Source organism: Capricornis sumatraensis, chromosome 2, assembly GCF_032405125.1.
Source record: "Capricornis sumatraensis isolate serow.1 chromosome 2, serow.2, whole genome shotgun sequence".
In the NCBI taxonomy this organism is placed as follows: Eukaryota; Metazoa; Chordata; class Mammalia; order Artiodactyla; family Bovidae; genus Capricornis; species Capricornis sumatraensis.
This window is the reverse complement of record NC_091070.1, coordinates 47671899-47787280: the sequence shown is the minus strand read 5'-3', so window position 1 is coordinate 47787280 and position 115382 is coordinate 47671899. Positions and strand designations below refer to the sequence as shown.

Below are 115382 nucleotides of genomic sequence, written 5' to 3'. Positions count from 1 at the left end.
TGTACTATGGTGCTAACAGACTAGGGCATGCACACCTGCCTTGTTGCCCAACCCATGGTGCCATGGGGCATGGGCTCAATCCTGAGCTCTTCTGTACTCACGCCCAGGCTCCTGGCCATGTGGAAGGTGATGGCATGGGCCTCCCCAAGTGAAGGTGACCAAGTCACTGCTTTGGAGTTGTGAATGCAAGGCCGTGCAGGTCTCCGGGGACTGATAGCTTACAGTGAACAATGTTGGATTCGTGATCTCTGAAGAAGATGTAGCATCGGGACCAGGGACGAAGCTTGATTACTCAAGAGCTTTTGTGTAGCAGTTTTATTAAAGTATAAAAAGGGACAGAGAAAGCTTCTGACTGACATCAGAAGAGGGACAGAGAGTGCTCCCTTGCTAGTCTTAGCAAGGGAGTTATATGCTTTTTCAGTTGGTTATTACAGTAAGTCAAAAGAGTATCTCAAGGTTGTAAAGGTCTTACCAGACCCACTCCCACAATTTACATTTAAGATAACAGGATTAACTAACAATGGAAAGATCTTACCACAATATACATTTTAGGATGACGGGATTAGTCAGAAGGATCTCAAGAAGGAGAAACATGTCCTCAAGCAAGATACATTCTTACATTGACTTAAGACAAAGCAATGTAGAAAAAAAAGTTTATGCTTTTTTTCCTCCTTGAGAACTCCAGACCCCTATCACCTCCTTGAGAGCCCCAGACCCCTATCTCCTCGTCAGGGACCCTGGACTTCTTATCAACCTACTGTCGACTAAAAAAAAGATATGTAACTTGAGAGTTGTGAGTTAAGTTTTATTTGGGGCAGAATGAGGACTGCAGCCTGGGAGGCAGCATCTCAGGTAGCTCTGAGAGACTGCTCCAAAGCAGCAGTGGGGGAAAGTCAATATATAAGGTTTCGGTGAAGGGGGAGTTCAATACCATGAAGCACTGATTTTACAGAAGGCTTTTTGTTAGTCATGAGGATCTGATGTCACCATGAAGGGATTTAGTGCTTCTCTAGGTATGAGGAGATGTAAGATCATAAAATCTGTTCCTAAAAACATCCAACTATTTAAAGACCTGTCCCACCGGATTCCCTGGAGCAGGGAGTGTGTCACTCCACACTGAACTCCCCCAGGGGTTGTTGAAGGTCAACAGCTATCAGCAGCATGGGGTTCAGTCTCCGCATGGCAGATGGCAGATGCTCTTGGTAAGTGCCAATTTGTAGTTGACACTGCCTAGGAATTGACTCTCAGGATCAGAAAGAGAGGTGTGGGCAGTGGCAGGAGTCAGAGCCATGTACATACAGAGGCTTCAAGCCTCCATCATGCTCCATTGTACCATCAGATTACACTTGTAAGACACAAATTCAAAGATGAAATTATTGAAAACTTTAAGACGGTAACTGCACAGCAGTATAATTCTGTGTCCTGGGCCCTGTGTGGTGGTCTGGTTGCATGGCCATGAAGACAACCCTGATGATCACTATTTTTATGTTCAAATTGTTCCAGATTTGGTCAGTTGGGAGTCCTTTCAAGCTGGCCCTGTTTTGTTTTGTTTTGTTTTGTTTTAGTGTTTATTTCCAATATGAAGTGTTATTTTTGAACATTTTCTGAAAAAGTTATCGTTTAACATGTTTACAACTAGATACAACATACTTAAGAATATACTTTGACATTTGCAAAGGACGTATTTGAAAGGTAAGTTTTGTTAATGTAGCTTATAAACAAAAATATTTTGACAGCCCCAGTTAAAGCAAGCTCTTAACTGAGGTTTAATATATTCAGTTTCTGTAATAACTTTCTCTTGTTTTCCTCTGGATACACTTTTCTCAAATTCCTTTTTGAATTTCCTCTGCCCATGCCTTAAATACTGAGCAATCCTCTGGATTCTGCACCAAGTCCCCTTTTTACCCTTTCAGCACATTTTCTAGACTTTGCCTCTCACATCTGAGTGGTAATAGTTCCAGTTCATGTCTTCTGTACTGCAGACCAGCATTTTCAACTGCATACTAAAGAGTTTCACTTGGATGTTCTGCTGGTGCTGGCGTGTCAGAGTTGAAATGTCCTGAACTTGTTGATTATGGTCGATTTCACTCTCCCTACCTGTTGCTTTCTTTTGCTTAGGGGTTCCTAGTTGCCCAAACCAGACACCTGAGCATTTCCATGAGTTCCTTCTCCCTCCCCACGTACAACCAAGTCTTCTTGATTCACTCTCCTAAGTATCTCAGCTCTGTCTATTCATCCTCATCCTCACGGCCACCCCCTTCAACCAGATCACTGTTATCCCTCACTTGGATTTCAGCATGCTAACTGGCCTTCCCAGCCAATTCTTAGCCTCACAGCCCTTAAGAAAAGGCATTGTGAATTCTGGTCCTGGCTTTGCCACTTGTTAGCTATGTAAAACTGGTGAGGTTACTTAATCTCTTTAATGAGCTTTTTCCTCATCTGTGATATGGAGACAAGAATAGTGCTTATTTCATAGGGCAATTGTGAGAAGTAAATGAGGTGATATATGTAAAGTTCTTAGCATATTGGCTGATTCAGAGTAAATGGTCAATAAATGTTAGCCTTTATTATAAGCATTCCAGGATCCTTCATTACCCAACCTCTGCTTATTTCTCCAGTTTCTTTGATTGCTCCTTCCACTCTTTTCAGCTTTTCTGAGCTTTCAGTTGCTCCAGTATATCATTCTCTCTTTTTTGCCTCCAAGCCATGCTTCTGATCTTTTTCGTATAATTCTCTTCTCTCACTTTCCCCAGGGCTTCCCTTGTAGCTCAGCTGGTGAAGAATCTGCCTGCAATGCAGGAGACCCTGGTTCGATTCCTGGGTCGGGAAGATCCTCTGGAGAAGGAAATGGCAACCCACTCCGGTATTCTTGCCTGAAGAATCCCATGGACAGAGGAGCCTGGCGGGCTAAACCTCATGGTGTCAAAAGAGTGAGACACGACTTAGCAACTAAACCACCCCACCTTCCCCACTTATTCATCCTTAATCTATACATCACTTGTCTCTGGGAAGTATTGGTATCAATTAACTTGTGTTTCAATTAGTCAGACTTAGCCACTGAGCAACAACTTCCCTTATCAAGGATCTTATCTCACTGCACAGAAGTTAACTTGATCTCTTTGAGGACAGGATCACTGAGGGCAAGGACCAGTTTGCCTTGTTCACTACTGCATCTCTAGGACCAAACAGTGTTTCACTTGCTGAATGGAATGACAGAATGGGTGATGTAAGAGCCCCAGCATCGCTGTTTTCTGATCTCCTGCCTGGTGAACTGGTGACAGCCCTGCCTGGCTGTAGGAGTGGGGAGGGCTGAGCGCTCCTTGAATCATGAACCATTAGCAGTTGCTGCTGCATTGTTGGTGCCCTTCCCCCCACCCCCAGCAGATCTTAGCTGATCAGTGACTCCCAAGACTTCCTCTACACATGAACATGGAACTACTTTCCCTGTTTTAACCTCTACTGACAACAGTTTGATGGCTTTTCTCTAAGGAATATCCCTTGAAACCATCACCCTATAGTGAATCTCTTATCCCCAACTCTGCGATTACTGCATTGTATTTGCCTGGAACTATTAAAATAAATATGTGTTCAATATTTAGCAACTTCATATGATTCACCCTATATGTGATTTTTTAAAGTAATCTGAGAAGCTCATTGTACTGTAATGCAAACTGAGTGGTTATAGACTAAAAGGATAATGGAATTGGGCAGGTGGCCTTGAGACAGCTGGAATTTGTGATCCAAGAAGAATCTGTGAGATAGAACAGATAGGAGGAGCCGGTGGACTAGGACTTCCAAACATTTCGCTTTGCCTCAGTTCAGTTCAGCTCAGTCTCTCAGTCGTGTCCGACTCTTTGCAACCTCATGAATCGCAGCACGCCAGGCCTTCCTGTCCATCACCAACTCCCAGAGTTCACTCAAACTTACATCCATCAAGTTGGTGATGCCATCCAGCCATCTCTTCCTCTGTCGTCCCCTTCCCCTGCCCCCATTCCCTCCCAGCATCAGAGTCTTTTCCAATGAGTCAACTCTTTGCATGAGGTGGCCAGAGTACTGGAGTTTCAGCTTTAGCATCATTCCTCCCAAAGAACACCCAGGGCTGATCTCCTTCAGAATGGACTGGTTGGATCTCCTCGCAGTCCAAGAGACTCTCAAGAGTCTTCTCCAACACCACAGTTCAAAAGCATCAATTCTTCGGCACTCAGCTTTCTTCACAGTCCAACTGTCACATCCATACGTGGCTACTGAAAAAACCATAGCCTTGACTAGACAAGACCTTTGTTGGCAAAGTAATTCCACTTTTGAATATGCTATCTAGGTTGGTCATAACTTTTCTTCCAAGGAGTAAGCGTCTTTTAATTTCATGGCTGCAGTCAACATCTGCAGTGATTTTGGAGCCCTCCCAAAATAAAAGTCTGACACTGTTTCCACTGTTTCCCTATTTCCCATGAAGTGATGGGACCAGATGCCATTATCTTCGTTTTCTGAATGTTGAGCTTTAAGCCAACTTCCACTCTCCCCTTTCACTTTCATTAAGAGGCTTTTTAATTCCTCTTCACTTTGTGCCATAAGGGTGGTGTCATCTGCATATCTGAGGTTATTGATAGTTCTCCCAGCATTCTTGATTCCACCTTGTGCTTTATCCAGCCCAGCGTTTCTCGTGATATACTCTGCATAGAAGTTAAATAAGCAGGGTGACAATATACAGCCTTGACGTACTCCTTTTCCTATTTGGAACCAGTCTGTTGTTCCATGTCCAGTTCTAACTGTTGCTTCCTGACCTGCATATAGGTTTCTCAAGAGGCAGGTCAGGTGGTCTGGTATTCCCATCTCTTTCAGAATTTTCCACAGTTTACTGTGATCCACACAGTCAAAGGATTTGGCCTAGTCAATAAAGCAGAAATAGATGTTTTACTGGAACTCTCTTGCTTTTTCGATGATCCAGTGGATGTTGGCAATTTGATCTCTAGTTCCTCTGCCTTTTCTAAGAAAACCAGCTTGAACATCAGGAAGTTCACAGTTCATGTATTGCTGAAGCCTGGCTTGGAGAATTTTGAGCATTACTTTACTAGCATGTGAGGTGAGTACAGTTGTGCGGTAGTTTGAGCATTCTTTGGCATTGCCTTTCTTTGGGATTGCCTTTCTTTGGGATTGGAATGAAAACTGACCTTTTCCAGTCCTGTGGCCACTGCTGAGTTTTCCAAATTTGCTTACATATTGAGTGCAGCACTTTTCACAGCATCATCTTTTAGGATTTGAAAGAGCTCAACTGGAATTCCATCACCTCCACTAGCTTTGTTAGTAGTGATGCTTTCTAAGGTCCACTTGACTTCACATTCCAGGATGTCTGGCTTTAGGTGAGTGATCACACCATCGTGATTATCTTGGTCGTGAAGATCTTTTTTGTACAGTTCTTCTGTGTATTCTGGCCACCTCTTCTTAATATCTTCTGCTTCTGTTCGGGCCATACCATTTCTGTCCTTTATCGAGCCCATCTTTGCATGAAATGTTCCCTTGGTATCTCTAATTTCCTTGAAGAGATCTCTAGTCTTTCCCATTCTCTTGTTTTCCTCTATTTCTTTGCATTGATCGCTGAGGAAGGCTTTCTTATCTCTTCTTGCTATTCTTTGGAACTCTGCATTCAGATGCTTATATCTTTCCTTTTCTCCTTTGCTTTTCGCTTCTCTTCTTTTCACAGCTATTTGTAAGGCCTCCCCAGAGAGCCATTTTGCTTTTTTGCATTTCTTTTCCATGGGAATGGTCTTGATCCCTGTCTCCTGTACAGTGTCACGAACCTCCTTCCATAGTACATCATGCACTCTATCTATCAGATCTAGTCCCTTAAATCTATTTCTCACTTCCACTGTATAATCATAAGGGATTTGATTTAGGTCATACCTGAATGGTCTAGTGGTTTACCCTACTTTCTTCAATTTAAGTCTGAATTTGGCAATAAAATGTTCATGATCTGAGCCGCAGTCAGCTCCTGGTCTTGTTTTTGCTGACTGTATAGAGCTTCTCCATCTTTGGCTGCAAAGAATATAATCAATCTGATTTTGGTGTTGCCCATCTGGTGATGTCCGTGTGTAGAGTCTTCTCTTGTGTTGTTGGAAGAGGGTGTTTGCTATGACCTGTGCATTCTCTTGGCAAAACTCTGTTAGCCTTTGCCCTGCTTCGTTCATTATTTGGTTGAGAGGTGCTTTGCCTAAGGACTTCCCTGGCAGTCCAGTGGTTAAGACTCTGGACTCTTCCAATGCAGGGTCTCTGATCAGGAACTAAGATCCCAGATACCTCCTGATGTGGTCAAAAATTTTAAAAAGTAATAAATGAAAAATGCTTTGCCTGAAAGCTCACAAGGGTAGGCCCCAAAATCGCTGTTCAGACCTTGAGGGCACTGGAGGAGGAATTTGGCGCCTCTAATGAGAACCTGGTGGAGAAGGCAATAGCAACCCACTCTAGTACTCTTGTCTGGAAAATCCCATGGACGGAGGAGCCTGGTAGGCTACAGTCCATGGGGTCACGAAGAGTTGGACACTTACTGAGCGACTTCACTTTCACTTTTCACTTTCATGCATTGGAGAAGAAAATGGTAACCCACTCCAGTGTTCTTGCTTGGAGAATCCCAGGAACGGCAGAGCCTGGTGGGCTGCCGTCTATGGGGTCGCACAGAGTCGGACACGACTGAAGCGACTTAGCAGCAGCAGCAGTAGCAGTGAGAACCTGCGCGCCTGAAGCTTCCCACCTCTGCCTCACAGCCACAGGTCCAAGCGGCCCACAGAAAGCCGTCGGCACTGGGAGAGGGAAGCCGCTAGGGGGCAGCAGAGGCTCGCAGATATCTCGCTACAGGCGCCAGTCTTTCAAGTATTTTTGTTTTTTTAATTTTAAAGAATTGCTCTAATAAGTGGAAATTTAAATAAGAGAGATTTTGGCATCTGAACTCGACTGTTCAAGAGCAGAGACCCTGTTTACTACCCCCACTTAACTACACTTTCTGACGGCCCACCCCCCACCTTGCCCCAGTCATCCAGTCATTCTCCAGGAACATCAATGCCAGGCTACCCGAGTGAGGAGCTGGCGGGGCCGGAGAAACAGTGGCAGAGCCAGGACGCCCAGCGCGGATCTGGCCCCCGGGGAAGCCAGACCAAGTGGGCAGTCCCTGCAAGCTGGGAGCCCGCCCCTCAGATCCTCAGATCCTCGTTTAGGGCCTCAGGAGCCGTCGGTCTCACGGCCGACTTTGCAACCGCTCAGCACCTGTGGCGACCAGAGGCAGACACTGACCTCACGCCCTGAAAACACCTGCAGAAAATGCCTTTGGGGGAGGAGACTTGGCGAGCGGCACCAAACTATAACCTATAGTGGCCTGATCCCAGAGCAGTTTTTAAATGTCATCCCTATGTCTCAAAACGAAAACAACCCTGTGTCTCAAAACGAAAACAACCCCTCCAGGAAAGAACAGTGGAGACCGGGTTTGGGCTAAAAGAGGCGAGTGGGGAACTTTGTGTCGGCCCCCTGGGCAGGTACGTAGGGGCTGGGGGCGGCGTGCTCGCCCTGTCTGGCGGGGGTGCACCTCGAGGTGACGGGAGGAAGCGGGAGGTGGAGGGCGGGGAGGAGGTCCCGCCCCCACCTCGCGCTCCTTTACGGGAAGTGATGTGGGGCCAGACGGAAAATACCCGCCAAGGACCCGAAAAGGCCGGCAGCGGGTGGACGCGGCGCGCGCAGACAGCGGCGTGGGGACCGCGGGCGGAGCAGGTGAGGCGGCGGCGCGGGCTGGGAGGCGCGCTCGGGCTCGGGGCGCCGGGCCCCTCGCGGGGCAGCGCGACGGAGCGGGCGCACCCAGGGTCTGGCCCTGGGGCCGGGTGTTGGGGTTGCAGCTACTCTCCGCTCTCTGGGAGGCAGAGCCCCCCGGAGAAGCTTCTTTGCTTCTCCCAGGCCCTCAGCACAAACTCTACGATGACAATCGCGGGGGTAGGGGTCAGCTTGGGCGAGGTGCCGATTAGGTGGAGTCCCAGGTTGGGATGGGGCTGAGGTCACCTCCCGGCGCATCCAGGTGCTAGGGGCCGCATGGAGGTGGCGGGGTGGGAGGAAGGAAACTTCTCAGGCAGGAGAGGAGGCTCCTGCACGGCCTCTCTAATTCTTTCCTTCCTTCGGTTTTGTCAGTTGAATGATTTATAAAGTCTTGACACCTTTGTTGGGCGGGGTCTGGACGGCGAACTGTCTGGGTGGGAGAGGGCTCCCTCCAGCCCTTTCCCTGCCAGCCAGACAGAAAACCCTACCAGGCAGTCAGGCCCTTCTGTCTTGACTGGCGGTAGGGCCGATGTGATGACAGGTTTTGGTAACTCTTGCCAAAGCTTTTGTCTCTGTCCCAATAGATCACGGATTAAGCAAAGTCAGGCCTGAAGTGAAGGAAAACTTGTGAACCCATGACTCTGCCTTCCCATCATTTTGGCTCCTGCGGGCCACCTGCATGGCCTCAGCATCATCTGTTAGATCCTCTGTCTCACAGGTCTTCTGTGGGCTAACAGCTATTTTCCCCTACTGGATGGATTCTTAACTTTGGGATTGGCTTATCAGTCAGAGGTTGGGGGTATCCTCTTATGCTGTATAAAGTTTCTATAATTATCGGTGGTTTAGTTTGTTGGTGCTCCACTGTTCCTGTTTTATTGATTTATCTACGCCTTCTTAGAAACTTGTTTTAGGGGAAAAACACAGTCTGGAAGACAGAATTTTTGCAGATGGTTACAAGTAAAGAAAGGTTAATGTAGTGCCAAAAAAACTTGCCTGAGGATCTGTGTTTTATGTTAGTTTTCACTCCTACTTTCTTTCCTTTATTCTTTCTTTCTTACTCCCTCCCTTCCTTAATTTCCATGACCTGCCTTGATTTTACTAATTTTGATGAAGTATAACTAATTTTTTCTTTTCTTGCTGCGCTTTTGGTGTCAAATCTAAGAAAGCATTGCTCAATCTAAAGTCCTGAAGATTTATGCCTATGTTTTCTTCGAAGAGTTGTTAGTTTTAGCTCTTACATTTCCATCTTTGGCTTGCTTTAAGTTAATTTTGTACATGGTGTGAGGTAGGAGTGTTAACAGTTTTTTGCATGTGGGCATCAGGTTCTCCCAGCACCATTTGTTGAAAAGATTATTTTTTGCCCCTTTGAATACCATTGGTGCCTGTGTTGAGGATAAATTGACAGTAAACGTGAGGGTTTATTCCTAGACTCAGTCCTACTGCACTGAGCTGCATGTCTATCCTTATGCTAGCGTCGTACTCTCCTCTATTAACTATGTAAGCGCAAAGTTTTGAGATGGGGAAGTGTGAGTCCTCCCACTTTGTTTTTCTTTTTTGATACCGTTCTGGCTATTCTGGGTCCCTTGAATTTCCATATGTAATTTAGGATCAGCATCTTAATTGCTGTTGCCTGATTTTACAACAGATGCAAGGGTGTTGACGTGGGCAACAGTCTCTGGGAACCAGACTCTTCATTTTCCTCTTCCAAACCTGCTTTTCCCTCCGTCTTGCCTATCTCCTCAGTTAATGGCAACTTCATTATTACAGGTGCTCAGACCAAACACCCTGGGGTCACCCCTGACTCTTTTCTTGGTCTCATACGCCACATCTAGTCTCTCAGCAGAGTTCTTTAGTTCTGCTTTGAAACTGCATCTAGGATAGGAACCATTTTGTAACACTTTCATTGCTCCCACCAGGTTCCCTTCGTTTGCCAACCTGGGTTACTCCAAAGCCTCCCGCAGGCCCAGCCTTCTTCCACCGTCACCGCTCTATGGTCTGTTCTCGACAAAGTTGCCCAAGCCATTTATGTCACTCAGTCCTGTGCTCAAAACTCACTGGTGGCTTGTTATACCAGAGGGACACCTCTGTCGCCTGCAGTCCCTTATGGGGTGTGTGGCTTCACCTTCCATCACTCCCCTCTTTTCTCACTCGCCTTCAGCCACACCTCAGGACCTTTGCTGTTTCCTCTGTCTGGAATGTTCTTCCTTCAAAAGTCTGCACTGCTTACTTACTCATTTCATTCAAATCGAGTCATTTCTTTAGAGATGCTTTCTTGTCCCATCCCATCTAAATTAGTGTCCCCCACCCCTCACCCCAACATTTTCTTCCTCTTTGCCTTATTTTTCTTTAGAGTATCTGTAGCGTTCTTTGTCATTGCACACACACACATCTGTGTCCCACTGGTAGAGTACAAGCTCCATGAAGGTCAGGAATTTGTCTTGTTTGCTGTGGTGGAGGTAGCTCCTGGAATGGTTTCTGGCACAGATTAAACCCTAAAAACAAAACAAAACAAAACAAAAAACTCGTTGAGTGAATGAAAAGGGAATGAGAAGCTGAGAAATGGGGATACTCTGCTATTTCTTCCTCACTCTTCCTTCCCATTCTCAGTGTCCATGGCTACACCAGCTCCTCCTTCTCTCCTTTTCTATCTACTTTTTTCCCTGGAGAGAATGGCCTTACTCTTCTTGGAAAGGGAAAGGTCAAACAAAGGTCAAACAAAGGAAGAGAAAGGTCAAACAAAGGTCAAACAAAGGAAGAGAAAGGTCAAACAAAGCAGAAAGGTGAGGACTTTGGGTCCTTCCTGACTGAGGGCAGGACCTGGGCAGACTGGGAGGAGGCCTTCAGCACCTGTCTCTAGTGATTTGGTTTCTTGTGCTGATCTAGGGAGAGTGAAATTCCTTGGAAATTTGAGAAAATGGAGTTTCATTTCCTGATGAATATTTTGTAGAGCAGTGAATTTAATTTTTCTGTGGCTTCTAACTGAAATTTCCAATTATGAGACTCATTTTGACTTTTAATTGCATAATGACTTCAGACTGTCAGCTGAGTATGCATATGTGGCCTTATTTCCATGATGAGATTGTAATATCCTGGAGGCAGAGCATGGCTTCATCTCCTTTGTGATCCCTGTACTGCAAGCTGTCATAGACAAAAGAAGTGTTCAATAAACTCTTGCTGAATGTGCCCATAAGTTAATGAATAAACTTGGATTTGTTTTCATCATTAGAAACCTCTAGTCTATATATTTAATTTTTCTCAGTCTGTAGATGTTTAAGTATCTTGTTTTAGTCTGCCTCATCCTGCTGTTGTTGATAAAGCAGTATTGGCTAGAGTTGAGAGAGGTTTCCTGCCGACCTTTCTCATTGAGAATTGAATTAACTGGCCTGGAGAGTATAGTAATCACTGTGGTATTTTAAAAATTGAACTAGCTTTCCATTGTTAAACTTATCTTGGAATATGCCATATCTAATATTCACTACAAACTATGAGAAAGGATTCTTTTTACACCCATGGCATATATATGTGTGTGGATGTAAATAATGCGAGCCCTAGCTAACTTGATGGGTGGGGGAATCCCTTTCAAAATGTATACATATGTCAAATCACCATGATGTACACTTTACATATCTTACAATGTTATATCTCAGTTATACCCCAATAAAGCTGGCTGGCAGGCTTCCTTGATGGCTCAGTGGTAAAGAATCTGCCTGCCAATGCAGGAGATGCAGGTTCGATCCCTGGTCCAGGAGGATCCCACATGCTGCCAAGCAACTAAACCCGTGTGACATAATTATTGAGCCTGTGCTATGGAGCCAAAAATAAATAAGAAAATAAAATTATATTATATTATATTTTATTATATAATAAAATTATAAAAGTGGCCCACAATTTAAAAAACGAATTGTGAGCCTCTATGCAGCAAGATTGTCTTGTTATTGTTAGAACAAGACTGCCTTCTGAAGAGAGGGATTTTTCCCTTTCACTGCCTTCGCTTTATATGCTGTGTGCAGGTTTTGCTTGATCATATTTATTCCTCTGCCTCGTAGTCAGGAAGTTCCAGTTTATGGTCTGGTTTCCCTTAAGCTGATTATCTGGGGAGCAGGCATGAGCACTGAGTTGGAGGAAGAGATAAAAGGTTTGCAATTAACTTTGTGTCCAGAAGGTGAGAGGAGTGGAGCTGTGAGCATCCGTCTTGTTCCATCCATCTTGTTTTGGCCTCCTGTCTGGTCAGGCAGTATACCACATTCTTTTCCCTGTATGATTGAGGTCTACTAACATTGATATTCTACTCACTGTTTAATAAAATTTGATGCCTCACCTACTCAAAACAAATGTTGCAAGTCATTCTTCCTTGCCTGCTTTTGTTTTGTTTTATTTTTTGCCTCTGTGTATGTGACCCATGAGAAGGCCTCATATTTAGTGCTTCAGCCACACTTGGAACCACCCACCTGTATGAAATCAGACTTTTGAAAGCTGAGATTACACTTTGAATGTGGAGTCAGAGGTAGTGTACCAGATTAAAAAATAATTTGGATGAACAACAAATAATATTTTACTATAAGTATGTCCCATGCAATATTTGGTAATGTGGTAACTCTGGTCTGATAAATTTATGTTTTGGGGCAGGAAATGCGTTGATCATGATAATGTCCACAGAATAACTGAGCTATGGCTCATTTTGCTAATTGCACATGTGTCCATCTTAGGAAGAAGAGGGCGTGTAAACCCAAGGATTATTAGAATTAGAGGACAGCGGGAGAATATTCCATTTCCCTCTAGTGTTTTGTGGTGAAGGAAATTTTTCTCCAGAGATGTTGTCATTTTCTAAGATCACACAGTTAGTGGTAGGGCCAGAACTGGAACTCTGGGTCCAGTGGTTAGTCTGCTGCACAGAATCTCCCCTTGAGAGGTCACATGTAGTTGCTTATGTTTTCGTGCTGATCTTTAGTCACTGCTGTTGCCTCCCTCCCATATCGCTGCACTGTCCTGCTGCCCTTCTGGCCCTTGGATCTGCTGTGTGGCAGGCAAAGCCACCCTCAAGGACACACTTGACTTCTCTCTGAGAACCACAGGGCCGTTGAAAGCCACCATTGGTTGTATGCCTGTGGTGTTGCCAGAAATCCCATATTTCCATGTATTTTTATTCCTTCTAAGGTCTGGTTATTATTCTCATCCCCTGTGAGTGTTTACTGTAAGATGCTTTGATTCAGGAGGACTTGGCTGAGAATAATTCCACAACCACCAAGTATTGTCTCACTGAAGGGTGCCTGCTTTGAGTGGCCTAGTCCTTTGACACTCTGTATCTTCTTGTAATTTGGTAGAACAGATATGGAAGATACATGTTAAGGATCGATGCAATAGATAGGTGTATGTAACTTCCTCTTTAGAGATGTGTTCTTTTAAAACACAATTTGCTTACTGTTTTACAGTCATCTCTACTTATTTAAGAAAGTGGCCTTAGGAAAAAGCACCTTCCTCTGACTGCTGCGAGAATACCATATTTCAGAGCCACTAATCCTGTTTTTTCATAGCCTGTTGATTAATTCATATAAAGCCTTACCAGCTGCCAGGTCAAAGCATAATAATAAAATTGGTTGCCAAGAGACCGAAAAATCTGTTCATTCTTATTAACTGCTTCTCATCTGTCTTGCTCTGATCCCACCACGTGGGCAGCTGGTTGAGTCTTATCTGCATATGGCTGGTTACTTATCGCCTGTGTATTTGTATTACTTGACACAAAAACAGTGCCTCAATCAGCTAACGGAAGCTTATGGTAAGGTTTTATTATTATTATTATTATTGCTGTATTAGTTCGAATACAGGAAGGAATGAGACATACAGAAATAGGTCTTGACTTAAATGTCCGTTTGAGATACCTGAGAATTTTAAAATATAATCCAAGGGTGCGTACAGGATTTCTTTTGTTTCCTGCAGTGTGATTGATTTTCATAATGAATCTCATTGTTGCAAGGGAGCAACCCCAGGGATGAGTAAAGAGGAGCCCTTGAAAGATAAGGTGTCGTCCTTCCAGTCGGATGCTAGAGACCAAACATGGCCAGATCAGCTACTGGCCGTTCCAAGCTGGACTTCCTTCGTCAGGGGCAAGGTCAGCTCCTCATCACCCCGCTCCACTTAGGCCGCAGAGCAGCTTGTGGTATTTCCTTGGGGGGTGACTCAGCCCTATGTGCCAGAATTCCTGCTTCAGTGTGGAGGAACCAACTCCGCCAGGAACTAGTGGATCGGTTTCTAGTTTCTAACTTTGCCAATAATTAACTAAGTGGTATTACACTAGCGGTTCTTAATTAGGCTGTTTTCAACTCCTTCTTCCTCAAGGGGGCATTGAGCAACATCTGGAGATGTGGCTGGTTGCCATACCTGGGGAGTTGCTGATATTTAGTGGGCAGAGACCTGGGATGCCTCTAAACACCCCAAAGTGCACAGGACAGCCCCTCAATACAAAGAATCATCCTGCCCACCATGTCAGTGGGTCAAGGCAGAGAAACCCTGCGTTAGATATGTTGCGGAACCTCTCTGGCCTGCAGTTTCCTAAAGTCCACGTTCTCTCCATCATGTAAAGTGAACTAAGCCTCCTAACTCCTCTTCTGTGGCCTTTCTAACCTCTCCCTCACGCTCACTTCTGAGTGAGTCATCAGATATGGGGTAGGGCCCAGGCATCTCTATTGTATGTGTTTTATATCTATGTGTGTATATTTTACATACATCTGTGTGTATGCGTTTTACATCCATGTGTATGCATTTTACATCTCCACTCGGGATTCTGATGGGCAGTTAGGATTGAGGGCCCTGCCCTTAGGAATCCCGGGCTGAAGTCCTCGCCAAGGTGCCCGGTGGGCCATGTGAGGGGAGTGGACAGTGTGGGGACAGTCTGCCAGTAAGAAGCAAGAGCCAGGCGGCAGGGCCTGGCTGCTGTATGATTGAGTGCAGGTGGAAGGCTGGCAGCAAGTCCTCATGGAGGGCTGTGACTGAGGGCTTGGCCCCTGAATTCCTCAGAGACGGGGCCCTCAGCCCCTCAACACAGCGGGCTCTCAGGTGTCTGGGAGTGTCTACTCCGCAGAGTCCCAGCTGATCATTATGCCCTTGTACTAGAGGTGCCCCAGATCCCAGAGTTTCCCGAGGAAATAGCAAGACTGGACAATTTCTTCATGGAAACCCCATTTCCTGCTTATCGAGAGCCTTTCTGGGAGATTCAAAGTCAATGGCAGAAACCCCAACCCTGAGTCAGCAGCCCCTCTTGCCACCCAGATAAGGAAACCTCACTTGTTACACTTACAGCATCATGTAACTTAAGGGCTGGTAGGCACCTTAGAAGCCAGGGAGCCCAGCCTCTCCTCCATCTGACAGGTTCAGAACTGTGCCCCTGGTCACATGACAAACTGATGGCAGAGAGGATTCCAGAAGACAAGTCTGCTGGTTCTTTCTATGCCCCTGTGCTAATGTTTCTTAATTGTAACCAGCAGTGTCTCTCCCTTGGACTCCTGTGAAATATCACAGGAAGTGAAACAAATATATTAATGATTTTCATCTATGTTAAAGCAGTCCAGAAACGTCTGAGCATCTGCTATGGCTATGTACTAGCTGCCAGTTAAAGGCCACCATTGTTTCCTGCCTGGACTGCTGTTTTTCTGGTCTCATTCTAGCTACCCCTGCCTCCTCGTAACCCATTCCTCATGCAAAGCCAGTGATAGTTTTAAAAGTGTAAATCAGATCATATCCTTCTTCTGTTTTAAATTCCCCAGTCACTTACCACTGTGGTTGGTGTAAGATCCACATGTTCTAACCGTGATCTGTAAGTGTCTCCATGATCTGAGCCCTGTTGGCCTCCTTGTCCTCAGCTCATCCCTGTGCCTCCTCCCTTTCTATTCCTTAAAAACGCCAACCTCTTGCCTTCCTCAGAGCATCTGCACTTGCCCACAATTCTTTTCTCTAGATTCTCACCAGGGTGGTCCCTTGGCAACAGAGTAATCCCTGATCACTCTGTTGGAAGTAGTCTTTAGTCAGCCTCTATCCTATTAATACTTTATGGTCTTCACAGGACTTCTTACTGTTTGAAATTATTTTATCTCTGTGTTAACGTTATCTATCTCTTTCTGCTAATTGTTCTCTCTGTGACAGCAGGGACTTTGTACGTGAAATTCTGGATACTTGTCACCTAAAATAATGCCTGGCACATGGGAGATGCTAAGGTGATAGTGAATGAATGATAGAGCAGGTAACTAGGAAGTTGGTGTGAGAGAAGATTGCATGGCCTGTGTTAATTCCTATTTTTTCCTACATTGGACTTTATGTTTGGTTGTTGTTGTTACACTTTTTACTATTTATTTTTTAATTGGAGGATGATTACTTTACAGTATAGTGATGGTTTCTGCCGTACATCAACATGAATCAGCCACAGGCATACACATGTCCCCTCCCTCTTAAACCTCCCTCCTACCTCCCTCCCCATCCCGCTCCTCTAGGTTGTCACGGAGCACTGGCTTTGGGTTCCCTGCATCACACAGCAAATTCCCACTGGCTGTCTGTTTTACGTATGGTAATATATATGTTTCAGTACTACTTTCTCAGGTCTTCCTACCTTCTCCCTCCCCTGCTGTGACCAAATTGTTTTTAAACTTTTTATTTTGTATTGGGGTATAGCTGATTTACAATGTTGTGATAGTTTCAGGTGAACATAGAAGGGAGTATGTATCCATTCTTCCCCAAACTTCCCTCCCATCCAGGCTGCCACATAACACTGAGTGGAGTTCCATGTGCTATACAGTAAGTCCTTGCTGATTATCCATTTTAAATATAGCAATGTGTACATGTCCGTCCCAAACTCGCCATCTAACCCTTCTCCCCATCCTTCCCCTGGCAACCATAAGTTCATTCTCTGAGAGTCTCTTTCTGTTTTGTAAGTTTGTTTGTATCATTTCTTTTCAGATTCCACATATAAGGGATGTCATATATTTTCCTTCTCTGTCTGACTTCACTGAATATGACAATCTCTAGGTCTATCCATGTTGCTGCAAATGGCATTATTTCATTCTTTTTAATGGCTGGTAATATTCCATTATATATATATACCACATCATCTTTATCCATTCCAATGCTGATGGTTGTTTAAATTGCTTCCATGTCTTGCCTGTTGTAAACAGTGCCGCAGTGAACACCGGGGTGCATGTAACCTTTTGAATCATGCTTTTCTCCAGATATATGCTCAGGAGTGGATGCTCTATTTTTTTAATGAACCTTCCTACTGTTCTGCATACTTGCTGTACCAGTTTACATTCCCACCAACAATATAGGAGGATTCCCTTCTCTCCATACCCTCTCCAGTATTTATTGCTTATGAATTTTTGATAACAGCCATTCTAGCAGTGTGTGGTAATATCTCATTGTAGTTTTGATTTGTATTTCTCTAATAATTAGCGATGTTGAACATCTTTTCGTGTGCCTCTTGGCCATTTGTATGTCTTCTTTGGAAGAGTGTCTATTCAGGTCTTCTGCTGAGTTTTTGATTGCGTTGTTTATTTTGTGCTGTTAAGCATTGGACTTTATTTTTTAAAATTAAAACCTAAATGTCAGTTTGATACATGAGAAAAATGGAAGTGTTAAGCAGACTAGTTTCTTTTCTTTCAAGACGAATGTATTCAGATCCTCTAGAAGTATGAACTCTGTGGGAAACAAATGAAATAGGACAAAGCTACTTGGTAAGCACAGACTCTGGCATAGGGGCTTAGAAATCAAAAGATCCAGGCTTTAGTCCTGGAAGGGGCCTGAAAGATCACTGTGGGGATAGTTGCTCAGAACTGGCTGCCCGTGAAAATCACATGTGCTGTGCTGTGCTTAGTTGCTCAGATGGGTCCAACTCTTTGTGACCCCATGGACTCCAGCCTGCCAGGCTCCTCTATCCATGGGGATTTTCTAGGCAAGAATACTGGAGTGAGTTGCTATGCCCTCCTCCAGGGGATCTTCCCAATCCATGGATTGAACCCAGGTCTCCTGCATTGCAGGCAGATTCCTTACCATCTGAGCCACCAGGGAAGCCCAAGAATATTGGACTGGGTAGCCTATCCCTTCTCCAGGGGATCTTTCTCACCCAGGAATCAAACTGGGGTCTCCTGCATTGCAGGTGGATTCTTTACCAGCTGAGCTACCAGGGAAGTCCAAAAATCACATAGGGAGCTTTTATTTAAAACATATGCAAAACCACATGTTTTTCAGTCTCTTCTTAGGAGATTCTAATTTGTTAGGCTTGGCTTTAGGGCTAGGGAATTCATGTTTTATCTAAAATGCTGCTGTAGTGATGGATGGTGCACCACCAGGTTTGGGAACCAGTGACTGAGCCCACCTCTGTCCCCAGGTGAGTACACTGAGGCTCAAAGAGATCAGGTGTCTCACTCAGGGGTACCCACATGAGCGGCTGGGAGATGGCACTCAAGTCTCCCAGCCTTCTTTCTGCACCATTCAAAAATGTAGTGAGAAATTCTTAGGGACAGAGGTGGGGCTGCCTCGGAAATTGTGGTTTTATTATTTTTTTCTTTATTGACATGTAACTAACCAGTCTGGTGTCAAACAGGAAATGCCTCTAGCGTTGCTGTCCTTTTTTTATTACAAGGTGTTAGATCAGTTTGAGTTTAATAGAGAGATGACCAAAGTGTGGTTCCAAGACCACCACCACCACCACCACCCAAGAACTTGTTAGAAATACAGATTTTAAGTTCAGCCCAGAACTGCTGATTCTGTACTCCAGAGATGGCCCAATGGGCTGTTTTCAAGCCATCCAGGAGATTCTCGTGCCCACTGAAGCTTGTACATTTTACAACCCAACCAGTGGTTAAAGCTGCTGGCCTCAGCCTTTTAGTTGGTGACTCATTAACATGGAGGCCTTAACTTAAGCTAGCCATCTGCTTTCCTTGGTAACAGTTGCTCAAAATAGGGACTTTTGTTATAAATTTTCATTAGTCCGCTACACAAGGTGGCGTGGATTAATACTTGTTGAACACCTGCTGCATGTGAAGCTGTGTGTTGGAAGCTATTACTTGTCTCATGTAATTCTCACATCATTCTCAACCATCCTGCTGTGTAGGTATTATTATCCCTATTTTACAGCTTTGGAATCCGAGGCTGGTAGAGGTTAAACGAGAGCTATTTGCCCAGCTATGGGTGTGCATTTTGCTATCTGTTGTCTCCCTAGAGCAGCTGCTCTCCAACCTTTTTATGCACAGTTGGGAGTCCTTTGGAGAATCTTGTCATTAATGCAGATTCCCTCTCTGCCTTCCCAGAGGGCTTCATCCAGGGGACTGATGGAACTCAGGACTTTGGATTTTCATCAGGTACTCTAGGTGATTCTGCTGCCAGTGGGCATCAGACCATACTTGGAGAAAGTTCTCTCCTGGATCCATTCAGTCTTGCTTCAGTAGTTGGACCAGATGTCTCTCAAGGCTCCTCAGCGTTTCTGTGGTTCGCCAGTGTTTTGTGCTCACAGACCTTGGGCAGTGGATGGGGAAGAAATATGAGCATGGAGGAAGGAGCTTGGGAGCTCGTACAGAGAAAGATGTCTTCTTTTGACATGTACACGCTGCTTTATTTGCTTACCTTTGGCTGCGCTAGGTCTCCACGGCTGCACGTGGGCTTTCTCTAGTTATAGAGCGCAGGGAGCACTGTCTAGTTGCAGCGCGTGGGCTTTCATTGCAGCGGCTTCTCTTGGTGCGGAGCACAGGCTCTAGGAGCACAGGCTTCAGCAGTTGAAGATCTCGAGCTCAGCAGTGGCGATTTGCTGGCTCGTGGGCGCTTGGACTCAGTGGTGCCGCTCCAGGCCTCTAGGGCACAGGCTCAGTAGTTGTGGCACACCAGGTTAGTTAATGCTCCGAGGCACGTGGAATCTTCTCGAGCCAGTGTCCCCTGCATTGGCACGTGGATTCTTATTCACTGGGCCCCCAGGGAAGCCCCCAGAGAAGGTTCTTATTTGCCTAGCTGTTCCTGCTCTCTCTGCTGCCTCGGTGTTTGCAGGCCACGTTTTGGCTTTGAGTAACTTCTGACCCTTTCAGTTATCTACCCCCAAATTGTGCAACTTTTCATGTAACAACTTCACCCATGTGTTGGTGAACTGCCCCAAAGTGAGCCATTTCCTCCAGGCTGAAATGAGTATCTGTCGAGTACTGAATTGCTTCAGCTTTTGAGGCAAGAAATGGCATTTCATCTGTTTGATGATACGCTCCCTTATTTTTCAGGCATAGAATGGACATATTTAGTGAATGAACTGTCAGTCCATCAGGAGACAATGACTTGGTGCCATTATGAAGGGAAAAAGTGAGATGCAAATTTAAAAATAATTTCAGGTATGATGCCTGATGTCCCTTTTTTTTTTTTTTTTTTTTGGTGAGTTGGAATGGTGATTTCTCCTCCAGAAGTTTACCTAAGTACCCCAGGATCCCCTTAGTGAAAAAAATGCGTATATCCAGAGCTGGTGGAAACCTCTCAGGCCTTTGCCCAGTGGATAAGTCAGCATTGGTGAAATACTACATTTCTTTAATAAGGCCTAGTCCCTGAAACAAATTATTAGGAAAAGGTTGGAAGGAAATTTGGGAAAGCAAACATTTCAGCTTCCTGGAATCCACTGTGTATAAGGTAAATTATTTTTCTGGTAAAATAATCAAGATACAGGTTAAGTTTCTAAGGATAATTTATTTTGCTGCTGATATCACAGTTGGAAATACCAATAGGTAACTGAGTACACTAGCTAGAGCTACCATTTATTGCAAGCTTACTGTGTGTCAGGAGTCATATGAACATTCTCTTATTTACTCTTCAATAGACTTTCAAAGTAAATATCCTTCATTTTACAGCTGATGAAACAGTCTCAAAAGAATTGAGTAATTGGACCAGTGTTGAAACTGGGGTTTCCAGGTATGCAGGGCTTTGCTAAAACTCAGGCCTGGGTAAACTAGGATAGTTAGTTACCCTGAGTGTCACCCAGCTCACTGACCTACCATTGATGGCTAGGAAGTAAGCCCAAAGGATTCTGAATTGTCTGATAGATGGTATATATATGGAAGTGTGCTGATTCGCCTCACAAAGAGACCTTCTGAACACTTCGTGGTACATATTTTTCTCCATTGCATACATAATTCTGATCATGGTAGTTTGGTTTCCAGATGCCTTGTCAGTTAGAAGGCATGCACATTGGTGGGGGGAGGAGTGACCCTGGAAAGGCACTCTGATTACTGTGATGAGGGACAGCTGGCTGACTGACAGAGAAGGTGAAGGCAGGGAAAATGAAATATAAACTAATAAAAGACAAAATCAATACAGCGTCAGGAGGCTTTAATATAGTGGCAAACATACCTTAAAAGAGAGCAGCTATTATGGAACGTGTACTCGGTGCCGAACACTGTCTTAAGCACTTTATAGCATAACATGACTCATTTTTACAAAATAATCCTATTGTTCCACCAACGAGGAAACTGAGGCACAGAGAGGTCAGGTAACTTGGTGAATTACCAATGCGTAGTAAAGCTGGGATTCAGGTCCAGGCAGCCTGAGGCCAGGGCCCAGATCCTCAGCATCCTGTTTCCATGTAGGCCTTAGATCCTGAGAGTGGTAGCGCACATTAGTGGTGTTTATTGTGGTGGCCTGAATCATCCAACTGCTACCGCTAAGTCGCTTCAGTCGTGTCAGACTCTGTGCGTCCCCATAGACGGCAGCCCACCAGGCTCCCCCGTCCCTGGGATTCTGTAGGCAAGAACGCTGGAGTGGGTTGCCATTTCCTTCTCCAGTGCATGAAAATGAAAAGTGAAAGTGAAGTCGCTTAGTCAAGTCCGACTCTTAGTGACCCCATGGACTGCAGCCTACCAAGCTTCTCCGTCCATGGGATTTTCCAGGCAAGAGTACTGGAGTGGGGTGCCACTGCCCACTGCCTTCTTCGTGAATCATCCAAAGTGGGGGAAAATAAAACTTTAAGGTTAAGCATTACATGTCTTTTTGTATTAATTAATTAAAAAAAAATTATCAGGGCATAGTCTTGCAAGGACTGTTAGTAGAAGTTATCAGAATCTCCGCCGTGGCTCATTTCCTGCTCCCCAGAGTCAAGTGCTTTCGGTTCTTGCAATGAGTTGACACTTGCTGGTTGTTGTGTCCTCTGTCTCTAATGACATACTTGTACTTCTGTATGATTGATTTTCAGTTTTAGGCATCTTCTACTGATGCATTACTATGGAAAAAGAAAATTTTAGTTTGTTTTTCCACCCACCCCGACCACACATGCATAGGATTTCCATCTCCTCCGTCTCCCAGCAGTTACATTATAGTTGTAGCTAGCTCAGCATGTCATGGGCTTCTGTTTGTGTTTAGGCTTCCCTCCTCGGTTGGGTAGTCTCCTGAGAAGACGACTCGAACCACGTGCCTGTGGAGTAAGCCTGCCTTTTGGAAGTCCAGCATGGAGGTGTAGGGTGGAGGTGTCTTCATGTTTATTAATACTATGCGACTTCTCAGTGCCTCCCCTGTCTCCACTAAAGTTGGTTTGACTCAGAGACCCCATGCGAGTTTGATTCTTGGAGTTTTACTCTCTCCGGAGAATAGACGTTTGCCTTCTTCTGGAGCTGGAGGAATCACAAGGCTGGCAACGCTGGGGTTTGGGGTGTAAACAGACTTCCATTATTTTAGCCTCACTTTATGCTCTCCCCTCCCTCAGAGGTATTGGGGCTCTGACTGCCTCAGCCCTTTCTGGAGATTCTGTGATGCGCTGCTCCTCCTGTTTCTCTACTGGCAGATAAGGAGCCTGGTTTCCTGAGTCTGCTAATCAATTGCCTCTTGTTAATCTACTTTCTTTTTTTTTTTCTTATTTTTTTTTCCCAGCACATCACTGCATATATATTTAAACCAATCCATCTTTCAGGAAACAGAAACACCACAAAGCGTGCAGTTAGCAAAGATAACTTCTATAAGTCAATATAAAATGTTACAGTTTAAAACTCTTATATTTATTTTTAAAGTTTTTATTGGAATGTAGTTGCTTTATAAGGCTTTAGTTTGAGAGGTCATAGAACTAAACGTATTTAGTGTGCTATCTGTATCCTGACGCCTGAAAGACCCTGGAGAAAGCTTTCAATGCAAAGGGGTCATAAAAAGGCGGAAGGGGAAGACTGATACAGTTCTATGAAAAAGGGGGTTGTCGAAGTTTTACTTGCTACTTAGTGTAGTTCTAGGATTAGGAACATCATTGTTACCTGGGTATCACTTGGGTGCTATTTAGAAACGCAGAAATCCTGGGCTCTACCTGGGCCTGTTGAATCAGAATTAGCATTTTAACAAAAAAGATTGGAAGATTGAGAAGAGCTAATATCAAACTTTCTTCAACTTCTACTGTAATTTAGAATAAGCTAACTGTAATGAATTTTCATGTAGTATTTAAACATTTTGGTACTTTCCCTTACTAAATTATTCTCCAAATTCTAGAGCAGTGGTCCCCAACCTTTTTGGCATTAGGTACTGGTTTGGTGGAAGACTCTTCTTCCATGGAATGGGGCGGGGGAGGGAAATGGTTTCAGGATGATTCAAGCATATTACATTTATTGTGCACTTTATTTCTAATCTAATGCTGCTGCTGATCTGACGGAGGTATTGGTCTGTGGCCCAGAGGTTTTCTTTTACCAGATGATGTCAGACTGGTTATGTTCAGGCTTTTTCAGTTGCACGCAGTTCTACAGGTTGGTGAGAGGTTTTATAGATTGCATCAGTGGAGTCTTCAGTCACACTTGGAGTGGTCAAATGAGAGGGTGGCTACCCCGTGAGGTGAAGGATACATCATTTGTTTTTATGCCCAACATCTATCCCAGTGACAGGCCTGTGTTTAACTAGAGACTTGTGGAATGAGTGAGTCAAATAAGATACAGTTCCTGTCTTCGAGGTATTCACCAACCAGCAAGGAATCAACTGGATAATTATCATACAGGGTTCACCTGCCCTAGGAAAGAGGGAGCACAGAGAAGGGGCATCTGAGGCAGCATTCCTGGCAGAGGGAACCGAAGGGCTAAGTAAGTCTCTTGGTGAACAGAGCCTGTGGGTTTAGAGCAGCTGCACTCAGGTGAGTGTATCAACGTCACCTGGCGGCCTTGTTAAACCATAGACTCTGCCCTCATCCTTAGAACTTCTGACTCTGTAGGCTTGGGGTGGGGCCCATGGATGTGCATTTCTAGCAGCTTCCAAAGTGATGCTGATGACACTGCTTTTCCATTTTGAAAATCACTGGTTTTAGAGAATTCCAACTAGCTCTGGTGGCTGGAGTCAGGAGGCTGGGAACAGTAGATGACAAGGAAGGCAGAGGCCTATGGAGTGGGGATGTTACTGCAAAGATTGTGGGGAGCCACTGACTGGATTTACAGAGGAGAGTGATGGACACCCACTTATGTTGTGGAAAGATCACCTTGGGTGCAGTGTGGAGGATGAGTCAGTGGAGAGGCCAGGTTGAGGGCCAGAAAATCAAATGTGCGGTTGACTATAGCCATCCAGATGAGAAATGATAAAACTTGGAATAAAGATTAGAGGAGGAAAGATTCCAGTGGTCAGTGGAAGTGGGAGGGGAGGGAGGGAGGAGTCATTGAAGACCGTCAGATGTCTGGCTGGCTGTGCTTTGGGATTGTGTTAACTCAAGACACAGGAGGAGAAGTGGGTGTGAAGCAGAGTCTACAGAGAAGAGCTCAGGAGGTAAGTGGAGGGCCGGACATGTTGAACTTAAGATGCCAGCAAGGTATCTGGGTGGACTGCCAGGAAGAGAGTTTTCCTTATGGGTCTGGAGTCCAGAGAGAGATGTGTGGGAAGTCCCTTCACTTCCTCAGCTTACACTGATCTCCTGTAGTGTTTGCTTGAATCAGGCCTTGTAAATACAAGAAAGCAATATTAATAAAATATTGCTGATTGTAAATAAAGAAGCAATATTAATGTAAGAGTTTTCCCAATGGCTCAGCAGTTAAAAAAAAAAAAAATCTGCCTGCAATGCAGGAGACGTGGCAGGAGCCATAGGTTCAATCCCTGGGTTGGAAAGATTCCCTCTGGAGGAGGAAATGGATACCTACTCCAGGATCCTTGCCTAGACAATCTCATGGATGGAGGAGCCTGGCAGGCTACAGTCTATGGGGTCTCAAAGAGTTGGACACGACTGAGCAACTAAACACTGACACACAATATTAACAGAACCCTTAAGGACCTTTAGAACGCAATACTTTTAAATATGTTTTATCAAGAAAACAAATATTCTACTTGCTTGGTTGAGGGGAAAAGAAAAAGTTGAAGTGTAAATCTTCTAACACTGGAAGAGGTTAATACAGCTGCCTTCTGTCTGAGAGACCAGGAGATTGGGTTTTAGTAAAAGCTTGAAAGGGGCAAAATCACTTGACTGGTTTGCGGGCCATATGACAAACAGCTGAGACTAATTAGCTGGATTGTGGGTTTTTCCAGAGATGACTGATTTTGAAAGTTGATGAAGCGAACTGCTTTTCAAAAGACTCTTTTGAAAAACTTTTGTAAGTAGACTGTTCTGATTTTAACCTTTCTCTTTGTAATAGACAAAAGTATCCTTTTAGAAGAGGACATGTGATTACAAGTTGCCTAATTGTTGAAGTGTTGGAAACTCCAGTCTCTAAAGTTTTGGGAAAATCAACCAGGATTTATACTTTGTCAAGGTATGATTATGCCTTTTTTTTTTTCTTTTTGGTGGTGGTGGGGAGGTAGAGGCTTTGAGTGCTGAGGTGCCAGTTCTCAGGTACTTAAAATAGTGCAGTTTAACAGAAAATACCACTGCCTACATTAATTTTTTTTAAAACAAAGACTTCAAGATGTGTGCTAAATTTCTTATGTTTAGTTTGAAAAGTGCATTTTCAGTTACCAGAGAGTGGGTATGAATACTGACTGCATTCTTCCTTTCTTTTCTGTACTTTAACAAAGTAACAGAGGCTTTTATTCTCAGGTAATATGCTGAATAAGAGAACTGATTATGGAATTGAATAGCTCTAAGAGTCCTGCTCATCTTCTGAGCATTTTATCCACAAAAATTCCATCGGGATTTTGTTTTTAATACTGTTAATAGCTCTGTGCTATGTATGGTAAGTTACTTCAATTGTGCCTGACTCTTTGTGACCCTGTGGATCATAGCCCACCAGGCTCCTCTGTCCTTGGGATTCTCCAGGCAAGAATACTGGAGTGGGTTGTTATTTCCTTCTCCAGGGGATCTTCCCAACCCAGGGACTGAAGCTGCACCTGCCGAGTTGGCAGGCAGGTTCTTTACCACTAGCACCACCTGGGAAGCCCTGATAGCTTCCCAGCTGATAGTTCTAGTGGAGATTATGTAAGTCTGTGTGTTAGTGTAAGGTGTGTTTCTTCCATCACTTAAATTTGTCTTCTAATTATTAATTTTGTGATGTTTGGAAACAGTATCATAATTATGTAAGGAAAGGCCCATCTATTTTATTATTATTATTTTAAAGATCCATCTGTTTTAGAGATGCATTGGAGAAGGAAATGGCAGCCCACTCCAGTGTTCTTGCCTGGAGAATCCCAGGGACGGGGGAGCCTGGTGGGCTGCCGTCTATGCGGTTGCACAGTCGGACGCGACTGAAGCGACTTAGCAACAGCAGCAGCAGCAGCAGTGATAGTATGCAGGAATGCAAGATCTGGGCAATGAATATGATGGGATGTTTTATCATACAGTCCTCTCCACTTTTACATGTGTATTAGTTTGCTGGGGCTGCCATAACAAAGTATCACAGTCTGTGTAGGTTAAATAGTAGAAATTTCTTGTCTCAGTCCTGGCGACTAGACGTCTGAGAATCAAGGTGTTGGGGCTGTAAAGGAAGGATCTGTTCCAGGCTGCTCTCCTCCTCCCTCTGTCTCCTCTTGTCACCTTTCCTTTCTGAGTGTCTGTGTTCAGAAATCTTCATAAGGACACTGGTTATATTGGATTAGGGCTCACCCTAGAGACCTCTTTCATTTGATAAGCTTTCTAAGGACCCTATCTTCAAGTCAGGTCAAATTCTGAAGTCCTGTGAGTTAGGACTTCAGGATATGAATTTTAGGGGAACACAGTTCAACTCAGATAAATTTGAAAAATTTCATTATATTGCAATTTAATTGCCTCCAAGTCATGCAGTAAATATTTGTTAAGCCAAATGCCTAGACCGTGTTCGATGTTGAGTATGTGAGGATAAATAAGACTTGATCTCTATCCACTGACATTGGTTTAATCATATGTGTGGATATAGCTTCATGAGTGTGTTCATTTATCTCTTTCATCGAGTTTTGGCCACTTTCAGAGTTGGGTGTCCCTGAAGACATGATCAGCGTTTTGACACACGGGCACCTGGAAGAGCTCTGTTGCTCCTGAATGCCCTCAAGATAGGCAAAAGTAGAAGGCCCTTAACATTCATCTGGTCTGACCTCCTCATTTCACAGAGGAAGAAACTGGGGCTTCAGAGTGCAAAAGTCATTTGGCTGATTAGTGCCAGAACCACAGCAGCTTCTACTCCAGTACATCGTTTTGTTTTCTTGGTCACAGTTCATGCTTTCATGTAGGAGTGAACCCGAAGTCTCTTTAGAAATCAGATGAGAAACAGCCTTGATCAAAAGCTGACAATCTCTGTTGAGGTTCTTGGATTTTAAGAACAACAACAACAACAACAAAAGACTGAGAGGATTTCAACCACAGAATGTCCAGTTTGTACCTAATACATCCCAAAGGAGATTGCTCCCACCTTGGTTAGTCTCTCTGTCTCTTACCACGTTCTCTTTATTCTTTTCAGACACGCTGTTCAGTGACCCAGCAGCCATTAGAATACAAATAACACTTTTTCTTCTTTCTTGCTGCTGCTGCTGCCGCCCACAAGACAGGAACTGCGGCAGAAAGAGAGCGCTGATGAAACATTGCCGGCCAGCAGGGTGGCACCATGGCAACCAGGACCTGCCCGTGTCTGGCAGGGCTGGGAGCCCAGGGCTGCCTCTGCTGCCGTTTCAGCATCTCCCTGTCCAGTCTCTCAGAACCTGAGTGCTCACAGAGGACATGCTCCACACTTCGCTTTGTTTCTCTTTTCTCTTTTGCTACTCTTCCCTTCTTCCTCCCTCTGCACTTGGTTGATTTATAGTTTGAGCCAGGGTGCACCACATGTGATAGCTGCTGGAACAGGGCCATTAAAAACAAAAGCTGATTTCTGCAGAAGCCATCCTTGTTTAGGGCTGTCCTTGCAAGAGGGCACCTTCCTGCTTTTTTTGGCGCTCCTGTTGTTGCTGGCGTGGCTGGGGCCCTGCTCCCTTGGCAGAGTAGAGGCCGGGTTTGGTGGGGGTTGGAGGGTAGGGAGGTGGTTATAAGACGCTGCTTGGGAGGAGAGCTTGCCTTGCTGCTGTTTTTCTGAAGGCAGGAGCCACTTTGCTCAAACATAGATGCAAATTGCCCAAGAACTGAGAGCAGTCAATTTTTTTTTTTTTTTTGCCCATCTGTTTTCGTGCTTTTGCCCATTTCATTTTCTATTAGGCTTTTCCTCTCCCTGATGTAACCTGTAAGGGGATTCTTTAGCTCCAAGTGCTGGATTTATCACACTGTGGATTCTCTGTTTTCACAAGGAGGAAGTCCAGACAGCTTTTAAGCTGATACCACTCTGTGGTGGTGACTGATGCCGGCTATGGACTATTGTTTGAAAAATCTTTCTAGTGTCATTTTTGGATCTCTCTTGCTGAGCCTTACATTTTGGCTCTCTTCCTTCTAAAATGCCTTATCTCTCGCATGCCCTCAGGAAATCAACTTTGTTGATGAATCTAAAATCCATCTTGTTAACCCTTATTTTTCTTTCGAGCCCTAATATTCTGTTTTCAAAATGCCAATTAAACACATTTCCCTGGATATCCCTGTGACATGAGGGACATATAATTGGTCATATTCCATACAAGACTATATAGTAGTTGAGAGTGTGTCTGAATTCAAACCTTGGCTTTGCCTTTTATTGACTGTGTGACCTTGGAGAACTTACTTAAGCTTTGTGAGTCAGTTTTGTTATCTGTAGATAGTTCATAGGGTTGTTGTGAGGCTCTAGTGAGTTAATATATTAAAGGCCTTAGAAAAGTACTCAGTAAGTGTTTGTTATAGTCATTTCAAACCAGCTTTTCCTCCCTTGCTTGTGTGCTTGTGTGTGGGTGCTCAATTGTGTCTGACTCTATGTGACCTCATGGACTGTAGCCCACCAGACTTCTCTGTCCATGGGATTTTCCAGGCAAGATTACCAGAGTGGGTTGCCATTTCCTCCACCAGGGAATCTTCCCAACCCAGGGATCGAACCTGCATCTCCTGCATTGGCAGGTAAATTCTTTACCACTAAGTCACCTGGGAAGCCCTTTCCTCTCTTAGTTAATGATAGTATCTTCCATTCAGTTAATAAACTGAAAGTTTTGATTATCTTTAACTCCTGTATCAGTCAGTTAAGGAGCTATACTGATTTTCTACCTCCTAAATCTATCTTGAATTAATCCCTTCCTCTGCATCCCACTGTCACCAACACAAGTCACTCACCATCTCTCAGCACAGCTTCCTGGTCCTCTGTGCATCCCCAGAAAGATCACTTTCAGGCACAGACCTCGTGTTCCTCTCCTTCATAAGAGCCTGCCGTACTTTCCATTGCCCAGAGGATAACACACAGACTGTCTAGTGTCATATAAGAGTCATTTCAGGCCCAGGTCCCAAACCCTCTCCCATCTTTTCAGCCTGTCTGGACATCTCCTCTCCCATCCCGGTGCAGTCCACTAATGGCATGCAGCTGCTGAGGTTCCCTAAATGCATCATAACCTTTTCCCTCTTCAGTTCAGTTCAGTTCAGTCGCTCAGTCGTGTCTGACTCTTTGCGACCTCATGAATCGCAGCACGCCAGGCCTCCCTGTCCATCACCAACTCCCGGAGTTCATTCAGACTCACGTCCATTGAGTCAGTGATGCCATCCAGCCATCTCATCCTCTGTCATCCCCTTCTCCTCCTGCCCCCAACCCCTCCCAGCATCAGAGTCTTTTCCAATGAGTCAACTCTTCACATGAGGTGGCCAAAGTACTGGAGTTTCAGCTTTAGCATCATAGACCTTTGCACATATAGATGCTCTTCCCTGCCTCCCACCCTCCCAGTCTGTTGCCTGTTCCCTTCTCATGGCTCCAAGCCTTGTCTGTGTTTTGTCCTTCACATGTCAGACAGCCCTTACCTAGTTCCGTCAAAACTCAGTTAACACCTTTCAGATTGGCATTGATAATGTTTTTGTTGATGGTTTCTGTTATCTTTAAAGGAAAAGGCTAATTTGACCTGTGAGGTAAAGTTCTTTACCACATCATCTGTGAACTGTGTAATTTTGTTCTTTCACGTTTGTTCCTAATCCCTCTGTGTGCTGATGTAAGTCCGTGGCTGGGGTACCCCTCTGTGAGGTGACTTGGTGGGCTGCCCCACTTCCCTGGCCCCCTCTGCCCCAGGTGTCCCAGCTGCGCAGTCCTGTGTGCATGTTTCTGTAACAGTTCTCGTTCCACTGCACCTTCATTGTTCGTGCTCACGTGCAGCACTTCTCTAGACTTGCTTTTCTGTAGCCTCGTCCTAGGTGCTTAGCATAGTGACACGTGCAGGGGCTGTTCTCAGTGCTCAGGTACGTGCATGATGTTTGAACTGATGTGCTCATCAGCTACCACCTGGATTTCTGTCATTCATCCTAGCTTCTCTCTCCTCGGTGTCTTCAGGCTTTGCTGGTGTATCTTTAGATCATTGGTGTAGGACAGTCCACTTGTCAAATTTCATTTAAAATTCTTAACAACTTTTGGATTGACATTTGTCTATCATTTTCCATTTAGTTTCACTGAAGTGGCAATCCACTCCAGTACTATTGCCTGGAAAATCCCATGGACAGAGAAGCCTGGTAGGCTACAGTCCATGGGGTTGCAAAGAGTCGGACACGACTGAGCGAATTCATTTACTTCACTTAAGGACATTGGGTTTATGTATAATTCTTGGAAAGTACCTCTGTGTCTGTCACAGCCCATCCCCCTTGTCATCCTGTGCTTTATAACGTTTGCAATTTTGCCTTGGACTCTTGAGCCAGGTTTTTCCTCTAAAGCCACTAAAAAGTGCTGTTAAAAAAATTAGATTCCTGGGATTTCCATGGTTGCCCAGTGGTTAAGACTCTGTGCTCCTAATGCAGGGGACATGGGTTCCCTCAAGAGTCGGACACAACTGAGCGACTGAACTGAAGATCCCACATGCTACATGGCATGGCCAAAAAATAAATATATTCATTTCCATCTAGTCTAGTTTTTATAGTTCTGAAAAGTGTTTAAAAACTAAAAGTGAGCGTTTATAGAACTCACAAGATGAAAATAGACTGTTTTCTTTTTAAATGGTGTTTTAAAACGTAACTGCTGGCAATGGCCCTGCAGCTCTTCGGAGTCAGGTGTAAACTACGGTTCTGTATATTCTTGTGATTTTTAATTTACTTTTCTTAGGACAAAGGACTTGAAGTTTGTTTGAGAGCTGCTTGCTGATTTCTGTTTCTTTTAATTGCCCTTTTTCATTTCTAGATCATGCCTCATCTAACAATATTGGTAAAATAGCTGTATTTTATAGAGTTAAATACAGCCTTTAGTATAATTGTGTAGACCAATTAAAAAAAATATCTTGCAAAGTTTTTTCAAAAATTCATCGTAAATAATTAGCCAGAGTATAGAAGTGTAGCTTCAGCTGCTTTAATTTTAAAATGAAGACATCACTTTTTAAAAAATGGTAAGATCACATTAAAAATGTTATTGGTTTATAGTTGATTTACAGTTTTGTGTTTCAGGTGTAGAGCAAAATGATTCAGTTATACATATATCCTCTCTTTTTCAGATTCTTTTCTCATATTGATATCACAAAATATTGAGTAGAGTTCCCTGTGCTGTACAGTAGGTCCTTGTTGGTTGTCTCTCTCATATATATAGTAGTATGTGTTTGTTAATCTCAGGTTTCTGGTTTATCCTCCCTCCCCCTTTGGTCACCGTGTTTGTTTTCGGTATCTGTAAGTCTGTTTCTGTTTTGTACATAAGTTGATTTTTATCATTTTTGAAAATTAGATTCCACATATGAGTGAGATCGTATATTTGTCTTTGTCTGACTTACTCCACTTAGTACGATAATCTCTAGGTCCATCCATGTTGCTACAAATGGCATTATTTGTTCTTTTTTAATGGCTGAGTAATACTCTGTTGTATGTTTCTACCACATCTTTACTCATTCCTCTGGTGATGAACATTTAGGTTCCTTCCATGTCCTGGCTACTATAAATAGTGCTGCACTGAATACAGGGATGCATTTATCTTTTCGAATTATGATTTTTCTCCAGATAGATGCCCAGGAGTGGGATTGCTGAGTCGTATGATAGTTCTGTTTTTAGTTTTTAAGGAACCTCCATACTGTTCTCCATAGTGGCTACACCAATTTACATGCCCACCAACAGTGTAGCAGGGTTCCTTTTTTTCCACACTCTCTCCAGTATTTATTGTTTATAGATTTTTTTTTTGATGGATAACGACCATTCTGACTGGTGTGAGATGATAACTCACCATAGTTTTGATTTGTATTTCTCTGATAATTAGTGATGTTGAGCGCCTTTTTATGTGCTTTTTGGCCATGTGTATGAAGGTCAGGTGGAGAAGGAAACGGCAACCCACTCCAGTATTCTTGCCTAGAAACTCCTGTGGACAGAGGAGCCTGGTGGGCTGCTGTCCATGGGATCACACAGAGTTGGACACGACTGAAGCACCTTAGCATGCATGCATGCATTGGAGAAGGAAATGGCAACACTCAAGTATTCTTGCCTGGAGAATCCCAGGGACAGGGGAGCCTGGTGGGCTGCTGTCTGTGGGGTTGCACAGAGTTGTACACAACTGAAGCAACTTAGCAGCAGCAGCAGCATGAAGGTTAGGGGCTTCTCTGGTGGCTTAGCGGTAAAGAATCTGCCTGCAGTGTAGGAGATGCAGGAGCCGTGGGTTCGATCCCTGGACTGGGAAGATCCCCTTGTGAATGAAATGGGAACCCACTCAGTATTCTTGCCTGGAAAATCCCATGGACAGAGGAGCCTGGCAGGCTACAGTCTATGGGGTCGCAAAGAGTTGGATACAACTGAGCGACTAAATCACCACATGAAGATCACAGTTTTTGACTAATCAGAGGGAGATGACAGATTGGGTGAGGTCTAGGACATACCAAGAGATTTATGATAAGGCAAGAAAGATGAGGAACCTGTTTCATGTTCACTGTCACAGGAATACATTGACTTTTTTTTTTTTAAGCTATAACTTTTTGGTGAGTCACACAGTTATGTGTGTGGGAGGCAATGAGGTGGGACGGGGGGAGAGTATGGATGAGGGTCTTTGGATCTTTTAGTTTTTCTATTCTCTCCTGTTCTACACCGTAGAGTGCTTGCCTCCCAGGGAATCCCAGCTTTACTGTACTGTTTGCTGCTGCTGCTGCTAAGTCGCTTCAGTCGTGTCTGACTCTGTGCGACCCCATAGATGGCAGCCCACCAGGCTCCTCCATCCCTGGGATTCTCCAGGCAAGAACACTGGAGTGGGTTGCCATTTCCTTCTCCAATGCATGAAAGTGAAAAGTGAAAGTGAAGCTGCTCAGTCGTGCCCGACTCTTAGCGACCCCATGGACTGCAGCCTACCAGGCTCTTCCATCCATGGGATTTTCCAGGCAAGAGTACTGGAGTAGGGTGCCATTGTACTGTTTAGGACTGCAGATTACTTCAAGAACTTATCCATTTCCAGACACCAAACCTTTTGTATGCTTTCTCTCAGAACTCGCCTCCCTCACATCTAGATTAGGTGTTAATCTCATGTGTTCCTTTTGCTATGCTGGCCATAGGTACTAACCATGCTTGGAGTCTTGCTTCAGTGGTCAGTATTGTCCGTTAGATGGTAAATTTGGTGGGGGGATGCAGATGCTGTATCTGTCTTATTTGCATTTCTATCACCTTGCACAGTGATGGGTGTAGGCACTCAACTGTTAAATGAATGAACAAAACAAACATGTGATCACCTTTTACTAAGACAGAACCTGTCCAGTCTTTTGTAGATGTATAACTTCCCTTTGATGCAGCATTCTGTGAACTAGATTTGCTCCTCCTGCTTTAAACAAAAGGCAATAGCTACATTTTCCCCTCTGTCTTCAGATTGTACAAATTAGATGATCATCATGGCTGGTCTGGTTTAGGTTTGGAACCAAGGTTTTGAGGCATGGACTGGCTCCTTTGGCTGATTGTGCTGAATTGAAAAATATATATAAGCTCCACTTTTTATCTCTCTTAAGATGCTTACCATTTTTTAAATGTGTTACCCTCAATGCTTAGTGTTATAATGGGGTGTATGTGTGCTTGAACCCCAGTACTTAAAAGTCCAACATAGTATTAGAAAAGAAAATTCAAAAGCTAGCTAATGATTTTCTGATGTTACTCTAGGTAATAAAAGACTATTTCAGTTGAAAAATTTTCTGTGATAATTACTTCTGTCTCTAAGTGACTGCATCTTGAGTAACCTTTTTTCTTTTGGCCCCAAACTAGAGCAACTTATGTAAATTGTGATGTGTTATATTTGAAGGTTGATTTTTCATGGGGTCGCAAAGAGTCAGACATGACTGAACGACTGAACTGAACTTTGAGTAACTCATCTCAATTACATGGAACTTAATAGACAATTCATTTTTTATTCATCCAAATATTTATTAATGACTCTGAGAATTATAGCATCCTTTCCTCAAGAATGGACTTGGAAGAAGCAATGACATTGAAAGAGAAGTCCTGGGTACAGGTTATCAATAAGAAGAAGTTAGGAAAGTTAGAGAGAAAACTAAAAGAAAAATAAAGATAAAAGGCAGAATAATTGTAAAAGCTTATAAATTAACAAATTAAAGGAGAAAAAAATCACATATTTTTCTCAATAGATTTAGAAGCAAAATTTGATAAAATTGATGTACATCCATAATATTCTTAGAAAATGAGGAATATGTGGAGTACTTCCTTATCCTGATAAGAGGGTCTGCCAAAAACCTACAGCAAATGTTATTCTTAACAGTGAAACATTAGAATCAAGATATTTATTCAGTACTTTTGGAGGTCCTAACTAGCACAGCAAGACAAGGAATATAAATAAAATGTATAAAGATTAGAAAAGAAAAAAAAAGATGTATGTATATTCAGCTATGTATAACAAATCATTAGAATAGTGTGACTAATAAATAGATGGTAATATAATGTAAGTATATATATTTAAAAGATATCACTTACAATAGTAACAAAAATATAAAGCATCAGTAAGTCTAAAACTGTACAAGGTCTTTATGAAGGGAATTTACTTTGACATTTGTAAAGACCTTAAAGAAGGCATCAATAAATATAGAGATCATACATATACATGGATAGAAAGATTCAATATCATGAATATGTAAGTCTTCTCAGTTTGATCAAACATCCTCACATTCTGAGGAACTTAGATGGAAGCATGAAAAGTCAAGAATGTCCTCAGTGAGGCAGCGGGATCTGGTCCTCTCAGGTATGCCTTATAACTCAGGTATGCTGCTGCTGCTGCTAAGTCGCTTCAGTTGTGTCCGACTCTGTGCAACACCATAGATGGCAGCCCACCAGGCTCCGCTGTCCCTGAGATTCTCCAGGCAAGAACACTGGAGTGGGCTGCCATTTCCTTCTCCAATGCATGAAAGTGAAGAGTGAAAGTGAAGTCACTCAGTCGTGTCCAACTCTCAGCGACCCCATGGACTGCAGCCTACCAGGCTCCTCCATCCATGGGGTTCTCCAGGCAAGAGCACTGGAGTGGGGTGCCATTGCCTTCTAAAGCTGTGTTATAAAGTCACAGTAGCTAAGGCCTTATAACATTGGCCCATGGGTAATGAAAATGACGAAAAGAACAAAAGAGTGAATCCTGAAACAGATCTGCCCCGATATGGTGACTCACTAGGAGAAGAATAATTTTTCTCGATAAATGGTACTATGATAAATAGGTGTCTTTCAGGGAAAATTAGTGAAATTAGATTCCTACATGCACCTTAAAAATTACCACTGGGTTGAAGACAATGTGGAAGGTAAAATCTTTTGAAAAATAATGTAGATGAATATCTTTATCACTGTAGGTAAAGAAGGATTTCTTAGCTGTATTTTTGTTTTGTTTTTGGTCACATCATGAGGTATGCAGAGCTTCCCTGATGAGGGATTCAAGCTGCACCCCACAAAGTGGAAGTGTGGAGCCTTAATCACTGGACCGTGAGGGAAGTCCATGAATTTGTTTTATATTATATAAAGAAAACTATGTATAAAAGATTGATAGGTATGACTGCTTGAAGATTGAGCTATTGAAAAGGAGGAAGGACAAACGACTGGGTCCTACTGTATAGCACAGGGAACTATGTAGTCAATATCCAGAGATAAACCAAAATGGAAAAGAATATTAAAATATATATATATATAGAGAGAGAGAGAGAGTGAGTGTTCCTGGTGGCTCAGTGGTGGAGAACCCACTGCCAATGCAGAAGACATGTGTTCAATCCCTGGGTCAGGAAGCTCTCCTGTAGTAGGAAATGGCAACCCACTCCAGTACTCTTGCCTGGGAAATCCCATGGACAAAGAAGCCTGGTGGGCTACAGTCCATGGGGTCACAGAGAGTCAGACACAACTGAAGCGACTTAGCACACACACATACACACACACACACACACACACACACACACACATATATGTATATATATAATAACTGTCACTTTACTGTATAGCAGAAATTTATACAACATTGCAAATGCAACTATATTTCAATTAAAAAACGTAAAAAGACAAACCACAAATAGGAGGAAGATATTTGCAACCACTGTAACTGTCAAAGGATGAGTACCTAGAATATTCTTCTCAAAAGAATTCCTGCATGTTCATAAGAAAAAGACAATCCAATAGAAAAAAAGGGAAAGGACATGACTATGCTTTTCCACAAGAAGAAATTGAATGGCCAACAAACTAAAAAAAAAAAAGAAAAAAAGAAAAGAAATTGAATTGCTCACCCACATTAGCAACCAAATAAATACCAGTTTAGATTACAGTGTGGTACCATTTTGAGAAGTCTGACAATAAACAGTCTGACAATAAAAAGTCTGATGTTGGTGAAAATGTGAAGTTGGGAGTGTAAAACAACTGTGGTGGTTGAGTTGCTCAGTCATGTCCAACTCTTTGTGACCCCATGGACAGTAGCCAGCCAGGTTCCTCTGTCCATGGGATTTTCCAGGCAAGATTATTGGAGTGAGTTGCCATTTCCTTCTCCAGGGAATCTTCCTGACCCAGGGATCATACCCATGGCTCCTGCATTGCAGGCAGACTCTTTACCACTGAGCCACTGGAGAAGCCCCCAGTTTGGCCTTGTCTTGTATTATTGAACATGTACAAACCAATGTCCCAGGAATGTCATTCTTTGGTACCCATCCTTCTCCTTTGGTATGTTCTGAATTGGTTCAGATGTCAGTTCAGTTCAGTTCAGTCATTCAGTTGTGTCTGACTCTTTGAGGCCGCCAAGGACTGCAGCATGCCAGGCCTCCCTGTCCATCACCAACTCCCAGAGTTTACCTCAAACTCATGTCCATTGAATTGGTGATGCCATCCAACCATCTCATCCTCTGTCGTCCCCTTCTTTTCCAACCTTCAATCTTTCCCAGCATCAGAGTCTTTTCAAATGAATCAGTTCTTCACATCAGGTGGCCAAAGTATTGTAGTTTCAGCTTCAGCGTCAGTCCTTCTAATGAATATTCAGGACTGATTTCCTTTAGGATGGACTGGTTGGATCTCTTTGCTGTCCAAGGGACTCTCAAGAGTCTTCTCCAACACCATACTTCAAAAGCATCAATTCTTTGGCAGTCAACTTTCTTTGTAGTCCAACTCTCACATCTATACATGACTGCTGGAAAAACCATAGCCTTTACTAGATGGACCTTTTTTGGCAAAGTAATGTCTCTGCTTTTTAATATGCTGTCTAGGTTGGTCATAACTTTCCTTCCAAGGAGTAAGCATCTTGTAATTTCATGGCTGCAGTCACCATACGCAGTGATTTTGGAGCCCCCCCAAAATAAAAAGTCTGCCTCGGTTTCCACTGTTTCCCCATCTATTTGCCATGAAGTGATGGGGGCAGATTGCATGATCTTAGTTTTCTGAATGTTGAGCTTTAAGCCAACTTTTTCACTCTCCTCTTTCACTTTCATCAAGAGGCTCTTCAGTTCTTCTTCACTTTGTTCCATAAGGGCTGTGTCATCTGCATATCTGAGGTTATTGATATTTCTCCCAGAATCTTTATTCCAGCTTGTGCTTCATCCAGCCCAGTGTTTCTCATGATGTACTCTGCATATAAGTTAAATAAGCAGGGTGACAATATACAGCTGTGACATACTCCTTTTCCTATTTGGAAGCAGTCTGTTGTTCCATGTCCAGTTCTAACTGTTGCTTCCTGACCTGCATACAGATTTCTCTAGAGGCATATCAGAATTTTCCACAGTTTATTGTGATCCACACAGTCAAAGGTTTTGGCATAGCCAATAAAGCAGAAATAGATGTTTTTCTGGAACTCTCTTGCTTTTTCCATGATCCAGCGGATGTTGGCAATTTGATCTCTAGTTACTCTGCCTTTTCTAAAACCAGCTCGAACATCTGGAATTCACGGTGCACGTATTGCTGAAGCCTGGCTTGGAGAATTTTGAGCATTACTAGTGTGTGAGATGAATGCAATTGTGTGGTAGTTTGAGCATTCTTTGGCGTTGCCTTTCTTTGGAATTGGAATGAAAACAGACCTTTTCCAGTCCTGTGGCTATTGCTGAGTCTTCCAAATTTGCTGGCATATTGAGTGCAGCACTTTCACAGCATCATCTTTTAGGATTTGAAATGGCTCAACTGGAATTCCATCACCTCCACTAGCTTTGTTTGCAGTGATGCTTCCTAAGGCCCACTTGACTTCACACTCCAGGATGTCTGGCTATAGTTGACTGATCACACCATCAAGATTATTTGGGTCGTGAAGATCTTTTTTGTACAGTTCCTCTGTGTATTCTTGCAACCTCTTCTTAATATCTTCTGCTTCTGTTAGGTCCACACCATTTCTGTCCTTTATTTTTCCCATCTTTGCATGAAATGTTCCCTTGGTATCTCTAATTTTCTTGAAGAGATCTCTAGTATCTCCCATTCTGTTGTTTTCCTGTATTTCAGTGCTTTGCACTGATCACTGAGGAAGGCTTTCTTATCTCTCCTTGCTATTTTTTGGAACTCTGCATTCAAATGGGTATATCTTTCTTTTTCTCCTTTACTTTTCACATCTCTTCTTTTCACAGCTATTTGTAAGGCCTCCTCAGACAACCGTTTTGCTTTTTTGCATTTCTTTTTCTTTGGAATGGTGTTGATCCCTGTCTCCTGTACAATGTCACAAATCTCCATCCAGAGTTCATCAGTCACTCTATCAGATCTAGTCCCTTAAATCTATTTCTCACTTCCATTGTATAATTGTAAGGGATTTGATTTAGGTCACACCTGAATGGTCTAGTGGTTTTCCCTACTTTCTTTAAGATCTAAATTGGCAATAAGGAGCTCATGATCTGAGCCACAGTCAGCTCCTGGTCTTGCTTTTGGTGCCTGTATAGAGCTTCTCCATCTTTGGCTGCAAAGAATATAATCAGTCTGATATCGGTGTTGATGGTGATTTTGGAGCCCCAGAAAACAGTCTGTCACTGCTTCTGCTTTTCCCCTTCTATTTGCTGTGAAGTGATGAGTATGGATGCCATGATATTAGTTTTTAAATGTTGAGTTTTAAGCCAGCTTTTTCACCTTCATCAAAAGGCTCTTTAGTTCCTCTTTGCTTTCTCTATTAGGGTGGTATCATGTGCATATCTGAGGTTGTTGATATTTCTCTCAGCAGTCTTGATTCCAGCTTGGGAGTCATCCAGCCTAGGATCTTGTACTCTGAGGCTTCCGTGGTGGCTCAGATGGTAAAGAATCTGCCTATAATGTAGGAGACCTGGGTCCAATCCCTGGGTAGGGAAGTTCCTCTCTGGAAGGAAATGGCAACCCACTCCAGTATTCTTGCCTGGAGAAGTCTATGGACAGAGGAGCCTGGTGGGCTACAGTCCATGGGGTTGCAAAGAGTCGGACATGGCTGAGTGACTTTCACTTTACTTCACTACACTGCATTTAAGTTAAATAAGCAAGGTGACAATATATAGCCTTGATGTACTCCTATCCCAATTTGGAACCAGTCTGTTGTTCCATGACTGATTCTAATTGATGTTGCTTCTTGACCTACATACAGGTTTCTCAGGAGGCAGCTTAGGTGGTCTGGTATTCCCATCTCTTTCAGAATTTTCTTTGGTTTGTTGTGATCCACACAAAGATTTTAGTGTACTCAGTGAAGCAGAAGTAGATGTTTTTCAGGAATTCTCTTGCTTTTTCTATGATCTAACGAATGTTATCAATTTGATCTCTGGTTCCTCTGCCTTTTCTAAATCCAGCTTGTACATCTGGAAGTTCTTGGTTCACATACTGTTAAAGCCTAGCTTGAAGGATTTTGAACATCAACTTGCTAGCATGTGAAATGAGCACTGCTGCTGCCGCTAAGTCACTTCAGTCGTGTCCGACTCTGTGCGACCCCATAGATGCCAGCCCACCAGGCTCCACCATCCTTGGGATTCTGCAGGCAAGAACACTGGAGTGGGTTGCCATTTCCTTCTCCAATGCATGAAAGTGAAAAGTGAAAGTGAAGTCGCTCAGTCATGTCTGACTCTTCGCGACCCACTGGACTGCAGCCTACCAGGCTCCTCCATCCATAGTATTTTCCAGGCAAGAGTACTGGAGTGGGTTGCCATTGCCTTCTCCAGAAATGAGCACAGTTGTGCAGTATTTTGAACATTCTTTGGCATTGCCTTTCCTTGGGATTGAAATGAAAACTGACCTTTTCCAGTCCTGTGGCTATTGCTGAGTTTTCCAAATTTGCTGGCATATTGAGTGAAGCACTTTCACAGCATCATCTTTTAGAATTTGAAATAGCTCAGCTAATCACCTCCACTAGCTTTGTTCGTAGTAATGCTTCCTAAGGCCCACTTGACTTCACATTCCAAGATGTCTGGCTCTAGGTGAGTGACAACACCATTGTAGCTACCTGGGTCTTTAAGACCTTTTTTGTATAATTCTTCTGCGTATTCTTGTCGTGTCTTCTTAATCTCTTCTGTTACTGTTAGATCCTTATTGTTTCTGTCCTTTATTGTGCCCGTCTTTGTATGTAATATTCCCTTGTTATCTCTAACTTTCTTGACGAGATCTCTAGTCTTTCCCATTCTATTTTCCGCCTCTATTTCTGTTCCATCTTATTCTCATGTCTAGGCTTTTATCTTTAAGGAGTGAGAGGTGATACAAGGGGCAGCTGCCACCACGACCCCATTTAAGCTTCTCATGGCCAAACTCTTTGAACTGAGAACTGTGTGAGGAAGAGACCATTGAGTTCAGCGCTCTTATTTCGTATTTGAGGGAGCAAGGCCTGGAAAGTGTTGTATCACACACAGGAGGTAGCAGGGCTGAAACTAATATCAGCACACTGATGGTTAGTTGTCCAGCCCTCTTCAACTTGCCACATTACCTCATAAACATTCCTTTGAATTTATAGCCAGCTTTATAGTTATTTGTGTATTTGTCTTATATTACTCTGGCTGTAAATTCTGAGGGGTAGGACTATATCTTATTTACATTTGTTGCCTTTGAAGTAGTTAACTGGGCTTCTCAGTACCTGTTAAATTGCAGTCAAAACATGCTCTTGTACCAGACATGCCATTTTCCTACTCCTCACTGCTTTGAAGGTGTTCAACTCAAGTCCTGGCCCCTGTTTGAAGCCTCAGTCAGATTGTGCCCTGTTTTTGACTGCTCAGGGTCTTCAGTCTTTCCAATGATCTTGATAGATAAAATCTCTCATATTGAGGAAACAGGCTTGGAGAGGTTAGGTGACTTGCCATGGATCACACAGCTGGAAGTGACAAAGCCCCATTACATGTTTGATATCCTGTGCTGGGTGACATCTTGCTTCCTGATGATCTTGTTTCCTGTGTCTTTTGTGGAAAATGAGTTCATTTTGTTTCCTTATCCTGATTGCTAGCTTCTTGAGGAGAGTGGGGAGATCACATATTTCTCCTGTGCCATTTGCAGTTGCCAACAGAGTACTGGGCATGTAGAAATTGCTTATCAAATACTGTTAAATTGAATGCAAATGTAACTTAATTTACCAAAAAAGAGCAGCTGTCAGTGGCGCTCTAAGACACTTCTTGAGTCATTCCTGAATGTAATCAGCAGGGAACAGAGGGAAGCGGAGGAGCTGTCAGAGAAAGTCAGATGGTAGACACAATTAGCAATGGAGTGGCAGCTGGCCTGTTGTCAGACCGGTGGTGAGGGGCGGAGGGGAATCCGTGCCCAAGAAGACAGTCCAGGCAACACAAAAAGTTTACTGCGGGGATGAGGGATGGGAGAGGAGTACTCAGAAGTAGCCTAACACCTGTCCAGGTTAATGAAGATGGAGCACTCAGATACATTGAGAAAACGTTGATTAAAGGAATATCCAGACCTTGATGTGGCTTTGGAGGACTGATTTCTAGGGTGACATTTGAATGGGTAGAGAAGCATTTGGCTTAGTTTGTGATCATTCTGTTAATTACTGAGGCCATGAGAAAAGGAACATGAGTAGACGAGGTTGTTGCTGGTGAAACAACTTCCCTCCCCTTTTCTCCACCATGGTGATCAGTAGGGTCTCAGTCCTGAGCCCTGATGGTCAGAAGTGAAGGGAATTCAAATGACTGCATGTGTCCTCTGTGCCCAGAGATGTGCTGTGATGACCAGCGCCATGGCTGTTCTGGTCCTGCTTCATTTCACTTTCTTTTGTTTGCATTGCCCTGAAAGTTAGTGAGGTGCTTTAGAAATTCCAGTACTTTTGACAGCTAAACTGTATTTCCAGTTCTGCCTTTTCCTAAAAGGGTCATAAAAATCCGCTGACAGACCACATGCTCCAGATTTTGGTTTGGAAAGTCACACTGCATCTCCTGCGTTAACAATCATTTTGTATCTGAACCAGATGTGAAGCCTCTTGCATTAGAATGCATGCGGTAAATGTCCAGTTTCCTTAGAGAAGCCTGCACATGTTATTTTATGAAGTTCTGTCTCCTACAGAGATCGAGATCGAGAGCTTTTAGAGGAGAAGTAATAGAAGTTGAGTCTGTTCTTTTCTGTGTCAGAAATGTTCAATTTAGAACTATTTTATAAAAGCTAAAGCTATATGTACCTCAACTGCTTAGAGGTACCAGTAGTTAAGGGAAATTATTTCAAATAAAAAATTGTGATTTCTATGCAGAATAATTTTCTTTATCATGTTCTATCTAAAATGTAAATATGGAAAAGCTTTTCTTGAACATTTGCATATGAACTTTTAAGATGATACTCATTTCTAGGAAAATTTCAGTATTGTTACAAGTTTTGTTTTTTTTTCAGTGTTTGATAGCTACATAGCAATTGTATTTTTCTGTGATGTACAAATAGGAAAGTTCTAAATTAAAATGATATCAGTGACAACATCATTATTTTAATGGAAAGGTAATTCTTGAGGTCAAAGCGCTCAACTTACTAATTTTTGCAATCAAATTTGTTGATATGTGAGGGCTAGTTCAGTTCAGTTGCTCTGCTGTGTCCGACTCTTTGTGACCCCATGGACTGCAGCATGTCAGGCTTCCCTGTCCATCACCAACTTCCAGAGCCTACTCAAACTCATGTCTATCACGTCAGTGATGCCATCCAACCATCTCATCCTCTGTCCTCCCCTTCTCTTCCCTCCTTCAATCTTTCCAGCATCAGGGTCTTTTCAAATGAGTTGGTTCTTCACATTAGGTGGCCTAAGCATTGGAGTTTCAGCTTCAGCGATAGTCCTTACAATGAATATTCAGGACTAATTTCCTTTAGGATTGACTGGTTGGATCTCCTTGCAGTCCAAGGGACTCTCAAGAGTCTTCTCCAACACCACACTTCAAAAGCATCAATTCTTTGGCAGTCAGTTTTCTTTGTAGTCTAACTCTCACATCCATACATGACTATTGGAAAAACCATAGCTTTGACTAGAAGGACCTTTGTTGATAAAGTAATATCTCTGCTTTCTAATATGCTGTCTAGGTTGGTCATAGCTTTTCTTCCAAGGAGCAAGAGTCTTTTAATTTCATGACTGCAGTCAGCATCTGCAGTGATTTTGGATCCCGAAAAAATAAAAGTCGTCGCTGTTTCCATTGTTTCCCCATATATTTGCTGTGAAGTGATGGGACCAGATGCCATGATCTTAGTATGTTGAGCTTTAAGCCAACCTTTTCACTCTCCTCTTTCACTTTCATCAGGAGGCTCATCAGTTCTTCACTTTCTGCCATAAGGGTGGTGTCGTCTGCATATCTGAGGTTATTGGTATTTCTCCTGGCAATCTTGATTCCAGCTTGTGCTTCTTCCAGCCCAGTGTTTCTCATGATGTACTCTGCACAGAAGTTAAATAAGCAGGGTGACCATATACAGCCGTGATGTACTCCTTTTCCTATTTGGAACCAGTCTGTTGTTCCATGTCCAGTTCTGTTGCTTCTTGACCTCCATATAGATTTCTCAAGAGGTAGGTCAGGTGGAGGGTATTCCCATCTCTCAGATTCTTTACCAAATGAGCCACAAGGGAAGCCCATGTGAGGCCTAACTTTATACTTTTAACAAGTGGGTTTGTTAAAGCATGATTATAGAATTATGAGAATGATTTCCATGTGTAGCTGATAAAACTTTTTTTACTACTTTGAAGTCACCTCTTTCTTATATAGATTCTCATTTTATCCTCATTAAGATGAAGTACAGTATTACATGTTTCTTTAGTTTCCTCCAAACTCTCAAAGTTAAGTTGTAGCTTGTAAATCTGTTATTCATGCACAAATACTTACATCCTCACGGTGTTCCTTTCATGTGTTTTATGCTCCTCTTGTGTGTAATTTTCTTTCCCCTCTTATTCTCCTGCAGATTCATAATTTCCTTGCTAACACAGAATCTTTATTTTGCCTTAGCATACCTATATTGTGGTTTCTTTATTCACTCTTTCTTTTAATAAGGCCCTGTAGATTCTTTCTGAGTGACCATCTTGCTCACTGACTTTGGCCCCTATATTCTTAGTCCCCTCCCTTCAAATGTCTTTCTAATAGGTGCATTCAGAAAATAGAACTTGGAACTTCCCTTGTGGCCCAGTGGTTATGACTCCAAACTTCCAAAGCGGGGGGCATGGGTTCAGGGTGGGAACTAACACATGCTACACAGTGTGGCCAGAAAAGAAAATAGGAGCTTGGTTCTCACGGGTGTGCTTACTACCTGGTTGATGACAAAGACAGGTGTAGGTTTGGGGACCAAGTTCTAACCAGAATGCTTGAGTTTTCCATTTGCACAGGGCAGGAACCTGCTTGGGTAGATTAGGGAGGCTTGGAAATTTCATGGGTTAAGCAGGAGGGAGCAAATAGTTGGAATAATTTCCCTGACTTAGCTAAGAATCTCTCTGGCTTTTGATAAAGTAACTACTACCTGGGTCTTAGATTCTAAGTGTTGTTCCTGATGAGCTAAGTGGTCTTCCCAGTGTGTATGGGTAGGTGTCCTCCTGATTCCTCGAATCCATAAGCCACCTCTCCCCCTTTTTGATCTATTCCTTACTCTGTTGGTGTTCAACTTTGGCATGACTCTGTCCACCTGTCTGGGACCTCCATTTGTATTTACCCCTTCTGAACTGAAGTTGGTTTTGTGCCACCTTCATATGAGGCTGCCTTCTTGGTTAGGGAACACTAGGGGTTGCTCTGTTCCCATCTTACCTGTGCCCTTTCCTCCTTCCCTGGAACTTTCCAATGGTTCTAAGTAGCAGTCCTTGCATGTGTAGCATTCCTCATGGTACAGCCATTAGCTGGAGAAACTACAATACTAGTAATTCCTTTTGAATTTATGGAAAAAGTCAAGTTAGTACAGAGGATTTTAGGTTTTTCTCCTATCTGCTCTGTTATTCTCTGCTGTACTTTAGTACAAAGTGACTTATGATACAGAGCAAAATAATATATTTTCAGTTATTTTGCTGTATCATATAGTAAGTTTGCTATATCATTTCATTGTATTCTTTAAAGCATATCTTGACTTCTGAGGGTTCTGCCCAAGCATAGTTTGTTGTGTCCATCAAGAATAATGTGGCTTTACTTTGTAATGCCCTTTAGGGAAAAATCAACAGTGTAGCTGGTTATAAACATCCTTCCAGTAGTTCCATTTTGCAAGTACACTGGTTTTCTGTCCCAAAGAGGATGCTACTGCTTGGTTCATCTCTGGCCAGTTTGGTCTAGATTTTCCCTAGACTATTCAGCCTTAGATCCACAGCTCTCCTTTCCCTTTGAGTGACTCAATGATCATTGTTTCTAAGACTCTTTCCTTGTTTTCTGAAGCTCCAGTTAGCCCTTTTTGGAATTCTTACCAGGGTCTTTCAATACATTCCAGATTTTCACTCCCAGATAAGAAGAGTCCTAAGGTTGTGGTTAAGTGGGCAAGATGTGAGAGATGGTGTCTTTAGGAGATGCTGAATGAAAAAGCCTAGCAAACCTTGTAATGAGCTGTCAGTCTGAGTTGTTTAGGGAGAAAGAAAGTGTTGGGTACAAAGTTGAAGGCAAGTGAGATGATTCAGAGCCATTTGAGGTTGAGCTTTCCGCACTGATTTTCCACATGTGTGCAGTGGAGCTCTTGGTAGGACCTTGTTGGGTTCACAGGCCTTGGAGGTGGGCTTACCTTCACTTCTTTTACCAGAGTGGTTCTAAATTCACCTGTTTTATATATTAGAGTGCCAGGTTAGATTCCATTTGAAGAAACTTGCTAAGGAAAGTTTGCAACCAGCTAGACAAGAGCAGTTTTCTGAGGGAGTGAAGGGTCTGTGACAGTGACGTTCAGTAGTTTTTCTGAGCCCCAGTGCCAGAGCGTCCAGCTGGCTGTAAAGACACTGACCTGCTGCTGCTGCTGCTAAGTTACTTCAGTCGTGTCTGACTCTGTGCGACCCCATAGACGGCAGCCCACCAGGCTCCCCAATCCCTGGGATTCTGCAGGCAAGAACACTGGAGTGGGTTGCCATTTCCTTCTCCAATGCATGAAAGTGAAAAGGGAAAGTGAAGTTGCTCAGTCATGTCCGACTGTTCACGACCCCATGAACTGCAGCCTACCAGGCTCCCCCGTCCATGGGATTTTCCAGGCAAGAGTACTGGAGTGGGGTGCCATTGCCTTCTCCAGAAGACACTAACCTACTATGGACAAAAAGTAACCCAAACTTACAGCTGCTGTAAGTCAGCCAAGAAGCTCCCCAAACATAAAATCAGCTCTGTAGCGATCTATAATAAAAGGTTAGGATGCAACATAATGTGTTCATCCCTTATTGCTCAGTTGACTGTCCTAACAGGAAAAAAGCCACTGTGTGCTGAACAGACATACCTGAGGCTTGCTGTCACTTACTGAGTGTGGCTCACACATGCTTCCTTAACTACTCTTACAAGAGTAGACATGTGAATTCACTCCAGATTTTTAAAAATGAAAGAAAATAAGGAAAGACTAGTATGCATTACAACCTTCTCAATTAATGACATATTTATGAGAATACCAAATACTATGTAGTCTTTGGAATAGTATTTGGAATTCTCTCGTAAATGTATCATTAATTGAGAGGGTTGTAATGTGCACTAGTCTAGCAAATAACTTTGCCAGGCAGTGTCAGCAGTTTGGAGATCTCTGAGTGTGGATTATAACTCATTTGACTGTAGATTTTTATTCCAGTTAAAAAAATAATAATAAAGAGGAAAAAAGGCATTTGAATGAAAGTTTATAGACTCTTAAAGCACCTCCATAGGTCCCAGAAGACTTGAGATCCCATAAACTTGAGGCCTCTCATACAGACTGCAGTGTCTTGTTCTTTTATGATGTGTTATTTTCATCTCCTTTAAGACATGTCTTGTGCTTAATTTTCTAAAATAAGATAATTTTCTTGGAACCTAACAGGTGAAGTAGGAAAACATAAACAAGGATATATCAGATTGAAAAATGCAACTAACTAGCTTGAACTAGCACATATCCAATTCTGCATGCAACAAACAGGGAATACAGATTATTTTCATACTTAACAACCCCCCCCATCTGATATTAAGCAGACCACGATTACTGATCCAAAGGTAATAAAATTAGAAAACAACAACAATAATCACAAAAAAGCCAACAGTGATCTGACGGGCTGATTTAGAAATAGGCTGGATGACTGCAAATACTTCTGTCCTCTTTTGCATAAGTAAACTCAAGACACACCCTAGTCTATACACAGCTGTTGATAGAAATGCAAACAGTCCCTTGCTAAGACTGCCTACTGAATAGGTGGAACTGGGCAAGACTTCTTGAGAATCAACAAGAAGTATATCCCACTGGACCTGGGCCATAGGTGAGTTTCTTTTTTTTTTCCCTTTTGATTTAGCTGTTAAAAAATATGATATGTAGGGAGCAGCTAAACATGTGTTATAAATATATTAACAGAGAGAGTGGATCTGACAAAGGCTAGAAAGACCTATAGCCGGCTGTTTAGAACTTACCGGCGCCAAACGAGAGAGGCTAAGAATCCTAGTACTGTTGTCTGGTGCTGCTAAAATGTCAGGAAATAGTTTGGTTTTTTTTCTGAGCCTATTTTACTGTTTTTAAAAGAACTAAGTTAACATATGGTGGAATATTTATAGACAATAGTGTTTTAAACTCATGATCAACTTGTGTCTATATGCTGCTTTTTCATCAATATATGATAGAACCCAAGCTGGCACCATGGAGAAGCACTTGGGTTTCAGAAATGGCCCTGTTCCCAGACTTAGCTGGAGGAAAACTCCTTTCCTTATTGGAAAAGCAGAAGTCCCTAAAGACAGAGAAGCGCATGAGCTTGTGAAGGAGGGTCCAATACCTTAAAATCGACATAGCTGCTCACTGTTATAAGGAGAGCACCAGTATTCACTGACTGGCATCGCTAGTGTAAGGTCAGTTTTTGCTCGCACGAGCTGAAGTTTAGGACAACTACCTGGAGATGAGGGACAGGAAAGCCAGAAAAGGAGAGAGAGCAGAGGGGTCATGACTCAGGGTAAAGAGTAGAAGTGGGATTGTTAGAACCCAACAGGAGGGAATCATAGGGTAGATAGGAGACTAGGGAAAAGAAAACCAGCTGTGAAGAGATGATGTGCTTTCATAAGCCAGTCTGCATCTGAGAAGCATATCCCTGGGGCAGAGAACAGCTGTGCTCTGATGTGGTCAGCGCAGGCAAGGCTGTGGGGTCGGCAGAATGAGGGAGAAGTAAAGACATATCCAGTGCGTCTTAGTGGCCTTTGTGAGTATCTGTATGCCAGACCAATGCTTCGCCTCAATCGGGTGTGTGTAATAGGAGCCCTCACCATTCACAGTTCCTGAAAGTATGCACTTACAGTGCGTGCTTGCTCAGTTGAGTCTGACTCTTTGTGACCCCATGGACTGTAACCCACCAGACTCTTCTGTTCTTGGAATTTTCCAGGCAAGAATACTGGAGTGGATTGCCATTTCCTCCTCCAGGGGATCTTCCTGACCCAGGGATTGAATCCGCATCTCCTGCCTTGGCAGGTGGATTCTTTACCACTGAGCCACTGGGGCACAATGCATCTCATCACAGAAAAGATGAGGTACAGTCTGTGCCCTTTGATTAAGAAGTCAGGGAAATGTTACAGTACACTGTAAAAAATCACACTTACAAAACAACAGTGACAATGATGTCCTAGTATGCAAATGAAGGAGTCTAGAAAGGCAGGACATTGGTGTACTCTGGACACAGTTTCTCTACATGAATAAATATAGAGTTTTTGTCCTTGTTTTTTAAAAAGGCAATGATGAAGGAACCCTCTTTTCCCCAGCTACTGCCAACTCAGGGATATTTACCCAGTTGTTTTTATTGTTTGGACAGTCATCTTCAACAGGTCTGGATTCTTTTAATTCACAATTTTTTTTTCATCCTAAAATTTTCTTGTGAAAGAAGTATTGTTGCTCCATCACAAAGTGAGGTGATTCTCTTCTCGATTGGGTGTATTTCCTCTGAGAAATCAGCATCTTCCCTGGGTTACCTCACATGAAAAGCTTTGAAGCAGGTGAGATGCACATGGACAGCCAGGTTGTGTTGGCCAAAGGCCTTCCAGCCCTCCCACATTCCAGGAGGACCAGACTTGGCAGAATCCTCAACTCTGTTTCTCAGTCATAAATGGAAGGGTATTCTGTGTTTTGCAACCTTGGAAATGCATTCTTCAGTTTCAGGTCCTTTGAGTGCTTCTTCATTTGTAATCCTTCCAGTCCTGGCTGTGGTAGCAACATGCTCACTCTTCATATTTCCATCTTTGAGTCTTGGCCCTGGGAGCTTGGCATCACTTCGGCATAGCCAATGACTCTTCACTTCTACTTCTTCAAAACTTAATAGCAGGATTTCCTCTATGAATCAGTTAGTCTTGCAGATATATTGCCTTCCAGGTAGCTTAGGTCTTTTCATACTGTTCATGGGGTTCTCAAGACAAGGATACTGAAATTGTTTGCCATTCCCTTCTCCAGTCCTGAATACTCATTGGAAGGACTGATGCTTAAGCTGAAACTCCAATACTTTGGCCATCTGATGCAAAGAACTGACTCATTTGAAAAGACCCTGATCCTGGGAAAGATTGAAGGAAGGAGGAGAAGGGGACTAAAGAGGATAAGATGATTGGATGGCATCACTGACTCAAAGAGCATGAGTTTGAATAAACTCTGGGAGTTGGTGATGGACAGGGAAGCCTGGCGTGCTGCAGTCCATGGGGTTGCAAAGAGTCAGACACGACTGAGCAACTGAACTGAACCAAGCTTAGGTCACTCCTCCTTTTCCATTTTTCAGAAAATACTTTTACTCCATTCTTTGGGAGCTTTATTAGGTTCAGTGTCCCTCTTAAGATATCAGGAAAAAAACACCAGTCTTAATGACATAATATCAGTTTTCAAACCTTAATCTGTTGCAGTCATTAGAAGAGCTATGATATATGGGTTTCCACCACACATTTTGCTACTCACTTTACGCAGGTGGGTGGTGGTGTCCCATTGTTTGAATTTAGGAGACCTTGACTCCTTCATTGTCTTCAAGGGAGTAGACTTCACAGGTATTTCACTTCTTTGTAATTCTTGGAGTCTTCCTTGCTTCATGGTGTCTTTAAGAAGCACATTTAGCCATGGGCGAGACATTCCATTGACAGGACATGTGGTTGTGACCATTATGGGGATACTTTCACATTATTTGAGATATTACTCAGCAAACCAAACAGCCACTCCTATTACCACGGTATTGCCTATATTTCACAAGGGACAGATTCTGTAGTACACCTTTATTCCTGTTACCCTGTGTCTATAAAACAAGATGTACTTGTCACAAACTGTGAGTAATACAACACCCAGTGTTTACTTTTCATAAATTTTGGTAAACATTCATATTCTGATCCTAAAAGAGGTGTAGACAACAAATAATGTCTTTGGAATAAATGAATCAATGATCTCTATAGCTTAAAAAACAAAAAAGCCAGTATCTCATTTGAGTTGTTGATAGTGGTCTTCCAGAAGAACATTTTCTACTTTTATGAAACATTCTGGTGCCTCTTCTTTTTGTAGTTGCTTGAATTATTGGTCTACTGGTTTATGTTGGTTACCTACAGAAGTGATGGTAACATCTCAGAAATAGTAGGTCAACTCTTGGGTTTGTACTGTTTGTTTTTTTCTTTATTCTGGACCTTCTCTTTAATACTCATAAAGAATTGCAAATGTCTGAAGGATGCTTTTACAAATGATATATTTGGATGTCCTGGCAATATTTGGAAATGTGTATTTAATTCAACAGTTTCTGTAGATAATTCTTTTTTTTCATTGAATAATTTGGCACTTTAGGTATCATCTAAATGACATTTAGATATCATCATCTGCTAGAAGTTAGTCTTTTCACTTTGTTTAAATAGGGAAAATGGAATACTCCTATGTAACAGGCGCATGTATAAATATTAAGATATGTAAATTTAGATTCTGTCAGTTTTTAGTCACATGCCTTTCTTTTCACTATTAATGGTGGATGTATGATATTACTACAAAACACTATATTGAGAAGAATCCATTTACAAATCATAGGTTATAGGTGAATATGTAATACACTTATAATCTAATATTCTGAATTTAGATAAAGCCAAAGTCATCTTTCAATAAGGAGACAAGAAAGAAAGAGATTCCTGTTTCTGTTTTTCAAAGCCATTACATTTCTACCTAACTTCTCTCTATCTAAGATCTTTTTGAAAAGAATGGTTATGTGTTTACACCAAGTCTTAGTTGTACCACATGAGATCTTTGATCTTCATTATGGCACATGAAATCTTTTTTTTTTCTTTTAATGTTTTCAATATTTACTTTTATTTATTTGGCTGCATTGTGTCTTAGTTGCCACATGTGGGATCTAGTTTCCTGACGAGGAATTGAACCTTGGCTCCCTGCATTGGGAGCTCAGAATCTTAGCCACCAGACCATCAAGGAAGTCCCTACCTAAGATCTTTGCACAAACAAGATAAGCTCTTTGTTTATAATTTCATCTATTTCACTGTCAACCTATTCAGGAGGGTGGAAATGTATCCATTCAAACTAGACCAGAAATTGAGAAGAGGAAGGTCATGTGCACAGAGGGCAGAGGGTGTCTCCTACTGTAGAAATGGGGAGCCCCACTCTTGGGCAGCACACATCTTGCTTTCACAGTGAAAGTAAATGTATTTCACTTCAGGGTGTAGCAATTGCAGTGACTTAAGACAGTGGAAACAGTGTCAGACTTTATTTTTTGGAGCTCCAAAATCACTGCAGATGGTAATTACAGCCATGAAATTAAAATAAAAAGCCATGAAATTACTCCTTGAAAGGAAAGTTACGACCAACCTAGATAGCATATTAAAAAGCAGAGACATTACTTTGTCAACAAAGGTCTGTCTAGTCAAGGCTATGGTTTTTCCAGTGGTCATGTATGGATGTGAGAGTTGGATTGTGAAGAAGGCTGAGTGCCGAAGAATTGATGCCTTTGAAGTGTGGTATTGGAGAAGACTCTTGAGAGTCCCTTGGACTGCAAGGAGATCCAACCAGTCCATTCTAAAGGAGATAAGTCCTGGGTGTTCATTGGAAGGACTGATGCTGAACCTGAAACTCCAATACTTTGGCCACCTGATGCGAAGAGCTGACTCATTGGAAAAGACCCTGATGCTGGGAGGGATTGGGGGCAGGAGGAGAAGGGGACAACAGAGGATGAGATGGTTGGATGACATCACTGACTTGATGGACATAAGTTTGGGTGAACTCCTGGAGTTGGTGATGGACAGGGAGGCCTGGCGTGCTGCGATTCATGGGTTCACAAAGAGTCGGACACGACTGAGCAACTGAACAGAACTGAAGACAGTGGTAGCCAGAGCTCATTTGGTAAACACAAGTTGCCCCTACTCAAATCTTGGTATATTATAAAATGCTTTGGTGATGAACCCTGTAGCTCTGACAGTGGTGAAATCACCCAGTTAAAACTCACTGTTAGATCAGAATGCCAAGGTAACTTTTGTGATAAAGGCCTTGTACATGACTGCACCTAAACTGAATTTTTCAATTTTTTCAGAAGGTTCAGGCACTGATTGTAAAATTACATGCTTTGCTTAATAAGAATGTGATGAGGCTATGCTTTAGTAATAGTATTGATAAAGAGAAATTTCAGTTATTGAACAGAATGCAGACCAAGCAGTGTGCTAAAATTTTCTGTGGTTTATGTCAGTTCATCCTTAAGGTAACCCAGTGAGTTTGTAATGTTATTTCTACTTTGTAGTTTAAGAATGGAGGCTTAGTGTGACAAGTCACACCAACAAGGGTTCAGAATTTGAACCCAAACCTACTTACCACCATATTAAGAGAACATCCCTTTCTTATGCAGACTTGAAGTTCTCCTTAAGGATGATGACAAAAAGTCATGACTGTCTACCACCATTTGTGGCATATGGTAGTGGTTCAGGTAATATTATCTCTCCCTGCTTTGTTACTCTCTGTACTAAATATGGTTGATAGAGGGAAAATCAAGCTTTCAAAAACTGGCCAGATTATCTGGGATAACTTAGGATGACTCTGCCTTGTGATAGGGGATCCTAAGGCCAGAATCTATGACTGAATTTAATAGGGAGCTTCATGGAGAATTTGGACTATGTTGTGCGTGTGTGTGAGGGAGAGAGACACACACAGAGACACAGAGATTCACACACACGCACAGAGATATTCCCCTTTGTGTTAGCCAAACCATTTTCTTCTATCTTATTTCCTGAAGAGCAATTAAAATATATTTTATTTTTCAAATAAGGAAGAAGATCATTGACTTTCTCTTACCAGGCATGTGTCACCACATGGTACTTGTTGAAGAAGTGGGTGTTCCTTGCCTTCTATTGTGACTCTGATGAGAGTGAGGGTGGAGAGCACTTTGAAAAAATATTTGTGTAAGGAGGAGAGAAAGAAGTGAGCTGGATAAGAAAGTCTTTTGCCTATCCAAAGTTGAGGGCATTCTTGACTTTTATTAATAGAAGACATTTCCTAGAGGTTTAGATGCTACTTCCTCCAGGAGGTATTGTGTTGGAAGGAGTGACCTTATGTTCAAATGCTCTCCATAGAGTCTTATTTTTACTTTAGGGATTCAATTCTTTTTTTAGATTTCTAGGGAGGAAGATTGCCTGGGTATTGACCCTTCAGAACTAGACTGCTAGGTAATGATGCTAATAGCAGTTACTGTGTGCCAAGCACTATTCCAAACTTTATATGTATACACTAACTCAATTCTCACAACAGATGTTTGAGATAGATTTACTATTGTGCTTCATCAAATCTAAATGTGTTGATGCTGTATCTTGATTTTGCTAGAAGATGCTATTGAAAAGTTTTCACACAACTGTATTTCTAGTGCCATTTTATTTACAAACAATTGCAAGTTGTTATAGGTTGTAAAACTGTGAGATATAAGATACATCCTACTAATAAAAAAGTTAAAATAACAATGCATATACATAATAGTATTAATAGAATAGAATATCATTCCCATTTTTAAAATGGAGACCCTGAGGCAAAAGACATTAAGTTTTCTAAAGTGACATGACTGAACTCACATGTGTTGTGATTCTAGAGTCCATGCTCTTAACCTCCACTTCTTTCTGTCTCTCAACAATACGTTGGAATTGAGTCCATGCTGACATGTGTTAGACTGCCCAAGACCCACTTACTCCTCCTTTCACTGTGGCATTCATGATAGAATGGCACTGAGATTTTTCCAAGGGAGGAAGTATGTATGATGTGTATCTTTAGGGCTGTGATGAGGGTTTTGCCCTAATGCATGCAAAGTGCTTAACATGTGGACATCTGACATATTTTTAGTAAGAGCAATGCAGTTGGGAGGCCTTGATGAACTGGCTTCTCAAGGATCAGTAGGTTGGGGTACTTGCTGGAAGTTGTGTGCACAACATGTTGTCTGAGTGGCCCAAATTCTGCATTGTGTATTTTATTCTATTCCTCTTTGTGTGCTAAAATACCAACATAAAAAGAGACGGGAATACTAGACCACCTGACCTGCCTCTTGAGAAACCTGTATGCAGGTCAGGAAGCAACAGTTAGAACTGGACATGGAACAACAGACTGGTTCCAAATAGGAAAAGGAGTACATCAAGGCTGTATACTGTCACCCTGTTTATTTAACTTATATGCAGAATACATCATGAGAAACGCTGGGCTGGAAGAAGCACAAGCTGGAATCAAGATTGCTGGGAGAAATGTCAATAACCTCAAATATGTAGATGACACCACCCTTATGGCAGAAAGTGAAGAAGAACTAAAGAGCCTCTTGATGAAAGTGAAAGAGAGTGAAAAAGCTGGCTTAAAGCTCAACATTCAGAAAACTGAGATCATGGCATCCAGTTCTATCACCTCATGGGAAATAGATGGGGAAACAGTGGAAACAGTGGCTGACTTTATTTTTCTGGGCTCCAAAATCACTGCAGATGGTGACTGCAGCCATGAAATTAAAAGATGCTTACTCCTTGGAACTCTGAATTCAGATGCTTATATCTTTCCTTTTCTCCTTTGCTTTTCGCCTCTCTTCTTTTCACAGCTATTTGTAAGGCCTCCCCAGACAGCCATTTTGCTTTTTTGCATTTCTTTTCCATGGGGATGGTCTTGATCCCTGTCTCCTAAGGAAACATTTCATGCAAAGATGGGCTCGATAAAGGACAGAAATGGTATGGCCTGAACAGAAGCAGAAGATATTAAGAAGAGGTGGCAAGAATACACGGAAGAACTGTACAAAAAAGATCTTCATGACCCAGATAATCATGATGATATGATCACTAATCTAGAGCCAGACATCTTGGAATGTGAAGTCAGGTGGGCCTTAGAAAGCATCACTACAAACAAAGATAGTGGAGGTGATGGAATTCCAGTTGAGCTGTTTCAAATCCTGAAAGATGATGCTCTGAAAGTGCTGTACTCAATATGCCAGCAAATTTGGAAAACTCAGCAGTGGCCACAGGACTGGAAAAGGTCAGTTTTCATTCCAATCCCAAAGAAAGGCAATGCCAAAGAATGCTCAAACTACCGCACAATTGCACTCATCTCACATGCTAGTAAAGTAATGCTCAAAATTCTCCAAGCCACGCTTCAGCAATAGGTGAACCGTGAACTTCCAGATGTTCAAGCTGGTTTTAGAAAAGGCAGAGGAACCAGTGATCAAATTGCCAACATCCGCTGGATCATCAAAAAAGCAAGAGAGTTCCAGAAAAACATCTATTTCTGCTTTCTTGACTATGCCAAAGCCTTTGACTGTGTAGATCACAGTCAACTGTGGAAAATTCTGAAAGAGATGGGAATACCAGACCACCTGACCTGCCTCTTGAGAAACCTATATGCAGGTCAGGAAGCATCAGTTAGAACTGGCCATGGAACAACAGACTGGTTCCAAATAGGAAAAGGAGTACATCACAGCTGTATATTGTCACCCTGCTTATTTAACTTCTATGCAGAGTACATCATGAGACACGCTGGACTAGAAGAAACACAAGCTGAAATCAAGATTGCCGGGAGAAATATCCATAACCTCAGATATGCAGATGACACCACCCTTATGACAGAAAGTGAAGAGGAACTAAAAAGTCTCTTGATGAAAGTGAAAGAGGAGAGTGAAAAAGTTGGCTTAAAGCTCAACATTCAGAAAACGAAGATCATGGCATCTGGTCCCATCACTTCATGGGAAATAGATGGGGAAACAATGGAAACAGTGTCAGACTTTATTTTTTTGGACTCCAAAATCACTGCAGATGGTGATTGCAGCCATGAAATTAAAAGACGCTTACTCCTTGGAAGAAAAATTATGACCAACCTAGATAGTATATTCAAAAGCAGAGACATTACTTTGCCGACTAAGATCCGTCTAGTCAAGGCTATGATTTTTCCAGTGGTCATGAATGGATATGAGAGTTGAACTATAAAGAAAGCTGAGCGCCAAAGAATTGATACTTTTGAAGTGTGGTGATGGAAAAGACTCTTGAGAGTCCCTTGGACTGCAAGAAGATCTAACCAGTCCATCCTAAAGGAGATCAGTCCTGGGTGTTCCTTGGAAGGACTGATGCTAAAGCTGAAACTCCAGTACTTTGGCCACCTCATGCAAAGAGCTGACTCATTGGAAAAGACCCCGATGCTGGGAGGGATTGAGGGCAGGAGGAGAAGGGGACGACAGAGGATGAGATGGTTGGATGGCATCACCAGCTTAATGGACATGGGTTTGGGTGGACTCCGGGAGTTGGTGATGGACAGGGAGGCCTGGCGTGCTACGGTTCATGGGGTCACAAAGAGTCAGACACGACTAAGCGACTGACCTGATACTGAAAAATAATTCATTATTTCCATAATTGAGGAGTGGAATATTTTTTTCTCCTGAAGAACAGGCTCCAGAGACACCACTCAGGACTTGAGTAACAAAAGTATTTTCTTGTACAAAGATGGTTCTATATGAAGACCTACCAGAATCTCAGATAAGAAACCTATCACCATCAATATCCTGCCAAAACCCTGAAAAATCTCTATTAACAATCTGAAACCTTGTATTTCCTTGCAGCTTCCTTACTGTTTAGAATTCTGGTCTCTGTTAACCCAAACCAGCCTGATCATTGTGTCCAATTTAGAACAAACTCTAAATAGCCTCCTAATTTGCTGAATGTTCTGCCCAACTGAAATTTATATTTCATTGTTGGATCACAGATCAATATTTTGCTGCCAGATCCTTGAGATAAGTCAGGAGGTGAGTTCTCAACCCAAGAGGCCAGTGTCACTCATCATGCCTTTTCTTATTATTTATCGTTTTCTCCTCAGACAGTGTCCTTTCTCCCAACCAGTATACTGTACTCCAACATGGACATATTGTTCAGTTGTTGAAAGATACTATACTGTGGTGGAGATACATTTTTGAGTACAGATGTCTACAATTGTGGTGATATAAATAAAATTTTAAGTTTATTGATTTGGCATAAGTTTAAAACACCAAGCCATTGCTTTTATGCTTCTGATGATCATTTTACTTTTTTAGTCTTAAACTGAACATTTGATCAGTAAATTTGGACTTTTTTTTTAATGTTTATTTTTTGGCTGCGCTGGGTCTTAGTTGCAACACATGGGATCTTCAGTCTTCATTGTGGCATGCAAACTCTTAGTTGTGGCCTGTGGGATCTGGTTCCCTGAAAGTGAAAGTGAAAGTTGCGCAGTTGTGTCTGACTCTTTACGACTCCATGGAATATACAGTCCATGGAATTCTCCAGGCCAGAATACCTGGAATGGGAAGCCTTTCCCTTCTCCAGGGGATCTTCCCAACCGGGGGATCAAACCCAGGTTTTCCACATTGCAGGCGGAGTTTTTACTGGCTGAGCCACAAGGGAAGCCCCGTGTTCCCTGATTAGGGATCACATCCAGGACCCCTGCATAAGGAACACTGAGTCTTTGCCTATGGACCACCAGGGAAGTCTCAACTTGGACTGTTTTGAACCAGTTTTTACCTTGAACTAGCTACAAGTGGTTTGATAAACTTAGAGCAACTGTGGCCCAGTTAGAGATAGATTTAATTGGTCAGTGCTAACTTGATTCAGTAAAATTTATTCTGAACCAATCAAACCTCATGTGAGTCAGTCAGAACCTGCTTATCCAAGTGAGAGCTTATTTGAGCTAGCTAAAACCAGCCTGAAGCCTTTTGAGCTCTTGAAACCAGACCTAAATGGTTAGACACATGTGGTTTTAGCCAAAGTGGCTTTAGATCAATCAGAAATGGTTTTGTAGGTAGAACGTCTTTGAACTTAACTCTTTCATTCTCAACCAGAATGAACCATTGAGGTTCTTTTGAACAAGTATGAATTGGTTAGAATGGATTGAAGTGTTTTATGTAATTTAAACCTGATTTTAGGCTAATTCTAACTCTTTTGAAAATGATATATCTACTTAAAATTAATTGAAAATGGTTAGATTTAGCCAAAAAAGAGGGTCTTCTTTTCTGACTTAGTGAACTACTCCGAGCCAGTCAGTAATCTTTTGTGTCAGAAATGCATGTTTCAAGCTGCCCAGAGGCTATTTCAGAATTGTTTTAGGTCTTCAGAGCCCTGTCTGATCTGTCCAGAGTCTGGAGAGGGGCTTGAGCCAGCATTTACTGAGTACCCAGCATCTGCCAAGCATTGTCCTGGGCACTCCACAAACAGTGTCTCGTTCAATCCTTAGAACAATGGAGTGAAGTCGTGTACATTATCTTCTTTTTCATAGAATGGAAACCTGAAAATCCAAGGTTGAAAAACATCTGAGTAGCCAGTAAGTGGGAGACGTGGAATCAGTCTAGCTCTGCTTGACTTCAGAAGTCACGTGTTTCCTGTTAGGCTACCTTGTATGATACCAAACCTGGGCACTTAAAAAAAATATATTTATCTATTTATTTGGCTTTGTCAGGTCTTAATCATGGTAAAGTAGGATCTTTCACTGCGGCACACAGATTCTCTAGTTGTGGCACGTGGGCTCAGTAGCTCCATGGCATGTGGGATCTTAGTTTCCTGTCCAGGAATTGGATCCACATCCCCAACACTGCAAGGTAGATTCTTAACCACTGAACTACCAGGGAAGTCCCCCAAACCTGGTCGCTTCCAAGTCCAACATGCATTTGTAAAAGTTTGAGTAATGGCCACAAAGCTTGGGGTAGAATAGACATTGGACTTGAAGTTAGGAGACATTTGTTCTAGACTGTGCAAATGAGTTAAACTCTCTGGATTCTGTTTTATTTTTTAGCAAACAACCCAGGAAATGGAAGGTCTGAACATTTATTTTCAGGTAAACAAGGCAGATAATTATCTAAAGGTGTAGTCTAAAGAATATAAAGTATAGTTAATACCAACAGTGATGTTTGTACCATCAGTTGTGGTATTTCGTCTGTTAACACTTCTTTTATGGTGGTTTGGTTTTGAACAGACTGTTATGTGTTGCTGTTACCATGAATAGAAAACAAAACCCATGAAGACCATTTATAGACTTAGGTGTGTAATTCTTCTCCCATGATAACTAAACACTTTAAATTTGGGGGCCCTAAAGATACAGTCATCTGTCTTTGAATTCCATTTAAGTAGGTTTAGAGAGTCCTAGAAGAGTGTGCCATTGATGACAACATTTCCTCCTGTACCTAAAGTAATACAAAAACATATTTATAGAAATGACCAACTTTTTTTCAAAATAAAAATAAAAAGGAAACAAGGTAGCCACAGAAACTTCTTACATCACTCTCCTTGCAGAATTTGGAGTTGCTTTCTGCTTTCTCATTTATTTGGAGGGGAACCCCCCTCCCCCCAAATGGTTTGATGTTATCTGGACCTACTTTTCAATTCTTTTCTCTTATTTATGAATAACTTGGAGCCAGTCAGATGCTGTGATGAGACATGCTAGTCTTTATTTGTGCCCAAGTGGTCATCTTCTGGAGAAGTGTTCTGTTGCACACCGTCAATACTGGCAACCCGCACCTGTGCGTACAGAAGGTGTAAATGGAAAGCCATCATCTGCACTGTGTCACTCTTTACAGTGTGCAAACAGAGTGCTGAATGTTTGTAGAGGCTTTGCCCTTAGTGACTGACCAGCCATATCTGAATGTGAGGTCATAGCTCTGCACTAAGGCACTCTGCAGAGGGTCACTGCAGCACCACTTGGGAATCAGAATTCAGGATTTTTGAGCATAAGGTGAGTCACCAGATTGAGGATGGGCTAGGGGAGGCAACCTTGAAAAGTCAGTGAATGTCCTTGCCTGAGCTTTTATTAACTTTATGTATCTATAGGAATAATCCAATAGGAAGCATTGAGAGTTGTGGTAAAGTTTCTGGATAGGAGCTGACCGGGTGAAAAGGGGACAATGAGAGGGAAATCAGCAGAATTTTTTTTCCTTTATTTTGGCTACACTGAGTCTTTATTGCAGTGCATGAGCTCTTCGTTGCCACATGTGGGCTTTCTCTAGTTGTGGCATGCAGGGGCTTCTGTAGTTGCAGCACATGGGCTTAGTTGCCTGGCAGCATGTGGGATTTTAGTTCCCCCACCAGGGATCAAATCTGCATCCCCTGCATTGGAAGGTGATACTTAACCACGGGGGAGGTCCCCCAAACCAGCAGAGTTAAATGGAGGACTTATGATGTGTATGTGGATAGGTAAATGTGTATGTTGAATGGGCAGATAGCATTGTCAGTGATAACAGGATTATTGGTTTTCTGATTTTCAAGAGGATTTATTGGTTTTAGAAATGGGAGGATAAAAAGAAGTAAGCTTTCCCTGAAGATAGACTGTTTCCAGTCAGATTAATATCTTGAATAGTTTGGATCTATTTAAAGGATTAAAAATAAAATTTGAAAAGTGCTGATTGCAAAAGATAAAAGGTAACCATGGTTAGGTCTTGCTATAAAAACAAGAATATTTATTCTCAAAGGTAGACTTGTTTTGGCCAGTGCTGAAGAGCTGAATTGGTAGCATTTCCTATAGACTATCAAAGCAAATGTAGGTAAATGAGCCCTTCATGATGGAACTCAGTTCTCAAGTGAGTAGTGATATTCAAAAAAAATCTGATTTAATATGTAGTAGGAGAAGGCAATGGCAACCTACTCCAATACTCTTGCCTGGAAGATCCTATGGACGGAGGAGCCTGTTGGGCTGCAGTCCATGGGGTCGCTAAGAGTCAGACACTACAGAGCGACTTCACTTTCAATTTTCACTTTCATACATTGGAGAAGGAAATGGCAACCCACTCCAGTGTTCTTGCCTGGAGAATGCCAGGGACGGGGGAGCCTGGTGGGCTGCTGTCTAAGGGGTGGTACAGAGTCGGACATGACTGAAGCGACTTAGCAGCAACAGCAGCAGCACCAGCAGGTGACAATAATAACATGTGAGGAAGCTGCAAACCAAGTTTTATTAGCATTATCTTTGAAGGAACTATAATGACGTGAAAATGCATAGGATAAACGAAATTGCCTAGATGTCCAAGAGAGAAGCCGAGGATATAGCACTAGGAGACTTTGAAAAAGGAGGTACAGTTGGAACCACGTGCACGCTAAGAATTATTATTATTCCTGTAACATTCTGTTTGGAGAAAGAAATGGCAATTTACTCCAGTATTCTTGCCTGGGAAATCCCATGGACAGAGGAGCCTTGCAAGCTATACAGTCCATGGAGTCCAAAAAGAGTCAGATGCAACTTAGGGACTAAACAACAACAAACATTCTCTTTCTTCCCTTGTTCTGTTAACTTTTATTATACACGATCTTTGTGTAAGATAGTGACCATTATCTTCTTGATTTTCATTCTCAGTTGGAATTTTTGTTTTAAGGGTACTATAACAGCATAGCACAGTTCAGTAGCATATCTAGTGAATGATTAAGTCTTTGGGGCAGTGAATAATGTTTAACCCTTTCTTCACAGAACCCTTAGGCATATAGGTGTTATGTAGGAGTACTTGTTGAACTGCATATTAAAAGAAGTCACTTTATTAGCAGAGGATTCTAATATTTTCTAATGAGTTTTTGGTAAATATGCATTTGTTTGTATTTTTCAGGTGACCCACTGAGTTCTTCATTATGTCTGATGGAGACTATGATTACCTCATCAAGTTTTTAGCTCTGGGAGACTCGGGAGTAGGGAAGACCAGTGTGCTTTATCAGTACACAGATGGTAAATTTAACTCCAAATTCATCACAACAGTCGGCATTGATTTCAGGGAAAAGAGAGTGGTAAGTTCTGCATCCTTCCATATAAAAATGTAATCTCTGAGTCAACCTTTGCCTGTTTGTTTTATTTGCTTCATAGGAATTAGGAGGACAAAGGTTGGAATCTAAAATTAAAGGGTGCATATGAAAGTGTATTATGTTCAGTCTGAGCAATGTGATTAAAGGCTGTAACTGAGGACACTTCACATAAAACCAAGCAGGTAAAATAAAGTAAAAGTGAAGATTTTTAAAACATTTCCTTGATATACTTCTGGCTGGTATCTTCCTTCTGAATTCTAAAAAGTGATTTGTCTACCTTTAATATGAAGCCTGCAAACCACCCTGCTTTTCTCTTTATTAAGGCCTCAGCAGCCCCATTCACTAGGTGGCGGAACTCATTGACCCCACCAGGAGTGTGAGGTTGAAGTACGGGTGGGAATGACTGCATATGGATCCGGGAGGTAGCCAAAAGAACAGTAGGGTTCTGCAAAATAAGAGAAGAGCTTCTTTTTAACAATTGTATTTATTTTTTTTTAAAGGACTGCAAGAGAAGTTATTCTGGGGGTAGAGAGGAAGTCAGGAGGTTGGTGTGTCCAGGAACTACATTTCTTACTAAAAAAGCAACCATTCCCATAAAGCAGGTCACCAAGTAGTCAGGAAGACTAAGGACAAAGACCCTTTGGTGGAGCATATTCTACTTGGGAAATATGCAGAGTTTCTGCCTTCGAGGACAGAAGAATTCATTCTTTCTGATCCACTCAAGTCTTTTATTCTACTACCAGAAGCCTTTTCTTCTACTACCACTGTTTTGTTTTGTTTTAAAATTATTTTTAAATTAAGGTATAGTTGATATACAGTATTGTGTAAGTTTCAGGTGTACCATATAGTGATTTACAATTTTTAAAGGTTACATTCTATTTATAGTTATTATAAAGTATTGGCTATATTCTCTGTGTTGTACAATATATCCTTGTAGCTCATTTTATACCTTTGTCTTTTTCATGATTATTTTGGGATGCTTGCAATTTCAAATGAATTTTAGGGTCATCTTATTAATTTCTACAAAGAAATCAGCTGAAATTCTGACAGGGATTGCACTGAATCTGTAGAGCAATTTGGGGAGTACGTGCGTGCTCAGTTGTGTCAGACTCTTTGTGGCCCCATGGCCTGTATAGTCCACCAGGTTCCTCTGTCCATGGAATTTTCCAGGCAAGAATACTGGAGTGGGTTGCCATTTCCTACTCCAAGGGATCTTCCTGACCCAGGGATTGAACCCACATCTCCTGCATTGGCAGGCAGATTCTTTACCACTGTGCCACCTAGGAAGCATTCGCATCTTAACAATATTAAGTCTTCTGATTTGTGAACATGGAATTTTTTGCCATTTAGATCTTCTTTAATTTCTTAACAATATTTTGTAGCTTTCAGAATATATTTTATACTTTTTAAATTAAATTTATTCCTAAATATCTTAATTTTTTATGCTATTGTAAATTGTTTTCTTAATTTTATTTTTGAATTATTCTTTGCCAGTGTATAGAAATACAACTTATTTTGTAAGTTGAGCTTGTATACTGGAACACTACTGAACTTGTTTATTGTTTCTGATATAACCTGCATGTGTGCCGGTGGAGGGGGTGTCTCTATCTGTGTGTGTATCTGTGTGTGTTTATTCCTTAGGATTTCCAATATACAAGATCCTCCTATCTTGCAAGTTGGATATGCTTTCTTTTTTTTTCTATTTGCCCTAATGAGTGCCTCCAGTAAAATGCTGAGTAGAAATGTTGTAGGAGAACATCTTTGTCTTGTCTTTGATTTTAAGGAGAAAACATTCGGTCACCATAAAGTATAATAGAAGCTGTGTGTTTTTCATAGATGGTGTTCTTCAGATCCAGGATGTTATCTTGTATTCCTAATTGTTGAGCATTTTTATTATGACAGGTGTTGGATTTTTTTCAAGTGCTTTTTCTGTATCTGTTGAGATGATTGTGTGGTTTTAGTCCTTTATTCTAGAACTGTTCTGTTCCATTATAAATCGATATTGATTGGTTTTTGTATGTTAACCCAACCTTGTTCTTATGATAAATTCCACGCAGTCATGGTATATAATCGTTTTTATATGTTGTTGGATTCTGTTTGCTAGTATTTTGGTATCTGTATTCAAAATGGATATTGGTCTATACATTTTTTCCCCTCATAGCTTTGTTTTTGGTATCAGGATAATAAAGCCCTCATAGAATGAAGTGGGAAATATTTCCTTCTTTTCTGTATTTTGAAAGAGTTTGGGAAGGATGGCTGTTAATTCTAAACATTTGATAAAATTCACTAGTGAAGACATCTGGGCCTAGTCTTTTCTTTGTGGGAAGTTACTTTTATTATGAATTCAATCTTCTTACTGGCTATATGTCTCTTTAGATTTACTATTTTTTCTTGAGTTAGTTTCAATTGTTTGTGTCTAGAAATTTCTCCATTTCTTCTAAGCTATCCAATTTTTTGGCATATGGTTGTTCATACTATTCCTTTATAATCTTTTTATATATTTAAAGTTGGTAGTGTTGTCCTTTCATTTCTGATTTTAAGAATTTGAATCTCCTATTTTTATTCTTAGTCTAACTAAAGGTTTATCAATTTTCTTGAGCTTTTCAAAGAAAAGATAATTTATTTCCACTCTAATCTTTATTATTCTTTCCTTCTGTTTGCTTTGAATTTAGTTTACTTTTATTTTTCTAGTTTTTTAAGGTTGAAGTTTAAGTAATTGATTTGAGATCTTTCTTGATTTTTAATATAGGTGTTTACTGCTATACATTTCTTCACTGCTATACTACTTTAGCAGTGAAGCTACTTTTTGTATGTTGTGCTTTTCATTCGTCTAAAAATGCTTTCTAGTTTCCATTATGTTTCTTCTTTGACCCATTGGCTGTTTAAGATTGTATTGTTTAATTTCCACATACTTATGAATTCCCCAAATTCCTTTCTGTAAATGATTTCTAATCTTTTTTTTAAAAGCACATTATGGTTAGAAAATGTATTTTGTATAACTTTAGTCTCTTAAACTTGTCAAGACTTGTTTGATGACCTAACATAAGGTCTGTCCTTGAGAATGTTTCATATGGAATCGCATGAGGTGGCCAAAGTACTGGAGTTTCAACTTTAGCATCATTCCTTCCAAAGAAATCCCAGGGCTGATCTCCTTCAGAATGGACTGGTTGGATCTCCTTGCAGTCCAAGGGACTCTCAAGAGTCTTCTCCAATACCACAGTTCAAAAGCATTAATTCTTCAGTGCTCAGCCTTCTTCACAGTCCAACTCTCACATCCATACATGACTACTGGAAAAACCATAGCCTTGACTAGACGGACCTTAGTTGGCAAAGTAATAGCTCTGCTTTTGAATATGCTATCTAGGTTGGTCATAACTTTTCTTCCAAGGAGTAAGCGTCTTTTAATTTCATGGCTGCAGTTCATGGGGTCACAAAGAGTTGGACACGACTGAGTGACTGAACTGAACTGAACTGAGAAGAATATGTGTTTTGCAGTTGTTGGGTGAGGTCTTCTATAAGTAAGTAAAGTCACTCAGTCGTGTCCGACTCTTTGTGACCCCGTGGACTGCAACCCACCAGGCTCCTCAGTTCATGGGATTCTCCAGGCAAGAATACTGGAGTGGGTTGCCATTTCCTTCTCCAGGGGATCTTCCCGACCCAGGGATGGAACCCAGGTCTCCCGCGTTGGAGGCAGATGCTTCTATAGGTGTCTATATTATGTCTAGTTGGCTTAGGGTGTTCTGCAGCTCTTCTGTTTCCTTGTTCATCTGCTTGCTTGTTTTATCCATTATCAAAAGAGTGTTGAAGTTTCTAAATATTGTCAAATTGTTTATGTCTCTCTTTTCATCTGTATGTATTCTTAATGTATTCTTAAAGGTAACTACCTGACCCTTTTATCATTATAAAATATCCTTTTTTGTCTTTTTTTGTCTTCAAGTCTATTTTGTCTCATACCAGTATAACTCGAGCTCTCTTTTGGTTATTGTTTGCATGGCATTGTACTTTTTTCATTCTTTTCCTAACAACCGTTTTGTGTCTTTGAATCTAAAGTGTGTCTTTTGTAGATAGCATATAGTTGGATCACATCTTTAAATCTATTCTGCTAACCTTTGCCTTTCAGTTGGAATCTTCAATCCATTTACAGTCAATATAATTACTAAAAAAGGAGGATTTGCGTCTGCCATTTTGCTACTTATTTTCTATATGTCCTATCTTTTTTTTTTGTTCTGTTACTTCTTGGCACCCTCTTTATTTTGTGTTATATAGACATTTTCTAGTATACCATTTAAATTCCCTTCTCACTTTTTATTTTTTGAATTGTTTTCTTAATAGTTCCCCTGAGGATTAAAATTGTTATCTTAATTTTTAACAGTCTAGTTTGGATTAATACCCACTTAATTTCAATGCCATACTCTGCTCTTATATGGGTCCATATCCTGCCCATTCCTTTTCATTGTTCTTGTCATACAAATTGCATACATATTGCATCTTTATGTACTGTGTACCTATCTACATGAGTTTATAATTATTGCTTTATGAAATTGTGTTTTAGTCAGATGCAGGAAAGAGTTATGAAAAACCATTTATATTGTCTTTTGTATTGACCCATGTAGTTACCTTTACTGGTGCTCTTTATTTCTTTGCGTGAATTTGAATTACTGCCTAGTGTCTTTTCATCTCAGCCTGAAGCTCAGTCTTTGTTTTTTCTTGCGGGGCAGTTCTGCTGGCAATGAATTTTATGTTTTTGTTTATCAGAGGATGTTTTAAGTTCCCTTTTAATTTGAAGGATAGCTTTGCTGGAAATAGGATTCTCGGTTTGTATTCTTTTTCCTTTCAGTACTTTTTATTGTCCTACTGCCTTTTGGCCTCCATTTTTATTTATTTGTTTCTTAATGATAAATCAGTTCTTAGTCTTATTGAGATCTCTTATATGTATTAAATCACTTTTCTCTTGATGCTTTAAAAATTCTGTCTTTTGATTTTTGACAGTTTGGTGATATGTCTAGTCAGTATCAGAAAGTTTATCCTTCTTGAAGTTCATTGAGTTTCTTGAATATGCACATGAATGGTTTTCATCAGATTTTGGAAGTTTTTGGCTATTATTTCCAGAAGTATTTTTTCTGCCTCTTTCTGTCTCTCCCCCCACCCCACCAAATAATATATTACTTGTACATTTTAAAATATATTTATAGAGATATATAATGTGCTTACACATTATAATGAAGAGCCAACTCAATGAAAAAGACCCTGATTCTGTGAAAGATTGAGAGCAGGGGAGAAAGGGGCAACAGAGGATGAGATGATTGGATGGCATCATCGATTCAACAGACATGAGTTTGAGCAAACTCTAGGAGATAGTGAAGGACAGGGTACCCTGGCATGCTGTAGTCCATGGGGTCATAAAGAGTCAGACACAGCTGAGGGAATGAACAACAATAATGTGCTTACATCATTTAATACAAATTATTGTGTTATCCAGAGACAATTATTTGAAGTAAAATATAACTAAGATTGTATTCCAGATGGAATTTTCTTTAGAAGTTTAAGTACTTAGGGGAGTTATACTGAATAGCTAAGTGAGAAGAGTTCACCAGTCTCAGAAGTTCTCTTTCCTTTTTCATTTTGCCATTTTAGGTGTACAGAGCCAATGGGCTAGATGGAGCTGTTGGCAGAGGTCAGAGAATCCACCTGCAGTTATGGGACACAGCTGGACAAGAGAGGTATGAGATCTTCAGTCATGTGCTCTTTGCTGGAACAAAGGGGAAAAACAATTGCACTCTTCACACAGTGACCTGAGTGGGAAAAGGCCAACTGATTCGTTGATGTGCACCTGGATAAGCCATGCTGCCAAATTAGCAGGAAATTTATCAGTCTGAAATGATAATAGTGGCTTTATTTCATACAAGGTCAAAGGGAAAATGAATCCTTTTAAAAATGGATGCTTTTACTTATGGACTTCTTTCTTTTTCTCCCCCTTTTTAAAAACCTGTATACTTGTCTCCATTTACTTTTGTTTACTCAACCACAAAGAAAGCTAGAGTTGCATGCATTTTCCTTACTTGATTATTGGAACCTAGCATAAAAATCTTGTTGGAATTAACTTATATGATCAGAGGATGCTTAACAAAAATGTGACATGAAATCTTCATATAAAGTTACCCTTTTTGATTGAAATATAGTTGTTTTACAGTGTTGTGTTAATTTCTGCTGTACAGTAAAGTGATACAGTTATACAAATATATACATTCTTTTTTATATTATTTTCCATTATGGTTTATCACAGGGTATTGAGTATAGTTCCCTGCACCATACAATAGAACCTTGTTGATTATCCATTGTCTGTATAATAGTTTGGATCTGCTAGTCCCAAACTCCCAATCCATCCCTCCCCCATCTATCCCTCCCTTGGCTACCACAGGTCTGTTTAAAGTTGCTTTCAGTTAGCTACAGCTTTGTTATCTCTCACACTTTCCTTAAAGGATTTTATTTGTTTGTTTAATTTTTTCTTATGGAAAACTCCAAGTATATACAGAAGTGGAGAGGCAAGTACAGTGAAATCAGGTACTGACTTGCCAATTTCAAACAAACTTCAGGTTGTGGCCCATCTTACTTCGTGTATATCCTTCACCTCTTCTCACTACCCCCGCCCCACAATTATTTTCAAGCAAATTCCAAATATCGAACTATTTCTTTTGTAACTATTTTGGTCCATATCTCTGAAAGATGAGTACTCTTTTTGTAAAAACATGGATTAGAAATATTTGAGAACACTTAAAATAACTAATTAAAGGACAAATTCATAACCAGTATTTTCTTCTCTGGAGCCCAAGCCTGTCAGTTGCAGGCTTTGCATAAAGGCAGAATGAGAGAAAACCTACCACGAGAGAGAGAGCGGCACAGAGATGGCAGGATGAACCCTTGGTGCATGCATGCATGTGTGTGCTCAGTTGTGTCCAACTCTTTGTGACCCCATGGCTGAGGCCCACCAGGCTCCTCTGTCCAAGGAATTTTCCAGGCGAGAACATTGGAGCCGGTTACCGTTCCCTAAGTCAGAGGATCTTTCCCACCCAGGGATCGAAGCTGCATCTCTTGCATCTTCTGCATTGGCAGGCAGATTCTTTACCACTGGGCCCCGTGGGAAGCCCAAATCCTTGGTGGAGAGGGTACAAAGAAAGGGGAAATTGAGTCTGATTACCATCACCCTAAAGCCAAAGAATGGTTCTCAGGGATAAGGGATTTCTGTAGAGACTGAAATTAAAAGGTCATGCGTGGATCACATTGTGATGTTAAATCAAGTCAGGCTTTCACAGGACAGGGAAGACACAAACACAGCAAGCACCATTGCTTTTGGCCTATTTAACATTTAATTGTACAATAAATTCTTGGCTGAGACAAAGAGATCATGAGCTAGTTCTTGCCATCCCTGTCCAGAAGGCTGGTTTTTCAAATCACGTGGCTTATTAACACATAAACTTCTACCAGTTAGATAAATAACTTATACACATTTGGAATATCATCATCTAATTTGTTAAATTAAAAAAAATTTGTTTTTATCTTAAAAGAAAATTGCAATAACTGTTGGCATTTTAGAAAGTCTGTATATGTTTTCAAATATTTTTTCTTGTTCTAAATACCTATTTACTATATTTTTAAGATACTCGATGTCATTGATTATGTACCTAATTTTACACTGTTGAAACTATCTATTATATAATAGCATAATTCAGTAAACCTTGTGCAAGTAAGGTCTATGCATAGTGTGCATTATAGTGCGAAGTTAGTAGAAACAGTGGCATGTTGTTTAACATCTGACTTGTTATTGATGAACTGTTGTAAAAGGCTTGAGGGGACTGCTGGTGGCTTTATGTTTCAAAGAGTAGGGGTGTGGTTTAGGTGACCGATCTGCTTTTATGTTCCCAGGTTTCGTAGCTTGACAACTGCTTTCTTCAGAGATGCTATGGGCTTTCTTCTGCTTTTTGATCTGACAAATGAGCAGAGTTTTCTCAATGTCAGAAACTGGATAAGTAAGTAGTATTGTCTCCCTGCCTGTTTCTTCCCACTCCCTGAAACAGACTCTCTCTTATATTCTGCTTCTTTTGTAAGTTGTTTTGCAAGAGCTCCTAATGCTGTTTAAAATGCTATTTAAAGGAGCACAGCTCTTAGTTCAGGAGCAAAGGTAACTGAAGTCCTCTGCTTTCCCTGGTCATGCTAACCTCCATTTGTTGAGTGCATCTTGCACTCTAGATCCATGGAGTGTTTTCTGTGTAATCTCTTCACCAGTCTTTCCCACAAAGAGGACTCTTATCCCCATTTTATAGATGAGGAGATAGAAGCCTAGAGAAGTGCTATCAAGTCTGATACCATCCCAGGGTTCAAAACATGTAGTACATTGACCCTTTTGAAAAATTAATGGATCCTAACCCTGTCCAGTACTCTTGCCTGGAAAATCCCATGGATGGAGGAGCCTGGAAGGCTGCAGTCCATGCTAAGGGTCGGACATGACTGAGCGACTTCCCTTTCACTTTTCACTTTCATGCATTGGAGAAGGAAATGGCAACCCACTCCAGTGTTCTTGCCTGGAAAATCCCAGGGACAGAGGAGCCTGGTGGGCTGCTGTCTATGGGGTTGCACAGAATTGGACACGACTGAAGCGACTTAGCAGCAGCAGCAGCAACCCTGTCTCAAGGTCTCTTCTGTATTTAAACGGCCAGAGCACTTGCCAGGAGGATCTTGTCATAGAAACCTCTAGAACTTGGCTAGAGTGTTCCCCAGCACAGTATACATGAACCTGCATTTTGGCTCTTTGGAGACAACCTGATAGCTTACAATATTGGTTAGTAGTCATTTAGAATCCTACTACTTGACCAAATGTACATTTTCCTCTGTTGGTTGTATTGGTGGAATCATAGAGAACCTACTAGAGAGGCCTGTGATATTAAATTCCTAACAGCCAAATCTTTAGAATGAACTTATTTATAAACCCCTACTACATAGCAACTTCTTATAGTTTCGGTGTTATGAAAGGGTAATGGGCTGTAATTTTTATAGTCGAAAACCTTGTTTTTAAAAATGAGTTTTTAAATAAGTCATTAATGAATGTCTTGTGGTTTTCAAAGCATTTTCACATTGTGTGTGTCCAGTCCCCATGTTCCCCCCATGAGGAGATCCAGGGAGGTGGTGTATCCTCATTTTAGGATAAAGATGCTTAGCCTTATGGAATAGGCTTGCCCAAGGACATGGAGCTTTTGGCTTTTGATTCAGTGGCCTTTTTGGGGATGGGGGGATTCAGTGGCTTTTTATGCTCTTTCTCAACTAAGTTAATCACTAAGAATTGAAGAGCTATTTAATACCTTAAATATAGGTTCCCCAGGTCATGCTTGGGCTTTACTTTGTTAAGTGCCTGTCTGAGTCACACACCCTTTTGGCTGAATGGCAGTGACTCTTTCTAATCGCTTATCCTCATTCCCTGCTCATCATCCTTCATTCAAACCAGTTCTGGGGCTTTCTTAAGCACTTTCTAAGGATTGTTGTTAGAAATGGGCTCACAGAATCTTAGCACAGCATGGTGGGAAGAGCATCAACCCGCCTGTTTTTCACTGGGAGAAACTGGTGAAAACCTTTACTCTGGACAAGGTAAATCTCGTCCATTTGGGTTTCATGGCTAGTTACGTGAAGGATAAAATCATGTGAAATTCTGTGTATTATTTTGTTTTTTTCTTATAGTGTAAAAGAATTCTTCTTGCTCAGTTAGGCAAAGAAAACATACATATTGGAGATTTCACATCTTCAGTATAAAGTGTGTATTCACTGTCAGAAAGATTCAGTGTCAGAGGTAGTAATAACAAATCTTAATTAGGAATAAAAATTTGTCAATTATATATATTTTTTATTTTTCCTCTGCCTGTTAGTAGTTTGAATATTAAGGGGATCATTCTTCTTTGGGGGATCGAATTAAATATATATTGTCTATTTAATGTATATTTTAATATTTAATGTATTTTGTATGTTTAATGTATTTAATATATATACATTTTATGTATATATACACACACAAGCATATATATATGTGTACGCATATATACATATACCAATGGTGGATAGCAGAGCAGAGGCAGTATTGCATTGAACGGGTAGCTGAGTCCTGGGTGCTGAAGGCAGAAACCAGGTCTGCACTCGCCCTTTGCTTCTCCAGAGATGCATTGCAGTCCTTTCTCCTTGAGCTCAGATCTCTCCTGTCCTCCTGGGAAACGGGTAAGAGTTCCAAGTTGATCCCTGCTGAGCTTAGGAGACTGAACAGAGATCTGTGTCCTCTGGGCCTGAATTTGAAATCAAAGAGGAATCGGATAGTGTTGTATCACTCACCTGTCTTTCTGGAGCTTGAGGATGAGCCAGTTGTACCTATGGGCAGCATGTTTTATAGGGAAACTCCAAAGTAGCCTGTATTTCTAAACTGTTCTTCTGTAGCCTCACATAAGTGGGACAGAGCCCAACAAGTATATTTTTAAACATATTTTTGCCTTTATATTTTTATTCCTATTATTCCCCCTGTCTGAAAAGCCCTCTCCATACTCACTCCCACTGTCTTAAAAATTTAGAGTTCAATTTACTCTTTAAAATCTGACAAAATATGGCCCCCATGAAATTTTCTGTGATAAGTTTGTTGAATTAAATTTTTTCTCTCCTCTTTTAAAAAAATTATATTAAAATATAGCTGATTTACAATGTTGTATTAGTTTCAAGTGTACAGCAAAATGAATCAGTTATACATGTATCCATTCTTTATTTTTTAAAGATCTTTCTCCATATAGGCCATTACAGAATATTGAGTCGAGTTCCCTGTGCTATACAGCAGACTCTTATTATCTATTTTATATATCCTGTGCTGTGCTTCGTCGCTCAGTCGTGCCCGACTCTTTGCAACCCCATGGACTGCAGCCCACCAGGTTCCTCTGTCCATGGGGATTCTCCAGGCAAGAATACTGGAGTAGATTGCCATGCCCTCTTCCAGGGGAATCTTCCCAACCCAGGGATTGAACCCAGGTCTCCCACATTGCGGGCAGATTCTTTACCATCTGAGCCAGTGGGGTGTGTGTGTCAGTTTTATTCCTCTCAATTGGAGTTAAGTTTCCTATTATGTTTTGTACTGCTTACACATGATCCTTATCACATACCATATCAAGTTGTAGTTATTTATGTGCTTTTTTTCCTTTGGTGAGATATTTTAAAAGAATTCATAAATTTATTTTTTATATAAATAATTCACAACCTTTGTAGAAAAGTTAGGAAAAAAGAAAAATGATCAATTATCATACTTCCCAGACTCCACAAAATAAACACTATTTAACATTATTACTGGTAATACACAATATCTCTAAATGCTTTATTGCATTAAAAGAATGATTTTCAAGTGTGAGCATGCGTCTAGATCCCCCCAGAGAACTTGTTAAAACAGATTCCAGACCTCAAACCCAGCCTTCCTCCTTCAGTAGATATGGGGTGGTACCTGAGAATTTGCATTTCTAGCAAGTTCCCAGGTGATGGTTGTTAGGCTGCTGGTCCATGGACCTTACCTCAAGACTCACTGAATTAACTCACTTAACCTTTACCTTACCCCTAGGAAGTAAATACTGTCATTGTCTTCCTTTAAAGAGGGGGAAACTGAGGCACAGAGTGGCCATGTAACTTCCTCAAGGCCACACAGCTAGTAAATGGCATAGCCAGGATTCAGCCTTAAACACCCTCGGTCCCGAGTTCATTTTCATAACCTTGACACTGAACAGATAAGGTGTTAACAGAGCACTGAAACTCTCTGGAGACCAGAAAGGTTCCTCAGTAGAAGTGACTGAGAGGCAAGTTGTAAAGGAAGTAGGGGATGTCCCTGAAGGAAGGCTGTGTTTGGTTATTCAGAGTCTAGGGACAGAATGCACAACAGCCTGGAGACAGAAAGGATGTGGCTGTTGGAAATGGACAGTTTGGTCTTGCCTGTATAGGTCCTGTTCCCCTCTTCCGTCCCATGAGGGCAAAGGTCAGTGCCCTGAAATTCTGCACCAAGTATCAGGCCTCCGTTATTGCTCAGTAAATACTAACTGACTTGACTTTCTCATGATAAGATATAATGAACATGACTTGATAATGAGGAACTAATGGTTAACCATGATAAAAAATAAATTAGGCCATACATTTTTGAGGATGTCTTATTGTGCAAGTTTGGGTAACTTTAATTTCACTGTGAGGCATGATGAGTATGAAATAAGACTTATTTTCCTTATTTGGGAGATTAAACTCTTTAGCTTAGCTGAAGTTCCTTTGCTTTTATTACTGTTAATATGCCTACTAACAGATTTTCATGTGAAAAGAAATAGAAGCTATAGAGTGAGAATTGTAGTCTCTTGCTTCTTGGGTCTGGTGGCAGAATCATTGACTATATATTCTGGGTTTTCTGTCTTCATTTGATCCTAAATTTTTTTAGATAAATTGATTCTGCCTTAGGATAATAGAAAAATGTGAAAAATCTTTCAGATAGAAATAGGTTTATAGAAAGACAATTCATTTTAAAAACGCCACTGCAGTGGAGAGAAAATATATGAAAAACAGAGCTTTAAGGTTAGTCATGAGTACTAGGAGATCCTCCAAGTGTGGTTTTTTCTTTTCAAATGATCTTCATAAAGAAGATAGCTATGTGGTATATGTGTATGTGTGTGTACATAAGTTTTGGAGGGATAACAAATTCTCTTATTCCTCTCTAATATAAATAAGCTGGAGTATGTGCATAAGGACAGGATTAGTTTTACATCTCTGCCCCATTCATTTAGTTTTATAGCTTGGGGTATTGGTGTTTTGAAAGCATTATAGAGAATTATGCAGTTCCTTATACCTGTATATCCATTTACAGTTTTAAAGCAGTTTTGCATATATTCTCCACTGATCATAGACTTATATTACTTAACTGTAACAGATATTCTTATCTTCTTCTACTAATAGGTCAGCTGCAAATGCATGCTTATTGTGAAAACCCAGATATAGTGTTATGTGGAAATAAGAGTGATCTGGAAGACCAAAGAGTAGTAAAAGAGGAAGAAGCCAGAGGACTTGCAGAGAAATACGGGTGAGTATTTTGGGGGAGGAGTCTACAGCACAAATTTCCGATGCAAGCATTGACGCGTGAATGGGTAACGAAAAGGGCAAAAGCAAAAGACTGAGAGGGATGTAGGCCTTGGGAGAAGGTGTCAAACACCTCCTTTGCATGTTAGTATTACATGATTTGGGGACCAGAGAAAAAGCCATTGGTGAGGGCCTTCATTCAGTGCTTCAGTACCATTTTCTCAGTCGCTTGGTGTTTGAAGAAAGACAGCTTCAGGGACAAACACCCTAACTGTGTAAGGCCTCCTTTCCAAGATGCAGGTACGAGATGCCTCGGATAAGGAAATTCTGTATATTTATTCAGTGAGGAAGATTCAGAGCCAGTCCATATTCTGCTTTGGCGAGTTCTAGGATACAAGAAGGCCTTCTTGGCCTTGAAATACCTATGCTGGTGGAGGAGTGTGAAGATCTCCTTTGGTTTAAGCTGTGTTTTTGTTGTGTGTGCTTAGTCACTTCAGTCGTGTCTCCCATGGATTGTAGCCCTCCAGGCTCCTCTGTCTGTGGGATTCTCTGGAGCAAGGATACTGGATTGAGTGGCCATGCCCTCCTCCAGGGAATCTTCCTGACCCAGGGATTGAACCCGTGTCTCCTGTACTGCAGGGATTCTTTACCACTGAGCCACTGGGGAAGCCCCATTTTTGTGGTGGAGAGTCAGCTAAATACTGTCTTCCTCCTTGAGTTCGGGGGGTAGGATCATAGTAGCAGCAGCATTAATGGACATGAAAGAAGGGGTCAGCCACTGCTCAATAAAGTACTACAAAGCAATCTGTGCTGTACTTTCTTCCTCCAATATAATGAGAATGCAAATACGCATGTAATAATTACTCTTATTATTAGTGGGAGACAGCAAGTAGGGTAGAGAAGGAAGGGGAGGGAGGGAGAGAGAAAGGAAGAGAGCAGGGTGGTGTGGGTGGTGTACTGTGTATAGAGGGTGTTACTGCCTAGTGGCCTCTGTTGTTAGACAAATCCAAGGAAGCTATAGGAGGGACTTTGCCTTTTTATCGTGTGAACCCTGCCTTTTTCTTTTTTGGGCTGATGGAGTTCAGAAAGCACTCAAGGATGGGGTTCACACTGGAGAGGGAGCGGAAGGATAGGTTGACTGGGCAGGAAGGAACCAAGAGTCTGGAGAGATTTGAATGCTAGGGAAGAAGAGTAGACTTGATCTGCGGGGGCTCAGGAAGTTGCTGAAGGCCTTTGAACATGGAGTGCTGTTAGGACTACTTCCCCAGGTCAGTCTGGGGTGACGGGGAGGATGGAGTGGAGAGCTCCTGGGCAGTCCCTGTGAAGGGTTGCTGTGTGTCTGATGCTGAGGCCCTTCAGATGTGCAGTCAGAAGGGAAGGGGGATTTGAAGTGAGGGAGAGCCAGAACCAGCTGGGACCATGATCATGGACGGAAGCTGTGTCAGTCCCTGTTGCTTCTGACCTGGATGGTACGGGTGGCCAACAGAAGCCAGTGCTCTTTGCACAGAGATAAACACAAACACATCTGGCCCAGGAGCTGGAGAAGCTAAAGGAGGATCTAGGGGAAGGTGGAAAAGGAGACAGGTCTGGTTGCTGGTTTGTGCCAGTGAGGTGAGCCAGCAGATAAGCCACAAAATGTGAGAGCCGCAGAATGGCTGCTGCTTCCACTTCTGCCCTGCATATCTCCCCTGCATCTCTCTGCGGTCCACCTTAACTGCAAAGAGAGTTCTGGGAAGTATTGTTCAATTTAGCCAAGCTGACAGATCATAAAGCTACCACAGATAGAGAGTGGGGCTGGGCATTGGTGTCTTTTAAAAAGCTCTCCATGTGATTTTTTTTTTTTTAAAGCAACGGTCCCACTGACTTTTATTTATTTATTTATTTTTAATTAATTTAAATTTTGGCTGCCCTGTGTCTTCACTGCAGCATGTGGGCTTCCTCTAGTTGCAGCAAGTAGGAGCTACTCTCTAGTTGTGGTGCACAGCCTTCTCATTATGGTGTCCTCTCTTGTTGGGGAGCACTGGCTTTAGGTTCACGAGCCCAGTAGTTTGTGGCCCTTGGGCTTAGTTGCCCCGTGGCACGTGCTATCTTCTTAGACCAGGGATTGAACCCACATCCCTTGCATTGGCAGGTGAATTCTTAACCATTGGACCACCAGGGAAGTCCCTCCATATGATTTTTTTTTTAATAATTACTGATTTGACAACATATATATATAATATTAAATTTGGGAATAGCTAACAATAGTCAGAAGACACAGTCAAAATCAGTTTCTTTGAATACAGTTCTTCCATATGATTTTTGAAGCAGAACTTGAGAACCTCTGACTGAGGTGATTCTGAAGTGGGGGCTGACCAAGCTCTGAGGGTGATTCTGATCACCTGATATGCCCACTTCTGTCTTGATAGTCACTTTTGTAAAGTAGTGGAAGGAAAGAGGGATCAGATACCATGGTGGATTCTGAAGTGTTGAAGCTGGGGGCTGTGTTGCAATGGGGTGAGGAGGAAGTAAGTGATGAAGCAGTGGAAGCTGTGGACCTTGCTAGACCAGGCTTTTGAGAAGTGTATTTGCAAAGACAAGAAAAAAAATAATAAAATAGGGCAGCTAGGAAAGTTAGCTAGACCCAACAATTATATTGTCAAGTGTTGTGGGGGGTCTGGATTGACTCATTCCCTCTCTGGGCTTTACCTGCCCTTTGCTTGTTTCCTCTGTGCTCATTCTCAGGATTCCACATTCTGCCCAGTACTAGAGAGCCTGCCGTTACCTTCTGACTATATGGAAACTCCGAGTACAAAAGGGACCTCCTTTCCTCAGTGCTCAGCTCAGATCTGGGCAGTATTTCATAAGAGAGGCTCAGTGTAAAGTTTCTGAACTGGGTTAAAATGAGCAGAGGAGATATTAGCAGATAAGATAGTGGAGGTTATTGAAGATGGGAAGGGTGGAAACAGACTTCCCTTAGGATTTAAGAAGCATAAAATAGAGTTCTGTAGGCTGTTGGGAGTTTCAGAAGATGTGAAAGAGAAATTTGGTTCACATGGATTGGACAGATTTGACATTTAAGTTTAATGATCATTTTCACAGAAATTTTTTTTCATTTTTAATAGTAATATTTTCACTGGTTGCACATGCACTAAAAGACTATACTGGTTAATCCATCTATGTGCTAACAATCAGAAAACAGTAGTTTATGGGATATCTTCATATCATTTGTATGTTATCTGATAAATTTGTGGTTTTTGTTACTGTTGCATTACCGTCTATCTTCAGTTCGTAAGAATGGGTCATTGGTTCACAAGTGGCTCTCTGAAATATACGTGTATTTAAGAATGAAAGACTATGACTCAGAAAAACTTTGCAAACCTAATAAGAACATGCTGCAGTGCAAATAAGAAATATAAATGTGTGTCTGCTGGGACAAGTAAATTTGAGAATGAGGACTTCATGCAGCAGCCCAAAATAGAAAGGGTGAATTGGATGCATGATGATGAATATTTGAAAATTTATTTCTAGTAGACTAAGAATCCTTTTACCCCTAATCCCCTCCCCGCCTTTTTTTGCTATAACATTTGTTTAAATTGTAACATGAAGCTCTTAGGTCGCTTCCTAATACAACAAAGCAATGTGGCCCATAAACCAGCTTTTTTAAACAACTACAAAATAATGCTTTCCAATATTGAATAATATTGACAATGAAATCAGAGAAGAGAGCAAAACAGAGGGTTATTCAGATTTGTACTTCTGCCAGTCAAAACCATGATATTCACTTTGTTGCTGAAACACTTTAAAAAATATCTGTGAAGTCAGTGACAAATATGTTAGAAGAAAAAGCAGAAAGCATATTGGCAACATTCCTCTTTCAGATGGTACTATTAGATCTCAGACTTAAGTGTGCCCCAGCATCACCTGAACTCTGGGTCCCACTGAGTTTCTCATTTAGTGGGACTGGGATGAAGCCCCACATTTTACATTTCTAGCTGATTCCTGGATGTTGCTGCCACTAGTGACTGAGGATAGCACTTTGAGAAGCACCCGTGTAGGTGTCACGTTACCATGATCTGTGCATGCTGGCAGAGGTCTTCCTTGCTCACAGAACTGGACAAAATGATGGTGCAACAGAATATGAAGCAGGTGTCTACTTGTGCCACATTTGGGGAGGGACATGTGCTCACCGACTAATCACTGGAAAATCCATGCTAAGTCCAGGAGTATTTTTTCTCTTACATAGTTAATGATATCAGCTGTGCTATAGATGGGGCAGGGACAGGGATTGTTACCAAGCAAGCACGAGCCATAAGCTTATAGGCAAAGACTTCATTGTAAGTGAAAATGGTTGCATCTAAGTGTCCTTCTATCCTCTTTACTCACAGAAGATAGTTGTTGGTCAGTATAAGCCTTTTGTTCTTGATTCAGGGTTAAGGGAAACAGAGGACATAATGAATATGATGAAAGTATGATAATTGAATGTATGTATATCACATGTGCTGTGCAAAGAAATAAGCAGTAAATTTTCACAGAATGAGATAAAACTATCATATTACATTGTATTAGTTTTAGGTATATGACTTAATGGTTTGATTTAAGTATATGTTGTGAAATGATCACCACAATAAGTTTAGTTAACATCCATCACCGGCATAATTACAGTTTGTTTATTTTTTCTTTTTTGCTGAACCTCAAGGCATTTGGGATCTTAGTTTCCAGACGAGGGGTGGAAACTGGACACCCTGCTGTGGAAGCATGAAGTCTTAAGCACAGTACTGCCAGGGAAGTCCCCTGTAGTTAAAAAAAAAATTTCTTTTTTTCTCTTGTGATGATGAGGACTTTTAGGATCTATTCTTAGGGACAGCAAATAGAAGACAACTCCGTGCCTGCACCCCGCCCCCCTCAACTGGAGACTACTGGCTAATGATGAGAAAGGTGCTCAAGAGTTTCTGGAATGGAGGATGTGTTAAAAACTTATTACAATATTAATAATATGAGTACAGACCGTTTTTGGGATTCCCAGTGGTTTAGCTCAGCATGCGGCACTCAGTATTTCATCTAGTCTGAACTAGGTGAGATGTATGAATAGCTTGATCTCTTTCACTTTGGTTCTTTGAAAACTTGATGATATCTTCTCTTTATTCAAGAAATAAATAATGACTTATCATTGGGCACATTTTAAAACCACACACATAAGCTGCAACTAAAAAGACAAAACTGATTTCCAGGGCCCCACAGAGCTCAGAAGATGATCTGGCTTTCATTTGCCGCTCTCACCCTTTCCTCTAAAGGCTTGTTCACTCAGCCGCCAGCAGGCTATAAAAAGTAGCGAGACTCGCTTTTCAGTTTAGTGAAAAATTCCTCCATCATTTGTGGATACACATGTGAACCAAATCTCTAAAACCGTTGCACAGAATCACCAAATACCCTTGCTTTCCATTCCTGGGAACCTCTAAGTGGGATCTGGGATATTCTTGTTTTGTAGAAATAAGAGAAGAGAGAACACCTAAAAATTGGATCCTAAACTATGACATGAGCTGGATTATAGGTATCTCGGTGAAAAACTGCAAATGATCATGTTCCCCTCATTTTCTTAAATTTAAAAACTTGTGATGTATCTGTTTATTAAAAGCACATCAAAACTGGTGTTCTGCAAGTGTTCCAAAATCCATTTAGTGCACATTTATGGATTGGTATCGGTTAGCTGCACAGGATTTTTTCTGAAGGTTGACGAACTGCTTCCTAGCTGTTCTGCACCAGCACCATCATGTGGCGAGAAGGAACAATACACCCAGCTCTATGCTTGAAAGTGGGGCAGTTGATCCACTTGAATTTAAGCTAAGATTACTAAAATTTTGCCTGGAAAGTTTTAGGAAAAGCAGAACATTATGTTTAGAGAAGAAGAGAATCCCACTGGGTGAACATTGATTGAGCACTTGCCGGACACTAAGCTTGTGTTAAGCCCTTCACCTGTATTATCTTATTGCTTCTTTATAAAGACGCCACGAAGCACTGTTAAACCTCTTTACAGATACAGAGAACTGTTCAGATAAAGTAGCCCAAGTACCTTCTAAAAGTGAACATCAAGAAGATATGGGCATAAAAATATGTCTGACTCTATACTAGAATTTCTATGCTGTTAGGACAAGCTGAGCAGTCCAATTTTCAAATGTGAGCACAGGGCATCATTTTTTGTTTGTTTGGTCACACCACATAGCTTGCAGGATTTTAGTTCCCTGTTCAGGGGTTGAACTCATGCCCTCATCAGTGAAAGCTCAGAGTCCTAACCACTGGACTGCCAGGGAATTCCCAGAGACATCATTTTATGATGGAAAGAAAGTCTTAATTCAGGATCTTTGCTGTCCTTCTCATTTAGTTTACCTTTTGTCTGGCAGCTCAAAGAGCTGAGGGTGGCAAGGAGTAAACTCTAGCATTCATTTATTCCTATAGTAATAAAAACCATATTACCTCAGTTGCTTAGAAGACTCTGAATAATTAGTCTGAAGATTTTAAGGTTGTTAACCTGATTCCTGGTCACATCACCTGGAGGTTCACAAATGGTCAGAAAATACACTTTTAATTTTTAGTTTGTTATAGAATTTGAAATTAAAACTCTATATCTTCTTAATATTGTACCTCTTTTAATATGAGTGACTTCAAAATGTATGCTTTTACTCATATACCCTGAAATTCTATCAAGTAAGTATTTACTTAAGTTAGTAAACATTAGAGAATAGCTCATAGTTCTGCTAGAAGCGTCAGTCATTTGTTGTTTAGTTGTGTCTGACTCTTTGTGACCCCATGGACTGCAGCACGCCAGGCTTCCCTGTCCTTTTCCATCTCCCGGAGCTTGCTCAAACTCATGTCCGTTGAGTTGGTGATGCCATCCAACCATCTCATCCTCTGTCATCCCTTTCTCCTCCTGCCTTTAGTTTTTCCCAGCATCAGGGTCTTTTCCAATGAGTCGGCTCTTTGCATCAGGTCTCCAAAGTATTGGAGCTTCAACTTCAGCATCAGTCCTTCCAGTGACTATTCAGGACTGATTTCCTTTAGGATTGATTGACTGGTTTGATCTCCTTGCAGTCCAAGAGCCTCTCAAGAGTCTTTTCCCACACCACAGTTTCAAAGCATCAGTTCTTCAGCACTCAGCCTTCTTTATGGTATTAATCAGTAAAGTAAGATTTGTTTTCTCTCAGCATTTAATGATGATCACTTGTGGTAGTAACGAATGGTAGTAAGTATGGTTTGACAAGAACTGGAGGGAAACAAATGCTTTGGAGCATGAGACGCTTTTGTTAGGACAGATCTGAGTGAGCCATCTCTAATGTAGGGGAGCATAATTCAGACTACTAGAATTTAGGACAAGACTATAGATCAGCTTCATAGTGGATTGAATCAATTTTTGTGGGCTAGTCTGGAAAGTTAATGTTTATAATCTTGCTAAGGTCTCTTGGAGCTATGATTTTCCACAATTCAGTGATTTTATATATTCTGAGTTTTAAACAACAAAGTTAAAAACAAACTTTCGTAACCCATTACTGTGTTTGAAATAGAAAATGTTTATTAATGACACATTTGTCAGAAATGACACATTTCTTATATGTCAGACTCCAGTCTAAGTCCTTTAGATGTTAACTCAATTAATCCTTAATAGGAAGATAGTGATATTTTCTGGTTTTATGGATAAAGCAACTGAGGCACAGATATTTATACTTTGCCAGTGCTACACAATTAGTATGAAGTTGTAATAGGACTTGAATCCAGGCAACCTGGCTCCAGAAGTTATGGCTGTTAACCATTGTCCAGACTGTCTTTAAGTGTCTGACTCTTTGCGACCCCATGTACAAATGGGGTCCCCTTTATTTAGCCCACTGGGCACTTCTGTGCATGGAATTCTCCAGGCAAGAATACTGGAGTGGGTGGTGTTGTTCAGTTGCTAAGTCACGTCTGACTTTTTGTGACCCCATGAACTGTAGCATGCCAGTCTTCCGTGTCCTTCACTATCTCCCAGAGTTTGCCATAATTCTTGTCCATTGCGTCAGTGATGCCCTCCAACCATCTCATCCTCTGTTGTCCCCTTCTCCTCTTGGTCTCAGTCTTTCCCAGCATGAGTCTTTTCCAATGAGTCAGCTCTTTGCATCAGGTGGCCAAAGTATTGTAGTTTCAGCTTCAGCACCAATCCTTCCAATGAATATTCAGGGTTGATTTCCTTTAGGATTGACTGGTTTAATCTCCTTACTGTCCAGGGGACTCTCAAGAGTCTTCTCCAGCACCACAGTTCAAAAGCATCAATTTTTTGGTGCTCAGCCCTTTTTATGGTCCAACCTTCACATCCATACATGACTACTGGAAAAACCGTAGTTTTAACTGGGAGGCCATTCCCTTCTCCAGGGGATCTTCCTGACCCAGGGATCAAATGCTGGTCTCTTGCATTGCAGGCAGATTCTTTACCATCTGAGCCACCAGGGAAGCCCTCATGTATAGGTTTTATCGTTTTTAGACTATTTATAATTTTTTCATTTATACCTTTAAATGATTATGGGATATGAGGAGTTGAGATGGAGGAAACTATGAAAAGTAGAAATAGCATAATGGAGAGAGATCCTGTTGAGGAATTCAGTGAGGCTGAGGACTCTATAGTTGGAAAGATATTTATGATGGACTTTGAGGAAGTGTTAAAAATGAGATGTGAACCATTGTAACCAGTGTTTACAAGAAAGTTTTCTGCTCAACTACTTTTTTATTTTTGTATTTCCAATTTTAACCCAGTATTCTCATAGGGAGAGATGAATTTTTCAGTTGCTTTTTCATGAAACAATAGCTTTCTGAATGGTGATAGAATGATCAAGCCTTCTCCTTAAGTATAAGCAATATTCTTAGACATTAAATGATTCTCCTTGGGTGTAACTGAGAAAGAGCACGATGGAGAAAAATCTAAGTATTTTAATTTTGAGAATTCTTAATCTAAAATTCAGTTCATATGAAAATGGCAGCATCAAAAAATGTCCCTGGGACTTAATAACATAGATAGTTGATAAATAAGTATTTATTGAGTTTCCACAAAGAATGTCTTCTTCAAACTTGGTACAGAAATACTACATGTGACCAGGGGGATGGGGAAAATGCATTTCCTTCATTTTGTGGATAAGGCACCAGATGAAGATGTAGGGGAAAAAAAAAAAAGACTGAAAGTAACCAAAGAGATAGCCAGGCAAGAGGTTTAAAAATCACTAAGGTGATATAATTTGCCCAGTGAGACCTTCTCTGATTAAGATGTTTTACTTCATTTTTAAAAAGATTTATTTATTTATGGCTGTGCTGGGCCTGTCTCCAGATGCGCCAAGTGCGGGCTACTCTCGGTTGTGGTGCACGGGCTTCTCATTGTGGTGGCTTCTCTTGTTGAGCACACAGGCTCTAGGGCATCAGGGTTGAAGTAGTTGCGGCACATGGGCTTAGCTGCTCCTTGGCATGCGGGATCCTCTTGGATCAGGAATTGAACCCTTGTCCCCTGCCTTAACAGGCAGATTCTTAGCCACTGGACCACAGGGGAAGCACCTGAATAAGGTATTTTAGAGTCAGCATATGAAGGGCTGTGAACATGGGCATGGTAGAATCAGTGGAACAACTGTGTCCATCAGACCTCACAGATAGACGGATAGATGCCCAAATGAAGTGATGGTTCCTCAAGCAGTTTTTATGAGCTACACTCCAACAGGAGAGAATATAGAGTCCAATTGCAAGGCCTGTTAGTTCCTGTAGGAAGCAAGCAGATAAGGTGGCAGCATCTTGAGGAATCGTAATAGGCAGATAACCTTCCATGCCTCCACATGTACCCCTACTGTGATTCTTAGGAAGCAGAACCGTTCTGAAAATATCTGTCAAAGCACTAAGAAGGTGAAAACAGTTCTGTTAAAGCTCTCCTGTGGAAGCTGCTCCTAGTCAGGAAGTAATGAAAGAATTACCAGAATTGTAGTCAGAGTCACTGATGTAGTGTTAACATGCTATGAGAACACAGGAAAACAAAGACATTCTTCAGGAACAGTAATAGAGATGGATGTTAAAGTATCTATACATGTAAGGAATATTTTACTGAATTCAATTGCAGGACTCCTGAAGGAGCTAAACAACTTTCTTTTGTAGTTTTTACATTCAAGAATATTTTTGGTCAGACTCCTTACTAAGTGGTGAGAATGAAGTTAACAGTTTGAAGAAAATATAACTATATTATTATTTTCATGACTTTATTAAGAAGGGGGAAGAATTTGGCAGGTAATTGATTAATCCCCTTGCAAAGACGAAGTATGAAGGGTGACCACCGCAAAAAGACTGATGATGTCTTAAGAACATGTGAAAAATAACCTTATAGTTTTGAAGCGATGCTTTGTAAGTTACTAAAGAATTATACCTAATCTCAGGTCCTGGGATAACAAAATAAACATGCTTAAGATTGTTATGCTTGAGGAACCCTGAAGTGCTATTAAATTCAGAATGTCTTGTCTTCAAAGGTGTGGTCCAGGAATACTCCCTGGAGCTGACAAGTGGCCAAGCCCTTGACGAATACGGCCAGGGACCTCTGATGTCTCATGTTGGCTTGCTTTTTTTTTTTCCCCCATTGACAGCAAGTGAGAGTTCTCTATTTTGGAGAACTTCATACAACATTATGTAAATTTGGAACCAGTAGAGCCTTTGGAGTAGGTTACACTTGAACAGCTGTGGATTCAAATCCTGGTTCCACTCCTTTCTAGCATTATGAAATTGGGCACATTACTTCATCTTTCTGAGCTATAGTTTCATCATTTGTGAAATGGGGATAAAAACTTCCAGAAGTTTTACATCTCTGTTAGGAATGCAGTGTCAGTTACTATTTTACTTTTAATGTGCTAAAATGCCTTTCTTGTCTTATATATTTATATTCTTCTGATTTTCTAAGTTGAATTATCAAGGGCAAAGTGACCTTTCCCATCACATGCTGTAACCCAAGTTGTTGCTGTCTTTCAGAGTCCCCTACTTTGAAACTAGTGCTGCCAATGGGACAAACATAAACCAGGCAATTGAGACGCTCCTGGACCTGATAATGAAGCGAATGGAACGGTGTGTGGACAAGTCCTGGATTCCCGAAGGCGTGGTACGCTCCAACGGTCACACCTCTGCAGATCAGCTGAATGAAGAAAAGGAGAAGGGGTCATGTGGCTGTTGAGGGGGCTAGTGAGCTGAACAGCCATTCGAGGGGCCCATGTCTGTGACCTTCCCTATGGTGATACATGACTCAGAGAGAGGCAAACAGGCCTTGCATACAAACTCCTTCTCACCATCCCAATTAAACCTATCAGTAAAGCATCCCGTTTTAAAATTACTTTGCTGCAGCTTTGTAAATATTCTTTAAGATTCAGCCTGAGAGTTAGGCAAAATATCTCACATAGCCAAAAGTGCCTTATAAAACATTAGCCCCATGGCAGTAGATCATTCAAGGATTCAGGATTTTGTAGCCACAGAACAGCGCATTTATGACATAGAATGACTGAATTTATCATCCCTGCTTTACCATAGATAGGCCCAAAGTCTCACCTTTAAATCTTAGATGTAATATCAGTCTTTAACGCAAATTTAAGACCCTTCTTGCACCACAGGGGACTTTCTAAAATGTCATCTAAACAATTTCAATATTAAATAAGAATATACACAAATGATGGTTCAATGTCTTGAGTATAATTTATGTAAGCATTCTCTTTAAAATGAATATAGGACAAATGATTGGCCATATCTATAGGCCCTGGATAAACTGGATTGATCAATTTCATGCTCACTGTGACTATTTTTGGTGTAAAGGGCCTTGAGAGCAAGGACTGGGGTAGTTTAGTGTTGTATAAGTGACTGAAGTGGGGACTTCTGGCTCCCCGCTCAATTCCCTTTGCTCTGAAAGGTTGATTGAAGGGTCAGGGAATTAGATTTTTATGCCTTTAGTTCACGGTGATCGGTGTGCATTTATACTTGGCCTATGTGCTGGCCATATTGAACATAGCTGGTGCTTATGCTGAAGTTATTTGTGATAAGCAAATATTTAGCTTCTTTTTCTTTATATTTAAAATGTTGGTCTGTCATCCTCAGGCTGCAGTTTCAATTAGCTTATGAGTGACTCATCATTTTTTTTCACCATCAGGCTCCATCTTGTTGATCTTTGAAACTTGTTTTATTTTTATACAGGTGGAATTGAAGGAATTAGTTTATAATTACATAACATGTCTGTTTATACTGTTTGGTGGAAGATGGATGTTTGTATTTAAGCAATTACATTCATATTCTGTCTCAAAATAGAAAAACAAAATATTCTATAGCCTGTAGTTTTCACTGAGATCATGGATATTTACTATACTTGCTGGATCTTGCCAAGGTCATGTACTCTTCCACACTGTCAAAATGTCTTTTTTGCCAAATTAAAGGTGTGTTTCAAAATATGCTTCATGGCAGTTGTTTATAAAAATCAAAGGGGAAAATTCTTATTTATTAAAGTAGTTTAAGTAGATTAAAATTTCCAAAGAACTTAATGGCTATTTAGGAAGAAATACCACTCATTATAATTTAAATAAAGAATAAAAATAAATGTATTTTGTGATGGCATAACTGTAATTAGAAAAATAAAACTATGATGAAAACTAGCTACTTGTACATGATAATTTTCAAACAGCTTTTTATGGACCATCTGTCCTGGTTTTTTTTTTGCCACTGCCCTCCCACCATCTGCTTAAGAAACTTAGTTGTGCTTTGTAAGATCTTATATATTTCTATCCTTAAAATTTAGACTTTTTAAAATACTAAGAAGTCACTGAGTCCTATGCATTTGAATTGTGTATACTAGTGATAAAAGATCCAGCTATTTCAAAGTCAGGGTCCTCATCATAAGCAGTGCCTTGTAAAATTGCTGTAAGACTTAAGTGGAGGAAATAATTTTATAGCTATGTACCAGGGAACATTTTATATGATTTATTTGTATAGTGAAAAAAAAAAAAACAATATCTGTATTGTGTCAGCCTATCAGGAACCAAATGAGCAATTCGTACAGATTCTATTGGCCTTAAACATAATACACAATGAAACCTATACATGAAACAGTGCACACACAAGAACCATTTTTAGTTATTGACATCAATAACCTGTATTCTCTTTGGAAATCATGTGTTTAAATTTACTTTGAAGCACCAACATAAACTTTTTTTGTGTGTCAATGTATTTTTCTATTTACAGTCTTGTGTAAAATTGAAGTGTATCTTCGGTGAATTTTGTGCCAGATAAGCTTATAATAAAAAAGTGGTTTAATCTGTTATTTATGTGTGGACATAACTTCATTTCCCTTTACAAGAAAGTTTCAACCCAGAGGATGTAATGCTAAAGGAAAGCACACTCAGAGACACGAATTCCATTAGGTACTTGATGAGGGACCAGCCAAGATAACATGTTCTGGAGAAGGTAACTCACACATGTCCTCATCAGACACAGATGGAGCACCGACAGTGCGTGAGGTGTCATGCTGGCTGTTGTCAGGTGAACAAAGCAAGAGGGTAAGGGCTTGAACTAAGACTGGGGCTGAGAGATGGGGTGCAAGAAGCATTGCGGAGGGTGTGGTACTTAACTGGATGAGGAGGGAATATGGGGAGATGGACTCTCTGACCTTATTTCCTGCCACCCTGTCTACCTCACTCACCCCTCTGTGAGCATACTGGCCTCCCTGGAGCAATCAGGTATGTTCCTGGAATATCTGCTGTTCCCTCTGCCTGGAATGCTTGTCTTCCATATATCTACATGGCTCCCTCTCCCACCCCGTAGGACAATTCAAATGTCATGTTGTCCAAAAGGCCTTTGCTGATCACCTTGTATAAAACAGCAGTCACTCCCTCTCATGGCCCCCATCAGATTGTCCCCTGCTGCCTTGTTCTGCTGTTTTTGTACATGTCACTTATCACCAGTCAATATCTTTGTATGTTTGTCTCTATCCACTAAGATATAAGCTCCATGAGGACAGGGACGTGGGAAGTTTTCTTCAAAACTGTACTGCTGCTACCCGGAAAAGGCCTGGTACATGGTAGGTCCTCAAATGGCTATTGGACTTCAGTCCAATAGAGGACTTAAGATGCAGCAGGGTCAAATGAAAGAGTTTTCAAAGTAAGACTCCAAGACTTCAAAATGTTTTGAAAGGTTCTCATATAATAAGTCCATATTGGTTTATTATGAGAAATTAGGAACTCTGAGAGGTATACTCTTGATCTTTTGAAGTTGATGTCAAGATAGCTAACGGTCCACTGAAGAAATGTTCAATCTGGACTTTTTGGGTTCTTTTGTTTTTTGTTTTTGGCCATTCCAAGTGGCATGCAGGATCTTAGTTCCCTGACCAGGAATCAAACCCTTACCCCCACAGTGGAAGTGTGGAGTCCTAACCACTGGACAGAACAGGAAATTCTCAATTAGGAGTTTTTAAAAATTGAACTGTAGTTGATTTACAGTCTGTTTTGGCAAAGTAATTTTTGCTAACATTATATATACATTATATAAGTATATATTAATATATAACATACATTTATATATTTTTCAGATTCTCTTCCACTATAGGTTATTGCAAGCTATTGAATATAGTTCCCTGGGCTATTTAGTAGGGCCTTGTTGTTTACTTTATATACAGTAGTGTGTGTATTTGTTAATCCCATACTTCTAATATCTTCCTCCTTCCTTCTTTCCCCTTTGGTAACCATACATTTGTTTCCTATGTCTGTGAGTCTGTTTCTGATTTATAAATTCATTTGTACTGTTTCTTAGATTTCATATTTAAGACATATCATATAGTATTTATCTTTCTCTGCCTGACTTAATTTCTTTAGTATGATAATATCTAGGTCCATCCATGTTGCTGCAAATGGCATTATTTCATTCTTTTTATGGCCAAGTAATATTCCATTGTGTGTGTGTGTATATATATATATATATATATATATATATATTTATCACATCTTCTTTATTCATATATCTGTCGATGGGGACAGGCTGCTTCCATGTCTTGACTGTTGGAAACAGTGCTGCTATGAGCAGTGGAGTGCAAGTATCTTTTCAAATTAGTTTTTGTCTTTTCCATATATGCCCAGGAGTGGGATTGCTGGATCATATAACTCAGTTTTTAGATTTTAAAGGAAATCTCCATACTGTTTTCCATAGTGGCTGCATGGATTTACTTTCCCAAAGACCATGTTGAAAGATTCTTTTTTCTCCACCCACTCCCCAGCATTTACTATTTGTAAGCTTTTAGATGATAGCCATTCTGACTGGTGTGAGATGATATGTCATTGTAGTTCTGATTTGCATTTCTCTAATATCTATTCTAAACTTCTGTCCATTTTTTGATTGTTTTTTTTTTAAATATTGAGTTGTAGGAGCTGTCTGTATATTTTGAAAATTAATCCCTTGTTAGTCACACTGTTTACTAGTATTTTCTCCCATTGTATAGGTTGTCTTTTTGTTTTATGATTTCCTTTGCTGTGCAAAAGCTTATATGTTTGATTAGTCCCCATTTGTTTATTTTTGCACAATAAAGAATGCTTTGCTTGGCTTCTTATAACCCAGAAAACTCTATATAGAATTTCCATGTCTTCTATTTTTGGCAAGATGGATGAGTTTAGAACTAGAAAACTCTTCTAATATAAAGCACTTGATAATGCTGGATAAAATATAATGAATGTATTTTTAAAATGAACTATTGATCTCTTAAGAAAGTAAGGACAATACCTAAAGACCATTCCTCTTCCTCCACAAAACAGACAACAGCATCAGCAACAACAGTGGGATCTTGTAACAAACTGATAGTGGGTGTGGTTTGCTTTTAGTTTGGATTTTGCAGGATCAGTAATCAAGGTGTTCAGCTTTAATGGCTACATGACATCATGAGAGAAAACTTTGGATTCCTTGGAGGTAGGACACTGGAATGGAGAGCCTCCTAACCCAAAACACACTCAAAGCCGAGGCCTGGTCTATGTCTTAATTTCCCCTACAAATTTATAACCGTAAGTGTGTTTTTACACAGGTTTAAGATTCAAGTTTACATTACTCCTCTCCTGTTGTTTTTTTTTTTTTCCCCTGGAAATGTTTAAGCCAAAAAATGAACATAAGCTAACATAAAATAATTTGTGACTGGTAATACCTCTGGATTACTTGGGAGAAGCAAACAGAATCTCTTCAGAGGGAACATTTCCACCCAGAATTTACAGAATTTTTAAAGAAAACACTACTAACGATGAGCTCACTATTTAAAATGAAAACCCGGTCCATCCCCACCACCTTCAGCCCTAAACATGAGCAAGGGCCAGTGAACCAAAATCCAGCAATATGGCACTTAAGAACTTCAAATAATATGCTTACCAGATGGAGGTCATAAAATAATTATAAACATAAAAGGAATTGAAATGTCTGGGAAAAGAAGACTTTATTAAAGATACATGACTGGTTTGAATTTAGAAAAACACTTCCACGTATGGAAAATGTAGCCACTGGCATTCAAAATGTAATGGTTAGAGGTTAAATGGCAAGTCTGAAAAGAGAATGGGTGAACTTGAAGATAGACCGGAGGAAATTACACAGAATTCAGCACAGAGAGATAAGGTACAGAGAAATTAAGAGAGCGAGAGAGAGGGAGTATTAGGGCTCCAGTTCAGTTCAGTTCAGTCGCTTAGTCGTGTCTGACTCTGCGACCGCATGAGCCGCAGCACGCCAGGCCTCCCTGACCATCACCAACTCCCGGAGTCCACCCAAACCCATGTCCATTGAGTCGGTGATGCCATCCAACCAGCTCATCCTCTGTCGTCCCCTTCTCCTCCTGCCCTCAATCTTTCCCACCATAGGGGTCTTTTCAAATGAGTCAGCTCTTTGCATCAGGTGGCCAAAATATTGGAGTTTCAGCTTCAACATCTGTCCTTCCAGTGAACACCCAGGACTGATCGCCTTTAGGTTGGACTGGTTGGATCTCCTTGCAGTCCAAGGGACTCCCAAGAGTCTTCTCCAAAACCACAGTTCAAAAGCATCAATTTCCTGTACATATGGTGTTTTTTTTAATGTCTAGTAATTAAATATATATATTAATTAAAAGGCGGAGAGGGAGTAAAGGTGGAGAAGACTACCACTACAAGTTTTTAAAACACCGCTGGTTAAGTCCTGCGAGCCTGAGACTCAGCAGCTTCGGTTGCCGTGCGCGGCAGCAAGCTCCCGCCGTGGACACCAGGAAAGTCCTCTAGGGACTGGAATCCGGCAGGGCTTGAGCAGTGGAGAAATGAGTTCTTAGAGACTAGCCAAGTGTGACGGAGAAGGCAATGGCACCCCACTCCAATGCTCTTGCCTGGAAAATCCCATGGACGGAGGAGCCTGGTAGGCTGCAGTCCATGGGGTCGCACAGAGTCGGACACGACTGAAGCGACTTAGCAGCAGCAGCAGCAGCAGCAGCCAAGTGTGGAGAGCCGCCAGGGAACAGCACAAACTAGAGACAGGATATATAAGACATGAGTAAATGCTGACTTAATATGATACGGTAGGTGGAAAAACTAGACGCTCTAACAGCCAGTTCACAAGGCGCAGAACCTTGCTCTTGCCCAGACTGACAGCTGTCAGCCCGACTGCATTTCTGCGCCTGCCCAAAACGTCAGCGCTTTTCCCGGCGCGGCCGCGGGGAGGCGCGGTCACGTTCGGCTCGCTTTCCAGAAGCTCTGAAGAGCACCGCCTTTTCCGGATGCTTTTTCCGGAGGACTGGGAAGAGAATCACTTCCTGTGGCGCGGCTACGTCACTTCCTCTTCAGCTGGATGTTCGGCCGGCGTTTCCCCACGCTCGTTCAACATGCGGATTGAAAAGTGTTATTTCTGTTCGGGCCCTATCTACCCAGGCCATGGCATGATGTTCGTTCGTAACGATTGCAAGGTGAGGAGGCGGGGAGTGGGGCGCTTTTAGCTGCGCTCCCGCCGGGCTGAAGCCGTGCCCGCTCGGCGCGGGGTTACTCTGCGCCTACCAGTTTGGCGTGGGGTTTGGCCTGGGATTTCGGCGCGTGAGGTAGGCTTTACTACGGGCTCGGACCTCCACCTCCCGCTAGGGGAGTTTCTCCTTTAGGCGGTCCGAGCAGAGCTGTTCACTAGGCCGCTCCTGGGAGAGGCCGGCAGTAACGAGGTTGAGGAGCGATTCCAGCCAGAGCCCACAGGGAAGCTGGGAGCCTGTTGGCCCACTGTGTATGTGGGCCACATTCTTCAATTCAGTAAACCTTGCTGAACGCGTGCCGGGTCAAGCATCTTTGCTGAGGTCCACCTCTATACAGATGTGTAAGACTTGCGGTCAGCCGTAGTGTGTAGAAATTGATAGAAATATTGGGTATGACTTAATAGAGTTACGTTTTACGAAATGATTGGAGGTGATTTGGAGAAGGACGTGTGTGAAAAGACACAGGAAGGAGGTGCTTTTATCCTGGATCTTGCATTTTGTTTAAGAGCAAGAGGAGAAAGCATTTTAGGCGAAAGGGAAATGAACGATTTGAGCAAAGGCACAGAGGAGCAGTTACTTCTCTGTTTAAGGAAGTGACGGATTGCACATGGTGATAGAGGCTTGGGGTAGGGCTATAAATACAAATATAAATCTATGTTTAAAAAGTACGTCTGAAAACAGAAGATAGAAAGATACAGATCTTACCGGACTTTTGACGGAGTTGCTTGTGGCAAACCCATTGTAAGTCGAAGATGCAAAAGCCTAACCTACTTAATATTGTATATAGCCTAGCCTTCTTTAAACATGCTCAGAACACATTAGCTTACAGTTGGGCAGAATCATCTAACACAAAGCCTCTTTTACAATGAAGTGTTGAATATCTCATGTAATTTATTATATACTCTGCTGGAATTGAAAAATAGAATGATTCTAACTATTAAGTTGTTCACTCTGTGAACTGGGAGCTTTAGTCTGCTGCCAGATGCCCAGCATCAGAGAGAATTTTACTGCATGGCTAGCCTGGGAAAGATCAAAATTTGAAGTACGATTTCCACTGAATGTGTATCACTTTTGCACCATTGTAAAGCTGAACCATCTTAAGTTGGGCACTGTCATTATAAGGCCTCATTGTGAAAGACTTTAGGAATAATACATGAATTTGCCTTTCATAACGGAATGAATCTCATTCCTCTGTTAAAAATATTGTTTCTCAGAATTTGAGCTCTCTTATATTTGCTTCAGAATCACTGGGCACTTGTGGAAAAAACTGAGTCCTGCTTCCCACCAGATCTGTAGAATTGGAATGTCTGGGGGGAGGGAAAGAGCTCTAGGAATCTGTATTCAAAGAGGTGATCTTGACATGCTCAGGAATTACAGTTTGTACTTCTTCACCTTATAAGTGTATTCTGTATGAAAAATACTGACCTTGCTAAATTAGGAGTAAGAGGTCTTGCTGAAATGAGGTACCAAAGCTGTATTTGGAAACCTGAAAGAGTATGTAAGTGATTCTTAATTCCTCCTCTCAGGAACATGACCAAGAATTTATAGCAGTGAATGAAATGATCGCCGGGTTGGGGTGTAATTCACAGTAGGCATTATGGCATTGTAGATGATCTGGTGATCATAATTTTATGATTTTTGTCCACCAGTGTTTGTCAGCTGGATATGGAAATTAGAAAGGCCAGTGGGAGCTGTCTAAAGTTGAGTGTTGACCTGGCAGATGCAGTGGGAGTTCCGGTATATGAGGAAGTCTGTGTTGCTAGCAAGAATGGTGTTGAGTTAGCTGGAAGCTTGCTTGCTCTAGGGAAGACCGGTGTATCCAGAACAGTCGATGGGGGAAGTAAGATGTAGAGGCCCAGAAGCACTAATGAAGACCAAGCACCTCATTTTTTCCTTTGTTGATATTTCCCACATCTTTATATCCTAGTTCCAAGTTTGAATTTTCCACTTGACAGAGAAATCCTGTTTGTACCTAACAGTGAGCCTCCTGAAAGAGAGGCTTACCTCTCTTATTATTACCTCAGCTCTTTTTGCTCTCAGAATTAATAGTCATGTGCTTAGATAGTTCTGCTGGAAACTGAGAGTTACCTTTGAATCTTCTCGCTGTTTGTATCTAGCTATAGGTTCTATCCATGCTGCCTTTGCAAAGGATAGTGGTGTCTTAGTTTTTTTTCTGCCTTCCTAGTCCCAGATTAGGCACTTGTCACTTTTGTAGCCTCCTAATTATTTTTTCTCCATTTATGCTTGTAGCTTTTGAGACCACCTTTCACAGACATCTCCCCTCTTCTGCTTCTCAAGTAGCTTCTTAAAAGTAGAATTAGTGTGGTGTTGTTGTTTAGTCACTAAGTTGTGTCTGACTGTTTTGTGACTCTGTGGACTGTAGCCCATCAGGCTCCTCTGTCCATGGATTTCCCTGATGAAAACGCTGGAGTAGGTTGCCATTTTCTTCTCCAGGGGTCCTTCCTGACAGAGGATTGAACCTGCATCTCCTGCATTGCAGGAGGATTCTTTACTGCTGAGCCACCAGGGAAACCAGAATTAGTGTGTTACTAATTAAAATACTGGAAAAGTGAAAATATTAGTTGCTTAGTCTTGTCTGGCTGTTTGTGATTCCACGGACAGTGTAGCCTACCAGACTTCTCTGTGCATGTGATTTTCCAGGAACGAATACTGGAGTGGATAGCTATTCCCTTCTCCAAGGGATATTCCCAACCCAGGGATTGAACCCGGGTTTCCTGCATTGCAGGCAGATTCTTTTCGGTCTGAGCCACCAGGGTAAAATATTACTGCTCTGTATTTTCATAGTTTGCAAACGGAAACATATACACTCTTAAGGTGTGCTTAATAAATCTTTGTTGAATTAGTGTCATAAAAAAGTATTGAACTGTGAAGCTCAGATGGATTGTTTGTTTGCATGTTGAAGACTGAGGATGGTGCTCAAGGACTAGGTTAGAAGGGAAATTTGAGCCTATGAAGCTTTGTCTCACACAGAATCATCCACCACCTACCCCAGTAGAGATTTGATCACTCCTTAATGTATATTTACACGTTACTTTATACTTGATTATTGTGTATAGCCATATCCCATTATTTATATCCTAGTCTGATCTTTATTTCTCTTGTTTGCAAAGTGAGACTTTATCACAATACTGGACTAAGCTTCTCAGGGTAGAGCATTGTATTATTCTTGTACTTCTTGCACCTACCGCAACATCCAGCACATAGTAGCTGCTCTTTATTTGGGAATCCCCATCCCATCTCAGTGACTCCAGGCTCTTCAGATGCTTCATCATGCTTTTTCAAGTGAGTCTGTTAGATACAGAGTTTAAGTAGGCTTCCCTGTATCTTCCCATTGGCTTTCTTTGGAACTGAGAAGACCTAGAAAAGTTCAAACTTCTCAATGAGGACTTGTGTAGGAGTTGTCTAGTATATCTTAAACAAGGACGGCTTTTACTTAAAAAGGTAGTAGTACTTTGGGTTGGAAATATGCAAACGAAGTATTACCAATAATGATTTTATAGTGAATTATTCCAGAAAACTACTGTAGTTCACGTATTTTCTAGCTGTTTGAAATTAATTGAAGAATGTAGAGAGGGCTCTCCAGTAAGTCTGGCCCTCGATTAAATTGATCTGATATTGACCATTTGTTTCTTCCTTTTCTTTTCTTTTTGACCTTGCCGTACTGCTTGTGGGATCTTAGTTCTTGGACTATGGATCCATCACAGGGCCATCCCAGGGAAACGCCAAGTTCTAACCACTGGGCCACCAGGAAATTCTCTAGTATCGACCATTTCTAAGAAATCTATGTCCTAATGTGATTAGTGACCTGTTTGAAGGTCCTCATAGAACAATGTACATAAAATGAGAAGTATTTTGATTTGTGATTTATGTGCCCACACACATGCACACAAAGGCTTTATTGTTGTTTTAGTCGCTAAGTTGTGTGTGACTCTTTGCAACTGCATGGACATATCAGGCTTCCCTGTCCATGGAATTTCCCAGGCAAGAATATTGGAATAGGTTGCTATTTCCTTCTCTAGGGGATTTTCTCGACCCAGGGATCAAACCTGTCTCCTCCTTTGGCAGGCGAATTCCTTACTGCTGAGTCTCTTAGCTTGAAATGTCTGTACCTTAGTTTGGTCTTTTTTTGAATGGGTCACATCTAAGCACGATAATTCAATTTAATTTTCTTTGCCAAGGTCCACAGATTCAATTATAATACTTTTTCTCTCAGATTTCCTCTAGTAATACAAATTGTAACTTTTTCTGAGACACAATAACAAAATGATGCATTTTAGATGTATAAATCCAATAAGTCACTTTAGGAGCACTTTGAAACATCATTAAATTGTAAACACTATTAAAGGATCACATCTTTGGAGATGAAAGTGTAGAATTAAAGTAGTGAAGAATCTTCCTAGTAGATCTCTGAATAAATTCTTTAGAAAAACAAATCTATAGCCAGTTTTAGTTGCTTTTTTGGGAAATTATTTTGTGCAACAGTGAAAAGAACCAAAGGACATTTCAGAATGGTTGTTTGAAACTTTACCCCTGCCCCCTCATTGAGATATATACAAAATGAATTTTGAGAATTATTCTGAATTGCAAACGGATTTAAATAAATGACTTTACTTAAAATTGTTCCCTTCATTCAAGATCATAGTAAAGGTTTTACTGTTATTCTATACAAATGCTAGTTTTTAACCATATTTGGGGGGCCCTCAATCTTTAGTTGTAATGATGTTTGATAGTCAAAAAACAGTTCAGTTTGCATTTTATGTGATATGTCTCATGTTTCTAAATGGTGCTGTAAGTAGAAGCAGTTGTGAGAACCATTGTTATTTCTTAGACTTTATAGTATATTTTGTCTGGTGGGGTAACGTCCTGTGGCATAAAAGTTTTTAATATTGTATTTTCTCTGTTTTAACACTTTTTAACATAGGTGTTCAGATTCTGTAAATCCAAGTGCCATAAAAACTTCAAAAAGAAGCGCAATCCTCGCAAGGTCAGATGGACTAAAGCGTTCCGGAAAGCAGCTGGTAAAGAGCTCACGGTGGTGAGTACAGTTAGCTATCACTATAGTTTTTATAGTTTTCAAAATTTTAGTTTTTGGATGGGGAACAATTGATGTTAATTAGAATTAACATCAGTTAACTCTAATAAGGCTTCCCATAGAGTGATTAATGACTGATTGATTAATGACTTTGGCTTTGGCAATCTCATTCTCACGTGATCCCCAAAACTATAAATCTGTAAAATTCTGAAAAGGAAAAAAAGATTCCTAATCTAGTTTGTACAAATGATTTTTCTTATTCTCCAAAAAGTATTTTTAGCTCTTGTAACAAAGGGGAGAATTATTTAAATGGATTGAAGTTGGAAATTGTTACTTAAGGATTTTGAAAGGAAGTTAAGAGATAAGAGGATGTTTGAATAGCAGTGAGGGCTCAGATGAGGTTTGTAATAAGCTTGTTTATCAGTTTTTCGATTTCTTTAGCTGGACTTTGTGTCTGAGAGCAGAGAACTTAGTTAATGATATTGGTTTAAGGAGGAATAATGAGGAATCGGGGTGAGGGAGTTTCATGAGATGAGCCCCTACAAGTATTGCTCTTACTGAGTTGGTATGAGGTCCCACCAAAGCTTGTCCACTCTCTGTCCTTGAAAAGGAAGGAGGAGAAACTTGCACAGGTTGTTTTTGAGGGTGGGAGATCTTTCAGCTGTCTTTTCCCTGCTGTACTTTCTCTTCCACCAAACCCGTGACTTTTCCCCACCTTTCCACTCTGTAAAGGCAGTGTCTTAAGTAGTTGCTATGAAGTCCTTTTCTGGCTTTCTTAACAACTGAGGTTTTTCAGTGAATGTAAAGAATATTTTTTGACAACTTGTAAGGCTAGATCATGATTGTTGTCACAAAAATAATTTTCAGTATGGATGAATAGAACTGTAGCATCTCAAATACAGGTGGCAACTGTATGAGTGAAGGAAGAATGTTATGTCATATTCAGTTGCTGGTGACCAGTTACCTTGTCATGGCTGAGGTTACTGTGATCTGAACAGAGTCTTGTGTATATAAATGAAATAGCTAAGTGCAGAGTTAATGTTCACATTAACTGAGTCTGAATCTGATAGATTTGAAAGCCAAGAAATATCTGGTTTTTTTCCCAAAATTATTTTGCATGTTTTGAGATGAGTAAAGTTGTTAATTGTCAAAATACCGACTACATTTGGAGGGGACCTAAAGAATTTCAGGGTGAAGCTTATATCAGGCAGAGTAGCACCACATTATTTGAGATGTGTAGTTTCAACTCTGTGCTGTAACACAAAGGTTTATAGGTATTGAAATAGATGAACATGCTAGGTATTTTTGTTGAACCATATGAAATTCTCAATATTTGACTCTTCTTGATCTATGGGAAAAGGCAGTTTCAAATGGTTCAGTCTAATACATGTTTTCTGGCTGTTAGTCTCAGCTAGGAACAGGAAATTAGGGAAGCCTTTTGAGTTTATTTATAATCCTCATGATGATATCTCCCCTCCCATCCGTTTGAGAATCGCTAATATGTAGAGAAATTTTTTCATTAGGACTGTCTTCTATGTTGTGTTTAATGGAGAAAAAGTTTGAAAACTTATATTCTCTGAGAATCATCTTGGGGAAAATCTTGGTATGTTTCCATAGCCATGACCAACCTAGACAGCATATTTAAAAGCAGAGACATTGCTTTGCTGATAAAAGTCTGTATAGTCAAAAGCCTGTGGTTTTTCTAGTAGTCATGTATGGATGTGAGAGTTGGATCATAAAGAAGGCTGAGCACCGAAGAATTGATGCTTTGTAACTGTGGTGTTGGAGAAGGCTCTTGAGAGTCCCTTGGACTGCAAGGAGATCCAGCCAGCCAATCCTAAAGGAAATTAACCCTGAATATTCATTGGAAGGATTGATGGTGAAGCTGAAGCTCCAATACTTTGGCCACCTGATGTGAAGCACTGACTCATTGGAAAAGACCCTGATCCTGGGAAAGGTTGAAGGCAGGAGGAGAAGGGGACGACAGAGGACGAGATGGTTGGATGGTATCACCGACGCAATGGACATGAATTTGAGCAAACTCCTGGAGATGGTGAAGGACAGGGAAACATGCTGTAGTCCATGGGGTCGCAGAGTTGGACATGACTGAGCAACTGAGCAACAATAGTAGCTTGAAATACTTAGAACTTCTGTGAAAAGGAGAAAAAGTTTTAAGACATGCTTCTTTTCTCTCTCTCTTAAAACCATATTTTTCCTCTTTTTACAGGATAATTCATTTGAATTTGAAAAACGTAGAAATGAACCTGTCAAATACCAGCGAGAACTATGGAATAAAACCAGTAAGTCACAAGGGAATATGAGGAGTTTTCAGAAGACACTGGTTTGGGATATTACCATAGCTTTAATATCAGCTGATTGTTTAAATATTAAATTTATTCTTTTAATTGGTTAGTTTTTATAGTTTTGTCCTTATTTCAATGGCTCTGCTGTATTTGTGTTTTTTATTATAAGCTATCCCAACTCTTTTCAGAATTGATTGATGTATCCATTATTAAAGTAGCATAATGATTAAATCTGCTGTTATTTGAAGTGCCTGCATAGAGATCTAAAAGCAGTCAGATATCTGAACAAAAAAATAGAGGTGTAGAATATTTCGTGGAGGTGTGACATAGTTAAGATATACAAAAAAACGTAACACACTTTGCCAATTTAGATGATTTAGGGATATAAGTATTAGGGATACAAGTATTGTATACTTCATGAAACTTAGTGATTCTATAAAGTTCAAAAGTACAGCATGTAAGCATGATAATTGCAAATTTTCTAAGAGAATTTAAGTGTTTGACCTGAGTGAAAATGAAGTTAGAGGCTACTAAATTACAAGCAGTAATGTTTAGTTCTTACCTGTCTGCATACCTACTTACCTAGCTCTTTCTGTCCATTTACTTATTTAAGTTAGGCAGAGGCTTTAATTAAAAAAAAAATTCTCATATGTAGTAAAACTTAATTTCTTAATCTAGCTTAAAGATTTTACCATGTATATGTATAGTGTGAGGCCCTTGGCCCTGCCTTTTTTTCTTCCCCCATGCCTGCTTATGCAGCCTTAGTCTCTTCTGGTCTTTGGTGTGGAGGTGAGGTAGTTTGTTAACTAGAAGTCTCTTTAAGACTTAGAATTCTACCAGACTTACTGTGTTGATCATTTCACAATATGCACAAACACATCGATCCCACATGGAGCTGTACATTTTTCACAGGCTTATTAAATTGATTCCTGAAGGCACTTTTGGCAGGGACTTTGTTGAAAGATTCTAAGCATTTCTGGACCTCATTGAGTCTTATTTCATTTTGGCCTTTGTTTTCTTTTTTGTTCCTACTTGAAGATAGCGGCTCCAGACCATTTTTATCTATAACTACTTTTATTTTGTGGGTATTCAGCTTGATGTGGAAACTGAGGTGCATATCTTAGTTTAATCATCTGTGGATATTCAGTTACTGAGACCGTCTGTGCTGGTATCATGATGTTTTTATTGTTCCTGAGAAATACTGTGTGTTCTCTAAGATACTGTATCCTTTACAGTCAGTAACCACTGATTCTGGTGTATGAAGATGAACAGGGCACATACTCTGGGTGCATTTTACTGAGAACTCCTGTTTTGTTATTTGTTAGACAGTAGTTGGTTCAGGTATTATTACAGAGCCTCATTTGTTTGCCCCACTCGGATACACAGACTACACTTTAAGAATCTGGTTGGGAATTGTGCTGCTTGGTATGGTAGCCGCCAGTCACAGGGGCTACCGTGCAATTAAAATGTGACTAGTCTGAATTGAGATGTGCTGTAAATGTAAAGTACATGCTGGATTTTGAACACTTAGTGTGAAAACAAGCATAAAATCTCAGTAAATAATTCTTTATATTAATTATATGTTGAAATGACAGTAATTTGAATATGTTGGGTTAAACAAAATGTGCTTGGAATTTAATTTTGAACTGTTCCCATTTACTTTTTGAAAAAAATGTGGCTACTGGAAAGTGTAAATTACATATGTGATTTATCCTACATTGTATAGTACTCATACAGATTCTAGAGTATAGTTGGACTCAACTGTCTTATAACCAAGGGTCTTGTATAAATTTTCCAAAACAGTTGTTGGATTTTAGTGGTTAAGAATGTGGCAAATTGACAGGTTCATTCTACCAGTATTCGTAATGTGATCATATCTCAGGTATATAATGTGATTCATAATGAGATCATAGCTCAGGTACTTGAAGAAAAAGTAGATTTCATTACCAGGAAAGGGCTCTTTATTTATAGAGATGACAAACTAAGAATGGGATTAATGTCATTAATCCAAGTTCTCTGTAGAATAAAATTTGGAAAGTGTTGGACTAGTTTCAAGTACAAGGAAAATTTATTAGTAGTAAAGGCTTTTGCAAAATAAAGATTAAAGAAATGATACTTGGGAAAGAGTCAAAAGTGACGTTAACCGAGAGTACATACCTTTGTCAGTTTTAGTAGGAATTGTTTTTGCAGTGAGTTTTTTGTTTGGTTTAGTCTGTTTCTAAATCAGGATAAAGAGGTGATTGTTAAAGCTCTTGTTGATTATAATCAACCCAGCTTGAATGTACATAAATTTGTTAACTTTAATGAATTTTTTTAAACAGTTGATGCAATGAAGAGAGTTGAAGAGATCAAACAGAAGCGACAAGCTAAATTTATAATGAACAGGTATGAATGTTTTAAAATATCTTTATTTTCACATAACTTCTGACTTTCAGAAACTATCAAGATAGTATAAAGAACTCTGTATATTCTGTTAGCATTTTATCAGGTTTACTTTGTGTTTAACTCTGTGTGTAGTAAGTTGAAGACATGATGCCTTTTCCTCTTAAGTATACTTCAGTGTATATGTCCTAAAAATAGTATGTTCTTTTTCTGTGTGGTTTTTAAAATTGAGGTATAGTTGACACACAACATTATTTTAGTATCAGGTATACAACATAAGAACATGCTCTTATATAATCACAGTATAGTTATCAAATCAGAAAATTATCACTGATAAAATATTGTTATTTAATCTATAAACCTTACTTGATTTTACCAATTGTTCCAGTAATGTCCTTCATCACAGCAGAAAATCATGTTATCATGCATTGCATTTGGCAGTCATGTCTCCTCAAGCTTCTTTAATCCAGACAGTTTCTCACCTTTGTCTTAAATAACATTGACATTTTTGAAGAGTACAGGTTAGTTATTTTACAGGATGTTTCTCATTTTGTGTTTGTTGTTTTCTTCGTGATTAGATTCAGGGTAGGCACCTTTGGCCAAACTGTCACAGAAATGTGTCTTGCAGGTACCTGTTGCCTCTTACTGGTGATGTTAACTTTTATCACTTGGTTAAAGTAGTGTCTGCTAGCTTTCTCCCCTGGAAATGGAGGAAATGACTTTACTGTTTTACTCCCCTCTTTGTAATCAGTGCATCTTGGAGGAGACACACTCAGCAAAGAACCTGTTACTCCTCAAAGTGGTATCTACTGGTTTTAGCATCCATTAGTGTTCTGCCTGAATCTGTTGCTATTGTTACTATTGCCACGTGGTGATTTTTCTAATTTCACCCTTTCCTATTTATTAGTTGGCTTTTTTATCCAAGAAAGAGCATTTTTCTTTTTCCCCAGTTCCACATTTATTATTTTATTCATTTATTCACATCGTGTGTGTGTGTGTGTGTGTGTGTACACTAATTCTTACTGTCTTCAGTGTGTTACAGTTCTTTATCATTATTTATTTTGATGTTCTAAGTACCCCAGGTTGGCCAGTGAGAGTTCTTCAGGCAGGCTCTGTGTCATTTTGACAATTCCTCATCATTCTTTGGGTGTTTCTTGCTTTGTGGCTAATAAGATTTTCTGGTACCATCTTGCACTTTCCCTGCTCCAGCTTGAAACTGGCTATTTCTTTAGAAGAGACATCACTTTTGATCTAGTCATCATAAACGTCTGTCATAGAAAAGCATGTGTCAACAGCTTTTTGGCTTTAAACCTTTTTAATTATGAGAAAAAGGGGGCCCAAATGGTTTAGAACTAGTCTGTTGACTTTTTTTGTTGTTGTTGAATGTCTTATGTGTTTCTTGTAATTACTGAATGATTTTAAAAAATAGATAACACAGAGATAATATCTTTCTCCTCAAATAGAGAACAGATACTTTAACGATTAGAAGTTTGTATTCTGTGTCTGTGATCTCTAAGGCTTGTTAATTCTTTGTTGCAGTTATATTCCTTTATTCACTGAGCAAATACAAATTCAACACCCAGTTTATTCCTGACTAGGCACTAGAAATAACAGTGAATGAACAAATTGGGAGTGTAGGAATCATTAAGCTAATAAGGAACAAGAAACAGATTGTATTCCCATTTCTCATCTGTGTGGTTAACTAAATATAATTTTTACAAATTATGAATTAATATCTTTTAAAGAGGTTTTAGTAACTGAGCTTTTGGCCTTGATATGTTTTATCCTAGGTTGAAGAAAAATAAAGAACTACAGAAAGTTCAGGACGTTAAAGAGGTCAAGCAAAACATCCATCTTATCCGGGCCCCTCTTGCAGGTAAGTAGTGCATACACAGGAGTTCTCTGCCTTCGGTAGAGAAATGGAAACCTTTTGTGGTCCCTGTAATCGGGTACCAGCCAACTTTTTGAGGATAGATTTTTTTTTCATGTAAGTATTCTCTCTCATTTAGGATATGACTTGGTAATTTATTAAAAATATTGATTCAGTGCATTTCTGAGTTCCATTCGGTTTATTGCGTATGGTGTTTCTTTTCTCCCGCCATAAAATCCTAGCTTCTGTAAAGACACTTTCCAAGTTAATCAAAATTATTTGAGTCATAATCAAATAGATGATTTTGCCTCATACCTGTTTTGATTAAAAGGACAATGTTTCATATTAATAGTTCCTAAACTTCATTTGGTATGGGAATTACTTGGGAGACTTACTAAGCACTGAGGTTCAAGCCCCTTGGATCTGGACCTCTGTGCTTCAGTAGCTCTCCAGGTGATTGTGATACCTCCGTTTGAGAACTGCAGTTTTGCCCTAAAGCCGTGCTTGTGCTTCTGTAACTTACAGGTAGGCATGCACTTGGGCAATCGTTTGTGTGCATAATTTCTTCTGTGAGATGCTAAGAAACCAGTATTTTTCCTCACCTGGCACCAAGTACAATCTATCAGAAGGAGAGAGATTTTGATGGGATTTAGCTATGCCTAAACCTTAGTAAAGTCAAATTCTGTAACAACATATTGGGTAGATTTATGCAAAAGTCCCAGCTAGGACTTTTTTGTACCAAAAAAAAGAAAGAAAAAAAAAGAATCCTGGAGCATTGTTTCACATATAGATTATATGGACTGATACCCCAAAAACAATAGAAAGGAACTGTTATCTAAGATTTTAGGTGGCCCTTTTTGAGGTAGAGAGTGCAGAGTTGAGAGCAGAGATCCTGGCTCCAGATGGCCAGGGCTTACATCCAACCCCTTTGTCTTACTGGACTTACTAGCCAAGTGACCGGGTCACTGATTGACTTGTCTCTGTACCTCAGTTTTCTCATTTTTAAGATGTAGGTTGTCATGAAGGTGAGATGAGCAAGTGTGTGGCAAGTCATAAGACCTGTGTGAGTTTAGTTTCTATTCTTAAATTATTTAGGAATATTTAATGTTATTTTAAAATAGCCAAGATTCTTTGTAAAGTGTGGATATGACTTCCACAAGGTCACACCAAATCAATGAGAGTTTAATTTCTTTTTTCAAGGCAAAGGAAAGCAGCTGGAAGACAAAATGGTACAGAAATTACAAGAGGATGTGGACATGGAAGATGTTTCTTAAAACATCTGTCTGTAAGCATTTCTTTTAAGTGCATCTGGAAATCTCCTTTGGAGACTTAGAACTTGTAAATTACTGATTTTTTTTTTTTTTCCACATAAGGTCACTCAGATGAAAGGGGAGTAAATACTTCTGTCCTACATTGATATCTGCAGAACAGCAAATATTATGGATGCTAGGTTGCATCTCAACGTTAAACCTTCACTGAGAGATACACTTTTATAAATTATGAAAACTATGTTTGTAAATATAGAAGTGAATTGTGGACAGAAAATCGTCGTGCCATTTGGTTAATGGCACTGGGCAGCATTTATGTAATAATGACAAATTCATGACTAGTAATATATATGAAATAAAATTTTCTTTGCAGTAAAATATTTCCTTTATTAATGTTCTGGATTGGATACAGCAAGGAAGTAACAGTCTGTATGATAATTAGCCTCAAGTAATATCTTTTCTTTTGATTTTAATATTTCTGGTTATGGTTTATTAGCATCTTAGAAGAACATAATGGCCCAATATATTGAAGCCTAATTATGTTGGACTGTTTTGATGTGGTTTAACTGTTGTGATAGTCATTTGTGGATGTTGAGGGTGAGTTGAACAGTCTTTCCTGAAATGGAACTGTATAATTTCCACTTTGGAGAGTACTCAATGATAAGTTGACATTCCTAGTAGAATAAACTTTTATTTTTCCATGACTTCAGTGCCTATTAAAATTTTTGGTGTGATTTTCTTTTCAAAAATTCCTAATTGTTTTTGGAAAATGGGATGTATGAGTAGCACATTATAAATTATTTGCACATAAAATTGTTTCTAAAGTAACCGCCTACATATTTATTTTAAAGTACTAAACAAAAGATAGATATTCCCAGGTGGCCCAGTGGTAAATAATCCACCTGCCAAACAGGAGATGCAGGAGATATGGGTTCAATTCCTAGGTTGGAAAGATCCCCTGGAGAGGGAAATGGCAACCCACTCCAGTATTCTTGTGGGGAAAATCCCATGGACAGAGGAGCCTGGGAAGCTACAGTCTGTGGGGTCGCAGAGAGTTGGACACAACTGAGCACAGCACAGCATCAGACAAAAGGTATGAAGTATCAATTGCTTGGAAGAAAATTATTTTGTTCACACCTACTACTGAAGTAGATCTGTTTAAAGAGAAATGTATACTTATATTATTTATGAGTATGTTAAGAGTATTAAGTAATTCAGTTTTTTAGGACAAAATTTAGAATAAATTACAAATCCTTAAGGTTACGTATGGTAATGGCTAAACTTCTATTTCAATATTAGATAGTAGAAGAGTGGACTGATCACCGAATCAGGTTTTAGAAGACCTGAATCCAGCTTTGTTCTTGTTGATAAAATGAAACTTACTTGTAAACAAAATTATTGATGTAATAGGGGAACACATGTGTAAAAACATTTGTAAAATTGAAGTTTTCATCCCATACTACATTTGTGTTTGTTTTAATATAAACTTGTTTTGAAATCACATACTGTTAAGAAACAAATCTCCTACTGTGTTAGTTAGCAGCTTGGCTATTGCTTTGAGATCATTAATTTGGGGAAACTGATCTGAAACTAAAAGCTGACATTGTATCTCAGGTTTAACATTCAGGCAGTTCTCTTAGCTGTCAGAATTTCATATTATTATGAGACACTGGATCTCATCAAGTATTTGGATGCAAATGCAGTGATTTTATTCACCCTCTGCTTTCCAAGCGTAGTTGGACCACTAAGGATGAATTGTCCCTTTAAAGTTTGCTTGAGAGTTGCATGGTACAGAGCTTTTAGGTTACTATTGTTTTAACTGGCCTGGTTGAGACCTCTGCTGGGCAGTTAGCATAGCACAAAAACATAAATTGTCTAGGCACTCACTACACAGAAAATACTAAAAGCAGTATCGTCTGTAAGTCATAGGATTTTTTTTTAACATCTCTTAAAAAACCTTGTAAGATGCAGAAAGAAATTCTCACATGGAAAAAAAAACCTCATTTCTTAAAAATAGAAACCCTAGGAAGATGTTTATAGAAGAAAGTTTGAGAAGGACTAGCCCATATCTTGTGAAGCAGTCAGCATTATTCTCGTTTTATAAATGGCAAAATCTTAGGTGTAGGTAACTTGCCCTTTCATAGCACGTAACAGAGGATGAAGGAGGTGGGATCTGTGTCCTTACCAGTCTGTCTCCAGCATTGCCCTGCATTTATATAGAAGGGATTTATTCAGAACCTCTCAGATCCCGTCTTCACAAGTCCAGGTGATGGCTGTAAACTGACTTGACTGTGCTTTGGTTTCTTCATCTAGAAAAAAAAAATGGAGATGATAATCCCTCAGAATTTTTATGAGGCCCTAATTAGTTAATATGGGGCTTCCCTAGTAGCTCAGTTGGTAAAGAATCTGCCTGCAATGCAGGAGACCCAGGTTCGATCTCTGGGTCGAGAACATCCCCTGGAGAAGGTAATGGCAACCCACTCCAGTACTCCTGCCTGGAGAATCCCATGGACAGAGAACCTGGAAGGCTATAGTCCACGGGCTTGCAAAGAGTCAGACACAACTGTGTGACTAACTCCTTTCCTCTAATTAGTTAATGTATCTAAAATAGTCATTTCAAGGCCACCACCATGGTAAGCTACTGTTAAAATCTTAGGATTGGGTGTGTGACTATATAAAACTCAGTAACAGCAAAGGGCTTTGACTTGGGAAGAAGGTGGAGGGTCTTAGGGTTTGGGGATAGCTGTGCTCAATTTAGTGCAGTATACTTGGTCTACAAAGGGACATGATTTAGAATGTTAATTTTAGCCTTTATGTCAGCTGGCAGGTTCATTTATTAAGGGCATCTCATTGCCCAAACATCCTCTGCTGTGAAGATTGGGAGGGAGAAATACATTTCTGGTTCATCAGCATTAGTTTAAAAAAATAATCACCCATAATTTTAAGAGCTAAGTTAAATCTTATATTTAATGATATAAGAGAAATTATTTTTTCCCTCTGTCCTTTAGCTTACACTTTAAATGGAGATCTGGAAAAAAAAATCAGACTTCAGTCACTCAATGTAAATTTTAATATTGAATGAAGACTACACTTTGTAAAAATTAACTTATCAGCCTGCTGAAATAAGAGTGTTGGAAAAATAGGGGAAAATATATAAAAAATCAGTTTTAAAGGCTATAGGAAGAATTTTCCAAGGTGTCTATTGATATATAAAGCAAAGTAGAAAAGCTAATCCACAGCTTTTACCCTGTATGTGTTTATACTGAGTATATTAGCCTCATGGCTTTTTTGTGTGTGTGTGTGTGTAATTTCATTTATTTACTTATTTTTGGCTTTGTTGGGTCTCTGTTCCTGAGCTGAGCGGGGACTACCCTCTGGTTGTGGCGCGTGGGCTTCTCGTTGCGGTGGGTTCTCTTGTTGCAGAGCATGGGCTCCAGGGTACCCAGGCTTCAGCAGCTGTGGCTTACTGGCTCTAAAGTACAGACTCGATGGTTGGGGCACATGGGCTCAGTTAGCCCGTGACATGTAGGATCTTCCCAGATCGGGGATCAAACCCATGTCTCCTGCATTGGCAGGCGAATTCTTTACCATTAAGCCACCAGGGAAACCCTCAGCCTCATGTTGATTTGAATTATTGTTGTTGGAATTTCTTTTTAAAGGAGAGACTTTTTTTCTTATCTTACATTCTGCGTGTGTTAATAGCAGTCTCTAGTTTCTGGTGCTATGGAGTGAGCCTCTAACTTAAGCTCTCCTGCTTAGACACTCTCCCTAGGTTTTGTATCTTAATTCAAGCTGTTATGCACAGGTTGGAGGTGATGTTTCTACTATATGACCTTCCATCGGGTACCAATTATCTGAACTGATTCTCTAGGCTCTCACTGATTCTGTGATTTCTGTTTGATCCTGCCAATAAATTCCTTTTGCCAGCATTTGTAACCAAAAATCTTGATCGATAGACATCTCATTTTTCTCCAGCAAGTCTGGGTAACCCATTTCTATCATAATTCCTTAAGAGTACAGGGACTGTTTTTTATACCAGGCACATATTAGGTACCTGTTGTATTGAAGATGCTCAATAAATGTGACCAAATGTTGCCATATGCTAGGTTTACTCCAGTTTATTTTTAAGATAGCTAGTAACTTGGAAGATATAAAGAATAAATAAAGAGCCGAGAGACACATTGTGATTTTGACATTAATTGTATCTGCACTGTTGGGAAGATTTGCTGAACAACAGCGCTTGCTTTGTATTGCAAAACTGACTTTGCTACTTAGGTCTGCTGCTGCTGCTGCTAGGTCGCTTCAGTCGTGTCCGACTCTGTGTGACCCCATAGACGGCAGCCCACCAGGCTCCCCTGTCCCTGGGATTCTCCAGGCAAGAACACTGGAGTGGGCTGCCATTTCCCTCTCCAGTGCATGAAAGTGAAAAGTGAAAGTGAAGTCACTCAGTCATATCTGACTCGTAGGGACCCCATGAACTGTAGCCTGCCAGGCTCCTCCATCCATGGTATTTTCCAGGCAAGAGTACTGGAGTGGGGTGCCATCTAGTGGTACTACACTGTCCTCCATTTCTGGGTCTGGCTAGAGCATTCCCATGTCAAGAAATCCCAGGAAGATCTGATCAAAAGCCATCGTTTTGGCAGGTTTCTTAAGGAAATTTTGTGTGGAACTTGCTTTGGTGATAGAAGTAGTGCCTTACTTCAGGAACCACAGAGCCTAACGAAATAAGGACAATTAATTGGGGTGAATTTGTTACTGTTTCTTTAACGGTAACTAACCAACTGATCCCTTGGTTAGTCTCCCTGGGAGACTGATCCCTTAGCATTTTGAGGAACTCTTTGTTTTCAGAATTTGCTGTTATTCAGTTGCTCCATCATGTCTGACTCTTTGCTTTCAGAATGCCAACTTTAAATACTTGATTTGTTTGATATACTCCAGTGTGTGTGTGTGTGTGTGTGTGTGTGTGTGTATGTGTATATGTTTGGTTCAACACCAAGCTGTGGAGTCTTAAGAAGAACAGCAATGAAAAGTATGCCATTCTAGTCAGTGAGTTAGCCCACACTGTTTTCCAGTGTATATTTAATGATAGTTTGATATTAGCTCTTCTGATATCAGAGAATGCTGTATGGACAGTGAGCAAGTAGTTAAAGGCAGTCTACCTGATTAAAAGGACTCGACATTTAAAAGTGAACAATGAGCAGACTCATACAGTGTTAAGCTACGTTGCTGTCCACTGCGCTTCCCATCATATCTTCAGATTCTTTGTGCTGCCACAACATCAGTGCCAGTAGCTTTTTTATTTTTTAGAGACACAGTTTTCCCATTTCCAGAAGATACATTTATTTCCACTGTATATTCCACTGTATGTAGGGGAAAATATCTCAAAGGAGAAAATATCTAGGTCTTAACCTTTCAGTTCCTTTGATCACATGTTTGCCAAGGGGTAGTACTACCTTGTTCCAGAGTTGTGAGAACTCAGTGATACAGGGATTATTATAGCCAGGTATATTGCATATATTCTGTCATAATATTCATAAGCCTTTAAGTTAGTCTTTATTTTGCAAATGAGGAACATGAGAATATGAAACTCAATAGCTTCATCCATATATTTGTCACTAACAAGTAGCAGAACTCAAATTTAAGCTCTGACAATCACTAGCTGAAATTCTAAACCACATCTAGGTTATTGGTGCCCAGTATCTCTCTCTCTTAGTCACTAAGTCATGTCTGACACTTGTGACCCCATGGACTGTAGCCCGCCAGGCTCCTCTGTCCATGGGTTTCTCCAGGCAAGAATACTGGAGTGGCTTGCCATTTCCTTCTCCAGGGGATCTTACTAATCCAGGAATCGAACCCAGGTCTCCTGCATTGCAGACAGATTCTTTTACCGACTGAACTATGAGGGAAGCTATGAGGTGCCCAGTATACATACGTTTATTCATTACGGGAAAAAATCTAGCAGTGAAAGAAAGTGTCCTGGAGAATAGGATAGATTTCATGGAGTAGTTTAACTTGTGACTCTAGAATGGGCCTTTTTTCTTACCAGTTCTTCTAGGACTGACAGGTGATCATTTGTCCCACAGTGAATGTAATTCAGACAGCAAGTTGCAAGAAATGAAGGTTTTTTTTTTTTTAATTCAAAAATTAGCAGTATAAGCAGTTACAGCGTAACTACTGGAGGAAAAAATATTAAAAACATATCAAGCTTCCTTTCCATCCTCAATGATATAAAACTAGGAATCAGTTCCAGGAAGAAAACCAGGGGAAACAACCCCACAAATAAAATTAAACAGCATGCTGCAGAACAACCAGTGGGTCAAATAAGAAATCATTGGGAAATAAAAATATTTTGAGACAAAATGGAAAGACAGCAAAACTTAATGAGATGCAGCAAAAGCAGTTGAAAGAGGAAAGTTTATATATGCAGTTTACCCTTGAATAACACAGGTTTGAATACGTAGTCATTTTCATATTTTGTAGTACCTAGACATTTTTTCCAAACGAGTTGGCTCTCTGTATCTATGGGATCCCCATCTGTGGACTCAAACAACTTTGGATTGAGTACTGTGTTTACAGCCCCTGATTGGTTGACTCCATAGATGGAGAATCTGCAAATACAGAGGGCTGACCATGGGACTTTCAGCATGTGCTCATTTTGGTATCCGTAATCTTGGAACCGATGTCCCATTGATACTGAGGGATGACTATCATACTACATGCCTACATTAAGAAAAAGCAAGATCTCAAACAATCCAGTCTTTCATGTGAAGGAATTGGATAAACTAAGCCAAAAATCAGAAGGAAACATTTTCAGCATGATGTGTATATAGTGTCAGCAGCAATTATGTAATTTTCCAAGTACCTAATGACATCACTATGATAGTTAACTGGATATTTATTGAGTTTTAAAACAAATTGGGGCCCTGAGATAATCATTTTTTAAAATCAGAGTTTGATTAATACTCTGTCTGGAAAGATGTGACCTTGGAATTGAGCAGTGAGGATGGCATGCCCATTTGCCAGGATCTACATATTTTATCTTAATTCTCACCATTATGAATGGCCTGGCTAGGACTTCCTGAACCCTAAATGAGGCCCTCACCATGTTCTCTACTTTTCATTTGTGTTTCTTCCAAGGCATAGCTTCCCAATCACTTTTGGGTTTAAGGTCCACTAATTAGATATAGATAATGTTAATGCAGACGAACTATTCAAACTGATTTTGGAATGTTTTCATTGCGAGACACGAACATTTAGTCAAAATGGCATCTTCCAAATTTTTTTTTTCTTAATTTTTAGTATTTATTTGGCTTTGTCGGGTCTTAGTTACAGCATGCGGAATCTTCAGTCTTTCGTTGTGGCATGCAGGATCTTTTTATAGCATGTGAGCTCTTAGTTGCAGCATGCAGGATCTATTTCTCTGACCAGGGGTTGAGCCCAGGCCCCCTGCATTGGAGAGTGCAGAATCTTACCCACAGGACTACCAGTGAAGTCCCAGATTTCTTAGTCTTGATTTACAGAAATAAACAAAGACAACTTTCAGTATTATTATTTTCTTCCCAGTAAGGAAGCTGTAAAATCATGAGGCAGTGAATAGGTATTATCTTCTAAAGAAGCAACAGAGCTAGGGAGACTTAATAAATAATTCATCATATCCCTCACCAAAATCTCTTTATTCCAACTGCAAACTTGAAACTGAATGTTCAGGTCTTGAACTTTTAATATGCCTCTTAATACCCTTTCTTCTTCTCTGAAGTCAGAATATATTTACAGCTTATTTATTACTTCAGAATCAACCTTAAATGTGCTCCTTTTGGATGTTTCAAAGGAGCATTTTGCAAGCAGTTTGAAATTTTAGCTGCCATTCTTTCATGTATCCATTCATCCATTCAGTGGACATTTAGCAGCTACTGTGTGCCAGGCGCTAATGTGGACAATATGTGGATATCATAGGATATAGAAAATAGAGAAATAAACCTCTCAACTCAAGGCGCAGTATGGGAGAGAATGTCCCATGTATAAAGGCTGACACTAGTCTCAAATGGAAACTAATGCAAGGGAGTGTAAGGACATTAAAAAATCACCTCCTCCCCAATTTTGACCCAGAAATCGTAAGAAATACAGTCGAAGAAATAATCTTGTGCTGGAAAATGTTTGTACA

General features: G+C 40.7%; 2 protein-coding genes across 4 annotated transcripts; both read left to right on the top strand.

Annotated features, from left to right (window-relative positions):
• Positions 1-7667: 7667 nt before the first annotated feature.
• RAB27A (RAB27A, member RAS oncogene family) lies at positions 7668-89454 on the top strand. 2 transcript variants are annotated; one of them, XM_068965001.1, is made up of 6 exons: positions 7668-7749; positions 63087-63261; positions 68911-68996; positions 71197-71300; positions 76258-76381; positions 87358-89454. In XM_068965001.1, the coding sequence occupies exons 2-6, from the start codon at positions 63109-63111 to the stop codon at positions 87554-87556; spliced, it is 666 nt and encodes a 221-aa protein (XP_068821102.1). In that variant the 5' UTR covers positions 7668-7749; positions 63087-63108; the 3' UTR covers positions 87557-89454. The 2 variants fall into 2 exon arrangements, with proteins under 2 accessions (XP_068821102.1, XP_068821101.1); XM_068965000.1 differs by lacking the exon at positions 7668-7749 and adding an exon at positions 25435-25463.
• Positions 89455-94184: 4730 nt separating this feature from the next.
• On the top strand, positions 94185-107916 carry RSL24D1 (ribosomal L24 domain containing 1). Of its 2 annotated transcripts, XM_068965828.1 has the most exons (7): positions 94185-94294; positions 99288-99401; positions 101626-101698; positions 104023-104086; positions 105874-105959; positions 107154-107238; positions 107327-107916. In XM_068965828.1, the coding sequence occupies exons 1-6, from the start codon at positions 94214-94216 to the stop codon at positions 107225-107227; spliced, it is 492 nt and encodes a 163-aa protein (XP_068821929.1). In that variant the 5' UTR covers positions 94185-94213; the 3' UTR covers positions 107228-107238; positions 107327-107916. The 2 variants fall into 2 exon arrangements, with proteins under 2 accessions (XP_068821929.1, XP_068821928.1); XM_068965827.1 differs by having other exon boundaries at positions 107154-107916.
• The last annotated feature ends 7466 nt before the right edge of the window (positions 107917-115382 follow it).

Coding starts and splice junctions, on each gene's coding strand:
- RAB27A (XM_068965001.1), top strand. CDS start 63,109: ATGTCTGATGGAGACTATGATTACCTCATCAAGTTTTTAGCTCTGGGA. Junction 68,997..71,196: donor GACACAGCTGGACAAGAGAG/GTATGAGATCTT, acceptor TTATGTTCCCAG/GTTTCGTAGCTTGACAACTG. Junction 76,382..87,357: donor GGACTTGCAGAGAAATACGG/GTGAGTATTTTG, acceptor GCTGTCTTTCAG/AGTCCCCTACTTTGAAACTA.
- RSL24D1 (XM_068965828.1), top strand. CDS start 94,214: ATGCGGATTGAAAAGTGTTATTTCTGTTCGGGCCCTATCTACCCAGGC. Junction 101,699..104,022: donor AGAACTATGGAATAAAACCA/GTAAGTCACAAG, acceptor TTTTTTAAACAG/TTGATGCAATGAAGAGAGTT. Junction 105,960..107,153: donor TATCCGGGCCCCTCTTGCAG/GTAAGTAGTGCA, acceptor TCTTTTTTCAAG/GCAAAGGAAAGCAGCTGGAA.